This window comes from Oncorhynchus kisutch, linkage group LG19, assembly GCF_002021735.2.
Source record: "Oncorhynchus kisutch isolate 150728-3 linkage group LG19, Okis_V2, whole genome shotgun sequence".
In the NCBI taxonomy this organism is placed as follows: Eukaryota; Metazoa; Chordata; class Actinopteri; order Salmoniformes; family Salmonidae; genus Oncorhynchus; species Oncorhynchus kisutch.
The window spans coordinates 59,279,518-59,423,696 of NC_034192.2; the positions used below are offsets into that span (position 1 = coordinate 59,279,518).

Here is a 144,179-nt window from a genome sequence, read left to right on the forward strand (position 1 = left end):
CAAATAAAAGTTAAGTTATGAGGGAGATTATGGTATCCAATACCAGGAGTATCACATTCCAGTCTTTGTATGATGCTGTGTCTGTATGTATTTATTACAATTATACACTTCAACAGTGTATGTCAACCATTGAAGTCCTAGGATATCAATGGTTACACATTTTAACTATGCATTAGACTAGAAACATGATTTAACTACTTAAAGGCTGATTTGAAATCTTATATATGGAAATATAATTTGAACACAGTACACTACACTTCCTATTCATCATGTAAATACTCTAAAACTGGTTCATCTCAATCTAGTGCCCTTCATCTGCATTGATCTGATCAACAGGATAGGTGTAGTATTAAATCAAATGAGACTTCATTTCAACCAGTAGAGAATGTGAAACGCTTTACTGGAAGTTCATTATCCAAGGGTTATAAATACATGCATTACAAATATAATCTGTACTTCAATGCACATCTGTTGTGCATTATAAAAACAGGAAGAAATGTGGCTAGAGAGGTGTCAAAGACAAAGGGAAAGAGGTATGAACTTAGGAGCAGGGAAGGCAGCATATGACTAATGAACCAGTGCAACTCAAATATTTTCTCAGTTCATCACAATTACATAATAGTGTCTCTAGTCAGCCTGAAGGTTATCTTAACAGTGGGTGAGGTGGTGATGATGGGACTGGGGGTTGGCATCCTCTCTCACATCAAAACATACCAGCAGATGAGAGACTGATGGAGAGAGAGAGAGCATGTTTAAGCCTTGTTTTTATTTTTTATTCTAACATTGTTAGTCATCATAATCATCAGGAGGTGAAATGCAAAACTCAAATCAAATCAAAGTTTATTTGTCACATGCGCCAAATACAACAGTGAAATGCTTACAGGCTCTAACCAACAGTGCAATTTCTATAAAAAGAGGTAACAGGTTTGACTGACCGGTAAAACTGACCTTGGATCATTAACTCTGGGACGACTGCATCTCTATCTGTATTTCAATGTAAAGCATCTCTTTAATAATACTTCCTGTTGACCCGACCATGTGACCTCTCACCTCTGATCATGCTGTGCCCTCTCTCTATGTAGCCAGTCTTAATGCCTCAGGGTTTCACTGACACTGCTGATATAACCCTAGAGGATTTAGGGAGAAGAGGGGAGAGGGATGAAGTGAAGGAGAGAGAATTATTGAGAAGATAAGGTAGTTAAAGAGACAGTGTTCAATCTGTGTGTGGCCTCACCTTGTGTCCACACCACACTAAGTGGCTGCAGAGTACTTTATGCTGAAAAACATGAACGGAAACACAAGGACAAACAATATAGTGTAGTTATAAAAAATAATGAAGTGTCTTACTATTCTCCATGGTTGGCCCTCTTGCCTATTCTTTGAAGGTGGAAGGAGCCACAGTTACACCTGAACCTGCTTACTGCACAACACAATGCATCAATCAGATTGATACATGAGTGTGTGGGTTATAGGGTTTCTAATTGTTCACATTTTTTTCAATATGGGTGATTTAAAATAGCCTGTTAATTTTTTGTACAGACATCACACCCTTACCTAAACGGCACCCTCACCTGTGAAGTAGAAACTGGGAATTGAATAACTGCAGTTGACAGCTACGTAAATGGAAGAATACTCTTATTCCAATGTGAATGACTCTTAAAAAGAGCCTTTGGTTGTGCGTAGTGTAGTCTATGGTGTTGCCAGGGAACAGCACCCTCTTCGAAGAAGTAGGAGGTGAAGATCTCCTGCACAACGATTGCCTCTTGCTGCGTTGTTGGACCCCATTCTTGAAACATCCTGCAGAGCAGCAGATTTATTTTTCATTCACTTAGCTAGCTATCTATACAGTATGTGGAGTTTGCTAGATTGCTAGCTAGCCAACTAGCTAGCACATTTGAGTTAGCCTGCACTGTAGGTAGTTAGATAATAATACATTGGTTTTTAAAAACCTTTTCTAAATGTATTTACTTACTTGAATAGGTTCTCCCAGCCATGTGGACAATTGGAAACAGGGCAGCAAAGTTTGTTTGTCACCAGAGCGTTTTAGAGGATATTACTATTGAACTATGTACCTATTTAATAACCAGACCTTCATACAAACTTGCTATGCTGAATTATTGACACAATCAAACATGCTGCTATTTGCTGCAATATACTGCCAGCACGCCCACCAGCGAGTCACAATGGGCGGCCTGAGCGGCACGAGGCCATTTACCGCGCAATTTACTGCTATCTAGTGTACATTCACTGTTAGTGACAATTGGGAGAATAAATGCACTACAGACAAATAGTTGTTCCAAAAATACTTAGCTTGGTCAATGTCTGGTATGGATTTGTGCTTGTCTCATCAGTGGAACCTGTAACAGGACAGGGAGAGAGCGACAACAGGACAGGGGGAGAGACAACAGGACAGGGAGAGACACAACAGGACAGGGAGAGACAACAGGACGTGGGAGAGAGACAACAGGACAGGGGGAGAGACAACAGGACAGGGGGAGACACAACAGGACAGGGAGAGACACAACAGGACAGGGAGAGACACAACAGGACGTGGGAGAGAGACAACAGGACAGGGGGAGAGACAACAGGACGTGGGAGAGAGACAACAGGACGTGGGAGAGACACAACAGGACGTGGGAGAGAGACAACAGGACGGGGGGAAAGAGACAACAGGACAGGGAGAGAGACAACAGGACGTGGGAGAGAGACAACAGGACGTGGGAGAGAGACAACAGGACAGGGGGAGAGACAACAGGACAGGGAGAGACAACAGGACGTGGGAGAGAGACAACAGGACAGGGGGAGAGACAACAGGACAGGGGGAGAGACAACAGGACAGGGAGAGACACAACAGGACGTGGGAGAGACAACAGGACAGGGGGAGAGACAACAGGACAGGGGGAGAGACAACAGGACAGGGGGAGAGACAACAGGACAGGGGGAGAGACAACAGGACAGGGAGAGACACAACAGGACGTGGGAGAGAGACAACAGGACAGGGGGAGAGACAACAGGACGTGGGAGAGAGACAACAGGACGTGGGAGAGAGACAACAGGACAGGGGGAGAGACAACAGGACAGGGAGAGACACAACAGGATGTGGGAGAGAGACAACAGGACGTGGGAGAGACACAACAGGACGTGGGAGAGAGACAACAGGACAGGGGGAAAGAGACAACAGGACAGGGAGAGAGACAACAGGACGTGGGAGAGAGACAACAGGACGTGGGAAAGAGACAACAGGACAGGGGGAGAGACAACAGGACAGGGGGAGAGACAACAGGACGTGGGAGAGAGACAACAGGACAGGGGGAGAGACAACAGGACAGGGGGAGAGACAACAGGACAGGGGGAGAGACAACAGGACGTGGGAGAGAGACAACAGGACGTGGGAGAGAGACAACAGGACGTGGGAGAGAGACAACAGGACAGGGGGAGAGACAACAGGACAGGGAGAGAGACAACAGGACAGCGAGAGAGAGACAACAGGACAGGGAGAGACAACAGGACAGGGGGAGAGACAACAGGACGTGGGAGAGAGACAACAGGACGTGGGAGAGAGACAACAGGACAGGGGGAGAGACAACAGGACAGGGAGAGAGACAACAGGATGTGGGAGAGAGACAACAGGACAGGGGGAGAGACAACAGGACAGGGGGAGAGACAACAGGACGTGGGAGAGAGACAACAGGACGTGGGAGAGAGACAACAGGACGTGGGAGAGAGACAACAGGACAGGGGGAGAGACAACAGGACAGGGAGAGAGACAACAGGACAGCGAGAGAGAGACAACAGGACAGGGAGAGACAACAGGACAGGGGGAGAGACAACAGGACGTGGGAGAGAGACAACAGGACGTGGGAGAGAGACAACAGGACAGGGGGAGAGACAACAGGACAGGGAGAGAGACAACAGGATGTGGGAGAGAGACAACAGGACAGGGAGAGAGACAAAAGGACAGGGAGAGAGACAACAGGACAGGGAGAGAGACAACAGGACAGGGGGAGAGACAACAGGACGTGGGAGAGAGACAACAGGACAGGGAGAGAGACAACAGGACAGGGAGAGAGACAACAGGACAGGGAGAGAGACAACAGGACAGGGGGAGAGACAACAGGGCGTGGGGGAGAGACAACAGGATGTGGGAGAGAAACAACAGGACAGGGAGAGACAACAGGACGTGGGAGAGAGACAACAGGACAGGGGGAGAGACAACAGGACAGGGAGAGAGACAACAGGACAGGGGGAGAGACAACAGGACAGGGAGAGAGACAACAGGACAGGGGGAGAGACAACAGGACGTGGGAGAGAGACAACAGGACAGGGGGAGAGACAACAGGACGTGGGAGAGAGACAACAGGACGTGGGAGAAAGACACCTCTACATGCATCGTCTTCGACCTGATTCACAAACCACAAATGTCATTGTTCAATGGTCCCCATCTCTGGAATAGTTTTATGTTAGCCGTTTCTTTGCATATCAATTAGTTTGAGGGTTTAAGCACAATTTTATCATGTGTTTTATTTAGTTGACATTGTGGTTTTATTCTGTGAAGCATTGCCAACACAGTGCTTCGCCCTCTTCTTCTAGCGGGGAGATTTTGATGGGTTTTCTCTGGTTCTTGTGTCTGGACACATCTGGTAATCCTCAGAGATTTTCCATGGGGACGCCTTGTATGATGTTTGTTTTTCAGATTTCTCATTGTTATGGTGATAACCCGAGAAGTTGACGGTATAGTGCCTATCAAAACATCCCCTAATGCAATTTGGCCCCTTGGCACAACTGTCCAAAGCTGTCAATCAATCACGAGCCTCTGGAATCAAGTGTCAGATTAAATTTCACACATTATGACATCGTTAGGGAACATCTCTCACACATTATGACATCGTTAGGGACTTATGACGTCACACTTGGCGATCGGGTTGGTGCACAATGGGCAGTATAAGATCAAGACGTTTGATGCCAAAACTGGGATCCAGCGTCCGGTTCCACGGTTCTCTGGTTAGAGCGTCAGGACCAGGTTTGGCTGCAGTTCTTCTACTCTGAACAGAATGGGCAATTCTATGACCCGTTCTGGACAGATGGTCTGTTTACTGGGTTCCTGATCTATGCAGACCAGGAGTATCTGAACTAGATGGACAAAGAAGACCAATGAGGATTCATCACCTTCATCCTGATGGGTTGAAATACAATGGCACCTGCTTTTGCTTCCTTGTCCATTTGGGAAGAAAATTCTGCCTGTCATCATTGCAATTATAGTTCAGCCTATTTATACTCCGTTTTGGTCAATAATAAAAATGTTCTCTAAAAAAGTGAATTGTAATAGGCCTACTGTATTACCGTTGCACATTATTGAAAAAGCTATGCCCTATATTGACACCAGGTGACACTGAGTTGTCTGTTGCCCAGCTAGTTACTCATTGCTTAGTATTTATACGGAATAAAAATATAAACGCAACATGTAAAGTGTTGGTCCCATATTTCATGAGCTGAAATAAAAGATCCCAGAAATGTTCCATACACACAAAAAAGCTTATTTCTCTCAAATCTTGTGCACAAATGTATTTACATCCCTGTTAGTGAGCATTTATACTTTACCAAGATAATCCATCCACCTGACAGGTGTGGCATATCAAGAAGCTGATTAAACAGTATGAGTGTTTCACAGGTGCACCTTGTGCTGGGGACAATAAAAAAGCCACTTTAAAATGTGCTGTTTTGTCACACAACACAAGGCCACAGATGTCTTAAGTTTTGATTGAGCATGCAATTGGCATGCTGACTGCAGGCATGTCCACCAGAGCTGTTGCCAGATAATGTTATGTTCATTTCCCAACCATCAGCCTCCTCCAATGTCATTATAGAATTTGGCAGTACGTCCAACCAGCTTCACTACCTCACACCACCTGTAACCAAGCCAGCCCAGGACCTCCACATCCGGCTTCTTCACCTGCGGGATCATCTGAGACCAGCCACCCGGACAACTGATGAAAGTGTGGGTTTTCATAACCAAAGAATTTCTGCAAAAACTGTCAGAAACTGTCTCAGGGAAGCTAATCTACGTGCTAGTCGTACTCACCAGGGTCTTGATCTGACAGCAGTTCGGCGTCTTAACCAACTTCAGTGGCCAGATGCTCACCTTCAATGGCCACTGGCACGCTGGAGAAGTGTGCTCTTCACGGATAAATCTTGGTTTCAACTGTACCGAGCAGATGGCAGACAACGTGTATGGTGTCGTGTGTGCGAGCGGTTTGATGATGTCAACGTTGTGAGCAGAGCGCCCCATGGCGGAGGTGGCGTTATGGAATAGGCATGCATAAGCTACGTACAATGAACACAGTTGCATTTTATCAATGGCGATTTGAATGCACAGAGATACCATGATGAGATCCTGAGGCACATTGTCATGCCATTCATCCTCTACCATCACCTCATGTTTTAGCATGATGATGCACGGCCCCATGTCGCAAGGCTCTGTACACAAATCCTGGAAGTTGAAAATGGCCCAGTTCTTCCATGGCCTGCATACTCACCAGACATGTTACCCATTGAGCATGTTCGGGATGCTCTGGATCGACGTGTACAACAACGTGTTCCAGTTCCCGCCAATATCCAGCAACTTCGCACAGCCATTGACGAGGAGTCAGACAACATTCCACAGGCCACAATCAACAGCCTGATAGACTCGAAAGGAGAATGTGCATGAGGCAAATGGTGGTCACACCAGATACTGACTCATTTTCTGATCTACGTCCCTACCTTTTTTTTTAAGGTATCTGTGACCAACAGATGCATATCTGTATTTCCAGTGATGTGAAATCCATAGATAAGGGCCTAATAAATGTATTTCAATTCACTGATTTCATTATATGAAGTGTAACTCAGTAAAATCTTAGTTTCATGTTGCATTTATTTTTGCTCAGTTTAATAACAGAATAACATTGCATTAAATGTTTTCTTAAAACTGCATTGACAGTTAAGGGCTTGTAAGTAAGTATTACACCTGTTGTATTCGGTGCATGTGACAAACAAAATTTTATTTGATTTTGTTATGGCTGATTGGAGGGAAAATGAGGGAAATGGTTTTATTTTCACGTTACATTTTTTGGAGTGCTGTTTATATTCAGCAATAAGATGTTCCTACTTGCAACTTTTTTTTCTTTTTTTTCCTATTTGAAACTATCCCTCTCTGTCTAAATTAAACGAGAATGCACTAACCGTGTTACATGTCATTAAAATTGTTTATTTTGTGTTATAAATCTTATTATAGTACATTTTACAATGTGCTAAAGGAAAACGTTTTTACAACACATGCCACTTGAGAACGTTAACGAAGTGATTTGCTATAAAAGCTTGATTCAATCATCTCAACAGCTCTATCCGTTTTCAAAATGCCAGTGTTTGAGAGACAAGTTTAGTTTATTTGAAATCAATTAGAGAATGAGTTATTGTCGTAATTAGCCCATTTTGGTCACGTGTTTTTGGACTACATTTCCCATCTTACACTCGGTCTTTCGCGTACGCAAATTCACTAGCTCCTCACCGACCGCAACAGCAGCTGGGGAAGCAAACCTATTCGTTGAACGAGGATCCGTGGAAAAATCTTTGTGAAAGTGTAAACAGACGACATAACAGCTGAATTAAACCGCTCTGAAGCATTGTTTCTTTGTCAACTGAATAACGGAAACAGTCGTCGCTTTTCGCCGGTACCGAGGATAATACAAAACTTCCCAAAGAGGAATTCTTCATTCAGGATGTCGGAGTGAAACAAAGAGGTCTTGGGGCATTCCTGTCAGATAGGGTGAGCGGCACATGCGATCTTGGACATTTAGAGAATCTAAAAGTTTACTAAATGTGTGTATCAATTATGTAATGCTGTCAACAGTCAGGTGTGATCTTTGTCTAAGTTTAAGGTATAGGCCTATACATAATATTATTATAACCGCATGAGTGGTCTACGTTTCAGTTTTAAAAAACACTCGTGGTGTTGACACCGCTAAATGAGCGAGAAAGTCATGAAAATATTTCCATTATCAACGTATTGCTTTTCTCATAGCAGATTTGTGACACAGTAGCAATGTTATTGTTAGGCCTACAAAAAAAGTTATTTTGTTACCCCAGCGCTACAATTGCCATTTAGTTTTTTTCTCTCCCCACTTTAAGGCATTTTAAATCACACCCACTTGCATGGGGAATGTAATTGCAGTTCAGTACCATAGACCAGTATTGGACCAAAGGAGACTAACGTTACTCCTTAGTTCAAGGACCATACATACTCTGTTTTAATGGGCGAATTGGCTCTGAAAGACTAAACTGGCAAATACTCCCTTCTAAACGTGAAGCGGTTTTCAGTTGAGGTACGGTTCTAGAAAAACATCCAAAATAATTTAACAAATGCAAAATACACAGTTTTTAACCGGGTTTAACACCGTTGCTACAGCCAACAGTATTTTTTTCAGTGGCAGGTTTGTAACGTCTGTCTTCCAGTTACACACAGGTTAGGAGACTCGGATAGTTTTATTTAGCACCGGCAGTCATCCGTCTGGTTTCCGTGAACAAGCGCAGTGGACATATTGCTGTGTGGGAACCCTTACCCTATAAAAGTGTATCATTTTTAAAAATGTGTTTTATTATTTATTTAATTATGTCTCGCAAATATGAAAGATTTAAAGTCCTTATGCTTCCAAAACGTGTTAATGTTCAGACCGAGCGTCACCGCTCTTAACATACAACCTCTGATAAATGGCTATTGGGTGGAATGTAATGGAACTGAGTCATGAACGATCAAGGGCGATCCAGTGCCAGTGACCAATGTTTACTGTACACATGGTCATGGAGGAAATGAACTCAATCACATTTTTAAGCTTACAAAAGAGCAGCTCATAAATTTGCATTTGAAATATTTCGAAAGGCTATTGGATGTGTTTTTTAAAAATTTATTTAAAAAAATCAAAGGCTTTTTTTATTTTAAAAATCGATTTTAACTGATTGCTTTCATTAATATCAAAGGCATGTTTCACTTTGCCCTCATAACCCATTAAACATCTCTGAAGCTGGAGGCTCTCATCTCCCTCACTAGCTTTAAGCACCAGCTGTCAGAGCAGCTCACAGATCACTGCACCTGTACATAGCCCATCTGCAAACAGCCCATCTATCTACTTATCTCATCCCCATACTGTATTTATTTATCTTGTTCCTTTGCACCCCAGTATCTCTACTTGCACATTCATCTTCTGCACATCTACCATTCCAGTGTTTAATTGCTATAATGTAATTACTTTGCCACCATGGCCTATTTATTGCCCGAACTCTCTTAACTTACCTCATTTGCACTCACTGTATATAGACTTTTTGTTTTCTTTTGTTCTACTGTATTATTGACTGTATGTTTTGTTTATTCCATGTGTAACTCTGTTGTTGTATGTGTCGAATTGATACGCTTTATCTTGGCCAGGTTGCAAGTTGCAAATGAGAACTTGTTCTCAACTAGCCTACATGGTTAAATAAAGGTGAAATAAAATTCTCTACAATGCGATTTAGAAATATATATTAAAAAATAAATAAATAAACATAAATTAATTGTGCAAATTTAATAAGAAGGATACAATGTTTTATTCCCCTTAAATAAACATTTTTTTTATTTGCTGGGACTTCAACTCTCTTATAAAATAGATTTTTATTCACCAGTATGAATATAGGATATTACAACTTATTCTATAAATCCTTGTCCCTTTTGATATCAAATACCTAAAGTTGTGATAAGACACCAAAACATGCTGCGTACAGCCAGGATGTCTCTTGACTTAGCCCACATTGCTGTGTGTCTGCAGGGCTGAACTTCATCCTTGTGGCCTTCTCTGAATGGGAAAGATGGAAAGGGAGTTAGAATGGTGGAAAGGACAGCTAGCAGGGGATATCCATCAGTCCCTCCGCATCAAGGTAAGACCAGCCAATCATAGAATCAGAATAAGTAGAATTCTGAATTTTCATTCTATGAATGCCGTTCTCTGGGTCTCTTTGGTTCATTCCTGGAGTTCCATTTACCTCATCACCATGTGATAAGAATCTCAACTGCATGGTGAAATGTGTATTATGGGGATGTTCTCAATGCCAGGGAGAACGCTTTGAGTCTGGTGGCATGCAGTTCACCTGTGCTTAAATGCATCTTAACCTGAAAAAGACAACTAATCTAGGTAACCTAGCGTTTCAGCGCTTTGGGCCAGTAACCAAAAAGTCGCTGGTTCAAATTCCCAAGCTGACGAGGTGAAAAAATCTCATGTTCCCTTGAGCAAGGCAGTTAACTTTTTAATTGCTCCTGTATGTCACACTGGATAAGCGCTTCTGCTCAATGGCTTAAAGGGGGCGGCAGGGTAGCCTAGTGGTTAGAGCGTTGGACTAGTAACCGGAAGGTTGCAAGTTCAAATCCCTGAGCTGACAAGGTACAAATCTGTCGTTCTGCCCCTGAACACGCAGTTAACCCACTGTTCCTAGGCCATCATTGAAAATCAGAATTTGTTCTTAACTGACTCGCCAGGTTAAATAAAGGTTAAAAAAAAAGAGTAAAATGTATGTTTTCTTGTTGACATACTGTAGTGCTTTGGTGAAAATGAAGATCCAAGCCAGTAGAGGGACATGATAGCAACTCCTCACCTTCTATTTATAGCTTCTATATCGTGTAGTTAATGTTGGCAGATGGATATAATTACATGACTGTCATCTTTGTGAGCGTGGTCTAATTTAGATTACACAGAAGGGTTGAGGCTCATTAATTGGCTGATGCAGTAATTAGGCTAACCTCCGGCTTGAGGATATTTTACTGTTTGGCCATTTTAATGGCAGCATCTGTCACTGGACTGCCATCCTCATAAAGGGAGCAAGAATATCATAGCTAATTTGATTCTACTTAGAAAGAACAATATGGAGTAGGTGTGTGTGTGTCTACGCACACGTCACATGTAGGGGGAGTATTTGGATAGATGGAATTGTTGCAGACAGCTGCCCCCACTCTGTTACAATCGGGCAGTCTCCTTACAAGTTATTCACTAAGCCTAACAGTCATTTGATTTACTAAATCTAAATCACTGAGTTGGATGTCTGTAACCAGGGGGCGTGTAGATTAGGGCCTCCCTTCTGATTCTATTCTGACCCCACCCCAACCCTTTAACTAATCTGCAGACCAAAGACAAAACATCCCTGTAAAACAACATGGATGCTGATGTAAGGTCTTTGGCCAAACGACACCCCAGACATAAACACTATCTCTAAATAATTGTAGCCCATCAGCAGGCTAGTCTGCCCCCCCCCACCTCTGCATCGAGTCCCCTGCCTTCCACTGGATTAATTATGCTGCGGTTCCCCACAATGCCCTGCACCACTGAACCCTCAGACAGACCGATGGACCAGAGGCAAGGAATGCGTGGGTGGGTGGGGGGGGGGGTGGAGTGGAGTGGAGAAGAGAGGAGAACTCAAGTCGAGGGTAGTGTTTATGGGGATGTCTGTATGCACTGTTTATATTGTCCTTCAGCTGCCGATCACCTTAGTGATCACTGTTGTTAAGGTATTGCCTACATACAACAAACTCAACAGACAATTGATGTAACTCGCAGATTAAATATGTGAGGCACGTGTGTGCCATAGATTGTGGTCATCAGTACGTTGGTCATGCTGACATGCACCACGGGGTTATTCTTCACCGATCTACAGCAAGTCAGTATCCAGTGAAGATTAGCTTTACACGTGGGCTGCCTTTTGTTATTTGGACAACCCTTAGGGAAGGGGAAGTAGGCCCGCTGTCTCTGACAAACAACAGTAACCTGTGTTTTTAGTATGGGTGGATGTTTTTCGTGTGCCTCTAGCAGCAAACCACAAACTGGTACAGCACTACTTAAAGAGATTAATCCACCCCGACTACGTCTGATATGAAATAAATCCACATTTATAAAGCCCTTTTTTGGGGGGGATCAAATATTCATCTATGTGGGGTATGACGAAACAAAGCATTTTTTGAAAAACCATAACTCCTCGTTTTTCTAAGCCTGTATTCGGATAGAGACAGACTCGTGAGGCATTAAAGGCTATACATATGGGAGAAAGTGTTTTTTAAATGTTTATATCGCTCCCCTTGTCAAATGTGTCTTTAAGCTGAAGGCTCACGTGATGCTCCTCTATTCTATGTGGTTGACTAGGAGACTGGGTGTGTCCTAGGGGGCGTGTCAAAAATGGCACCTGTGCACTACCACATCCCGCCCCAAACGGACACCAAAAATGCTTTCAAAGATCTTCATTGTCACCCTGAACAAACTGGAGACCGTGTACCCGGAGGCAGTGTTCATTGTCACTGGGGACTTTAACAAAAGTACATTTGAGAACCATGCTCCCGAATTACTATCAACAGGTTGGCTGTCCAACTCTCAGAGATTCTCAATGGACCAACGCTACATGCTTTTCCGACACCGGTATAAGGCAATCTCCTGTCCTCCTTTCGGCAAATCAGACCAGGACTCCATTTTGTTCCTCCCTGCCTACAAACAAAGACTCAAGGGAAGTCCTGGTGTTCACATCTGTACAACACTTGTCTGTCTAATCAGAATCCATGCTCCAAGACTGTTTTGATCACGTGGACTGGAATATGTTACAGGTTTCCTCTGGGGATAAGATCAATTAATACACTGACTCAGTCACCGGATTCATAAAAAAAATGCATAGATGTTGCGATACCGATGGTGTCTTTCGAAAACCATGGATTGATGGCAGCCTTGTCGGGGGGAACTGAAGGAGACATATTCTGCTTATAAACGGGGCAAGGTGACTAGGGACAATTGTATGGTTAAACGATACAAAAACGACCTATGCAGATCGCTCAAGATGGCGAGACGCAAGTATAAGGACAAAGTGGAAGAGTAATTCAGTGGGTCAGATACGAGGCTTATGTGGCAGGGGCTGCTAACGATCACAGATTTTTTTTTAAAAGCCGTCGCGACACCAACAGCGCCGCTATCCCGTCGCGACACCAACAGCGCGCTACCGGATGAGCGAAACACCTTTTTTCTCATGCTTCGAGCATAACGACTATTCGCTGCTGAGGAGAGCCCCTGAAGACTACGAGGGCTACGTGTTTACGGTCTCCACAGAGGATGTATGGAAGTCATTCAAACGTGTTAACCTTCGCAAGGATGCCGGCCCAGGGAGCATCCCTAGCAGTGCTCTCAGAGCATGTGCAGACCCGCTAGCTGTTGTGTTTTTGCACATTTTCAATCTCGCTCTAGCTCAGGCCTTTTATTCTTGGACTTTAGGAGTGGCTCCCATGGAGACGGTTAAAAACGTCAAGTTCCTCGGCTTCCACATCTCCGAGGAGGTGAAATGGTCAAACCACACGGACACAGTGGTGTGGAAAATTTGCTATGAGACTCGAAATTGACATCCGTTGCATCCTGCTTTCATAAGTCATCCTTTATGTTTCTACAACTAGATTGGAGTCCACCTGTGTTAAATTCAATTGATTGTACATGATTTGGAAAGGTACACACCTTTCTATATAAAGCCCCACGGTTGACAGTGCATGTCGGCGCAACAACCAAGCCATGAGGTCAAAGGAAATGTCTGTAGAGTTCTGAGACGGGATTATGTCGAGGCACAGATCTGGGGAAGGGTACCAAAACATTTCTGCAGCATTGAAGGTCCCCAAGAACACAATGGCCTCCATCATTCTTAAATGGAACATGTTTGGAACCACCAAGACTCTTCCTGGAGCTGGCCTCCCGGCCAAACTGAGCAATCAGGGGGAGAAGGACCTTGGTCATGGAGGTGACCAAGAACCCAATGGTCACTCTGATGGAGATCCGGAGTTCCTCTGTGGAGATGGGAGAAAAAGGCACCTAAAGTATTCTCAGACTATGAGAAACAAGATTCTCTGGTCTGATGAAACCAAGATTGAAGTCTTTGGTCTGAATGCCAAGTGTCACGCCTGGAGGAATCCTGGCACCATCCCTACGGTGAAGCATCATGCTGTTGGGATGTTTTTCAGCGGCAGAGACTGGGAGACTAGTCAGGATCGAGGAAAAGAAGAACTGAGCAAAGTACAGAGATCCTCGATGAAAACCTGCTCCAGAGCTCTCAGGACCTCAGCCTGTGGCGACAATTCACCTTCCAACAGGACAATGACCCTAAGCATACAGCCAAGACGACGCAGAAGTGGCTTCGGGACAAGTATCTGAATGTCCTTGAGTGGCCCAGACAGAGCCCGGACGACGATTGAATCAATTTTAGGTCAAGGTTGTAACGTAACCAAATGTTAAACACTTTTCAAATGCACTGTATGTTTGTGCGTTAACCTAAATTATATTTATTCTTACTCTCCATATTGTTTCTCTTCCCTATACCTTTTCCTTTCCTTCCCGCCATCTTTCTCATCCTCTCCCTCTAGGAGTTGAAGCTGCCTGTGTACCGGGCCCACTCCCCTCAGATAGGGATGCGTCGGTACTTTGCAGACCTACTGGCCATATTGTCGAACCGCTACCAGCTGTGTCCCACAGCCAGACACCTGTCTGTCTACCTACTGGACCTGTTCATGGATCACTACGATGTAGCCGTCAAACAGCTCTACGTCATCGCCCTGTCCTGCCTGCTCCTTGCCAGTAAGTACCGTGAGTCTTTACAGAATGAAGGCTGTTGTCAGCTTCCTGCAGCTGATACAGTGGAATTACACAGCACGTTAATGATGTTCCAAAAACTGTCATGAATAAGATATGTTATAGCCTAACCCTCTCAGTTCCCATCTATTACCATTTGTAATGATAATTTACTCCAGTGTCCAGATGATGGCTGTCTGGAAAGCCCGATATCATTTGTGGTGCTGTGGCATTTCACATCGTTTAGGTAGAAACCCAGTCTCTGTGACTTTGTGAAGATTAGCCTGTGTCTGTACGTCTTCACGTGCGCAGCTTTGATCCTAGCTTTGATAACGCGTCTGCGGGTTTTGCCTCTGGGTCTTTTATTCGTTCCTGGTGGCATCTGTCAAGATCTAAATGAATGTCCTGCACAGCAAAGCGTATGAAAGCCATTCGAGCAGGAGTAAAGACACAAAGGAACCTTGGAACTGGGTTTTGTCAGATGGCTGATTGTGATCTTGGAGTTGTGCTGCTGTTACTACATGTAGCCTAGTTTGTGTAGGAGTGGTTTCTATAAGTGGGTCTGTGTGTGGTGAATAACGGCTTGTCTGTACTTCAACACAGCATCATGGGTAATTACACAAATGATGCTGTCAAACTGGGAGTCTGGGATGGGGTCCGCTCACTGGGGAGACGTACGCGAGGCTTTTTTTAGGTGGCGCTCGTACAGTTCACTGGAACACTAAATGAAAAGATGAAAACGTATCGGCCAAAAACCCCGATAGAAGATTCTCTGACTTGACTAATTAAGGAGTCTTTTGAGTGTGTCTTTCAGTGAGAGAACAGTCAGACCCTTCTCTTAGCTGCCTCCCTCCCACCCGCTAGGTTCCTCCTAGTGATCAGCTCTGTGTGATTTGATGAAGGCTTTGAAAGGGCTGTTTTGATTCAAGGTTGTCCTGGTTGGGTTTGCTGTTTAATCTCCCCGAGATGCTGGAATCTGGCCTAGTTCTTGAACTGGACTTCTCTGTCTGGTTGGTTGTTCAGTACTCTCGGGTTCCCCTGAGTTTCAGGTCTGATGCCCACTCTGCTCTGCGCTCGTTCTGTGTCCCACAAATGGCACCCTATTCACTATATAGTGCACTACTTGCTAAAAGTAGTGCACTAACTAGGGAATAGGGTTGCCGTTTGGTACTCAGACTTTGACAGGCACACATTGTCTTTGTTAAAATTCTACGGGCTTCCGTGCTGGGTTAATCAATCACTGCCTCCATTGTGCCTCTCAACAGTCAGAACTTAATCCTGTTAGCCTATTGGTAATATCTCTGCTCTCTGGGGGGCTCTCTCTCTGCTCTCTGGGGGGCTCTCTCTCTGCTCTCTGGGGGGGGCTCTCTTTCTGCTTTTGGGGGGGCTCTCTCTCGGCTCTCTGGGGGGGGGGGGCTCTCTCTCTGCTCTCTGGGGGGAGGGGGGCTCTCTCTCTGCTCTCTGGAGGGGGGGGGGCTCTCTCTGCTTTCTGGGGGGCTCTCTCTCTCTTCAAACTTTCTCTCCCTGTGTTTGAACTATGTGTGAGTGTTTTTCATAGACATTCACAGCAAGGTAAATTGTGGTTCTGTGGTATTCGTTTGTTGGTATTGGTCCATAGTCGATTTGTGAGAGGAAGGAAATGGATTCTCAGAACGTCTTCTTCCCAGGCAGTCACAGGGACGTGAGACGAATTGTTCAAAGTCTGTCTACACATTTAGCATCCTTTCATCAAAGCCTTTTTCCTAAAGGAATCCATACCCTTCCAATGGTCCCATTTCAATGGTGCTCGTATATACCAAGACTCCAGACACCCCATGAGCTCTGGTCAAAAGTAGTGCACTGTATTCGGACTAGGGTTCAAAAGTAGTGCACTGTATTCGGACTAGGGTTCAAAAGTAGTGCACTGTATACGGACTAGGGTTAAAAATTTGTGCACTGTATAAGGTGCAATTTTAGGATGTACACTCATGGACTATAGTCCCATACCCAGTGACTTCAACATTTCTCTTCCCTGGCATCCCTCTCTGAAGTCAGGACACTGCTTTGCATAGCAGGTATTTCGCATAAGGGCTTTATTGGCAAGGGAAACACATGTTAACATGGGAAACACATGTTAACATTGCCTAAGTGTAGTAGATAATAAACAAAAGTGGAATAAAAATGAACAGTAAACATTACACTCACAAAAGTTCCAAAAGAATAGACATTACAAATGTCATATTATGTCTATATACCGTGTTGTAATGATGTGCAAATAGTTAAAGTACAAAAGGTAACATAAATATGTGTTGTATTTATAATGGTGTTTGTTCTTCACTGGTTGCCCTTTTCTTGTGGCAACAGGTCACAAATCTTGCTGCTGTGATGGCACACTGTGGAATTTCACCCAATAGATATGGGAGTTTATCAAAATCGGGTTTGTTTTCAAATTCTTTGTGGATCTGTGTAATCTGTGTCAAGTAATTATCTTTTTGTTTCCTCATGATTTGGTTGGGTCTAATTGTGCTGGGGCTCTGTGGGGTGTGTTTGTGAACAGAGCCCCAGGACCAGCTTGCTTAGGGGACTCTTCCCCAGGTAAATTTCTCTGTAGGTGATGGCTTTGTTATGGAAGGTTTGGGAATCGCTTCCTTTTAGGTGGTTGTAGAATTGAACGTCTCTTTTCTGGATTTTGATCATTAGTGGGCATCGGCCTAATTCTGCTCTGCATGTATTATTTGGTGTTTTACGTTGTACACAGAGGATATTTTTTGTAGAATGCTCCATGCAGAATCTCAATTTGGTGCTTTTCCCATTTTTTGGAATCTTTGGTTGGTGAGCGGACCCCAGGCCTCAATCATAAAGGGAAATGGATTTTATAACTGATTAGAGTATTTCTAGCCAGATCCTAATTGGTATGTTGAAATTTATGTTCTGTTTGATGGCTTAGAAGGCACTTGCTTTGTCTCTCAGCTCGTTCACAGCTTTGTGGAAGTTACCCGTGGCGCTGATGTTTAGGCCGAGGTATGTATAGTTTGTGTGCTCTAGGACAATGGTGTCTAGATGGAATTTATATTTGTGGTCCTGGTGACTGGACCTTTTTTGGAACACCATTATTTTTTGTCTTACTGAGATTCACGGTCAGGGCCCAGGTCTGACAGAATCGGTGCAGAAGATCTAGGTGCTGCTGTAGGCCCTCCTTGGTTGGTGACCAGCACCAGATCATCAGCAAACAGACATTTTGACTTCAGATTCTAGTAGGTTGAGGCCGGGTGCTGTAGACAGTTCTAGTGCCCGCGCCAATTCGTTGATACACATTGTATGTTGAAGAGGGTGGGGCTTAAGCTGCATCCCAGTCTCACCTCATGGCCCTGTGGAAAGAAATGTGTTTTGCCAATTTTAACTGCAGACTTGTTTGTTTACATGGATGTTTGTTTACATGGATTTTATGTTCTGTGTTTGTTCCTCTAAAACCACTTTCCATCAATTTGTATATCAGACCCTCGTGATAAATCAACAAAGCATGAGAAGACTTTGCCGTTTGGTTTGTTTGTCGGTTATGGTGTGCAGGGTGAATACGTGGTCTGTCGTATGGTAATTTGGTTAAAAAGGCCAAATTTTGTCTTGCAGTACAATTGTTTTCACTGAGGAATTGAACTAGTGTGCTGTTAATGATAATGCATAGGATTTTCCCAAGGTTGCTGTTGATTCATATCCTCACGGTAGTTATTGGGGTCAAATTTGTCTCCACTTTTTTTTTTTTTCGCCTTTTATTTAACCAGGCAAGTCAGTTAAGAACAAAATCTTATTTTCAATGACGGCCCAGTGGGTTTACTGCCTGTTTGTGGATTGGGGTGATCAGTCCTTGGTTCCAAATATTGGGGAAGATGCCAGAGCTAAGGATGATGTTAAATAGTTTTAGTATAGCCAATTGGAATTTGGTCTGTATATTTTATCATTTCATTGAGGATACCATCAACACCACAGGCCTTTTTGGGTTGGAGGGTTTGTATTTTGTCCTTTAGTTCATTCAATGTAATTGGAGAATCCAGTGGGTTCTGGTCTTTAATAGTTGATTCTAAGATTTGTATTTGATCATGTATGTTTCTTGCTGTTTGTTTATAGAGCCAAAAAGATTGGAGAAGTGTTTTACCCATATCTGTTTTTGGAAAAATAACTATTTTGTGTTTGTTTTAGTGTTTTCCAATTAGCTGATTTCTGATGTGCTCTGATGCGGGTAGGATCCCCTGGGTGTGTTTTTTTTTATATCTGTCCTGCTGTGATATTGAGGCTTGTCTGGGGTGGACTGTTCTGCTGTGATATTGAGGCTATGGTCTAGGGTGGACTGTTCTGCTGTGGTCTGGGGTGGGCTGTTCTGCTGTGGTCTGGGGTGGGCTGTTCTGCTGTGGTCTGGGGTGGGCTGTTCTGCTGTGGTCTGGGGTGGGCTGTTCTGCTATGGTCTGGGGTGGGCTGTTCTGCTATGGTCTGGGGTGGGCTGTTCTGCTATGGTCTGGGGTGGGCTGTTCTGCTATGGTCTGGGGTGGGCTGTTCTGCTGTGATATTGAGGCTATGGTCTGGGGTGGACTGTTCTGCTGTGGTATCAAGACTTTGGTAGGGGGGTTGAGGTGGGGGGTTCTGCTGGCTTCTCTGTGGGGGTGGCCTCTAGGTTTTTCTCTGTCACACGCCATCCCCCTCACCCTCTCCTCCTGCAGTCTGATCCTCTAGTGCTCTGTTCTTCTCCTGCTCTTTCTCTTGTTGTCTCACCACAGTCCAGAGTGCAGATATGTCTCTCTCCAGCTCTCTGGGTCTGGTTGAGGGGATGTTTTTTAAATTTATTGTGCAGACTGGAGTGTGTTCTCCTGCTGTTCCAGCTCCACCTGCCTTACCTCCAGCTGGGTGACTGTATCCATTTCACTGAGGGAGTAGTACTCTGTGCTGGGAGGTTGACTTTTCGCTTTGGTTTGCTCGTCTGTGGGGCTGTGTAATGAAGAGGTCTGGTTTGACACGCTCGGGGTGGGGTTTATCTTTCTCCACAATTTATCCTGCTGAGCTGTCTATTTGTTGATGTGAAAGTCCAGCTGAAACTGTTTGGTGTTGCCCTGTACCATTTACTGTCTGTCTGTGAGTTTGGCTCTGTTCATGATGAGGTCAGAAGTGATATCTTTCCAATAGACATACAGCACTATGTTCATGAGGTCAGAGGTCATATCTTAAATTTAACCTTTATTTAACTAGGCAAGTAAGTGAAGAATAAATTCTTATTTACAATGACTTCCTAATCCGGACTGCCCTGGGCCAATTGTGTGCTGCCCTATGGGACTCCCTATCACGGCCCGGACGTGACACAGCCTGGATTCGAACCATGTACTGTAGTGACGCCTCTTGCACTGAGATGCAGTGCCTCAGACCGCTATACAACACTATGTTCATGTAATCTCATTGTATTATTTATTCCCTCTCAATGAGCTCAGCTGACAGTTAGTTCTGTGCTGTGTTTTATTCTGTGTCTCCCATGCTGCTGTCCTGCTACATGGAGCCTAGTAGCAGTAACCACAATGCTGGGGCATTTGTTGAATGGGTTCAGTGGGTGGGTTTGAATGTTTTGTAATGGTTGTGTGTGTTACATTGTGTGTACCGGCTGTGGATGACCTGCAATAGTGTGGCTAACGATTTGTGTTAGAGAGAGAAGGGGCTTTAAAAAGAGCAACTACCCCCAATTCACCCCACACACACTGCGGCAGGCCTGCCTGGAGGCCCGGGGTTTAGAGGGTGGGGAGGGAGAGGGCCACCTGCCATATGCTCCCTGAGTCAGGCCCAAACAAAAGCCTGTCAACAGGAGCAGCCAGGCTGGGGGAGGGGTGCAGAGACACGGGTGTAGGTTGTCGTGTTTTTGTGATTGACCGCAAGAGAGGTTGATGTGTAGAGGCTTCCGCTTAGTATCTTATCTGACTAAAACTCAATTTCCAGGGGTATTTTAGTTTATCAGATAAACCAGACATGAGATCATAACACATCACTAAATCATTAGCCGTTATAGTGTTACTGCTAGGAGTGTTTCAGATGGCCTTATCCTCCTCCGTAGCCCCATAGCTAGGAGTGTTTCAGATGGCCTTATCCTCCTCCATAGCCCCACTGCTAGGAGTGTTTCAGATGGCCTTATCCTCCTCCTTAGCCCCACTGCTAGGAGTGTTTCAGATGGCCTTATCCTCCTCCGTAGCCCCACTGCTAGGAGTGTTTCAGATGGCCTTATCCTCCTCCGTAGCCCCACTGCTAGGAGTGTTTCAGATGGCCTTATCCTCCTCCATAGCCCCACTGCTAGGAGTGTTTCAGATGGCCTTATCCTCCTCCATAGCCCCACTGCTAGGAGTGTTTCAGATGGCCTTATCCTCCTCCATAGCCCCACTGCTAGGAGTGTTTCAGATGGCCTTATCCTCCTCCATAGCCCCACTGCTAGGAGTGTTTCGGATGGCCTTATCCTCCTCCGTAGCCCCACTGCTAGGAGTGTTTCCTCTGTCTCACTCGCCTTGTCAGGACCCAGGCAAGCACAACCAGTCTGATACTGGGCTGGGGCCCCTAAAGCACCTCTACCCCCCCCCTTCCACCTCCACCCCCACCCCTGGGGGGGGTTTGGAAACGAGCTGAGCGGTGCTTCAAAGAGATGTCGACCGCTGTTGTTAAGCAGGGAGGAAGGGGGGGGGGGGGGGTTCCATGTTTGAACTGAACCACTCGATATGTAGATTAACAGGGGATCCCCACAGTCCCCCATCTCCTCCCCTCTCTCCCTATACCTCTCTCGGTCTGTCTCTCTGATGCTTGGATTGTAATTCTAAGAATATTCAATCATGTTCTGATAATTAAAGGAATTCTAAGTCTATGGTAAAATTGTTCTGATCTAGGACAGTGATTTCGTCAAATGCTGCTTTATTCTCTACAGAGAAAAAAAAAGTTTTTTAAAGTGTAGTTCAAATTCGATTTGTCACATACGCCGAATACAATGGGTGTAGACCTTCCAGTGATGCTTACTTACAAGCCCTTAACCAACAATGTCGTTTTAAGAAGAATAAGTGTTAAAGTATTTGCTAAAATAAACTGAAGAAAAATAACATAATTAAAGAGCAGCGATAAAATAACAGTAACGAGGCCATATACAGGCGGTACCGGTACAGAGTCAATGTGCGGGGGCACCGGTTAGTGGAGGGAATTGAGGTAATATGTAGGTAAAGTAACTATGCATAGATAATAAACAGAGTAGCAGCAGTGTAAAAATGGGGGTGGGGGGGTCAATGCAAATAGTCTGGGTAGCCATTTGATTAGCTGTTCAGGAGTCTTATGTCTTGGGGGTAGAAGCTGTTAAGAAGGCTTTTGGACCTAGACTTAGCGCTCCGGGACTGCTTGCCCGCGTGGTAGTAGAGGGAACAGTCTATAACTAGGGTGGCTGGAGTCTTTGGCTTATTTTGGGGCCTTCTTCTGACACCGCCTGGTTTAGATGTCCTGGGTGGCAGCAAGATTGGCCCCAGTGATGTACTGGGCCGTATGCACGACCCTCTGTAGTACCTTGCGGTCGGAGGCCGAGTAGTTGCCATACCAGGCGGTGATGCAACCAGTTGCTCTCGATGGTGCAGCTGTGGAATTTTTTTGAGGATCTGAGGACCCATGCCAAATATTTTCAGCCTTCTGAGGGGGAATAGGCTTTGTCGTGCCCTCTTCATGACTGTCTTGGTGTGTTTGGACCATGATAGTTTGTTGGTGATGGGGACACCAAGGAACTTGAAGCTCTCAACCTGCTCTACTACAGCCCCGTCGATGAGAATGGGGGTGTGCTCTGTCCTCCTTTTCCTATAGTCCACAATCATCTCCTTTTGTCTTGATCACGTTGAGGGAGAGGTTGTTATCCTGACACCACACTGCCAGTTCTCTGACGTCCTCCTTATAGGCTGTCTCATCTGTCGGTGATCAGATCACTGTTGTGTCGTCTGCAAACTTAATGATGGTGTTGGAGTCGTGCTTGGCCATGCAGTCATGGGTGAACAGGGAATACAGGAGGGGACTGAGCACGCACCCCAGAGGGGCCCCCGTGTTGAAGAGCAGCGTGGCAGGTGTGTTACCACCTGGGTGCGACCCGTCAGTAAGTACAGGATCCAGTTGCAGAGGGAGGTGTTTAGTCCCAGGGTCCTTAGCTTAGTGATGAGCTTGGAGAACACTATGGTGTTGAACACTGAGCCGTAGTCCATGAACAGCATTGACTGAATGAATAGCAATATTTTAATGCCACTGATGAATTATTAAATGACTTTTTTTATTTAAACTTTTATTTAACCAGGAAAGTCGGTTAACAAATTCTTATTTTCAATGACTGCTTAGGAACAGCGGGTTAACTGCCCTGTTCAGGGGCAGAACAACAGATTTTTACCTTGTCAGCTCGGGAATTTGATCTAGCAACCTTTCGGTTACTGGCCCAATGTTCTAACCACTAGGCTCCCTGATGCCCCAGGAGACTATCGTTCTGGTTCTATAGATGTATTTAGTTTCTTACACAAATACCAGGGTAGGACTGAAATATAATGCCATTTTAGTTATTGATTAGTGTTTTGCTTTAGGGAGGGGGGGGGAAGAAAGTCACCATCACCCCCCCACACACACACACATCCTCGCCCAGATAGGCAGGACATGAGATGAGATCCCCCCCCCCCCCCAGGACTCTTCCTGGTCACCCAAGCGTTAGGCTCTAGAGGTCAGAATGGGTCTACATTGTGTGAACCGGCGGAGCCTAGGGGATTGGGAGGGGGTTGTGGCGGAGCCTAGGGGATTGGGAGGGGGTTGTGGCGGAGCCTAGGGGATTGGGAGGGGGTTGTGGCGGAGCTGTGGCAAATTTCATCTGAAAGAAAGACGAGCCGGCAAATTTAAAGGAGTTTTAAAGAGAGGACAGAATTCCTCCAGAGCCGTTGACCGAGAGAGAGTCTGACACAGACCTAGAGAGAGTTATACAGAGCCTTCAAAGTATTCACACCCCTTGACTTCTTTCACATTTTGTTGTTAAAGCCTGAATTGAAATTGCTATTGTTTTCCACTGGCCTACATCCCATAATGGCAAAGTGGAATGATTCTTCTTCTTTCACTTGAACTTTTAACTCATTTTAAATTAAAAAAATTAAAAGCTGAAATGTCTTGAGTCAATAAGTATTCAACATGGAAAGCCTAAATAAGTTCAGGAGTAAACATTTACTCAAGTTGCATGGACTCACCCTGTGTGTAATGTTAGTGTTTTTAATTCTTTTTGAGTGACTACCTCATCTCTGTACATATTTAGTTATCTGTAAGGTCCCTCAGTTGAGCAGTGAATATCAAACACTGATTCAACCACAAAGACCAGGGGTGTTTTCCAATGCCTTCGTGGCTGCATCATGTTATTGGTATTGCTTGTAAACATTTACTGGGGAGTTTTTCAGGATATAAAGAAACTGAATGGAGCTAAGCACAGGCGAACTCCTAGAGGAAAACCTGGTCCAATCTGCCTTCTACCAGACACTGGGAGATTAATTCACTGTTCAGCAAGACAATAACCTGAATCACAAGGCCAAATCTACACTGGAGTTGCTTACAAAGAGGGTGAATGTTCCTGAGTGGCCGAGTTAGTTTTTACTTCAATCTACTTGGAAATCTATGGTAAGACCTGAATTTTTTTTTTTAGTAATGATTAACAACCAATTTGACAAAGATTGAAGAATTTAGAAAAGAATAATGGGTAAATGTTACACAATCCAGGTGTGGAAAGCTCTGAGACCCAGAAAGATTCGCACCTCTGGCAGTGATTACAGCTGTTTCTACAAAGTATTCACTCAGGTGTGTGAATACTTACATAAATTAGATATTTCTGTCATTTTGACCCCCCCCCCAAAATAAAATATACGTTTTCACTTTGTCATTATGGGGTATTGTATGTAGATGGGTGAGAGGGAGAAAATATATTCATCCATTTTGAATTCAGGCTGTAACACAACAAAATGTGGAATAAGTCAAGGGGTATGAATTATTTTTGAAGGCAGTGAATCTACTAGGCTTGTGAAAGGGGATTGGTGGATATTTTGATTTATTGTTACTGTTTCTGGCTGTAGAAGTGAGCTCTTTTAAAAAAAAAAAAATGTTTTATTGAATCATCTATGTCTAGTTTATAGGCTAGCAGTGCTGACATACTCTTTCCCCTTCACATGAACTCCTTCAGAAGACTGAGGGGATTGTTTTAATGAAGACTGCAGTGACTGGATGGAGCAGTGTGGTCATTGATAGAAATCAATACAGTCTGTCTCTGTGGGTGAGGTAGAGGGGAACACTGTAATGGTCGTCTCCTTTCCCCTTAGTGGAACATAAGTGATGGCTGCAACAGTAGTTATGTTTTTTCTTCATCCCTCGAACTCTAGTGAAGAGCATTCTCATGTTTCTAAACTCCTTCAGCAGTAGTCTAACCCCCCCAGCAGGTTCTCATGTTTCTAAACTCCTTCAGCAGTAGTCTAACCCCCCCAGCAGGTTCTCATGTTTCTAAACTCCTTCAGCAGTAGTCTAATACACCCAGCAGGTTCTCATGTTTCTAAACTCCTTCAGCAGTAGTCTAACCCCCCCAGCAGGTTCTCATGTTTCTAAACTCCTTCAGCAGTAGTCTAACCCCCCCAGCAGGTTCTCATGTTTCTAAACTCCTTCAGCAGTAGTCTAACCCCCCCAGCAGGTTCTCATGTTTCTAAACTCCTTCAGCAGTAGTCTAATACCCCCAGCAGGTTCTCATGTTTCTAAACACCTTCAGCAGTAGTCTAACCCCCCCCCCCCCCCCCAGCAGGTTCTCAGGGTTCTAAACTCCTTCAGCAGTAGTCTAATACCTCCAGCAGGTTCTCAGGGTTCTAAACTCCTTCAGCAGCACACCTGAGAAGAGAGGGGACATGCTACATCCTGCTGTTCGTACCTTTTGACCCCTCTCTGGGTGTGCTCTACTGCCTCATCACACACATCCACAGGGCCGACTCTCAGCCCTCTGCAAGGCAGTGCTCATGAGGGCTGTAGCGATCTCGATGGGACGGTAAAGGAGAGGAGACCTATAGTTTCAGAAGTGGACAGGCAGGCACTTGGCTCATCAAAGGAAGCATTGACTCCAACTGTAAGCTGAGGAATGAACTGTTTATCTCTCACACATGCATACAGCTCATAGGTTAGTCACTGTGTTAATCTTGACATGAAATGGGACAGGTTGTGTAGAAAGCACATTGTCCCTATGAGTTCTACCTCCTTTCAGAAATGTAGGTTCAGCTTGAGTAGGTTTTGTGCGTCACTTGTCTTTAATAATAACACGCACAATCAACAGCTAATACAAGTAGTAAATCAAAGAGCCATCATTGAAGACGATGAGAAGACTGACAACACAATGTCCCTACCCGTCCCCTAACCCTACCAGGATGAAAAGAGGGTTTTGAAGAGATGCTGATGGCTGTTCATGGCTGCGCCTGTGGACACAGGAGTCCAGCAGACAGACTAGGTTACTAGCCTATAGGATATGATGGTGAATGGGGAAGTGTAGACTGACACTGGTTCTGGGCTGGGTGGGAGTGAACAGAACAGCAGTTATTGTTTCCTGTTCTGGTTGTGAGATGCCATTACAGCCTATGTGTTAACTGCCACCTGAGACCTGCTATCGTCTGCTGGCTGGGTTCTCTGTTTCTCCTTTACAGGGATAATGGCAGACTACAGCATCAGAAGTAAAACTGACACTGTGTGTGTGTGTGTGTGTGTGTGTTGGCTGGCCTTGAGACAAAGGGGAGGAAGGGAGTTAGAGAGTAGGGGCGAGTTGGAGAATGGGGAAAGAGGGGAGAGAATCTGAAGTCAAATGTCTACTGTTTGCTGATGAACTGGTGCTTCTGTCCCTAACCAAGGAGGGCCTACAGCAGCACCTAGATCTGTCCCCAACCAAGGAGGGCCTACAGCAGCACCTAGATCTGTCCCCAACCATAATGGCATTCCAAAAAAGGTCCAGTTGCCAAGACAACAAATACAAATTCCATCTAGACACTGCCATGGAGCACACAAACTATACATACCTCAGCCTAAACATCAGCGCCACAGGTAACTTCCACAAAGCTGTGAACGAGCTGAGAGACGAGGCAAGAGGGGCCTTCTATGCCATAAAAAGGAACATAAAATTCAACATACCAATTAGGACCTGGCTAAAAATACTTGAATCAGTCATAGAGCCCATTGACCTAGGAGTAAAGAGAGGGGAAGAGACCTAGGAGTAAAGAGAGGGGGAGAGACCTAGGAGTAAAGAGAGGGGGAGAGACCTAGGAGTAAAGAGAGGGGAAGAGACCTAGGAGTAAAGAGAGGGGGAGAGACCTAGGAGTAAAGAGAGGGGGAGAGACCTAGGAGTAAAGAGAGGGGGAGAGACCTAGGAGTAAAGAGAGGGGGAGAGACCTAGGAGTAAAGAGAGGGGGAGAGACCTAGGAGTAAAGAGGGGGGGAGAGACCTAGGAGTAAAGAGAGGGGGAGAGACCTAGGAGTAAAGAGAGGGGAAGAGACCTAGGAGTAAAGAGAGGGGGAGAGACCTAGGAGTAAAGAGAGGGGGAGAGACCTAGGAGTAAAGAGAGGGGGAGAGACCTAGGAGTAAAGAGAGGGGAAGAGACCTAGGAGTAAAGAGAGGGGGAGAGACCTAGGAGTAAAGAGAGGGGGAGAGACCTAGGAGTAAAGAGAGGGGGAGAGACCTAGGAGTAAAGAGAGGGGGAGAGACCTAGGAGTAAAGAGAGGGGGAGAGACCTAGGAGTAAAGAGAGGGGGAGAGACCTAGGAGTAAAGAGAGGGGGAGGGAGAAAGGGAAGAGGGGGAGAGACCTAGGAGTAAAGAGAGATGGAGGGAGAAAGGGAAGAGGGGGAGAGACCTAGGAGTAAAGAGAGATGGAGGGAGAAAGGGAAGAGGGGGAGAGAGACCCTAGGAGTAAGAGAGATGGAGGAGAAAGGGAAGAGGGGGAGAGACCTAGGAGTAAAGAGAGATGGAGGGAGAAAGGGAAAGGAGAGGGGGAGAGACCTAGGAGTAAAGAGAGGGGAAGAGACCTAGGAGTAAAGAGAGGGGGAGAGACCTAGGAGTAAAGAGAGGAGGGGGAGAGACCTAGGAGTAAAGAGAGATGGAGGGAGAAAGGAAAGAGGGGGAGAGACCTAGGAGTAAAGAGATGGAGGGAGAAAGGGAAGAGGGGGAGAGACCTAGGAGTAAAGAGATGGAGGGAGAAAGGGAAGAGGGGGAGAGACCTAGGAGTAAAGAGAGATGGAGGGAGAAAGGGAAGAGGGGGGAGAGACCTAGAGTAAAGAGCGGGGAAGAGACTAGGAGTAAAGAGAGAGTGGGGGGGAGGAAAGGGAAGAGGGGGAGAGACCTAGGAGTAAAGAGAGATGGAGGGAGAAAGGGAAGAGGGGGAGAGACCTAGGAGTAAAGAGAGATGGAGGGAGAAAGGGAAGAGGGGGAGAGACCTAGGAGTAAAGAGAGATGGAGGGAGAAAGGGAAGAGGGGGAGAGACCTAGGAGTAAAGAGATGGAGGGAGGAAAGGGAAGAGGGGGAGAGACCTAGAGTAAAGAGGAGATGGGGGGAGAAAGGGAAGAGGGGAGAGACCTAGGAGTAAAGAGAGATGGAGGGAGAAAGGGAAGAGGGGGAGAGGACCTAGGCTTAAAGAGAGATGGAGGAGGAGAAAGGGAAGAGGGGGGAGTAAGAAGACCCTAGGAGTAAAGAGAGGGGAAAGAAGAGACCCTAGGAGTAAGAGAGGGGAGAGACCTAGGAGTAAAGAGAGGAGGGGGAGAGACCTAGGAGTAAAGAGAGATGGGGGGAGAAAGGGAAGAGGGGGAGAGGACCTAGGAGTAAAGAGAGATGGAGGGGAGAAAGGGAAGAGGGGGAGAGACCTAGGAGTAAAGAGAGATGGAGGGAGAAAGGGAGGAAAGGAAGAGGGGAGAAGACCTAGGAGTAAAGAGAGGGGAAGAGACCTAGGAGTAAAGAGAGGGGGAGAGGACCTAGGGAGTAAAGAGAGGAGGGGGAGAGGACCTAGGAGTAAAGAGAGATGGGGGGGAGAAAGGGAAAGAGGGGGAGAGACCTAGGAGTAAAGAGAGATGGAGGGAGAAAGGGAAGAGGGGGAGAGACCCTAGGTAGTAAAGAGAAGAATGGAGGGAGAAAGGGAAAGAGGGGATGAGACCTAGGAGTAAAGAGAGATGGAGGGAGAAAGGGAAGAGGGAAGGACCTAGGAGTAAGACGAGGGGAAGAGACCTAGGAGTAAAGAGAGGGAAGAGACCTCGAGAGACCTAGGGAGTAAAGAGAGGGGGAGAGGACCTAGAGAGTAAAGAGTAAGAGAGGGGAGATACCTAGGAGTAAAGAGAGGGGAGAGACCTAGGAGTAAAGATGAGGGGGAGAGACCTAGGAGTAAAGAGAGGGGGAGAGACCTTAGGAGTAAAGAGAGGGGGGAGAGGACCTAGGAGTAAAGCGAGGGGAGAGTACCTAGGAGTAAACGATGAGGGGGGAGAGACCTAGGAGTAAAGATGACGGGGGGAGAGACCTAGGAGTAAAGACGAGGGGGAGAGACTAGGAAGTAAAGAGAGGGGGAGAGACCTAGGAGCTAAAGAGAGGGGGAGAGAGGACCTAGGAGATAATGAAGATGGGGGACCCGAGACATAGGCACGTAAAGACGAGGGGAGAGACCTAGGAGTAAAGAGAGGGGGAGAAGACCTAGGAGCTAAAGATGAGGGGGAGAAGAGACTCCTAGGCGTTAAAGAGAGGGGAGGAGAGACTATGAGTAAAGGACGTAGGGTGAGAGACCTAGGAGTAAAGTAGAGATGGAGGGAGAAAGGGAAGAGGGGGAGAGGACCTAGGAGTAAAGAGAGATGGAGGGAGAAAGGGAAGAGGGGGAGAGACCTAGGAGTAAAGAGATGGAGGGAGAAAGGGAAGAGGGGGAGAGACCTAGGAGTAAAGAGATGGAGGGAGAAAGGGAAGAGGGGGAGAGACCTAGGAGTAAAGAGATGGAGGGAGAAAGGGAAGAGGGGGAGAGACCTAGGAGTAAAGAGATGGAGGGAGAAAGGGAAGAGGGGGAGAGACCTAGGAAGTAAAGAGATGGAGGGAGAAAGGGAAGAGGGGGAGAGACCTAGGAGTAAAGCGAGATGGAGGGAGAAAGGGAAGGGAGGGGGAGAGACCTAGGAGTAAAGAGAGATGGAGGGAGAAAGGGAAAGAGGGGGAGAGACCTAGGAGTAAAGAGCGGGGAAGAGACCTAGGAGTAAAGAGAGATGGGGGGAGAAAGGGAAGAGGGGGAGAGACCTAGGAGTAAGAGAGATGGAGGGAGAAAGGGAAGAGGGGGAGAGACCTAGGAGTATAAGAGAGAATGGAGGGAGAAAGGGAAGAGGGGGAGAGGACCTAGGAGTAAACAGAGATGGAGGGGAGAAAGGGAAGAGGGGGAGAGACCTAGGAAGTAAGAGATGGAGGGGAGAAAGGGAAGAGAGGGGAGAGACCTAGGAGTAAAGAGAGGGAAGAGACCTAGGAAGTAAAGAGAGGGGGAGAGACCTGGAGTAAAAGAGATGGGGGGGAGACCTAGGAGTAAAGAGAGGGGAGAGACCTAGAGTAAAGAGAGGGGGAGAGACCTAGGAGTAAGAGAGGGGGAGAGACTAGGAGTTAAAGAGAGGGGAGAGACCTAGGAGTAAAGAGAGGGGGAGAGACCTAGGAGTAAAGAGAGATGGGGGGAGAAAGGGAAGAGGGGGAGAGACCTAGGAGTAAGAGAGGGGGAGAGACCTAGGAGTAAAGAGAGGGGGAGGAGACCTAGGAGTAAAGAGAGATGGGGGGAGAAAGGGAAGAGGGGGGAGAGACCTAGGGAGTAAAGAGCGGGGAAGAGACCTAGAGTAAAGAGAGATGGGGGGAGAAAGGGAAGAGGGGAGAGAGACCTAGGAGTAAAGAGAGATGGAGGGAGAAAGGGAAGAGGGGGAGAGACCTAGGAGTAAAGAGAGATGGAGGGAGAAAGGGAAGAGGGGGAGAGACCTAGGAGTAAAGAGAGATGGAGGGAGAAAGGGAAGAGGGGGAGAGACCTAGGAGGTAAAGAGATGGAGGGAGAAAGGGAAGAGGGGGAGAGACCTAGGAGTAAAGAGAGATGGGGGAGAAAGGGAAGAGGGGGAGAGACCTAGGAGTAAAGAGAGATGGAGGGAGAAAGGGAAGAGGGGGAGAGACCTAGGAGTAAAGAGAGATGGAGGGAGAAAGGGGAAGAGGGGGGAGAGACCTAGGAGTAAAGAGAGGGGAAGAGACCTAGGAGTAAAGAGAGGGGAGAGACCTAGGAGTAAAGAGAGGAGGGGGAGAGACCTAGGAGTAAAGAGAGATGGGGGGGAAGAAAGGAAGAGGGGGAGAGACCTAGGAGTAAAGAGAGATGGAGGGAGAAAGGGAAGAGGGGGAGAGGAGACCTAGGAGTAAAGAGAGATGGAGGGAGAAAGGGAAGAGGGGGAGAGACCTAGGAGTAAAGAGAGGGGGAAGAGACCTAGGAGTAAAGAGAGGGGGAGAGACCTAGGAGTAAAGAGAGGAGGGGGAGAGACCTAGGAGTAAAGAGAGATTGGGGGGGGAGAAAGGGAAGAGGGGGAGAGACCTAGGAGTAAAGAGAGATGGAGGGAGAAAGGGAAGAGGGGGAGAGACCTAGGAGTTAAAGAGAGATGGAGGGAGAAAGGGAAGAGGGGGAGAGACCTAGGAGTAAAGAGAGATGGAGGGAGAAAGGGAAGAGGGGGAGAGACCTAGGAGTAAAGAGAGGGAAGAGAGACCTAGGAGTAAAGAGAGGGGGAGAGGACCTAGGAGTAAAGAGAGGGGGAGAGACTAGGAGTAAAGAGAGGGGGAGAGACCTAGGAGTAAAGAGAGGGGGGAGAGACCCTAGGAGGTAAAGAGAGGGGAGAGACCTAGGAGTAAAGAGAGGGGGAGAGACCTAGGAGTTAAAGAGAGGGGGAGAGACCTAGGAGTAAAGAGAGGGGAGAGACCTAGGAGTAAAGAGAGGGGGAGAGACCTAGGAGGTAAAGAGAGGGGGAGAGACTAGGAGTAAAGATGAGTGGGAGAGAGAGACCTAGGACGTAAGAGAGGGGGAGAGACCTAGGAGTAAAGAGAGATGGAGGGAGAAAGGGAAGAGGGGGAGAGACCTAGGAGTAAAGAGAGATGTGGAGGGAGAGAAAGGGAAGAGGGGGAGAGACCTAGGAGTAAAGAGAGATGGAGGGAGAAAGGGAAGAGGGGGAGAGACCTAGGAGAAAGAGATGGAGGGAGGAAAGGGAAGAGGGGGAGAGACCTAGGAGTAAAGAGATGGAGGAGAGAAAGGAAGAGGGGGAGAGACCTAGGAGTAAAGAGATGGAGGGAGAAAGGGAAGAGGGGAGAGACCTAGGAGTAAAGAGATGGGGGAGAAAGGGAAGAGGGGAGAGACCTAGGAGTAAAGAGAGATGGAGGGAGAAAGGAAGAGGGGAGAGAGACCTAGGAGTAAAGAGAGATGGAGGGAGAAAGGGAAGAGGGGGAGAGACCTAGGAGTAAAGAGCGGGGAAGAGACCTAGGAGTAAAGAGAGATGGGGGGAGAAAGGGAAGAGGGGGAGAGACCTAGGAGTAAAGAGAGATGGAGGGAGAAAGGGAAGAGGGGGAGAGACCTAGGAGTAAAGAGAGATGGAGGGAGAAAGGGAAGAGGGGGGAGAGACCTAGGAGTAAACAGAGATGGAGGGAGAAAGGGAAGAGGGGGAGAGACCTAGGAGTAAAGAGATGGAGGGAGAAAGGGAAGAGGGGGGAGAGACTAGGAGTAAAGAGAGGGGAAGAGACCTAGGAGTAAAGGAGGGGAAGAGACCTAGGGATAAAGAGAGATGGGGAGACCTAGGAGTTAAAGAGAGGGGAAGAGACCTAGGAGTAAGAGAGGGGAGGAGACCTAGGAGTAAGAGAGGGGGAGAGACCTAGGAGTAAAGAGAGGGAGAGACCTAGGAGTAAAGAGAGGGGGAGAGACCTAGGAGTAAAGAGAGGGGGGAGAGACCTAGGAGTAAGAGAGGGGGAGAGACCTAGGAGTAAAGAGAGGGGGAGAGACCTAGGAGTTAAAGAGAGGGGGAGAGACCTAGGAGTAAAGAGAGGGGGAGAGACCTAGGAGTAAAGAGAGGGGGAGAGACCTAGGAGTAAAGAGAGGGGGAGAGACCTAGGAGTAAAGAGAGGGGGAGAGGACCTAGGAGTAAAGAGAGGGGGAAGAGACCTAGGAGTAAAGAAGAGGGGGAGAGACCTAGGAGTAAAGAGAGGGGAGAGACCTAGGAGTAAAGAGAGGGGGAGAGACCTAGGAGTAAAGAGAGGGGGAGAAGACCTAGGAGTAAAGACGGAGGGGGAGAGACCTAGGAGTAAAGAGAGATGGGGGGAGAAAGGGAAGGGGGAGAGACCTAGGAGTAAAGAGAGGGGGAGAGACCAAGGAGTAAAGAGATGGGGAGAGAGACCTAGGAGTAAAGAGAGGGGGAGAGACCTAGGAGTAAAGAGAGATGGGGGGAGAAAGGGAAGAGGGGGGAGAGACCTAGGAGTAAAGAGAGGGGGAGAGACCTAGGAGTAAAGAGAGGGGAGAGAGACCTAGGAGTAAAGAGAGGGGGAGAGACCTAGGAGTAAAGAGAGGGGGAGAGACCTAGGAGTAAAGAGAGATGGGGGGAGAAAGGGAAGAGGGGGAGAGACCTAGGAGTAAAGAGAGGGGGAGAGACCAAGGAGTAAAGAGAGATGGAGGGAGAAAGGGAAGAGGGGGAGAGGACCTAGGAGTAAAGAGAGGGGAAGAGACCTAGGAGTAAAGAGAGGGGGAGAGACCTAGGAGTAAAGAGAGGAGGGGGAGAGACCTAGGAGTAAAGAGAGATGGGGGGGAGAAAGGGAAGAGGGGGAGAGACCTAGGAGTAAAGAGAGATGGAGGGAGAAAGGGAAGAGGGGGAGAGACCTAGGAGTAAAGAGAGATGGAGGGAGAAAGGGAAGAGGGGGAGAGACCTAGGAGTAAAGAGAGATGGAGGGAGAAAGGGAAGAGGGGAGAGACCTAGGAGTAAAGAGAGGGGAAGAGACCTAGGAGTAAAGAGAGGGGAAGAGACCTAGGAGTAAAAGAGAGGGGGAGAGACCTAGGAGTAAAGAGAGGGGGAGAGACCTAGGAGTAAAGAGAGGGGAGAGACCTAGGAGTAAAGAGAGGGGGAGAGACCTAGGAGTAAAGAGAGGGGGGAGAGACCTAGGAGTAAAGAGAGGGGGAGAGACCTAGGAGTAAAGAGAGGGGGAGAGACCTAGGAGTAAAGAGAGGGGAGAGACCTAGGAGTAAAGAGAGGGGGAGGAGAGACCTAGGAGTAAAGAGAGGGGGAGAGACCTAGCAGAGTAACCTAAAGAGAAGATGGGGGGAGAAAGGAAGAGGGGGAGAGACCTAGGAGTAAAGAGAGGGGGAGAGACCTAGGAGTAAAGAGAGGGGGAGAGACCTAGGAGTAAAGAGAGGGGGAGAGACCTAGGAGTAAAGAGAGATGGGGGGAGAAAGGGAAGAGGGGAGAGGACCTAGGAGTAAAGAGAGGGGGAGAGACCTAGGCAGTAAAGAGAGGGGGAGAGACCTAGGAGTAAAGAGAGGGGGAGAGACCTAGGAGTAAAGAGAGGGGGAGAGACCTAGGAGTAAAGAGAGGGGGAGAGACCTAGGAGTAAAGAGAGGGGAAGAGACCTAGGAGTAAAGAGAGGGGAAGAGACCTAGGAGTAAGAGAGGGGAAGAGACCTAGGAGTAAAGAGAGGGGAAGAGACCTAGGAGTAAAGAGAGGGGAAGAGACCTAGGAGTAAAGAGAGGGGAGAGACCTAGGAGTAAAGAGAGGGGGGAGAGACCTAGGAGTAAAGAGAGGGGAGAGACCTAGGAGTAAAGAGAGATGGGGGGGAGAAAGGGAAGAGGGGGAGAGACCTAGGAGTAAAGAGAGGGGGAGAGACCTAGGAGTAGTAAAGAGAGGGGGAGAGACCTAGGAGTAAAGAGAGATGGGGGGGAGAAAGGGAAGAGGGGGAGAGACCTAGTAGTAAAGAGAGGGGGAGAGACAAGGAGTAAAGAGAGATGGAGGAGAGAAAGGGAAGAGGGGGAGAGGACCTAGGAGTAAAGAGAGATGGAGGGAGAAGGGAAGAGGGGGAGAGACCTAGGAGTAAAGAGAGATGGAGGGAGAAAGGGAAGAGGGGAGAGACCTAGGAGTAAAGAGAGATGGAGGGCGAAAGGGAAGAGGGGGAGAGACTAGGAGTAAAGAGAGATGGAGGGAGAAGGAAGAGGGGGAGAGACCTAGGAGTAAAGAGAGGGGGAGAGACCTTAGGAGTAAAGAGAGGGGGAGAGACCTAGGAGTAAAGAGAGGGGGAGAGACCTAGGAGTAAAGAGAGGGGGAGAGACCTAGGAGTAAAGAGAGGGGGAGAGACCTAGGAGTAAGAGAGGGGGAGAGACCTAGGAGTAAAGAGAGGGGGAGAGACCTAGGAGTAAGAGAGGGGAGAGACCTAGGAGTAAAGAGAGGGGGAGAGACCTAGGAGTAAAGAGAGGGGGAGAGATCTAGGAGTAAAGGAGGGGGAGAGACCTAGGAGTAAAGAGAGGGGGAGAGACCTAGGAGTAAAGAGAGGGGGAGAGATCTAGGAGTAAAGAGAGGGGGAGAGACCTAGGAGTAAAGAGAGGGGGAGAGACCTAGGAGTAAAGAGAGGGAGAGACCTAGGAGTAAAGAGAGGAGGGGGAGAGACCTAGGAGTAAAGAGAGATGGAGGGAGAAAGGGAAGAGGGGGAGAGACCTAGGAGTAAAGAGAGGAGGGGGAGAGACCTAGGAGTAAAGAGAGATGGAGGGAGAAGGGAAGAGGGGGAGAGACCAAGGAGTAAAGAGAGATGGAGGGAGAAAGGGAAGAGGGGGAGAGACCTAGGAATAAAGAGAGATGGAGGAGAGAAAGGGAAGAGGGGGAGAGACCTAGGAGTAAAGAGAGATTGAGGGAGAAAGGGAAGAGGGGGAGAGACCTAGGAGTAAAGAGAGATGGAGGGAGAAAGGGAAGAGGGGGAGAGACCTAGGAGTAAAGAGAGGAGGGGGAGAGACCTAGGAGTAAAGAGAGATGGAGGGAGAAAGGGAAGAGGGGGAGAGACCTAGAGTAAAGAGAGATGGAGGGAGAAAGGGAAGAGGGGGAGAGACCTAGGAGTAAAGAGAGATGGAGAAGAGGGGGAGAGACCAAGGAGTAAAGAGAGATGGAGGGAGAAAGGGAAGAGGGGGAGAGACCTAGGAGTAAAGAGAGATGGAGGGAGAAAGGGAAGAGGGGGAGAGACCTAGGAGTAAAGAGAGGGGAGAGACCTAGGAGTAAAGAGAGGAGGGGGAGAGACCTAGGAGTAAAGAGAGATGGAGGGAGTAAAGAGAGGAGGGGGAGAGACCTAGGAGTAAAGAGAGGAGGGGGAGAGACCTAGGAGTAAAGAGAGATGGAGGGAGAAAGGGAAGAGGGGGAGAGACCTAGGAGTAAAGAGAGATGGAGGGAGAAAGGGAAGAGGGGGAGAGACCTAGGAGTAAAGAGAGGGGGAGAGACCTAGGAGTAAAGAGAGGGGGAGAGACCTAGGAGTAAAGAGAGATGGAGGGAGAAAGGGAAGAGGGGGAGAGACCTAGGAGTAAAGAGAGATGGAGGGAGAAAGGGAAGAGGGGGAGAGACCTAGGAGTAAAGAGAGATGGAGGGAGAAAGGGAAGAGGGGGAGAGACCTATGAGTAAAGAGAGATGGAGGGAGAAAGGGAAGAGGGGGAGAGACCTAGGAGTAAAGAGAGGGGGAGAGACCTAGGAGTAAAGAGAGGAGGGGGAGAGACCTAGGAGTAAAGAGAGATGGAGGGAGAAAGGGAAGAGGGGGAGAGACCTAGGAGTAAAGAGAGGAGGGGGAGAGACCTAGGAGTAAAGAGAGATGGAGGGAGAAAGGGAAGAGGGGGAGAGACCTAGGAGTAAAGAGAGATGGAGGGAGAAAGGGAAGAGGGGGAGAGACCGAGCCAGTTTGATGGTGTAAGGACTAAACACTCTTCAAGGTGGATTACACCATCCTCCTTCCCCTTCAACTCTCCTGTCTTCGTTGCCATGAGGATAGTGCTGCGGTCAAAGCCAGTGTTGTTTTTGACCAACGACCTCTGGGATATTTTGAGATCCAGAAGGGTGTGTACATTTTTGTCCATAGACTGTTAATCCAAGTTGTTGGGTTTTAGGACTTCTTCAATAATACTCTAGTCTTGACTGTGGCATGGTCCTTCCAAACCCTGGGGAGGGTGACTGTGTTTTGAGCGTTGTCTTCTGTGTGTGTGGTTGTGTTAGTAACCTTGTCCATTCTTTGTTTTGAACAATGTTCCATTGTGTGTCAGTTGTCTATGAATGGACATTGTACACATTTCCTCAACATACATTTAGTCATACTTCTGTGGAGGTTAGGCCTAGTTGTCGTCTCCCTCATGTCAGTTTTCTCTGCCCTGAGGATGCCCCCCCCCCCCCCCCCCCACACACACAGTTTTCCCGCTGAAATGGGTTTATAGAAGAACCCGGAGGTTTATTAGGTGTTTTAGGGAAATATGCCAGAGTAACCTGACTCCTCCCCCTCTCTCCCCTTTTCACTGTGAGTGGGGGTGAGAAGGGAAGTTAAAGGCAAAATCATTGGTGCTCATTGGTAGTGAGGGTTCTGATCAGTAGGTTGCTGCTGGTAGTGAGGGTTCTGGTCAGTAGGTTGCTGCTGGTAGTGAGAGGGTTCTGGTCAGTAGGTTGCTGCTGGTAGTGAGAGGGTTCTGGTCAGTAGGTTGCTGTTGCTAGTGAGGGTTCTGGTCAGTAGGTTGCTGCTGGTAGTGTGAGGGTTCTGGTCAGTAGGTTGCTGCTGGTAGTGTGAGGGTTCTGGTCAGTAGGTTGCTGCTGGTAGTGAGAGGGTTCTGGTCAGTAGGTTGCTGCTGGTAGTGTGAGGGTTCTGGTCAGTAGGTTGCTGCTGGTAGTGTGAGGGTTCTGGTCAGTAGGTTGCTGCTGGTAGTGTGAGGGTTCTGGTCAGTAGGTTGCTGCTGGTAGTGTGAGGGTTCTGGTCAGTAGGTTGCTGCTGGTAGTGTGAGGGTTCTGGTCAGTAGGTTGCTGCTGGTAGTGTGAGGGTTCTGGTCAGTAGGTTGCTGCTGGTAGTGTGAGGGTTCTGGTCAGTAGGTTGCTGCTGGTAGTGAGAGGGTTCTGGTCAGTAGGTTGCTGCTGGTAGTGTGAGGGTTCTGGTCAGTAGGTTGCTGCTGGTAGTGTGAGGGTTCTGGTCAGTAGGTTGCTGCTGGTAGTGAGAGGGTTCTGGTCAGTAGGTTGCTGCTGGTAGTGTGAGGGTTCTGGTCAGTAGGTTGCTGCTGGTAGTGTGAGGGTTCTGGTCAGTAGGTTGCTGCTGGTAGTGTGAGGGTTCTGGTCAGTAGGTTGCTGCTGGTAGTGAGGGTTCTGGTCAGTAGGTTGCTGCTGGTAGTGTGAGGGTTCTGGTCAGTAGGTTGCTGCTGGTAGTGTGAGGGTTCTGGTCAGTAGGTTGCTGCTGGTAGTGTGAGGGTTCTGGTCAGTAGGTGCTGCTGGTAGTGTGAGGGTTCTGGTCAGTAGGGTTGCTGCTGGTAGTGTGAGGGTTCTGGTCAGTAGGTTGCTGCTGGTAGTGTGAGGGTTCTGGTCAGTAGGTTGCTGCTGGTAGTGTGAGGGTTCTGGTCAGTAGGTTGCTGCTGGTAGTGTGAGGCTTCTAGAGGGGATGAGGGATCAGATGCAGGGGGGGGGGGGGTTTAAAGGCTTTGGTTTTCAAATAAATCAGTATTTGTGTTATTCTACTACAACGCCCAATCAAGTCCCCCACGTCCTAAAAACACTGACAATAATGATGATGATGAGATCAAGGAAAACAGAGGATTATTATTATAAATAAATAAAAATCTGAACATTTGGAACAGCTGATAAATAATACCGGAGAGGCTGGTCGAACGAGAAGCCTTTATTACAGCATAACAAAGATTAACAGACGAATTTGTGAAATTGTTTATCCGACATGTGGTTGCGTGAGACTTGGTGCTCACAGAATCAGTAGACTGTTAATCAAACAGGCAACAGGATCAGGATCTGTCTTATTTCTGGAGATATGGATGATTTAATAACGCCATGATCATTTAGGCTATTGATTCTAGAATAAATTTGGGGTTTCTTCAGTTCTCACTTTTCTTGGACCATAGGACAGGGGCTGTTTTCTCATCTCATTCTGCTGCTGCCTCCACTGAATTGTTCTCAACACCAATATGCTGGTTAATTTTGCTACTATGCACTTCGCAACATGGTCTAGGAAAAAGCACCAATTCAACAGCGACCTGATGTGTTTTACAAACAAGGACTGCGACCACAATCCAAAGCGGGATTAGGTGCATTTGTTATAAAATATTACTCTCTCTCTGTCTGTCTCTGTCCCCCTCTCTCTCTGTCCCCCTCTCTCTCTGTCCCCCTCTCTCTCTGTCCCCCTCTCTCTCTGTCCCCCTCTCTCTCTGTCCCCCTCTCTCTCTGTCCCCCTCTCTCTCTGTCCCTCTCTCTCTCTGTCCCTCTCTCTCTCCTGTAGGTAAGTTTGAGGAGAGGGAGGACCGGGTACCTAAGTTGGAGCAGCTCAACTCCCTGGGCTTCATGTGTTCTCTGAACCTTGTTCTCAACAAGAGAGACCTCATCAAGATGGAGCTGCTGCTGTTGGAGACGTTCAGCTGGAACCTGTGTATGCCCACCCCGGCCCACTTCATAGACTACTACCTCCAGGCCTCGGTGCAGGAGGGAGACCTGTACAACGGCTGGCCTCTCTCCTCCCTCTCCAAGACCAAAACCTTTATGGACAAGTACACACACTACTTCCTGGAGGTGTCACTGCAAGGTGAGGGATGATGGAGGGATGATGGATGGATGGAGGGAGGGAAGGAAAAAAAAATAGAGGGACTTAGGAATATGTGCAGCCTCTTGTGCTTGTCACAATTTAATATAATGTTCCTCTAGAGACTAGACCATTTCTAACAGTCTCTGTGTTCCTCTAGAGACTAGACCATTTCTAACAGTCTCTGTGTTCCTCTAGAGACTAGACCATTTCTAACAGTCTGTGTGTTCCTCTAGACTAGACCATTTCTAACAGTCTGTGTGTTCCTCTAGACTAGACCATTTCTAACAGTCTGTGTGTTCCTCTAGACTAGACCATTTCTAACAGTCTGTGTGTTCCTCTAGACTAGACCATTTCTAACAGTCTGTGTTCCTCTAGAGAATAGACCATTTCTAACAGTCTGTGTGTTCCTCTAGACCATGCGTTCCTGAGTTTCCGGCCGTCTCAGGTGGCAGCAGCGTGCATAGCGGCGTCTCGTATCTGTCTCCAGATTTCTCCTAGCTGGACCACGTCTCTACATCTACTGACTGGCTACACCTGGGGCCACCTCACACACTGCATCAAACTCATGCTGCTGTAAGACACACACACACACACACACACACACACACACACACCTGGGGCCACCTCACACACTGCATCAAACTCATGCTGCTGTAAGTCTCACACACACACACACACACACACACACACACACACACACACACACACACACACACACACACACACACACACACCTGGGGCCACCTCACACACTGCATCAAACTCATGCTGCTGTAAGTCTCACACACACACACACACATCCACACACACACACCTGGGGCCACCTCACACACTGCATCAAACTCATGCTGCTGTAAGTCTCACACACACACACACATCCACACACACACACCTGGGGCCACCTCACACACTGCATCAAACTCATGCTGCTGTAAGTCTCACACACACACACACATCTGAGACCAATTGAATGCTTGTATGCACAGGGTTTTCTTTATTTGCAACTATTTTCTACATTATAGAATAACAGTGAAGACATCACAACTATGAAATAACACACAGAATTATGTAGTAACCAAAAAAGTGTTCAACAAATAAAAATGTATTTTATATTTGAGATTCTTCAAAGTAGCCACCCTTTGCCTTGATGACAGCATTGCACACTCTTGTCTCTCTTCCACAGTGCACATGACAGCGACATGAAGGAGGCCAACAAACCCAAATCAACCCCTCCGTTGTCTCGATCCGCCTCTCTCCAGTCTCACCCTCCTCTCTCCCACCTCTCCCCGGTCCCAGCCATCCAGAGACCAGCTACCTCCTCCTCCACCCCCCAGCAGCTCTTCTTCCAGCCCAGCCCAGTGGGCTTCCCACACCTCTCCCCCTCCCTGTCCCAGCTCCACGCACTAGCCGACTCCCAGGCTTTGGAGCCTGCTGGAGTCAACATGTCCCAGGACTTCCTCCAGAGCCACAGGATGGGGCTGCTCGCTGGGGCCAACACCATGACCTCCACAGCAGGGGCCTTCCCCTCCTATCCTAGCCTGACTTTGGGGCTGCAGCCTGGGGCTCGGGTGGCACCGCTGGCCTTGCAGGGCCCCATCTCCATGCAGGTAGCCTTGGCTGCGGAGCCGAGACACTGCCTCAGCATGGCCTACAGCCGGGGGTACCTGGGGGGCGTGGGCCCCCACCACACCTTCACGGCAGCGGGCTGCTTCGACAGATGACGCCAGGAGACGGAGGAGAGGATGAACAGCAAACCACCCCGAGCCAGGGACAGGGAGCGTTACAATCCTCTCCCATCACTACTTCCTCCACCTCTCCGGTCCCTGGCAGACCTCCTCTCTCTCTCCATCAGCACCCCGCCCCCCTCCTCGGCCGCCCCTTGCCCCGCGCCCCCCACCTTCAGACAGAGGCGGAGAGAAAGACTGCTCAAACGCAAGCAAAGGTCGAAGGGCACCGAGGACCCCATGGAAGTCATCACACTGACATGACGCCACTGACTGATGTTGAACACTGTGTTCTAATCACGTCACAGGAACGTGAAGCCAAATGGTCACCGTATGTCCCTGGTTAAGATGCTGTTATCACTGTGAACCAGAGGCAATGCAGCATGATTCCTCCTCAGTGCCTTCTGGGTTTTGACCAGAGTGATTTCTGTCTGAATTCAGCTGAAGTGCTGCTCGATCTCTCTCACTGTAATCAACTCCACTGAAGACGAGAAATAGGCCATTAAATTAAAGTTTTGAGCTGCTGAATTGGGAACAGTGGTATGACTTGTTATAAGCAGACATACCAGTGAGTTGAAGATGCAATGTCACTTGCTATGTCTGTGTGTGTGTGTGTGTGTGTATATATATCGGCTTTATATCACTCTTATGACAGTGAATAACTTGATTATGTCACTAAGTGCTACAGGGAGCCCTCTGAGAATTCCTACCCATAATCCTCAATGGATGGATAGGGAGGGGAGGCCAGAGTTCATTGTTCTGTCACTGCAGAGGAATTCCACAGTTAACACACCTGTCATGTTTTGGTTCTCTTCCCATTCTCCTTCCTTTTTGAGCGAGAGAGAGTATTAATGTAGCATTCTAATTCTATGCTTGGAACTTTGTTGATGTGTAAATAATGACATGCTGCTGCCTTCTCTATGAACTGATGGTTCTGTGTGAGCTGAAGACTTGTTCCCATGAACCACAGTGTGTATCAGGGACTTGATGTAACAGATTACTTGAATACGATGCCATTGAAACGGGACGTACATTTTTAATTTAAGTTGTTGCTTTATTTTATTTTCCTTGGTTGTTTTTGTTTAGTTTTTTTATACCCGTGTGAAACATTTTTTACGTTTTAATTTGTATTTTAAATGTAAAAAGCCATTGTATAGCAACTGAATATTCAGGCTCAGGTTGTTAGGCTGAGGATATCCAATCAGCCATCTCCTTATTGAGGAGGTTACCCAATCAGCTGTTTTCTTACTAGTTTGTGTGCTTTATGTAGATGCTAGCATGGCACCCAAGAGGGTTTCTCACTTCTCTCCCAGAGGAAGAGAACCTGCCTTTTTAAATGACATACTAAGATATATAAAACACACTGTTTGCATCCTGATGGAATCCGTGACCTCTCGGTCGATGAAACACCCAGCCCATCTGCAGCTTAATCACTAGTTGCTTCCCACATTTCCAAAACTTCCACTTCCTGCTGGAATGTAAACACATCCAGATTCCCCTTCTGCGTCACAGGCGGTTTCGCTGGTTACCGTGGCGATGGCCAACAATCTAAATCAGGGGGCTCACTCAGAAGGACAGTTGGAAGGTTACAGAATGTTTAGATGCCCATAACTGATCTAAACAGCACGTTTCTATCTGTTGTGCAGAGCAGGGAATGATGGAAGCTCTAGAAATCACATTTCTATCTGCAACAGTGTTAACTTCTGGTCCTTTTCTGTCGGTATGCTTTGAATGTGTACATTTTTACTATGGTTGTACCTTGTCCCCAACAGTTTTCATACTTGAACTATGCTGATACTACTACGGCTGTGTTCTGATTCTCAATGTTCTGGGCTTAGATATCGAGACACTTCCATTGAACACTGTGAAGCCTGGCTTTAGCAAGATATCTGGCAAGCATCTTTTTATAGCATAAACATACCTTACTGTAGTCTAGATTAGTATTTTACTACAAATGGAATGAAGGGCTTAGTAGGAACCAAATGCATCTTCCGGACTGATCTCTTCTGAACTGTCAATCCGACTCACTGTATGGTCATCACTACTTTTATAGACAAAAGGATTCTTCCTTTTAACTTCGTATAGTTTTTTTTAAAGTGCATTTGATTTAGTCTTGTTCTTCCTGTGTTAATAAAGATGGATGCGGTCGGTGTGGAGTACTAGGTCATATTCATTAGGCACCAAACAGAAGTGGAGTACTAGGTCATATTCATTAGGCACCAAACAGAAGTGGAGTACTAGGTCATATTCATTAGGCACCAAACAGAAGTGGAGTACTAGGTCATATTCATTAGGCACCAAACAGAAGTGGAGTACTAGGTCATATTCATTAGGCACCAAACAGAAGTGGAGTACTAGGTCATATTCATTAGGCACCAAATGGAAGTGGAGTACTAGGTCATATTCATTAGGCACCAAACAGAAGTGGAGTACTAGGTCATATTCATTAGGCACCAAACGGAAGAAGACTGACACAGGGAGGGACTAAATCAGATTTTTGTTTATTGGACAAGTTCGCTTTGGCTACGGTATGACCTATTGAATAAGACCCTGTTTTAAGTTTAAAAAACTATCTTCCCTCACTAAAAAGCTACTTCTCTCACTGAGGTCTCAAGGTTGTTTTGTTGACAGAACCATAGCATTAGAATAATTCATTCTGTTTATGGCTAGAACTCTTCTCACAGCCATCACTGTCTAGCCCTCACTACTGGTTCATCTTTCAGGACTTATTCTTTGACATTATTTTGTGATTTGACTCCATGTTGCTCCTTGCTGCCAGAAAGCAGAGAGCTCTGAACACATAACTATGTTGCATATTGCAGCCTTGACTGGTGTACTGCACATGTTGCTATAGCGATACTGTGCATTTTTCTATGTACACAGAACTGTGCTGATACCAAACAACCACACTACTTGTTATTTCATTCGACATGAGAAATGTCCCAGTATTTTTGTTGATAAAGGGGCTTTTATCAGATGAGCCATTGAAATAAACAACAAACTGAATATCTTCACTGAGTTGGTTTTTGTGCACCCAAGGGGAGGAGGAGGAGGGGCAGAAACCCTGGTCTAGCTGACTTAAACTGAGGGGGAGGAATATGAAGTATCCCTCAGAAATTTTTCTACAAATCAACTCTTCTCTTCAGTCCTCACACTCCACCCCCTCGTCTCATTCATCATTCAGCGTGGTCTGTGTTCTACGACATTCTGTCATAGAGGCCTTTTCATCACACACTGTCAGACGAGTGTTTTGTGAATGTGAACACTCAGTCGTCACACAGTGAAACATTACCATCCAATTAATTCCTTCCAAAATAATTGTCCATTATTTATATTTTTTCACATATACTATAGCTTCTGATGGGATCACTGGAGGAGGATATAGTGAGATCAAGTAGCAGGAGACACCAGCCACACAGTCCATCTGTAGATGAGTGGAGACACCAGCTACACAGTCCATCTGTAGACGAGTGGAGACACGAGCCACACAGTCCATCTGTAGACTAGTGGAGACACCAGCTACACAGTCCATCCGTAGACTAGTGGAGACACGAGCCACACAGTCCATCTGTAGACTAGTGAAGAGACCAGCTACACAGTCCATCTGTAGACGAGTGGAGACACCAGCCACACAGTCCATCTGTAGACTAGTGAAGAGACCAGCCACACAGTCCATCTGTAGACTAGTGGAGACACCAGCCACACAGTCCATCTGTAGACTAGTGAAGACACCAGCCACACAGCCCATCTGTAGACTAGTGAAGACACCAGCCACACAGCCCATCTGTAGACTAGTGAAGAGACTAGCCACACAGTCCATCTGTAGACTAGTGAAGGCACCAGCCACACAGCCCATCTGTAGACTAGTGAAGAGACTAGCCACACAGTCCATCTGTAGACTAGTGAAGACACCAGCCACACAGCCCATCTGTAGACTAGTGAAGAGACCAGCCACACAGCCCATCTGTAGACTAGTGAAGACACCAGCCACACAGTCCATCTGTAGACTAGTGAAGAGACTAGCCACACAGTCCATCTGTAGACTAGTGAAGACACCGGCCACACAGTCCATCTGTAGACTAGTGAAGACACCAGCCACACAGCCCATCTGTGGAGACTAGTGAAGACACCAGCCACACAGTCCATCTGTGGAGACTAGTACAGTGGCGATTGGAGAAGCAGGGTGGGATGTGAAATAATGGTGCACATTTTTTTTTTAAACAATCCAAATGACCTCAATGGCTCCTTCAGTTATCCCGTCCTTCCATAGTTCTGTTGGAGGATATGGTAGTCAGGTCAAATAGCCCCGCTTTAGGGAGTGCAGTGGGAGGTATGGTGGGGTTGGTGTTAGAGCCAGTAGTGGATCATTGTCTCCAGGCTTTGTGTGTGAAGCTAAGACGCAGTGTGGCCGGCTTCCTTTTCATTTGTCTGTTGATGGAGAGGGTGTGTGTGTGTATATATATACAGTGGGGAGAACAAGTATTTGATACACTGACGATTTTGCAGGTTTTCCAACTTACAAAGCATGTAGAGGTCTGTAATTTTATCATAGGAATATATATATATATCATAGGAATATATATATTCATGTTGGAGATTCCTCACCCTGTAATTGTCTTCATTGGGTGGCTGGTGTCTGTGTCCACATGCTTCTGAGGAATTTACTGGGGCTTCTTGAAGACACGCTGGGCAGGATCAGATGAATGTATTGTCCCAGGGATTAGATGTATTTAAAAGTTAAACCAACATTGACTACTAACATAAATGTAAACAGTTTTGTTGATAATTCTTTGACTGTCCAGTTCATAAAACCAGTGGCCAAGCCTCTGGTGGGACCAGGGTTGGGTAAGTTACTTTTTAAATGTAATCCATAACACTTACTAGTTAGGCCTACCTGTCCAAAATTGTAATCAATAGCGTAGTTGTTTTGGTTTACGCAAAATTAGTATCGTAATGTCATTACTTTCATGCCGAGCCAGCCTTCAGCTGTCTCGAGACATTTCAAGATGCTTTGAGACATGTCTTGAGACATTTGCTGTTTTTAAGACGTGTCTTGAGACAGCCCATGCCATTTTGTGCCATGTCTTGAAGACATGCAATTCTATAGGACGTCTCAAGACACTGTTGTTATTTAGGTCTACATATATTGGGCTCCCGAGTGGCGCAGCGGTCTAAGGCACTGCATCTCGGTGCTAGAGGCGTCACTACAGACACCCTGGTTCGATTCCAGGCTGTATCACAACTGGCCGTGATTGGGAGTCCCATAGGGCGGCCCAGCGTCGTTCGTGCTTGGCCATCATTGTAAATAAGAATTTGTTCTTAACTGACTTGCCTAGTTAAATTAAATAAATTGACAGTACCTGACACATTTTATGCATGTCTATATAATTGAAAAAGAAGAAAATATTAAGGAAACATAAGATTAAAAATAAAGAAAATAATGAAAACCACTGACAGAGAGACAGAGAATACTCCAGAGAAGGCTGCCTAGATTGACTCTCTCTCTGGTTGGACAGCCTCATGTGGAGCCTTCTCGGGGTCAAGGACACACTTTTACATTTGAAATCAAAACATTATCACAAAAGGCAAACAAAACATAATTAAAATACATGTGAGGATCACTCTGGCCTGCACTCATACTTCTGTTCATAATGTTTGGAATTTAGGATTGTTCAACATATTAAATTCACGGAACATTCTTTAGTCAGCTGACAGTTGTTGCAAGTATCCAAACAGTCTGGCAAACCTGGAGGATTGACCATCAGATTTTCAACTTGAGGTAAGCAAGCAAAGCATTTGAATGTATACTGAACAAAACAAAAAAAACATTCAACAATTTTACTGAGTTACAGTTAAGGAAATCAGTGAATTGAAATAAATTAATTAAACCCTAATCTATGGATTTCACATGACTGGGCAGGGGCGAAGCCATGGGTGGGCCTGGGAGGGCATAGGCCCGACCACTTGGGAGCCTAGCCCAGCCAATCAGAATTAGTTTTTCCCCACAAAAGGGCTTTATTACAGACAGAAATACTCAGTTTCATCAGCTGTACGGGTCGCTGGTCTCAGGTGATTCTGCAGGTAAAAAAGAAGGATGTGGAGGTCCTGGGCTGGTGTGGTTACACATGGTCTGCGGTTGTGAGGCCGGTTGGGAAAAAAACTACATTGTTAGAGAAATGAACATTAAGTTACCTGGCAACAGTTCTGGTGGACATTCCTGTAGTCAGCATGCCAAGTGCACGCTCCCTCAAAACTTGAGACATCTGTGGCATTGTGTTGTGAGAAATAAGCTTTTTGTGCGTATGGAAGATTTCTGGGATCTTTTATTTCAGCTCATGAAACCAAAGCTTTACATGTTGCGTTTGTACTTGTGTACAGTATATGTTACTCCAGAATAATATTTTGTCAATATTAAGAATGACATTGTTAACATCTTGTTTTAGCAATGCCACGATTTATATTGAAGACTCTATTTAGCTAACAACTGTCATTAGCTTAGCTAAATAAACACAACATCTCTAATCTCTAACACTTATTTTAACTTAATATAATACATCAATAAAATCAAACATGAGCTTTTTTACATGGCACATTGCACTTTTACTTTCTGCACCAACACATTGTTTTTGCATTATTTTACCCAAATTGAACATGTTTCATTATTTATTTGAGACTAAATAGATTTTATTGATGTATTATATTCAGTATTGTTGTAATTGTCTTTATTACAAATATTTTTATTATATATTTTTTAAATCAGCCGATTAAATCGGTACCGGCTTTTTTTGGTCCTCCAAGAATCGGTATCGGATCTAATTTAAATAAGTACCAACATCGGAGAAGGCGTGTTTGCAAAGGGGCATGGTATATATGGCTAGATAGCTATGCTACTTGTGCTCAAATTTGACTGTAGAGTGTCAGCAAATATAATTGAAAGTTTACACTATTCATCAATGGCAAAGATACTTATATGTTTCCCCTTTCATCTGTGTCTGGTGTTAGTTACTGGCTAGCTAGGTCTTCATCTGTGTCTGGTGTTAGTTACTGGCTAGCTAGGTCTTCATCTGTGTCTGGTGCTAGTTACAGGTTAGCTAGGTCTTCATCTGTGTCTGGTGCTAGTTACAGGTTAGCTAGGTCTTCATCTGTGTCTGGTGTTAGTTACTGGCTAGCTAGGCCTTCATCTGTGTCTGGTGTTAGTTACTGGCTAGCTAGGTCTTCATCTGTGTCTGGTGTTAGTTACTGGCTAGCTAGGTCTTCATTTGTGTCTGGTGTTAGTTACTGGCTAGCTAGGTCTTCATCTGTGTCTGGTGTTAGTTACTGGTTAGCTAGGTCTTCATCTGCGTCTGGTGTTAGTTACTGGTTAGCTAGGTCTTCATCTGTGTCTGGTGTTAGTTACTGGTTAGCTAGGTCTTCATCTGTGTCTGGTGTTAGTTACTGGTTAGCTAGGTCTTCATCTGTGTCTGGTGTTAGTTACTGGTTAGCTAGGTCTTCATCTGTGTCTGGTGTTAGTTACTGGTTAGCTAGGTCTTCATCTGTGTCTGGTGTTAGTTACCGGCTAGCTAGGTCTTCATCCGTGTCTGGTGTTAGCTAGGTCTTCATCCGTGTCTGGTGTTAGCTAGGTCTTCATCTGTGTCTGGTGTTAGCTAGGTCTTCATCTGTGTCTGGTGTTAGCTAGGTCTTCATCTGTGTCTGGTGTTAGCTAGGTCTTCATCTGTGTCTGGTGTTAGCTAGGTCTTCATCTGTGTCTGGTGTTAGCTAGGTCTTCATCTGTGTCTGGTGTTAGCCAGTTACCAGCTAGCTAGGTCTTCATCCGTGTCTGGTGTTAGCTAGGTCTTCATCTGTGTCTGGTGTTAGCTAGGTCTTCATCCGTGTCTGGTGTTAGCTACTGGCTAGCTAGGTCTTCATATGTGTCTGGTGTTAGCTAGGTCTTCATCTGTGTCTGGTGTTAGCTACTGGCTAGCTAGGTCTTCATCTGTGTCTGGTGTTAGCCAGTTACCGGCTAGCTAGGTCTTCATCGGTGTCTGGTGTTAGCCAGTTACCGGCTAGCTAGGTCTTCATCTGTGTCTGGTGTTAGCCAGTTACCGGCTAGCTAGGTCTTCATCGGTGTCTGGTGTTAGCTAGGTCTTCATATGTGTCTGGTGTTAGCTAGGTCTTCATATGTGTCTGGTGTTAGCCAGTTACCGGCTAGCTAGGTTTGCATCTGTGTCTGGTGTTAGCTAGGTCTTCATCTGTGTCTGGTGTTAGCTAGGTCTTCATCTGTGTCTGGTGTTAGCTAGGTCTTCATCTGTGTCTGGTGTTAGCTAGGTCTTCATCCGTGTCTGGTGTTAGCTAGGTCTTCATCCGTGTCTGGTGTTAGCTACTGGCTAGCTAGGTCTTCATCTGTGTCTGGTGTTAGCTAGGTCTTCATCTGTGTCTGGTGTTAGCTAGGTCTTCATCCGTGTCTGGTGTTAGCTACTGGCTAGCTAGGTCTTCATCTGTGTCTGGTGTTAGTTAGGTCTTCATCTGTGTCTGGTGTTAGCTACTGGCTAGCTAGGTCTTCATCTGTGTCTGGTGTTAGCTAGGTCTTCATCTGTGTCTGGTGTTAGTTAGGTCTTCAGCTGTGTCTGGTGTTAGCTAGGTCTTCATTTGTGTCTGGTGTTAGCTACTGGCTAGCTAGGTCTTCATCTGTGTCTGGTGTTAGCTAGGTCTTCATCTGTGTCTGGTGTTAGCTAGGTCTTCATTTGTGTCTGGTGTTAGCTACTGGCTAGCTAGGTCTTCATCTGTGTCTGGTGTTAGCTAGGTCTTCATCTGTGTCTGGTGTTAGCTAGGTCTTCATTTGTGTCTGGTGTTAGTTTACTGGCTAGCTAGGTCTTCATCCAGCATGGAACAAAATTGTGTGGGGGGAGGGGGTTCCTTCAAAACTCTGACCCAGTTGTCATGCCAACACATCAGTCAGTGCTGCTGTGAACCACATCACAAGAGACATACCAAACGGGAGATGTGTGTGTATATATATATATAAAAATAAAGAGCCTGCCTTTTCAAACTTCCTAGTAGTTAGTCGTGAGATAAAAAGCACTTAGTCAAATGTATCATTTCTATCCCCCCAAAAAATATGAGTGATACTGGAGTCAATCAAAAGGCTATTTTACACTGGAATTAGAATGACTGTCCAGGACCTTTAACATGCCTCAAGACATCAAGTTTATCTACTCTTGCTTAACAGTTGAGACTGCAATTCTGGGCTATTTTGTTCTGTTATATTAAAATAGATGTATTCTCTATCTACATGTTGTGTCAAATAAATCTCTGACATAAATGATAGAGAAATGTCTGGTGCATTTATGGATGACTTTGTCTTATTGATCAGGGATCAACCAACCTAGATACTGCAGAGTAGATTGGATTTGTTTAGATTCATTGGGAGAAGTCATGACTATACATTAATCTGACTTTTTATTTTTACATGTGGTTTGATAGTTATTGTGTAATGAACACGGCCTGTTTCTCTTTAGTCAGGATACGAGGATGGAAGACATCAGCAACTCAAGGTAAGCTGTCAACTAGCAAATAAATCAAATGATATTTGTCACATGTGCCGAAAACAACAGGTGTAGATCTCATCGTGAAAATTCTTACTTACAAGCCCTTAACAATGTAGTCTAAAAAATAGAGTTAAGAACAAAAAAATGGCAATAAAATATGCTATATACAGGGGGTGCCGGTGTTGAGTCAATGTGCGGGGAGGGGGTGGGGGGGGAGTGAGGTAATATGTACATGTAGGTAGGGGTAAAGTGACTATGCATAGATAATAAACAGCGAGAAGCAGATCACTGCGTTGCAAAAAAGAATGTAACACGTGCAATGTTTGTTTCTTCCCATAAGAACAGACCGAGTGCTTAACTGATTAATTCTATTTTCAGACTGGACATACGATAAATCTGGAGTCCTATCTGGTGTCAAACATTATTCAGCCCTCATGGATGGTAGGCCTTTCTGCTTAAGGTGAGCTCTTTATAATTGAAGTACAAAAACATAACAGGATAGTTATGGTTTTGTTATTGATTTTGCTGAATGATATGATCGCTACACTGAACAAAAATATATTTACTGAGTTACAGCTCATAAGGAAATCAGTCAATTTAAATAGATTAATTAGGCCCTAATTTACAGATTTCTCATCACTGGGAATAAAAATAAATGTAAATTTAAAAAATTTAAAAAGTAGGGGTGTGCATCAGAAAACTAGTCAGTACCTGGTGACTTCCATTTGCCTCATGCAGCTCGACACATTTCCGTCGCATAGAGTTGATCAGGCTGTTGATTTTGGACTGTGGAATGTTGTCCCACTCCTCGTCAATGGCTGTGTGAAGTTGCTGGATATTGGCTGGAACTGGAACACGCTGTTGTACACGTCGATCCAGAGCATCCCGAACATGCTCAATGTGTGACATGTCTGGTGAGTATGCAGGCCATGGAAGAACTCAGATGTTTTCAGCTTCCAGGAATTGTGTACAGATCCTTGCGACATGGGGCTATGCATTCATGCTGAAATATGAGGTGATGCTGGCAGATGAATGGAACAACAATGGGCATCAGGATCTCGTCACGGTATCTCTGTTTATTCAAATTGACAAAAATGAAATTGTGTACATTGTCCGTAGTTTATGCATGCCCATACCACAACCCCACCTTCACCATGGGGAACACTGTTCACAACATTGACATCAGCAAACCACTCGCCCACACGATGCCATACACGCTCGCTATCTGCCAGGAACAGTTGAAACCTGGATTAATCCATGAAGAGCACACTTCTCCAGCATGCTAGTGGCCATCGAAGGGGAGCATTTGCCCACCGAGGTCGGTTACGACTCCGAACTGCAGTCAGGTCAAGACCCTGGTGAGGATGAAGAGCACACAGATTAGTCTTCCTGAGATGTTTCCCGACAGTTTGTGCAGAAATTCTTCAGTTATGAAAACCCACAGTTTCATCAGTTGTCCGGGTGGCTGGTCTCAGACGATCCCGCAGGTGAAGAAGCTGGATGTGGAGGTCCTGGGCTGGCGTGGTTACAGGTGGTGTGCGGTAGTGAGGCTGGTTGGATGTACTCCCAAAACATGAAGAGTAGCTGCTGCCTTGGCAGGAACTATTGGGGATCCTTGATATATGTCGTCAGTCCTGGGGGCCCCCCTGGGTGCAGTGGTAGGACCCCTTCTTTTTTGTTTTGATGTTAAATCTGAAGACAAAGTAAAAAAGTAAGTCACTGTGTCTAGAGAGCAAACATACAAAGCTTCATTATAACAGGAATTATACTGAACAAAAATATAAACAAAACATGTCAAATGTTTCATGAGCTGAAACAAAAGATCCTAGAAATGTTCCATATGCACAAAAAGCTTATACAGTGCCTTGCGAATGTATTCGGCCCTCTTGAACTTTGCGACCTTTTGCCACATTTCAGGCTTCAAACATAAAGATATAAAACTGTATTTTTTTTGTGAAGAATCAACAACAAGTGGGACACAATCATGAAGTGGAACGACATTTATTGGATATTTCAAACTTTTTTGAAATAAAAAAAATTGGGCGTGCAAAATTATTCAGCCCCTTTACTTTCAGTGCAGCAAACTCTCTCCAGAAGTTCAGTGAGGATCTCTGAATGATCAAATGTTGACCTAAATGACTAATGATGATAAATACAATCCACCTGTGTGTAATCAAGTCTCCGTATAAATGCACCTGCACTGTGATAGTCTCAGAGGTCCGTTAAAAGCGCAGAGAGCATCATGAAGAACAAGGAACTCACCAGGCAGGTCCGAGATACTGTTGTGAAGAAGTTTAAAGCCGGATTTGGATACAAAAAGATTTCCCAAGCTTTAAACATCCCAAGGAGCACTGTGCAAGCGATAATATTGAAATGGAAGGAGTATCAGACCACTGCAAATCTACCAAGACCTGGCCGTCCCTCTAAACTTTCAGCTCATACAAGGAGAAGACTGATCAGAGACGCAGCCAAGAGGCCCATGATCACTCTGGATGAACTGCAGAGATCTACAGCTGAGGTGGGAGACTGTCCATAGGACAACAATCAGTCGTATATTGCACAAATCTGGCATTTATGGAAGAGTGGCAAGAAGAAAGCCATTTCTTAAAGATATCCATAAAAAGTGTTGTTTAAAGTTTGCCACAAGCCACCTGGGAGACACACCAAACATGTGGAAGAAGGTGCTCTGGTCAGATGAAACCAAAATTGAACTTTTTGGCAACAATGCAAAACGTTATGTTTGGCGTAAAAGCAACACAGCTCATCACCCTGAACACACCATCCCCACTGTCAAACATGGTGGTGGCAGCATCATGGTTTGGGCCTGCTTTTCTTCAGCAGGGACAGGGAAGATGGTTAAAATTGATGGGAAGATGGATGGAGCCAAATACAGGACCATTCTGGAAGAAAACCTGATGGAGTCTGCAAAAGACCTGAGACTGGGACGGAGATTTGTCTTCCAACAAGACAATGATCCAAAACATAAAGCAAAATCTACAATGGAATGGTTCAAAAATAAACATATCCAGGTGTTAGAATGGCCAAGTCAAAGTCCAGACCTGAATCCAATCGAGAATCTGTGGAAAGAACTGAAAACTGCTGTTCACAAATGCTCTCCATCCAACCTCACTGAGCTCGAGCTGTTTTGCAATCAGGAATGGGAAAAAATGTCAGTCTCTCGATGTGCAAAACTGATAGAGACATACCCCAAGCGACTTACAGCTGTAATCGCAGCAAAAGGTGGCGCTACAAAGTATTAACTTAAGGGGGCTGAATAATTTTGCACGCCCAATTTTTCAGTTTTTGATTTGTTAAAAAAGTTTGAAATATCCAATAAATGTCGTTCCACTTCATGATTGTGTCCCACTTGTTGTTGATTCTTCACAAAATAATACAGTTTTATATCTTTATGTTTGAAGCCTGAAATGTGGCAAAAGTTCGCAAAGTTCAAGGGGGCCGAATACTTTCGCAAGGCACTGTACCTCCCAAATGTTGTTCACAAATTTGTTTCCATCCCTGTTAGTGAGCATTTCTCCTTTGCCAAGATAATCCATCCACCTGACAGGTGTGGCATATCAAGAAGCTGATTAAAACAGCATGATCATTATATAGGTGAACCTTGTGATGGGGGACAATAAAAGGACACCAAAATGTGCAATTGGGATGCTGCAATTGGTATGCTGACTGCAGGAATGGCTGGGCCTGGCTCCTCCGTGACTGGGCCTATGCCCTCCCAGGCCCACCCATGGCTGTGCCCCTGCCGTCATGTGAAATCCATAGATTAGAGCCTCATGAATTTATTTCAATTGACTGATGTCCTTTTATGAACTGTAACTCTATACAATTGTTGCATGCTGCATTTATGTTAACCTTTGGCAGCGTTATCAGAAAGCACAGAATTTATTTTCATTGCTACGCAGACGATACATAACTTTATGTTGCCGTGTCACCAGAGGACTTATTAGACTGTATTAGTTATTTAAATAATTGGCTGGTTGACAACTTCCTCCAGCTAAATCAAGACAAGACTGAGGTACTTATTGTTGGAGCCAAAGCATAGAGAGAGAATCTAGCCACACAATCGAATTCACAGGCAATAAAGATAAAACCAGTTTTTTTTTTTTACTCTGTTATTTTAAATTTTGAACTAAATTTCAAATCACACATTAGTAATGTGACCAAAATGGCTTTTTACCACCTGAGTAATTTTGTCAAGGTGCGGCCTTTTCTCTCTTATGCATGGATGAGTCTCTCTGTATCAGCCTAGTGGTTAGAGCGTTGGGCTGTCATTGAAAATAAGATTTTGTTCTTAACTGACTTGCCTAGTTAAATATATGTTAAATCATAAAAAAATACAAGCAGGCTTGACTACTGTAATGCTCTGTCTGGTCTACCCAGGAAAGCCATTGGTCAACTTCAAACCCTACAGAATGCTGCAGCACGGGTACTGTCCAAGACCAGATGGAGAGGACACATTACATCGGTTTTGAGGTCTCTGCACTGGGTGCCTGTGAGTTTTAGAATTCATTTTAAGATTATTCTATTCGTTTTTAAATCAATCCACAAATATGAATCCCAATACATGCCAGACATGCTTTTAAGTTATGTACACACTAGGCCCCTCAGGTCCTCTGGCCTTAAGTATCCCAAAGCCTAGAACCAAGAGGCATGGAGGCAGCCTTAAGTTATTACACCCCCAGCCTCTGGAAGAGCAGCACTGCTGCTGCTTGTAAGTAAGTATTTCACGGTAAGGTCTACACTTGTTGTATTCTGCGAATGTGACAAATGAAGTTTGATTTGATCTGTGGACAAATTGAAAAGAGAGCTTAAAACATATTTTTAGCTTTGCTTTTCCTTAGGGTGCTTTTTAATTGTTCCGTTTGTGTAATTTCGTTTTTTTAATACTTATTTTTGTTGTGAAGTCAATATTTCAGCTTTATTTTCATAGTTTTTATTTGCGACCTTGTGGGCCGACACAGTCGGAATTCGGCGAACTCTTCAAATAAACAAACTGATGTAGTGGCACCATCTAGTGGAGAAAAAGAAACGTCAGTCGTGCCATTTACAAAGTTGTGAACATTTGCATACTTCGAACGTTCCAACTACAACCAAGCCCCTGATTGGTCGTTTTTGTTGTCTTTAACTATGTGGTCGTCCATGATTGGCTATAGTAATTTTTACCAACTATGAAAACATTATTTACAACTACAAGTTCAAAGCGATAATAACAATTTTAAAAACGCTGTTTGAACTTTGAAAGGTAACAATGAAAATATTACTTTCATATAGACGGTTATTTCAACAACAACAAAAATAGGACACGGTTAAAGTTCCTGAACTGAAAAGTAACATAGGAACTATTTTAGTGGGAGTCGCTGTGTCCTACCCGGATCAGGAAGATGGTTATCCAGGATCCATGGTGTCTTTCCCAGGCAGCAAAATGAGAGGCGTTGGTACATTTATCAGCAGACCACTGCCTTTCCTATTACTTCACTTTACTCTATTGAAATGCGATATAACAGACGGCAATGTAGAGCACTTAAAGCGGGAGCATTCGCTCATGAAACCGTACCAGGGTAAGTACGCTAACGGCATGTGATAATGATAGCTAACTTTTATATTGTCAATAACGTTAGCTGCAAGGAGCCAGTTATACTAATTAACTAGATAGTTTGCTAACTAGCCAAATAGTGTGCAACTGCAGCCCGCAATTCGGGGCGTTCCTGCATCCCATTGCTTCCGTCATAACATGCTGACCAGACCGCTCGCGCAAGTTGATTTTGACGCAATCAGGACACGCAGGTTGAAATATCAAAACGAACTTTGAACCAAACTAAATTAATTTAGGGACAGGTCGAAAAGCATTAAACATATGTCAATTTAGCTAACTAGTTTTCCCCACCCTAACCCCACTCTATACAGCGGTAACTCACCACTCTATCCAGGGGAAACTCGCCACCCTAACACCACTCTATACAGCGGAAACTCACCATCCTAACACCACTCTATTCAGGGGAAACTCACCACCCTAACACCACTCTATTCAGGGGAAACTCACCACCCTAACACCACTCTATACAGGGGAAACTCACCACTCTATACAGGGGAAACTCACCACTCTATACAGGGGAAACTCACCACTCTATACAGGGGAAACTCACCACCCTATACAGGGGAAACTCACCACCCTAACCCCACTTTATACAGGGGAAACTCACCACCCCAACACCACTCTATACAGGGGAAACTCACCACTCTATACAGGGGAAACTCACCACTCTATACAGGGGAAACTCACCACCCTAACACCACTCTATACAGGGGAAACTTACCACCCTAACCCCACTCTATACAGCGGTAACTCACCACCCTAACACCACTCTATACAGCGGTAACTCACCACTCTATCCAGGGGAAACTCACCACCCTAACACCACTCTATACAGGGGAAACTCACCACCCTAACACCACTCTATACAGCGGTAACTCACCACTCTATCCAGGGGAAACTCGCCACCCTAACACCACTCTATACAGCGGAAACTCACCATCCTAACACCACTCTATTCAGGGGAAACTCACCACCCTAACACCACTCTATTCAGGGGAAACTCACCACCCTAACACCACTCTATACAGGGGAAACTCACCACTCTATACAGGGGAAACTCACCACTCTATACAGGGGAAACTCACCACCCTAACACCACTCTATACAGGGGAAACTTACCACCCTAACCCCACTCTATACAGGGGAAACTCACCACCCTAACACCACTCTATACAGGGGAAACTCACCACTCTATACAGGGGAAACTCACCACCCTAACACCACTCTATACAGGGGAAACTCACCACTCTATCCAGGGGAAACTCGCCACCCTAACACCACTCTATACAGCGGTAACTCACCACTCTATCCAGGGGAAACTCACCACCCTAACACCACTCTATACAGCGGTAACTCACCACTCTATCCAGGGGAAACTCGCCACCCTAACACCACTCTATACAGCGGAAACTCACCATCCTAACACCACTCTATTCAGGGGAAACTCACCACCCTAACACCACTCTATTCAGGGGAAACTCACCACCCTAACACCACTCTATACAGGGGAAACTCACCACTCTATACAGGGGAAACTCACCACTCTATACAGGGGAAACTCACCACCCTAACACCACTCTATACAGGGGAAACTCACCACTCTATACAGGGGAAACTCACCACTCTATACAGGGGAAACTCACCACCCTATACAGGGGAAACTCACCACCCTAACCCCACTTTATACAGGGGAAACTCACCACCCCAACACCACTCTATACAGGGGAAACTCACCACTCTATACAGGGGAAACTCACCACCCTAACACCACTCTATACAGGGGAAACTCACCACTCTATACAGGGGAAACTCACCACCCTAACCCCACTCTATACAGGGGAAACTCACCACCCTAACACCACTCTATACAGGGGAAACTCACCACCCTAACACCACTCTATACAGGGGAAACTCACCACCCTAACACCACTCTATACAGGGGAAACTCACCACTCTATACAGGGGAAACTCACCACCCTAACACCACTCTATACAGGGGAAACTCACCACCCTAACACCACTCTATACAGGGGAAACTTACCACCCTAACCCCACTCTATACAGGGGAAACTCACCACCCTAACACCACTCTATACAGGGGAAACTCACCACTCTATACAGGGGAAACTCACCACCCTAACACCACTCTATACAGGGGAAACTCACCACTCTATACAGGGGAAACTCACCACCCTAACCCCACTCTATACAGGGGAAACTCACCACCCTAACACCACTCTATACAGGGGAAACTCACCACCCTAACACCACTCTATACAGGGGAAACTCACCACCCTAACACCACTCTATACAGGGGAAACTCACCACTCTATACAGGGGAAACTCACCACCCTAACACCACTCTATACAGGGGAAACTCGCCAACCTGACTCCAGTTAAATACTCTTTATTTGTATGTATTTTATTGGCCCATACACCCCTCTATTCAGAGGACAAAAATAATTTTGTTTTACATTGGAGTTTTTTCAGATATTTTGTTACATATATATTATTTCCTGATGGGATCTTTACTGACCAAAGAGTAGGAACACCCGTTTTAAAGACCCACTTTCAATTTTATTGATAAACATTCCATTGTTAATTAGTACTTCAACATTATTCAAATTAAATGAATGTTATAAAAGTGTATAGTATAAATGACAGTGATTTGTCTTTGAACTTACTGCCTTCTTCTTATCCCTTTCAGCAGCATATTTGTCTTTGGCTTTGTTTCCCTGTGTGGCATTCATACAACGTTGTGCCCACGTCTTGAAACGGTTACTCTCCCTACTCAGTTTTTCCCCCCTGCCAAAGCCTTTGCATCTATTTCAGGTCAAAAATATGATATTTTACTATTAGGATGGGATAGCATATATTACCTTTAGGATGGGATAGCATATATTACCTTTAGGATGGGATAGCATATATTACCTTTAGGATGGGATAGCATATATTACCTTTAGGATGGGATAGCATATATTACCTTTAGGATGGGATAGCATATATTACCTTTAGGATGGGATAGCATATATTACCTTTAGGATGGGATAGCATATATTACCTTTTAGGATGGGATAGCATATATTACCTTTAGGATGGGATAGCATATATTAACTTTAGGATGGGATAGCATATATTACCATTAGGATGGGATAGCATATATTACCTTTAGGATGGGATAGCATATATTACCTTTAGGATGGGATAGCATATATTACCTTTAGGATGGGATAGCATATATTACCTTTAGGATGGGATAGCATATATTACCTTTAGGATGGGATAGCATATATTACCTTTAGGATGGGATAGCATATATTACCTTTAGGATGGGATAGCATATATTACCTTTAGGATGGGATAGCATATATTACCTTTAGGATGGGATAGCATATATTACCTTTAGGATGGGATAGCATATATTACCTTTAGGATGGGATAGCATATATTACCTTTAGGATGGGATAGCATATATTACCTTTAGGATGGGATAGCATATATTACCTTTAGGATGGGATAGCATATATTACCTTTAGGATGGGATAGCATATATTACCTTTAGGATGGGATAGCATATATTACCTTTAGGATGGGATAGCATATATTACCTTTAGGATGGGATAGCATATATTACCTTTAGGATGGGATAGCATATATTACCTTTAGGATGGGATAGCATATATTACCTTTAGGATGGGATAGCATATATTACCTTTTAGGATGGGAAAGCATATATCACCTTTTAGGATGGGATAGCATATATTACCTTTTAGGATGGGATAGCATATATTACCTTTTAGGATGGGATAGCATATATTACCTTTTAGGATGGGATAGCATATATTACCATTAGGATGGGATAGCATATATTACCTTTTAGGATGGGATAGCATATATTACCTTTAGGATGGGATAGCATATATTACTTTTAGGATATCATTATTACTATTAGGATGGGATAGAATATATTACCTTTAGGATGTCATTATTACTATTAGGATGGGATGTCATATATCACTATTAGGATATAATATATTACTATTAGGATGAGATCATATATTGCTATTAGATATTATATATTGCTATTAGGATATTATATATTACTATTAGGATATCATATGGGGCGGCAGGTAGCCTAGTGATTAGAGCGTTGGTAACCGGAAGGTTGCAAGATGGAATCCCTGAGCTGACAAGGTACAAATCTGTCGTTCTGCCCCTGAACAAGGCAGTTAACCCACCGTTCCTAGTCCGTCATTGAAAATAAGAATTTGTCCTTAACTGACTTGCCTAGTTTAATAAAGATAACATTTAAAAAATGATAAGGTCCTTGGACCTTGAGGAGTAACGGTAGGCTCTTCCTTAATTAACAGTACATCTTGGGCCAGGCTTGGGGTAGCCAACTCCACTCAACTCTGTTTAGTCTGCTTGGCTAATTCATATCTCTTAATTACATTGAGCCATTGACCATTACATTGAGCCAAATGACCATTCCACTTGTGAGAGGAATGGTCTTTTGCCAAACTGCGCACAGTAGTTTTGTATTTGAAAGATTCTTTCTTGTTTATATGAAAGTTAAGTTTCAAAGGTTTCCAAAACTATATTGCTAGTGAGGATTAATAATGTTTCTAAATGTTAAAACAGAGTGTCGGGAATGTAGTTCACATGGAGCCAGCTGTCCTCCATACCATCAACTGAGAACCCAAGAATGGGACCGGCTGTGGGCCCCCGTGGGTTCTCGAGAGCTGGGCAAGGGGTGGCAATGAGTAATTGATGAACAACGGAATTCTTCACATTCTTCTCCCATGTGTCCCTAAAATCCTGCTTTGACTCTTCACCAAAATGTTGTACAGGTGTTGGAAGCAGCCCATCCAGTCAGTGGGACTTCTGGGGGAGCACGCTAGTCACCAGCTCATATGTGCGCCTGACACCTGATGAGAGAAGTAAACAGGGATCCATATGGAACACAGTGGTGAGTAAGGAACTAGCTTCTATGAAATGTATTCTGTTAGGCATTACAGACTGAAAATACAATCCACTCTCAAATCCATTATAGCTTGACTGGAGAATATCTACATTTTAAACTGAATAGATGGGTCCAATTCATGGTTGAATTGATGATCCAATGTCATTGTTTTCTCTGTGCAGCCTGTTCATCTGAAAGACTGGGAGATGCACGTGCAGTACAAGATCCACGGGTCGGGGAAGAAAAATCTCCATGGAGACGGCATCGCCATCTGGTACACGAAGGAGAGACTTCATCCAGGTAATACATCATCTTGCCAAAATAGAATCTTTGTCATCAATCACTTCCTCATTCCAGTACAAAGCTTTGGCAATCAAATCAGTAGACTAGTCTATGTGATGTGGTAGCACTGGGTTGCATTTGCCGTAATCACTTTAAGTCTCAGTCATGTGCTCATCATATCTCGAACTCTTTGCATTCCATTCAGGCCCAGTCTTTGGAAACCAAGATCATTTTGTTGGCCTGGCTTTATTTGTGGATACCTTCCGCAATGATCTCCATGGGATGGATGTAAGTGCAGCGATCTGGCTGGTTGACTTGACGTGATTCTTCCCTTTGCAGGGTCTGTGTTTGGCAGCAATGCTAAGTTCCACGGTCTCGCCCTTTTTATAGACACGTACCATAACGATGAGGCGGCTGATGTGAGTTGACGCAGCTACATTTATCATTATTCTCCTGCGTTTCATGTCAAAGTGATGGAAGGATTTTAATGTGATGTATTTTCTTTTTGAGTTTCTTGGTTATTTTTTTTCATATGAAGCTTTTTAGTTTCTTTCCGAGAAGGACCTTTTTGTAGCATCATCAACATCTCCTTTAATATGCTGCATTCGGGCTTATTCAACATACATGTACAAATATTTTTGCATCCGGCCGCGACCGGGAGGTCCGTGGGGCGACGCCCAATTTGGCCTAGCGTCGTCCGGGTTAGGGAGGGCTTGGTCGGTAGGGATGTCCGTGTCTCATCGCGCACCAGCGACTCCTGTGGCGGGCCGGGCGCAGTGCACGCTAACCAAGGTTGCCAGGTGCACGGTGTTTCCTCCGACACATTGGTGCGGCTGGCTTCCAGGTTGGATGCGCGCTGTGTTAAGAAGCAGTGCGGCTTGGTTGGGTTGTGTAACGGAGGACGCATGACTTTCAACCTTCGTCTCTCCCGAGCCCGTACGGGAGTTGTAGCGATGAGACAAGATAGTAGCTACTAAAAACAATTGGATACCATGAAATTGGAGAGAAAAAGGAGTAAAATTTAAAATATATATATATATATTTTTGCATCACAGCGTAAGATGGATTGATTGGTAACTGAGTCAGGACTAGGATCAAATAATTGATTCACAATGGCTTATCTTTATTTAATATTTGTTGTTTTCTGTTACATCCCTTTGTGCTTTACACTAGCGTTCCTTTCCCTACATCTCTGCCATGGTGAATAATGGTTCTCTGCCCTATGACCATGGGAATGATGGACGTACCTCTGAACTGGGAGGCTGCTCTTCTGAGATCAGGAACAAAGACCATGACACCTACCTCGCCATTCGCTACTCCAAGGGCAGACTCACGGTAGGAATCCCTTTTTAAGTGATATAAATGACTATAGTCTAGACATCTTGGACTGGTATCCTAAACACAGATGAGGCTTAACCTAGTCCTGTACTAAACGGCATGCTTAATAGAGATGCTCCTTGGCGCATGCTTTTTGGTCCAGGACTACGCTTCATCTTTGTCTGGGAACCTGGCCTCTTGTGTATGTATATGTATGTATGTTTTTCATAGTTTTCAGTGGAGGCAAATATATGCTCACGTCAAAGTCTGGCATTCTGGGCTCTTTGAAGTCGTGCCAAAGCCTTCTGGATTGTTTGCTTGTTTGTTTTCTTACCAAAACATTAGGGCAAGAAACCAATAGTGAACTTGCAATGCCGTGGTAGTATTTATTTTGAATTAAATGAATGTATATATATATATATATTTCTTCTTTTATGTTATAGAGTATAAGTTATGTAATTGACATGATACATTTCTATTCAAATAATGGCAATTGCTGAATTGTGCCATTCTGATCTCTACAGGTGATGATTGACATTGATGATAAGAATGAATGGAAAGAGTGCATTGACATCGGGGGTGTCCGTCTCCCCACGGGGTACTACTTTGGGGCTTCTGCTGCTACAGGAGATCTCTCTGGTAGGTTGGATCAGGTTGTGGAGAATGATTATTGCTACAGTGGATCTCTGGTAGGTTGAGTCAGAGTGGATTAAATAGACTGATTCTTTTCAAGATGTAGATCACATTTCTTTTTAGGTCTCGAACACAAATTTAAAAACTGCACGCTGTGAAAGATAATGCCTGACCTTGATTAAATTCTCATAAAAATAAAAAACCTTGCTGTGCAGAAGAGTACACACAGATTGAACCAATTATTTGTTTGTCATTTCACAGTCTGGCGTTGTACATTTGAAGTCTATGGTGATTCATGCTAACACAACTCTCATGTTGCAGATAACCATGATATCATCTCTATGAAGATGTATCAACTGATGGTGGAACACGCACCTGATGAGGACAGTCTGGACTGGACCAAGATTGAGCCAAGCGTCAGCCTGCTGAAGTCCCCCAAAGGTAGGTAGATTTTATTCGATAAAGAAAACCCATTTCTGTTCTAACCAAATAGACAAAGATGGTATTCCATTTGACCACCGTTAAGTATTTGTCATCTTACTATAAATCATCTACGGTAGGTGAGTAGACTTGTTAGATTAAGAGTTAACCATGATCATTCTTCTTTAATTTTTCTCTTTCAAAGACAACATTGATGATCCTACTGGTAACTTCCGAAGCACACCTCTTACTGGCTGGAAGGTCTTCCTGCTTCTGCTGTGTGCTCTACTGGGAATTGTAGTTTGTGGTGTTGTAGGGGCTGTAGTCTTTCAGAAGCGCCAGGAAAGAAACAGGAGGTTTTACTGAGAGGAAAAACATATTTCTGTATGTGAGAGGTATTTGTAAAATGAGCTGTTGTGAAAAATACAGATTCAGAAACGCATCCAAAGTGAATTTTCTAAAGATTGTACAAATGTTTATATCTGCTGAAGCACCGCGATGATTACAGTCACTTATGGTATCGTCCAATGTTTGTGAAATAACCATGACTAATGGTTACTACCACGTATATGAGTGACCTTTTGATGGAGGCAGTTTGTTTTTGTTTTTATTCACACCCTTTCCCCTGTTCTTTTTGCTTTCACAGTACAGGGGATACTTGTGAATTTGGATCAACCTGTAAAAACACTGATTTGTTCAATAACTTTCAAATGAGATTTACTTTCACAACATTTTCTGTATAAGTTGATTTATTTTCACCTCATCTTTTTATACCATTGGATTCTGAGTGATTGGACTGATTTTAAATATTTGTAGGATTTCATTTAGTTTTTTACATTGATCTCTAACTGCTCTTGACTTTGAATTCAATATGGGTGTTGGTAAGGATTTTGGGCACATTTACATTCGGTAAGGCCTACCTTGGGGGCTTTACAAATCTCTCATGTGAGATTGCATCACATTTTACATTAGATCAATGGGAATTGTGTTTTTAACGATTCTGCATAAAGTGTCTCTTTCCTTTTGAGGTGGCTGCTTAAACACAGATTATTTGAGTAGAAATGTCCCTTTACCGTGATTGAATGACTCAAACTGAACAAGGCCGTGTTGCGTTATCCTGTAAGACTCAATAAAACTGGTCTCCCCAAATGATTAAACTCAAGTGTCTTCTAATGTGTAGTCCTAAAGCTTTCATATCATTTTGTGTGACAGACAGTACAGCCCTGCACTTTTTTCTAGCGAAGCTCTACTACTGATTAAACTAATTGATGTCTAAATTGAAGACCATAGTCAGTTAATTATTTTCATTCGCATTGTTAGTGTCGGATTTAAAAAATAATAAGAATATATGCATAATCATGAAACCGGAAGAACATTACTTAGAACTACCATAACCACAAGTCTAACTCCAGTGTTGATTGGACGATGATAAGCGATAGGTTACGTGGCATTGGTGTCCGCGCAGACTCAGATCACAACATCCTTCGTCTATCATCGCCTGGAAGATGGTGGCAGTCAAAATGCAGTCTTGTGTGTTGTTAGTTTTGCTTTTGAACGTTTATTACACCTTTGTCTCCTCGCTGTACTTTCACATCGGGGAGACTGAGAAGAAATGCTTCATAGAGGAAATTCCGGATGAAACCATGATCATCGGTCAGTAACGTTATCTTGGGATTGCTATGCTATTTAGCCTCGGGAAGTCAGCTAACGTTAACCAGCAATCTAGCCAGCCAACATTAAATGTGACTAAACTTACTTTTCAGTTGACAGACTTGGCTAGCTAGCTTCTCAAATTCATGAGCAGGTTAGCTAACTAAGTTAACCAGCTAGCTAACGTTAGCTATACAAATCAAATACAATTTTATTAGTGGCGTACACATTTGCAGATGTTATCGCAGGTGCGAAATGCTCATGTTTCTAGCTCCAACAGTGCAGTTATATCTAACAATAAAAACCTGACACTTGTCATATTGATGTCCTCAACTAGCTACAACTATCATGATGTGGATACTTTTAATAAATATTTAACCATATCTAGTGTAACTACATTTTACTGTCGTACCATCCATATTGTAGGTCCTGAAACGACCCCTGACCTATCAGTTTACCCTCTAGCTAGGCACTTGTAAGGATAAGACCGGTAGAGGCAGTCATTGGCTGGCATGTGTAAACAATTACATTTTTGTCTCTTTTTTAAGGAAATTATCGTACACAATTGTACGACAAACAGAAAGAAGAGTACCTTCCTGCCACACAGGGTCTGGGGATGTTTGTTGAGGTGAAAGACCCTGATGAGAAGGTAGGATGCTACACTCTGCAACCAGTATCATTCACATCATATGGTATTCTCTGAGAGAAGCCTGTGAGAATAATTAAAAACCAAGCTACATTGAACTGGATAGTAATTATACTGAAAAAGTGTTGCTTTCTGTGTGTTTTCTTATCTGGACTCTAGGTGATCCTGTCTCGTCAATACGGCTCGGAGGGAAGATTCACCTTCACCTCTCACACCCCAGGAGAACATCAGATCTGCCTTCACTCCAACTCCTCCAAGTTTGCCCTCTTCGCTGGAGGAATGCTTGTAAGTACATTAGTGGGACAAATGTGGGGGAAAAGGCTATTGCACTCACAATGTGGGTCAATAAGAAAAGCTGATGGCAGGATACAATATGGAATGGGGGTGGTGTAAGTGTTTTGAAAATACCCATGTTTATGTTCCTCTGAATTTCTGTGAACCACCCTCAGAGAGTTCACCTGGACATCCAAGTGGGAGAGCACACCAATAACTATGCAGAGATTGCAGCCAAAGACAAGCTGACAGAGCTGCAGCTGAGAGTGAGACAGCTGGTGGAGCAGGTGGACCAGATCCAGAAGGAGCAGAACTATCAGAGGGTGAGTACATTTTTAAATGTTTTTTTTAAATTGAAGCTTTATTTAACTAGGCAAGTCAGTTAAGAACAAATTCTTCTTTACCACGGCGGCCTACTCCGGCCTAACCCAAATCAAATTTTATTTGTCACTGACACATGGTTAGCAGATATTAATGCGAGTGTAGCGAAATGCTTGTGCTTCTAGTTCCGACAATGCAGTAATAACCAACGAGTAATCTAACCTAACAATTCCACAACTACTACCTTATACACACAAATGTAAAGGGATAAAGAATATGTACATAAAGATATATGAATGAGTGATGGTACAGAACGGCATAGGCAAGATGCAGTAGATGGTATGGAGTACAGTATATACATATGAGATGAGTAATGTAGGGTATGTAAACATTATAATAAGTGGCATTGTTTAAAGTGGCTAGTGATACATTTTTTTACATCAATTTCCATTATTAAAGTGGCTGGAGTTGAGTCATTATGTTGGCAGCAGCCACTCAATGTTAGTGGTGGCTGTTTAACAGTCTGATGGCCTTGAGATAGAAGCTGTTTTTCAGTCTCTCGGTCCCTGCTTTGATGCACATGTACTGACCTCGCCTTTTGGATGATAGCGGGGTGAACAGGCAGTGGCTCGGGGGGTTGTTGTCCTTGATGATCTTTATGGCCTTCCTGTGACATCAGGTGGTTTAGGTGTCCTGGAGGGCAGGTAGTTTGCCCCCGGTGATGCGTTGTGCAGACCTCACTACCCTCTGGAGAGCCTTATGGTTGTGGGCTGAGCAGTTGCCGTACCAGGCGGTGATACAGCCCGACAGGATGCTCTCGATTGTGCATCTGTAGAAGTTTGTGAGTGCTTTTGGTGACAAGCTGAATTTCTTCAGCCTCCTGAGGTTGAAGAGGCGCTGCTGCGCCTTCTTCACAACGCTGTCTGTGTGGGTGGACCAATTCAGTTTGTCCGTGATGTGTACGCCGAGGAACACATCACGGACAAACTACCCTCTCCACTACTGTCCCGTCGATGTGGATAGAGGGCTGCTCCATCTGCTGTTTCCTGAAGTCCACAATCATCTCCTTTGTTTTGTTGATGTTGAGTGTGAGGTTATTTTCCTGACACCACACTCCGAGGGCCCTCACCTCCTCCCTGTAGGCTGTCTCGTCGCTGTTGGTAATCAAGCCTACCACTAGTGTCGTCCGCAAACTTGATGATTGAGTTGGAGGCGTGCATGGCCACGCAGTCGTGGGTGAACAGGGAGTACAGGAGAGGGCTCAGAACGCACCCTTGTGGGGCCCCCGGTAGTCGTTTAGCTCAGTTACCTTAGCTTTCTTGGGAACAGGAACAATGGTGGCCCTCATGAAGCATGTGGGAACAGCAGACTGGGATAAGGATTGATTAAATATGTCCGTAATATGACGCTGGGCCAATTGTGCTCCGCTCTATGGGACTTTCGATGACGGGTGGTTGTGATACAGCCCGGGATCTAACCAGGGTCTGTAGTGAAGCCTCTAGCACTGCTTAGACCGCTGTGTCACTTGGGAGCCCAATTCTAACTCAAGACTACATCAGCTCTTGAGTAAAGCCCTTGACACATTGGTAGTGTTTGCTTGCCATGAGTTCTTGGCACCTCTGAAAAGAGAGCTGGTTACAAAACGATTCTACATGTAGAAAAATACTAAAATAATGTCAGACGTCTACCGACAGGTGGTCCGTAAAAAACAATGAGCAAAACGAACCATTTGGTGCAATGTTTTCTCCTTAAAATACCAGTCTTTTCAAGGCAGTTTGATTTAAGACATTTGCTGAATTCCATATTTACCTCTAGTTCAGATATCGATTGCCTTGGCTTGTGTGCTACTATTTGTATTTATAATTGCTCTGTCTTTTCCAGTACCGTGAGGAGCGCTTCAGGCAGACCAGTGAGAGCACAAACCAGAGGGTTCTGTGGTGGTCCATCGTTCAGACATTGATCCTGGTGGCCATTGGCTTCTGGCAGATGAGACATCTCAAGAGTTTCTTCGAAGCCAAGAAATTAGTGTAGACCTGCACTCTCATTTTGTTGTTTACCTGAGTCTGGGTTGGGGATCAAATCAGTAAACTCAGGAAGTGAACTTTAACTCTATTCAATTGAAAATTCTCCCATTGTTTTCTATGAGGCATTTTTCATTCATCAATTCAGGTTTTAAATTCACTTCCTGAATTGATAAGTGAAATGAACCCAACCCTGGTCTGAATGCAGTACTCAAACATCAGTCAGAATGTGTGTTTGCTCCCAGAAGTATATGTGCAGACTGGTGATGTTACCATCCTATCAGTGAAAACCACCCAATTACTTTGCATTTTGATAGGGCTCTGCTTTTGGATTTTTAAGACCCTTTTATGACCTTGATATTCCCCATCCCTGTTTCTATAAGGTATCAGTCTGCAATTAGTTTTATTTATGATCCTCTAGATAATGTTTTACTTTAGGCTGGGAAAAAATGTTTTTTTTTACTATTGATGATATCAAACATTGTTCTTCGGAAAGTTAAAACCACTTGTATTTTTTTTTTCAACACATGCTCCTCCCCCCATAATATATTTCTGTTTGTGACTGCCAGTCATATTATAGGCTGCATCTTCTCCCTCAAAATAACAGGTGTGTTTTCAAACTAATTAGATGATGTTTTCACTCTACATGCATTGTAATGGGGTTTTTGTTACTAGCTGAGAGAGAGAGAGCACCTATTTTAGTTTAGAGCTGTACAACAGAAATGGTGACTTGATTTATGAAATGTATTTTTGGTCATGTGTGCATACTGGTCTTTGTATCTGGATGTTTTTTTTAATTTAGATTCAAATTAATTTACATTTCAACCCCTGATGTATTTAGTGTCAGTCATGGTCTGTGTGTTTAGAAACAGAAAGACATCCAGCATATTTTTTTTTTTATGGAGATCTTGAAAATGTGGAACCTTCTCCTGTCTTGTTAGCCAGTATCTGTATTCACAAAGCACCTTGGAGTAGGCTTGCTGATCTAGTATCTGTTACCCCTTGCTATTCATTTTGATTTAAAAGTCTAAGCTGATCCTAGCTCAGCACTTCTATTCTGAGACGCTTACTGAATACGGGCTCGGTCTGTGTTTTATTTAATGGTCCATTTATAAAGCTGGAAAGTGAAACAAGAAACATGACATTTTAGTTAAAGGGTGGTGATAGTGTCTGTTAATATGGTAGTTCTATGGAAGAAAAAAAAGTAATGTGAAATACTAGCTATGCATTTGCTTAAGTAAGTGAGCAGTTCACACAGTTTCTCCCTAACTTGCTGAATACACTGCCAAAGATGTTCACTTATCACAATCCATTGACTTGATGATGGTCAAGTAAATATTGATTTAAAGAGATTTGCTTGTTTTTTCCCCATCTATACTGCATATCTAAGTGAACCAGGAGAGATGGTGTTTTTGGCTTCTGTTCTGTCCATTTCCTTTCTACAAATTCTCAAGTAGAGTTTTGAAGACACTGATTTAATTCAATAAAGAACTGCTGTCCAGTTAAACAGTTTGCTCCAGTTCTCATCATATACAAGGAGTTGGTTTGTGGGTAAATATCAATTTTACACTTGAAAAGTATTTAGCCAGAAAGCAGTCTTTTGCTTCATTATCATAAAACAATAAGAACTATACTGGATAATTTTTGCAAAAAAATGTATTGTTCAGTTAATCTGTTTTTTGTTTATCCACGATGTTCCTAAAATGATTCCTAATTGTGTTAGTTCATCATTGGTGCTTTTTGTTGTTGCCTTTTGTTATGGTTAGATGTCAGAGGTTGAGTATGATATTAATGTAATTGATTTTAATGGTTTATTTTGGGTGGGGATATTTCAGATTCTGTCAATTTGAAAACTTGTCTAAATTGCGCTCAAATATAAAGTTTTGTGACCTTTGGCTAGCTAGCTTGAATTACTATTTCCCTAGACACTTTGCCAAACAAAAATAGATCAGACGAAGGTCCATCCATAGGGAATGCGTTCTGTAGTTCCCCAAATGCATAGGAATGTTTAGTCTTGATCATGTGTTTCTCCCGGAGCAATGTCTTAGGCGAACTTTAGAAAAACAGGTTGTGATATTTTCTTGAGTAGAAGCTCTTTAGTCAACTAACGAATGATGTCAATGTAACTTTCGTATGGTAGTGTGTGAAACACACCGTTAATTATCGAAACAAATTATATTTGTATAGTTTGTTGCTAGACTTCTTTTGTTTCCCGAAATCCACGGGTCTCACTGTGCGGTAGGTCATGGCGGGTAGGAACAACATTTCCCTTGTTCCTCTATGTTGCCACGTGTCCACCCGGGTGCGTCTTCATTACGCCGATTCTGTTGCAAAACGTTTCTTAAACGGAAGGGAACGGGACTGGACATACCCGAATGTGTCCAGTAAAAACACTCGTTTTAGCTGTAAAACTGTTTACAACAGTTTGGACTAATTATTACACCCCTGCTAGACAGCTCACTAGTCATTAGCCAGCGTCAAGCTAAAGCTTTGCCAATGTAACAAGAAAATGGACACGGAATGTCAGTAACCAAAGGCATATTGTGACATTTCGAGGAAAAATATGACAAGAATATCAGTTGGACATCGAAATCCGACTGCAAAGGAGAGAGCCAGGAAGAATGGAGAAGTTCGATTGTAGAATCACGACAACAACATTCTCTTGTTTCACGAGTAGCTAACTTCTGTGCAATCTTGAAGCTGTTGTCATTTGCAACTTGCAAATGATGTATTCATCAAGAAGAAAACCAGTCCTCTATTTCAAAGAAGACAGAAGGTAAAACATAACGGTATTCGGTATCTCTAATGTTAACAATGAGAGATTATCCAATCCTAGACTGATTAGGCTAGACGAGGGAACAGATGTATGCATTTCAAGACATTAGCAAACTAGTAAAATGTGTCATTTTTTATGTACTAGTGAGGCCTATGTGAATCATAAAAATACACTACTACTGTAGGTACACTAAAGCCTAAATCTCTATTACATTGGGCCACTAGCCTATTTCTCAAAAACGTGTGAGAATGCAGCCGGTGTAGATGGATTGCAGTCAGGTGTTGACGATGGTTCAAATATTTCACATCATTTCTTGGTATTGTTCAACCTCAAAGAAATGAAACACCAAAAGCACCTCGTCCAGAAGAGCGTAATCAGTGAGTAGTTGACTACAATAGAAGTGTGTTGCTCTCAGATTTTGTTGTGTGAAATAATGTTGGTGCATTGATTTGAGTTTGTTTTCTGGTCAAATTGCACGATAATATTTGAAATCAGCCATTCCTTATAATCTGGACGTAGCCAATTCATACAGTGTGTATGGGTTTGGTTGTGCAAGCATTTTAATGTACAATACTAATGCCTAACTTGAGTTATTGAAACATTTGAACTATTAGCTGTTTCCAATGGCAATGTGATGTGTCTTTCAGCTACTAAACCGCTCACTTTTACATGCATGGCACTTGATCAATTTGTGGTTAAGGTGTGCATCATAACATTGATTGACTATACTACATTGCTCAATATGAGACTTGCTATTACTTCTACTTTCAGATTATGTTCTGAGAAATGCACAGTCTACAAACTATTTGGTCTGTGTGTGGTGCTGGTACTGGTCTCCCTCCTATGGCTCCAACTCAGCTGTACAGGAGACATGAGCCGGGTTGTAGTGGATGACAGACACCTCCTCCATCAGCCCTGTCTGCTGGAGAGACAGGCATCCGCTGCGGACGACCCTTCCTGGGGTCCTCACAAGCTGGCTCTCCTGATACCTTTCAGGGAGAGGTTTGAGGAGCTGCTGGTGTTTGTCCCCTTCATGCACACCTTCTTGAACAACAAGAAAATACTGCATAAGATCTTTGTAATCAACCAGATGGATCACTATCGGTAAGTGATGGAAGATGTTATTTTGCCCAGTTAGTCATTAGGCCTACAACAGAAGTGTTGTCTAATCTGAAGGCCACAACATATTCTATTCTGTTCTATCCTGTTCTATTCTATTTCAGTCCAATGGTTGTTGATGAATTCTGCTTGGCACAGGGGAACTATAGTCTGGATGTGTGCCTAGTTGATTTGCGCCTTACCAAAGAAATATTGACTCCTCCTGGAAGTAAATAATGAGTTCCACCCATATCTCACCGCAGGTTCAACAGAGCCTCTCTCATTAACGTTGGTTACACGGAGAGTGGTAACGACACTGATTACATCGCCATGCATGATGTGGACTTGTTACCTCTGAATGAAGCTCTGGACTATGGTTTCCCAGAGGAGGGCCCGTTCCACGTGGCCTCACCAGAGCTGCACCCCCTGTATCACTACAAGGCATATGTGGGAGGAATCCTGCTGCTCACCAAACAGCATTATCACATGGTAGATTAGCCAATTAAGTTAATCATTCATTATCCATAATAATAGACAGCACTTCAAATCTCCAATATGTTGTTCTTTTTTTTCATAATCGGTCGACCTCTAGTAGACATTACTGTGAAATGCTTCCTTAAGAGCCCTTACCAATGATGCAGAGTTTAAAACTAGTAACACAAGAGAAATAAAATAAACAAAAATGTAGCTATATACAGGGAATACCAGTACCAGATCAATGTGCAGAGATATGTACATGAAGGCAGGGCGAAGTGACTCAGCATCTGGATAGATCATAATAATTGTATGATTGTGGTGTTTTAGCTGTGTCGTGTTCTGTGTTCCTAAAGTGCAACGGCATGTCCAACCGGTTCTGGGGATGGGGGAGAGAAGATGATGAATTCTACAGGAGACTAAGAACTGCTGGATTACAGGTAAACCAGGACGGTCCTTTACGTGTCACAAAGAGACAGAGATAGCTAAGAATTTGGGTTAATCCCTGAATACTCCAAAATAATAAAGCCAATGAATGATTAGCGTCAGTATCTGACACCTCTCCCTACGTAGTAGAACAATCTTGCCTATGCTGCTCTGTACCATCACTCATTCATATATCCTTATGTACATATTCTTTATCCCCTTACACTGTGTATAAGACAGTAGTTTTGGAATTGTTAGTTAGATTACTGCATTGTCGGAACTAGAAGCACAAGCATTTCGCTACACTCGCATTAACATCTGCTAACCATGTGTATGTGACAAATAAAATTTGATTTGATTTGAACTCAAGAGTACGTTTGCATGTAGATCAGCAAAACCGCTACCGCCACGTCTCTAAATACTATGAATAATATAATCAATCTGTCATTTTCTGTTTGCCAGCTCTTCAGGCCCAGTGGGATAAAAACAGGGTATAAAACCTTTCGCCACATCCATGACCCTGCCTGGAGGAAGAGAGACCAGAAGAGAGTGGCTGCACAGAAACAGGTGGAGATGCATTCACTGGGAACCTCCTACCGTGTTGTATTGCTATGTGTTGCATTCTCAGATAGACAGATACTGGATTTATCTCTTTGGTTGTATTTCTAATCACAGTACTGACATTGTTTTTCTCTCCTCGTTTTTTGGAAGGAACAATTCAAGGTTGACCCTGAGGGCGGGTTGACTAACTTGCAGTACAAGCTGGAGTCGAGACAGGAGCTGACTATTAGTGGAGCCCCTGTCACTGTCCTCAACACCAAACTGGAGTGTGACACAGACAAGACTCCCTGGTGTCTGTTGAACTAAGATGGCCCCCATGATAGACCTATGCTGCCTCTCATCTGGGTTATATTCATTATCTACCAAATGGAATAAAACAGGGAGGGACTACCTGAGCTTCTCCAATGAGAAACACTTGTTTTTGTGTGCCCTATTGAATATGACCCCGGTGCTACAGAGGGGTGCTGTTAACCCCTGCATGCTGTGCTACTTCGGGACAGTTTCTGGTCCTGAGGACATGGCTAAAACAAACAACCGCACCAGGAGACATGGGTACCATATTCTGTCCGGTCCAGAGAAGAGCCTTTGACCTTTGAACCCAGAAACGCCTTCCCTCATCGGAGAGATGGAATGTATTTATAAACTAGCTAAATTATGTTGTCCTTTAGAACTGCGGTGTAGTCATCTGACTTGCTTTCAGAACTGTGAGTGACTGGATCTCAAGCAGGCCTAACTTCAGGGTCTTTTAAACTACAGACACTTTGCCAATATTGACGACACACGAAAGGAAAGGTGTACTGAAATCGTAAGCAAAGGCCTTTGTGTCTGTTTATCCAGGTGACCGACCAGGACCAACCCTGCTTAGCTTCAGAGGCCAACCAGCAGTGGGATGTTGGGTGGTCTGGCTCCTGGGTGTGGTACTAGTGGACCATTGCCTGTCCTTCAGTTGAAGTCTGCTATACTGTCTGGATTAATGTCTTATCATCAGAGTTAGTTTGCTATGAAAGGGTTTTCTTTCTGACATTGTAGTGCACCGGGATTGGCATGCCACCTCCATGGTACATAGCGCTGTATTCTCATCCGGTATCCATTGTGACCCATCATGTACTCAACTAGTAGTGAGTTGAGTATCAGAGTGCCCTTTTGGGTTTGTTGTTGATGGTAAAATCAGCTTTTAAGGTTTACAGTTTGGCCATATACCATACTGCTGTAATGTCAAGCATATGTCACAACAGTTTGGCCATATTCCATACTGCTGTAATGTCAAGCGTACAGTTGAAGTCGGAAGTTTACATACACCTTAGCCAAATACATCTAAACTCAGTTTTTCACAATTCCTGACATTCAATCCCAGTAAAAAATGCCCTGTCTTAGGTCAGTTAGGATCACCACTTTATTTTAAGAATGTGAAACGTCAGAATAACAGTAGAGAGAATGATTTATTTCAGCTTTTATTTATTTCATCACATTCCCAGTGGGTCAGAAGTTTACATACACTCAATTAGTATTTGGCAGCATTGCCTTTAAATTGTTGGGTCAAACGTTTCGGGTAGCCTTTCACAAGCTTTCCACAATAAGTTGGGGGAATTTTGGCCCATTCCTCCTGAGCTGGTGTAACTGAGTCAGGTATGTAGGCCTCCTTGCTCGCACATGCTCTTTCAGTTCTGTCCACAAATGTTCTATGGGATTGAGTTCAGGGCTTTGTGATGGCCACTCCAATACCTTGACTTTGTTGTCCTTAAGCCTTTTTGCCACAACTTTGGAAGTATGCTTGGGGTCATTGTCCATTTACGACCAAGCTTTAACGTCCTGACTGATGTCTTGAGATGTTGCTTCAATAAATCCACATAATTTCCCTGCCTCATGATGCCATCTATTTTGTGAAGTGCACCAGCCTCTCCTGCAGCAAAGCACCCCCACAACATGATGCTGCCACCCCCGTGCTTCACAGTTGGGATGGTGTTCTTTGGCTTGCAAGCCTCCCCCTTTTTCCTACAAACATAACAATGGTTATTATGGCCAAACAGTTCTAATTTTGTTTCATCAGACCAGAGGACATTTCTCCAAAAAGTACGATCTTTGTCCCCATGTGCAGTTGCAAACCGTAGTCTGGCTTTTATATGGAGGCTTTGGATCAGTGGCTTCTTCCTTGCTGAGAGGCCTTTCAGGTTATGTCGATATAGGACTCGTTTTTACTGTGGATATAGATACTTTTGTACCTGTTTCCTCCAGCATCTTCACAAGGTCCTTTGCTGTTGTTCTGGAATTGATTTGCACTTTTCGCACCAAAGATCATCTCTAGGAGAGAGAACACGTCTCCTTCCTGAGTGGTATGACGTCTGTGTGGTCACATGGTGTTTATACTTGCGTACTAATGTTTGTACAGATGAACATGGTACCTTCAGGTGTTTTGAAATTGCTCCCAAGGAAGAATGAGACTTGTGGAGGTCTACAATGTTTTTTTCTGAGGTCTTTGCTGATTCTTTTGATTTTCCCATGATGTCAAGCCAAGAGGCACTGAGTTTGAAGGTAGGCCTTAAAATACATCCACATGTACACCTCCAATTCACTCAAATGATGTAAATTAGCCTATCAGAAGCTTCTAAAGCCATGACATAATTTTCTGGAATTTTCCAAGCTGTTTAAAGGCACAGTCAACTTAGTGTATGTAAACTTCTGACCCACTGAAATTGTGATACAGTGATTTATAAGTGAAATAATATGTCTGTAAACAATTTTTGGAAAAATGACATGTCATGCACAATTTATTTTACCTTTACAAGGTAGATGTCCTAACCGACTTGCCAAAACCATAGTTTGTTTAACAAGCAATCTGTGGAGTGGTTGAAAAACTAGTCTTAAGTACTCCAACCTAAGTGTATGTAAACTTCTGACTTCAACTGTATCGTACTGCTGTAATGTCAAGTGTATGTTACAACAGTTTGGCCATAGATCATACTGCTGCAATGTCTTTTTGAATGATTCAACAAGTCAATGGTACCCGAAACATTTATTTGTACAATATTCAGTATTTATATAAAGTTATGACTCAAAACCCTGGGAAAAACATGCACATTGTCTTATTCTCATTATAAATGTCTTCATTGTACATATGATTAACACATCTGTATCGTATTTTCAATACTGAACATGATCCAATTGATCCATTTCAAGATCTGTATGACAGACCATTGTGCCTAGACTTTTATGTTGACGAATCTCACTATAATTGACATTGAAAAGTACTTGCTCCAGTTGAAACCTTCTGAGGAAATGCTAATAAGGATTCGTTAATAACTGATGGCACTTTGCATGACAGTGTAAATGAAGTTGTGTCATCTCTTGTTTAGATTTCAGGTGCTTAAAGTGACCAGTGGCCTGTCATTCCTGGTGTGTCTTTAATCTTCCTGGTCCAGTAAAACAGCCTTTGAAGTCAACCCTGCATTGTCCCACTGGTTATAGACGAGCCACATTTTTGAATCCACTAGATACTTGTATCACTGCCCCAGAAGTCTGCAATAGCCTGTCTGAAATGTAGTATATGGTATTCTAAGTTTATAAAATCAGGCATAACTTGTTATGCATTTAAAGTCAGCTCAGGACTGCAGGAGTTAGGCCTATTTCTGCTTCATGACCATGAAACGTTTCATTATTGCATTTAAATAGCCTAGGGAGCAAGCTACCATATGTCTTGTCCATATGCGATTATCGTTGTATGCCTTGTTGTAGCCTAATACTTATAGAAAAGACTATAGCATATTTATTTCATAAGCACAAACTAAGTCTCACTCAATGGCAACTTTGCCTAATTCTGGGGGCAGACGTTTCCCAAAACCCAATGGCATTCGTTTTCGATTAGATCGTGATTTCATTTGAATATCACAATGAAAACCTTTAGGCTTGTCTACTGAATCATGACTGTGGTGATTTGTCACTTCAGCCCCGCATGTAAAGCTCCTGTCTGAAGTCTTTTGTCAGGTCATAATTGATCCATCGGCTCTTGTTCGACCAGAACACGGCACCATTTAGGACAAGCCCCATCAAGAAAGGTTTACACTAATCTCCTCAAAGTAGTTTCTGACTCGATGCGACAATACCTCTCAGGCCCTCTGATCTATCTGTTGAGGCGGGGTATAAAGTCCTCGCCTCCCGCCTGGAGAAGGAGCCACATTGAGCCACACTCAACCGCGCAGCATGACGAGAGGAAGCCTGAGCGCGAGTTCCCTCAACGGGACATCTTCTTTCTCGTTACCATCATACTTTCCTTTTTATGGTGGAGCAACAGCCATCTCCTCATGCTTGACAAACACGATTCTATCAACAACACAGACAAAAAAAAGCGCGATCCTCCAGCATAGAAGTGAATCATTCCGTGGGTCCTTCCGGGGAAGCAGCCGCACAACAAGCCATGCACATCCAGCAACCAGGCGGAGGCGCACTGCACCATCCGGAGATGCTGACTTGGGCGCATTTTGGAGACACGAATTCACTTCACCCAGTTTACTAGAGGCGTCTAAGTGGTTATAATCAAGTTCTGTAGAACGGTAAGATTTCAAGTTGAATTTATCTCGTCAATGTTTCCGACTTTTATTGTTATGGTCCAAGGGAGAGTAGCATAGATTATAGGTCTCGCATCGAATTGTTTTGTAAAACGGATGATCTGACTCCTCTTAATTCCAAATGGAATATGGAATAGGGGTCATTGGGATAATGTATAATTAAGAATATATAGCAAATTAATGTTTGTTTTCTCTCTGCAGGACAACTGGACAGTCTATAGGGGAACCTTAGTGCGGGATCTCCGCACTATCTACACACCGACAACCAGCTGACTAAACTAGAAGAGGTGTGCAGTAAGCAGCGGTACATGACCGGGACGGAGAAGATTCTTCTGGCCGAGACACGGGTCAAGGTCTGGTTCCAGGACAGGAGAACGCGGTGGAGGAAGGCCCACGGGAACATGGTCCGTTTACCGGAGAGACACGCTCACGGTGAAAAGTCGAGCAAGGAGGAGGATGAGTTGATTTCCGTGGACAATGACGAGTCATGGGTGTATTTTTTTTAATATGTGTTATATTAGTAAATGCCTTGAGCCCACCACACACATTCATGGTGATTCTTGAATTCTTATTCTTGTCAAACGAGAGAGAATATTGCCGATATTTTACCACTGCGTGGCCTGGCATGGTATGCTTGTGCTCATCAGCTGCCAACTAGGCTATGAGTCACTGAAGATTTAGCCATATAATTTGTGTAATGTATTTTATATTCCCCATATCACAACATTCCTTATGTGATTTAATTTCCCCCTGCATTCCTTTTACACCTGCAGTTTTTATTGGGTTTCCTTTCAGTTTATGTGGCGGCATTTATCCACGTACCGAACCCAGGATATAGGCCTAGCTTTATACCGAACCCAGGATATAGGCCTAGCTTTATACCGAACCCAGGATATAGGCCTAGCTTTATACCGAACCCAGGATATAGGCCTAGCTTTATACCGAACCCAGGATATAGGCCTAGCTTTATACCGAACCCAGGATATAGGCCTAGCTTTATACCGAACCCAGGATATAGGCCTAGCTTTATACCGAACCCAGGATATAGGCCTAGCTTTATACCGAACTCAGGATATAGGCCTAGCTTTATACCAAACCCAGGATATAGGCCTAGCTTTATACCGAACCCAGGATATAGGCCTAGCTTTATACCGAACCCAGGATATAGGCCTAGCTTTATACCGAACCCAGGATATAGGCCTAGCTTTATACCGAACCCAGGATATAGGCCTAGCTTTATACCGAACCCAGGATATAGGCCTAGCTTTATACCGAACCCAGGATATAGGCCTAGCTTTATACCGAACTCAGGATATAGGCATAGCTTTATACCAAACCCAGGATATAGGCCTAGCTTTATACCGAACCCAGGATATAGGCCTAGCTTTATACCGAACCCAGGATATAGGCCTAGCTTTATACCGAACTCAGGATATAGGCATAGCTTTATACCAAACCCAGGATATAGGCCTAGCTTTATACCGAACTCAGGATATAGGCATAGCTTTATACCAAACCCAGGATATAGGCCTAGCTTTATACCGAACCCAGGATATAGGCATAGCCTTGCTGTTGTTTCTGTTCTTAATGTGGAATATTTTGTACTGATCACTGTCTCTATATTGTTGTTTTGACTGATATTTTTTAGCTACTTCATATGTAATTCTCTTGTATTTAAAAAAATAAAAATAAACCTTTGGCTTATAGATGTGAAATGATTAATAATATATAGGAAATGCCGTGTCCAAAACAGCAAGTTTGGATTTATTAAAGAACACACTATTTGCTGCAAATAATTATAGGCTACATAAATATATCATCCAAATCGACTAATTCTAATATACTCGGATGACAGTGTGATGGACACAAGACTGCAGATATAGCACCAAACTGAGTGACTAATGCATTATGGGCCACTACAGACTGTTTATTCGTTTTCAATGAGTTAAGAAGTCCCCCCAGGCATACTGGCCTTCACTTAACCAGGTATTATGTTCCTAGAAGCCAGGTGTGTGGAGGTAAAAGCTTAAAGTCAGACCCAACACTGACATTCTTTTACCTAATTGACCTTTATGGACTCGAGCTGACAGCGACAGGAAATGTTTGTCCGCGAGAGTAAATAAATCAGACAGTCCGGAGAGAGAGAGACAGCCACAAGGGCACAAAACGTTCCACACACAATTTGAGCCTAAATATGCTTCAAGGTTAAATTCCTCCTCACGCCATTTGCACACACTGTACATAGACGTTTTTTTCTATTGTGTTATTGACTTGTACGCTTGTTTATTCCATGTGTAACTCTGTGTTGTTGTTTGTGTCGCACTGCTTTGCTTTATCTTGGCCATGTCGCAGTTGTAAATGAGAACTTGTTCTCAACTGGCCTACCTGGTTAAATAAAGTTGAAATAAAAATTGATAAAAAAATTGAAATTAGGTAGTAGATGGAAGTTTCCATTATGTAGTTATTAAAAAATAATACGTGTGAAATTAATTAACATTATATAATTAATAACTAATAAAGTTAAAGTAAATTCGGGGTAAATAAAATCAAAAATTATATTGTTGAATTTAATTAGACATTTTTTTTGCAAATAGGTAATTATAGAGAATATCATGAATTCTATCCCAGATCTGATTTGAACAGAATATCAATATTATCTTACAAAGTAAACATTTTTACTCAGCCCGCACTGACCTTTACTGAGACCATTAAAATCCACTAGAGGGCATTGACCACATAATAGTTCGTGTGAATGCATTGACATGGAGGCTACATGTGCCCTTTAAAAAGAAATGTATGTAGTTCTGTCCTTGAGCTGTTCTTGTCTATTAATGTTCTGTATGAGGTCATGTTTCTTGTTTTGTGTGGATCCCAGGAAGATACTGGGAATCCTAATTAAATGCAAATGAAAATAAATTATTAAACCAGCGCAATGGTTTGACAAAATTATGCCCCTCAACTTTACCCGTGACAAATGTACTTAACTAGGGCAATACTGTAACTATTTGAATTGATAAAGTTATTATTAAAATACTGATTTAATATCATCAACAACAATGTATATTTAATAAGGGGACTGTTTTCTTCATTCCATTTCTCATTCAATGTACTGAAACCATGAAGGTAATCTGTAATGACCTGATGTTGTCCATGAATGTTCCATTCATCATAGTTCTATAAACTGATCATGTTTTCCATGTCCTTTATACTGTAGCTTCCTATGTTTAATAAAGTAAATGACAGGCATTTCCTATAACACATCCTATTTCTGTTCCTTTCTGAATAGAGTAACCTCATTCCTTGTAAAAGGGACTTAACTCCAGTTAGCGGATTCAAGGCAGACCATGCAGGGGGACAATAATCACATTTTAACTCAGCTTCACACCTCTGCGTGCCTACAAAAACTCCAGCTGCTTAATACCTCCTTTCAGACCAGCAAATTCTGTCATTAATTGCCAGAGGCAAAATTAATAGTTGTTAATGGCCACCTGAATCAAAGGCTCCGGGGCTAGATCTGCCAGTAAAACCTATTAATTCTATACAGGGAGACTGGGCGGTATAGGATTGGTATAGGGAACAAGAGGGGTGGAGAGTAAACTCCTTTGGGACTCAAAGGGCTCTTTGGCCCTTGGTGGTTCACATCAGCTTCCACAGAGCAGATCATGAAAGATGGAAGCAGGGGGCTTTTGTGGTTCGTCCTGATTATTTCTCCCCTGAAAGGACTGACATCTGTCCTGGGTTCCTGGGACTGGCTGTTCCTCTGATCTACTGGTACCCCCTCCTCTCCCTCAACAACATCTAAGATGGTAACTACCAAAAGAGGGAGGGAAGGTACCCTGGACATAATGTAAAGAGGACATATTTCCCAGACCTTTGACCTTAGTAAAACAATACCTCTTTAACTGACCTATTCTCAAAAGGAGTTTCATTTAGCAGACCTATAGGCCTATTCTGTAAATAACTTTCATTTTGTAGACCTATAGGCCTATTCTGTATAGGAGTATCAAATATCAGATCTATAGGCCTATTCTGTAAAGGACTTAAATTATTTTCAGTCATCAGTGGTTTTGGATGCCTTGACTAAAAAAAAAATCATAGTAAACCTCAGAGATATTTTGTAGTTAATCCCTAGAATTATCAGGGACTAGACTGATGACTAGTCTGATTTTTGACCTAGAATTAAATTGATCAATAAACCTACAGGTGCCACTGTCAGATATGGGCTATAAGATCGTGAAAAGATATGGGCTATAAGATAGGAAATAGATATGGGCTATAAGATAGGAAATAGCAGAATAACTCATTTGTGTGAGAATCTTTTTTATGGTTTTCTATTACAAGGCTAATTTCCTAGATTTTAGGGATCATTTGGGGGACGGGACATAGGGAATAATAAACTTGTTATGAGTAAGTTATAATTAGTCAATCATTAACAAGAACATCTCATATTATGGTGCTTCTGATTTAATATGATATCACTTTGCAACATTTAAATAAACGCATATGGATAGGCTATTATTAGTCACAAGTCAATTCAATAGAGCATAAGTCACTCATTCAGACTAACAAAATGGCTGTCATCCGCTAGGCTACACGGTCATATCTGCGCATGCCCACCACACCTCTGTCACCGACAGTAGAGACCAGGTATTGAGTCTGACGAGTGACAGGCTCTTTCTCAAAGGCTTAGCCTACTGATCCTGGCTCCTAATACAGCACAGTCCAACAATGGTTTCCAGGAGTGATGAGACCGATACAAGAGCCAGGCTGTCATAAACCGAATGTAATCACAGACTAATAGATCTGACGTTGCAGTGGTAACTAGAACCGAAACTTGATTTTTGGCATATTGTTACAGCAGAGAAAACCGGACGATATCCTGAGACAAGTGACGGAGACAACTGAACCGGCTCTACAGGCAACCCGCTTCCAGACGTCCACTGATATTGGCAACGAGGTTTGCACGCGCAAGGAACTGCGAGTTATGGATTTCCCGGGAACTGTTCTACTGCTTCTGTTGTGAGGTTTTCTTCTGCATCACCTGTTTTATAACAGTGTTATTGAATATATTATTAGAAATATATAAACTACAACCTATTTGATCATGTACCAACATAGTAAGAAATGTTTTACCATCGAATCCCTGGTTGGGAAAGACGTGAACTCTTCGACTACCGGCGACGAACCGATCAGACCTACAGCGCTGAGGTTCACGGAATCAATTCACCCGGCGCCCTTTGGGAGTTGTTTCCAGAACTCCGGCAGGACTTTATACGGCAGTCCAGACATGATGTTCCCTGACCCGGGCACACACACAGGGAACTCCGGTCTGCCCCTGCATCCCCTCCAGCTTCCATCTCAGCCTTTCTTCAACCCGCATCAGAGAGACACGTTGAATTTCTACCCGTGGGTTCTTCGAAACAGATATCTCGGACACAGGTTCCAAGGTAAGCGAACAAGTACTTTAATTTAACGAATATTTCTAAATTATTTTAAATAATATTATATGTTTGTGCATATCCTTGTTATTGCACACGTATGGGGACATATTACGCACGAGCTAAATTACAATGACTGTAAGCATTAGAATTGAGAACTCACTCTATAGTTCCGTGATGGAAGAAATGTCCTTATGATCCCTGAACATGCAACATGTTTGTAGGGATGGTAATTTATTCAGGAAACAAAAAATGTCTAAAAACGTCGTAAACAAAGCAACAAAAACAGGATCAATGCAAATGACTGAAACTACTGTTTGCAGAGGACAAAGTTTCAACATCCAACTATAGTTATTTTACTCCCTAAGTTATAGGTCTATTCATTATTGCTACATTTTCTGAGATTGGATGCATTAAAATAAGCATAAAACAACGCACCTAGGCGTTGAACCCGCCGGTAGCTTAAAAAGCCTGTAAAAAAAACATAAATGCATACTTTTCGTCCATTTCCAGTAGTGATTTTTTTAAAACCCATTAATATATGTTTTAATTCAATGAAAGTAGACTATATTGTTTATTTTTATTCATTTATTCATTTACACATCGAAGCCATTGCACTTTCTTATAATATATGTTCCGATAAAGTTGTTAGGAGATCAATAGTCTAATATGTTTAATCATAATAATAATAATAATAATAATAATAGGGTAAATTCAATTAAATGTGTAAGTTGTATGCAATTATTGAAATAAAATAGGCCTATAAATCAAGAATGATTTCACTTTTGTCTAACCATTCGTTTTAGGTTTTGCATCATTCAAAAAGTTAATTATAAGTAGTGGTGCAAAAAGTACCCAATTATCATACTTGAGTAAAAGTGAGTTAACAGAAAATTACTAACGTAATAGTAAAATACGACTTGAATAAAAGTCTAAAAGTATTTGTTTTTTAAATATACTTAAGTATCAAAAGCACAAATATAAATGATTTCACATTCCTTATATTAAGCAAACTGGACGGCACGATTTTCTTGATTTCTAAATTTACGTATAGCCAGGGGCACACTTCAACACTCAGACATAGTTTACAAACGAAGCATTGTGTTTAGTGAGTCTGCCAGATCAGTGGCAGTAGGGATAACCAGGGATGTTCTCTTGAGAAGTGCGTGAATTGGACCATTCTCCTGTCCTGCTAAGCATTCGAAATGTAACGAGTACTTTTAGGTGCCAGAAAATGTATGGAGTAAAAAGTACATTATTTTCTTTAGGAATGTAGTGTAAAAGTAAAAAAATATATAAATAGTAAAGTGAAGTACAAATACCCCAAAAAACTACTTAGTAGTACTTTAAAGTATTTTTACACCACTGATAAGGATTTTTGTTTCTCAAATATTTAGATATAATTACTGTAACTAATATTTAATTAGACAATTTAATGTTCAAAGTTATTTGGATTAAAAGTAACAAAAGACAGGAATAATATAGTATTATTCATTTCTAATCATATTATAGTATTATAACAAATAATAACAGAAATAATAAACAATAAACAAATAATAACAATATTATTTGATTGAAATTTGCTTTGTGTTCAAATTTTGATTTAAGGGCTGCATATTTCTGATAAGACAATGGACAGATACAAAAGTCTTTAGGAACCAAATAAATCCATGAGAGAAATTGAATATTGGAAAATCTCAGGATTCAGTGACCAAAAGCTTTAAATCTTCTTACTCAAGCTATGTGCAGTGCATTCATGCAATATATGGTGAACATCCTTAATAACTGATGCTGGGTGGTCCTCAAAAAACAAAGCAATTTGTTAAACCAGACAGATCAATAACTTTCAACGCTCATCTCGTTAACTCAGTGGACAGCAGTAGTTAGCCACATCAGGTGTGTTCTCAGGTATGTTACACTCTGACCAATCAGCCCAGGGCTGTATTCACAGTGTCTCAGGGTATTAGTGCTGATCTAGGATCAGCCTTTTAGATCATTAATGAATGAGATTATGAGGGCAAAGGGGGGAATCTGATCCTAGATCAGCACTCCTCTTCTTTACGGTCCTGTCCAGGCAACCTTCAGGGTGTACCTCAGTCAGGTAATCAGTGGGAGTCAGAGGTTGTTGTCACTGTTGCTCAGATCAGGATCTCAGATAAAGTGGCTTTGTTTACAGACACAGCCGATCCACTCACTGATGGTGTCCAATAACCATGAAAACTAGTGTTTAGACAAGGCTAACTACAGACCGGAGGAGTGAGAGGAGAGGATTAGCCATCATGACTGTCACTTACTGTTAGGGATGGATCGGAGATTTATTTTCTTTCATACTCCCCACACCTCCTGAGAGGCTGAGAGAGAGAGAGAGAGAGAGAGAGAGAGAGAGAGAGAGAGAGAGAGACAGAGACAGAGACAGAGACAGAGACAGAGACAGAGACAGAGACAGAGACAGAGACAGAGACAGAGACAGAGAAGTACAATATAAACAGGTTCGTAGGTCTTACACATGTGAGCAGCTCTTTATATTGGGGTGCATTTCAGTGTGTAATCTCTGGGGTACATTTGAGTGTGTATGAGATTGTTATGGGATTGTTATCATCAGGAAGGAGGGCAGACAGTTCATTCACCCATCTCATCTCCCAATGGTCTGATGGTCTGGAGGTTTGCTTTGACACATTTTTATTCATTAGGAGGCGTTGAATGTCAGGAGATACGTGTCGGAGGTTAACTGATAGGATAACAAGGCATTGTAAACATTCTTTTCCAAACATATTGGATAGTTCATAGAATACTCCTCTTTTGTTTTTGTTTCAGTCTTTGGTTTATAATCAGACAGAAAAACAATCAATCAATCAATCGATCACTGAAATAAAGACGGCCTGTGTGAGGAGGATAAAACATTATGATTACTTGCATATAAAATCCTAATTGATTAAAAATGTTGTATGTAAAGAATAATTTATGCAGGAATTGATAGTTTCCTTTTCACATTCATTAATTAGCTCTCTACACGTATACTTTATAGTCCATTTAGTGCTAAACGGAAATAGACCATCCTAGTCCATAATAACAGTCATCCGGCTCCCTCTGTATTCATCCATCCAGGGTTAGAATGAGAGATTGGCCCCCACCACTACCCAGTGTGTAGCTGACTGCTGACAAGACCATTCTTGTTGGTGCCAAGGGACTGGTGTTATTGGTGATGAACACAGCTCTCTGGCTGGCGCTGCCATCTGCTCCCTGGTAGTCATGTTGGAGGCATGTTCCCCCATGTTCCCCCACCCGCTGACTACAGGCCAGAGTGTTGAAGGCTCGTCGCCTGGAGGGTATTCCCTCTGTGGTTGGGGCTGAGCCTTACAGTTTAGGGTTAGTATTCACAAAGAGTCTCGGAGTCGGAGTGTTGATTTAGGATCAGGTCCCCGAGTCCATATAATTATATTTATTATGCTCTATAAGGCTATATTGATCCTAGATCAGCACTCTTACTGAGTGGAGGTCTGAGCAGAACCAGCATTAGCGTTCAGGCCTAGTGTTCAGCCTGGTGAGTTCCTCCTCAGTCTCAGTCTTCTCCAGGAAGATGTGAGTGGAGGTGACGCCACTAACGCCATACAACAGATGATGCCAGTCTGACTGTCTGAGTGGCTAAACCACCAGCCAGAACTAGCATGGGGTTCACCAGTGTGTGATAGGAGGGAAAATTCTCAAGGAAAATCATATTGTTTATTTCCTTATCAATGCATTACTATATTAGATGAAAACTACAATAGTTACTGCTGTTAAAAATTAAGACTTTAACACGAGATATATTACATTACATTCTCCTAAATGTATTTAATTTGGCCTAATGCTGAGATTTATAAAATAAATGTACCACAAAATGGAGATACTATTTAGTTATTTTATTTTAGGGCATGGACCCTAAAACCAGGATATCCTGTGACTTCTATGACAGTATGGCTCATTGGTGTTCAGTGCCCCTTGAGAAACATTAAGACCAAAGTTTTCATCACCTGCAGCTGCAATGGATCTCTTTTTACATTCTCCTGTTCTACCAGAGTCGCGCTCCTCACATTCTCTCTCTTCAGAGGTGTCTCTATTGTTATGTTCTCTGATGTTCAAAGCATTTTCAGCATGCCAGCTGAAGATGGTTGTTAACGACAGTCCTGTGGCAGAAAATATGCATTCTTTAGTTAGCTAACACAGCTGAAGTGCTGGAGAGCATACCGTATTTGGTGCGGACCCCAATATACTGTTATCCATGGCATTATTAGTGCTATAGCCTATTTATTGTAGCAGTAAGGGGTGCTACAGTGCCTTCAGAAGTATTCACACCCCTTGAGTTTTTCCACATTTTGTTGTGTTACAGCTTGAATTTGAAATGTATTACATTAAGATTTTGTGACACTGGCCTACATACAATAGCCCAGAATTTTTTACAAATGAATTAAAAATGAAAAGCTGAAATGTCTTGAGTCAATAATTATTCAACCCCTTTGTTATGGCAAGCCTAAGTAAGTTCAGGAGTTAACATGTGCTTAACAAGTCACATAATAAGTTGCATGGACTCACTCTGCGTGCAATAATAGTGTTTAACATTATTTTTGCATGTCTACCTCATCTCTGTACCCCACATACAATTATCTATAAGGTCCCTCAGTCGAGCAGTGAATTTCAAAAACAGAATCAACCACAAAGACCAGGGAGGTTTTTCAATGCCTTGCAAAGAAGGGCTCCTATTGGTTAAAAAGAAGAAGAAAGAAAAGCAGACATTGAGTATTCCTTTGAGCCTGGTGAAGTTATTAATTACACTTTGGATGGTGTATCAATACACCCAGAACCCTACAAAGATACGGGCGTCCATGAGGCCAATGTTGACTTTAAAACAGTTGCAGAGTTTAATGGCTGTGATAGGAGAAAACTAAGGATGGCCAACAACATTGTAGTTACTCCACAATACTAACCTAATTGACTGAGTGAAGAGAAGGAAGCCTGTACAGAATACAAATATTCCAATTTTTTTATTAAAATATATTTTTTTCTTATTTACAATGACAGCCTGGGAACAGTGGGTGAAAGGCCTTGTTCAGGGACAGAAAACATTTTTTTTTTTTACATCGTCAGCTCAGGGATTCGATCTAGCAACCTTTTGGTTGCACGCCCAACGCTCCAACCACTAGGCTACCTGCCGCCCAAAACATGCATCCTGTTTTCAACAAGGCACTAAAGTAAAACTGCATAACATTTGGCTAAGAAATGTCCTGAATAAAAAGCGTTATGTTTGGGGCAAATCAAACACAACACATCACTGACTACCACTCTTCATATTTTCAAGCATGGTGGTGGTTGCATCATGTTATGGGTATGCTTGTCATCAGCAAGGACTAGGGAGTTTGGAGATAACCATGGAGCTAAGCATAGTCAAAATCCTAGTGGAAAACCTGGTTCAGTCAGCTTTCCAACAGACACTGGGAAACAAATTCACATTTCAGCAGTACAATAACCTAAGACATACGGCCAAATATACACTGCATTGACTTAACATGACGACATTGACTGTTCCTGAGTGGCCTAGTTACAGTGTTGACATAAATATATGTCAAGTCTTGAAAATGGCTGTCTAGCAATGATCAACAACAAACTTAACAGAGCTTGATGAATTTAAAAAATATATATTATGCAAATATTGTACAATCCAGGTGTGCAAAGCTTTTAGAGGCTTACCCAGAAAGACTCACAGCTGTAATCACTGCCAAATGTTATTCTGACATGTATTGACTCAGGGGTGTGAATACTTATGTAAATGAAAGATTTCTGTATTTCATTTTCAATACATTTACAAAAATGTCTAAGAACATGTTTTCACTTTGTCATTATGGGGTATTGTATGTAGATGTGTGAGGATTTTTAAAAAAAAATCCATTTTGAATTAAGGCTGTAACACAACAAAATGTGGAATAAGTCAAGGGGTATGAATACTTTCTGAAGGCACTGAGTTTACAAAACATTATGAATGGCTTTTTCCATGACATAGAGCAATGGTCTCCAACCTTTTCTAGCATAAGAGCTACTTCCCAAAAAATGTAACATGTTACAAAAAAAAATCCTAGGCCCATTCTTCTCTTCTCCCCTGCAACTCTTCCCCGGGTCCTTGGTGTACAAGAGAAAGTAGTGCGCTGTATTTTATGTCAATATACCTTGTAAAATAACGATTCACAAACAACTCTAAGGGAGGCCTTATAAAATCTGCGATTTTTTTCCCAAATTCTGTTTCATATTTTCCCAAATTCAATATACCTTTCTCCATTTTAGTTTTCCTGGGTTTAGTTTAGTTTTTCGCAATCAAAAAAACAATTGTTCATAGAGAAACAACGAAATTTGACGTTCTGTGTTGATGGCAATGCTAAAATCATATCACATTTGTTTTAGGTCTGGAAGAAAACAAACTCATTCAGATTTTTTTTGTGTAATTCCCCTTTAATTGCGCATCTAGCGAGTGAGGATTGTGCCATCGAATGTGCTGCTCTAGCGATGGTTCTGGTGGCAAAGTTAGTAAATAACAAATAACCAATACAAATTATATACTCATGATATACTTCTGCCAGGTAAGCAAGCCTACTTTGCAGTTAACATTTAATTGAGAAGGTTTGGGGGAAAGTATTTCTGTCAACCCACAAGACGTTTATCACATCAAATCGCCACACACGAAGTGATTAACAAACACGTGCACCACACAGACATACAGGGGCAATATTGTTGGAAATGAATTGGCAAATATTGTGTTAGGTTTGCCTTTTTAAACCAGTAGTAGCTAACCAGGGGTGGGATAATGTCAATCTTGCGTCGATAAGATAGTAGATTCGAACTTGCTGTGTCTGATGTTTGTGAGATTTGTTAATGACAGTATGCGGTGGAACACATGAAAATCACATTACCTTCAGAATTGTTTGGCAAACTACTCAGCGGTAGCTACTGGTAGCTGGCGATCGACCTGTTGGAGACCCCTGAGACACAGACTGTCCAGGTGAAAGCTATGGTCCCATTTTCATATCACTTGTTAAATCCGTGTAGATGAAGGGCAGGAGACAGGTTAAAGAAGGATTTTTAAGCCTTGAGTCAATTGAGTATGTGTGCCATTCAGAGGGTGAATGGGCAAGACAAAATATTTAACTACCTTTGAACGGGGTATGGTAGGAGGAGCTAGGCGCACCGGTTTGTGTGAAGAACTGCAACGCTGCTGAGTTTTTCGCGCTCAACAGTTTCCTGTATGTATCAAGAATGGTTCACCACCCAAAGGACATCCAGCCAATTTGACACAACTGTGGGAAGCATTGGAGTCAACATGGGCCAGCATCCCTGTGGAACGCTTTCGACACCTTGTAGAGTCCATGCCCAGAGGAATTGAGTCTGTTCTGATGGGAAAATGGGGGAGGGGTACAACGCAATAGGACCGTGTTCTTAATGTTTTATACACTCGGTGTATATTAATCTGTGCATGTAGAAAAACATTGTTGTAGCATTGTTTTGAATAGAAGCTGAGGAAACCTGCTATTAGCTATTATTACCTGGTGCTAATAAGAAAGATTATTTATTTATGTGATATATTAGGATCCCCATTAGTCGACGCCGATGGCGACAGCTAGTCTTACTGGGGTCTGACACACAACGAAAAATACATTACAGACAAAAGACTTTACAATTGACACACGTTTTTAATTGTTTTATTTGATTTAACTAGGCAAGTCAGTTAAGAACAAATTCTTATTTTCAATGACGGCCTGGGAACTGTGGGTTAACTGCCTGTTCAGGGGCAGAACGACAGATTTGTACCTTGTCAGCTCGGGGATTTGAACTCGCAACTTTCCGGTTACTAGTCCAACGCTCTAACTACCCCATTTGGGGCGGCAGGTAGCCTAGTGGTTAGAGCGTTGGGCCAGTTGCTGAATCTAATCCCTGAGCTGACAAGGTAAAAATCTGTCCTTCTGCCCATGAACAAGGCGGTTTACACACTGTTCCCCGGTAGGCCGTCATTGTAAATAATAATTTGTTCTTAACTGACTTGCCTAGTTAAATAAATGTAAAACATTAATGTGTGTGTGCATCTATCAGTTACACATACATGTCAGTTCATACACACAACAAGTAGGTCACATGGGGGAGAGGTGGTGTTGCTGTTCACTTCCGCTACATAAGATGGAAGGAAGTTCCATGCACTCATGGCTCTGTATAATACTGTACCTTTCCTTGAATTTGTCCTGGACCTGGGGACTGTGAAAAGACCCCTGGTGGCATGTCTGGTGGGGTAACTGTGTGTGTCAGTGCTGTGTGTAAGTTGACTATGCAAACCATTTGGAATTTCCAACCCGTTAATGTTTCTTATAAAAACAAGAAGTGACGAAGTCAGTGTTTCCTCAACTTTCAGCCAAAAGAGACTGGCATGCACAGTATTAATATTAGCCCTCTACAACGAAGAGCAAGACGTGCCGCTCTGTTCTGGGCCAGCTGCATCTTAACTAGGTCTTTCTTTGCAGCTCATATGACTGGACAATAATCAAGACAAGATTAAACTAGAGCCTGCAGGACTTGCTTTGTGGATTGTGGTGTCAAAAAAGCAGAGTATCTCTTTATTACGGACAGACCTCTCCCCATCTTTACAACTATTGAATCTTTTGACCATGACAGTTAACAATCTAGTAATTTAGTCTCCTCAACTTATTCAACAGCCACACAATTCATTACCAGATTCAGCTGAGGTCTAGAACTTAGGGAATGATTTATACCAAATATAATTCTCTTAGGTTTAGAGATGTTCAGGACCAGTTTATTACTGGCCACCCGTTCTAAAACTGATTGCAACTCTTTGACTTTTATTAGCTGTGGTTGTTGATGCGTATATGGTTGAATAATCATCATACATGGACACACATGTTTTGTTTAATGCCAGTGGCATGTCATTGGTAAAAATATAAAAGAATAGAGGGCCTAGAGAGCTGCCCTGCGGTACACCACACGTTACATGTTTGACATTAGGGAAGTTTTCATTAAAGAAAACCCTCAGAGTTCTATTTGATAGCTCTGAATCCACTATATGGCAGAGGTTGAAAAGCCATAAAATACGTTTTCTCAACAACAGCTTATGGTCAATAATATAAAAGGCTGCACTGCATTCTAACAGTACAGCTCCCACAATCTTCTTATTATCAATTTCTTTCAACCAATCATCAGTCATTTGTGTCAGTGCAGTACATGTTGAGTGCCCTTCCCTATAAGCATGCTGGAAGTCTGTTGTTAATTTGTTTACAGAGAAATAGCCTTCTATTTGGTCAAACACAATTTTTTCCAACAGTTTTCTAAGCGCTGGCAACAAGCTGATAGGTTTCCTGTTAGAACCAGTAAAGGCTTCTTTGCCACTCTTGGGTAGCGGAATTACTTTTGCAGCTGGTAATTCCAGGCATGTCAAAGAAGATATTAAAAGTTGTCCATAAGCAGATGTGATTTGTTATGCTAGGCGAGAAATGCACGGTTGTTTCCAAAAAAACAGTGCTTTCATTGAACTCATTTAACAGTCTGTAGTAGAGAGCCAGGTCAGTTTCGAACTAGGTTTATATTAGCATGACATTATCCCTATAATATTGTAGTGTGTGCAAAGCTGTCATTAAGGCAAAGGGTTGCTACTTTGAATAATCTCAAATATAAACTATATTTTGATTTGTTTAACACTTTTTTTGGTTACTACATGATTCCATATGTGTTATTTCATAGTTTTGATGTCTTCACTATTATTCTACAATGTAGAAAATAGTAAAAATAAAGAAAAACCCTTGAATGAGTAGGTGTGTCAAAACTTTTGACTGGTACTGTACACAAATTATCATAATGTCACAATATAGAGAGGAGAAAAGTCACTGAACGGGCCATCCACAGTGATAATATAATCCTCTATTTCTGAATCAACCTGCCATCTACAGTGGTAATATAATTCTCTATTTCTGAATGAACCTGCCATCCAGTATGGTAAGATACTCCTCTAGTTCTGAATGAACCTGCCATCCACAGTGGTAGGATACCCCATAGTTTCTGAATGAAGTGGGAATCATTATTGAAACTAGATGATCTACACTGAACACAATTATAAATGCAACATGCAACAATTTCAAAGATTTTACTGCGTTACAGTTCATATAAGGAAATCTGTCAATTTAATTAAATTCATTAGGACCTAATCTATGGATTTCATATGACTGGGAATACATACACTACCGGTCAAAAGTTGACACTCCTACTCATTCAAGGGTTTTCCTTTATTTGTACTATTTTCTACATTGTAGAATAATAGTAAAGACATCACAACTATATAATAACACATATGGAATCATGTAGTAACCAAAAAAAAGTGAAACAAATCAAAATATATTTTATATTTGAGATTCTTCAAAGTAGCCACCTTTTCCCTTGATGACAGCTTTGCACACTCTTGGCATTCTCTAAACCGGCTTCACCTGGAATGCCTTTCCAACAGTCTTGAAGGAGTTCCCACATATACTGAGCACTTATTGGCTGCTTTTCCTTCACTCTGCGGTCCGACTCATCCCAAACCATCTCAATTTGGTTGAGGTTGCGGGATTGTGGAGACCAGATCATCTGATGCATCACTCCATCACTCTCCTTTTTGGTAAAATAGCCATTACACAGCCTGGATGATTGTTGGGTCATTGTCCTGTTGAAAAACAAATTATAGTCCCACTAAGCCCAAGCTAGATGGGATTGTGTTTCACTGCAGAATGCTGTGGTAGCCATGGTAGTTAAGTGTGCCTTAAATTCTAAATACATCACAGACAGTTTCACCAGCAAAGCACCCCACACCATAACACCTCCTCCTCCATGCTTCATGATGGGAACCACACATGCGGAGATCATCCGTTCACCCACACCGCGTCTCACAAAGACACAGAGGCGGGATCCAAAAATCTCCATTGGATTCCAGACCAAAGGACAAATTTCTACCAGTCTAATTTCCATTTCTCATGTTTCTTGTCCCAAGCAAGTCTCTTCTTCTTATTGGTGTCCTTTAGAAGTGTTATTTGTTGTTGCAGCAATTCAACCGTGAAGGCCTGATTCACACAGTCTCCTCTGAACAGTTGATGTTGAGATGTGTCTGTGACTTGAACTCTGTGAAGCATTTATTTGGGCTGCAAATTCTGAGGATGGTAACTCTAATGAACTTATCCTCTGCAGCAGAGGTAACTCTGAGTCTTCCATTCCTGTGAGGGTCCTCATGAGAGCGAGTGTCATCATAACGTTTGATCGTTTTTGTGACTGCACTTGAAGAAACTTTAAAAGTTCTTGAAATATTATGTATTGTCTGACCTTCATGCCCTAAGGTAATGATGAACTGTCATTCTCTTAGCTTATTTGAGCTGTTCTTGCCATAATATGGACTTGGTCTTTTACCAAATAGGGCTATCTTCTGTATACCACCCCTGCCTTGTCACAACACAACTGATTGGCTCAAACGCATTAAGAAGGAAAGAAATTCCACAACTTTTAAGAAGGCACACCTGTTTATTGAAATGCATTCCAGGTGACTACCTCATGAAGCTGGTTGAGAGAATGCTGAGAGTGTGCAAAACTGTCATCAAGATAAAGGGGGGCTATTTGAAGAATCTCAAATATAAAATATATTTTGATTTGTTTAACACCTTTTTGGTAACTATATGATTCCATATGTGTTATTTCATAGTTTTGATGTCTTCACTATTATTCTACAATGTAGAAAATAGTTTTTTTTTAAATCCCTGGAATGAGTAGCTGTTCTAAAACTTTTAGTGTTGTGAAACGGTAGAGTATATGCATCTGTTGGTCACAGATACCTTAAAAAAAGGTAGGGGCGTGGATCAGAAAATCAGTCAGTATCTGGTGTGACCACCATATGATGCATGCAGCACGACACATCTCCTTCGCATACAGTAGATCAGGCTGTTCATTGTGCCACTTCAATGTTGTGCCACTTCAATGGCTCTGCTAAGTTGCTGGATGTTTGTGGGAACTGGAACATGCTGTTGTACATGTCGATCCAGAGCATCCCAAACATGTTCAATGGGTGACATGTCTGGTGAGTATGCAGGCCATGGAAGAACTGGGACATTTTCAGCTTCCAGGAATTATGTACAAAACATGAGGTGATGGTGGCGGATGAATGGCACGACAATAGGCCTCAAGATCTCATCAAGGTATCTCTATGGATTTAAATTGCCATTAATGAAATGCAATTGTGTGCATTGTCCGTAGCTTATGCCTGCCCATACCATTACCCCACCCCCACCATGGGGCACTTTGTTAACAACATTGACATCAGCAAACCGCTTGCCCACACAACGCCACACACACTGTCTGCCATCTGCCCGGTACAGTTGAAACCGGGATTCGTCCATGAAGAGCACACTTCTCCAGCGTGCCAGCGGCCATCGAAGGTGAGCATTTGCCCACTTACATCGTTTATGACGCCAAACTCCAGTCAGGTCAAGATCCCGGTGAGGACGACGAGCATGAAGGTGGTTTCTGAAAGTTTGTGCAGAAATTCTTTGGTTGTACAAACAAAACAGTTTCATCAGCCCTCCGGGTGGCTGGTCTCAGATGACCCCGCAGGGGAAGAAGCCGGATGTTGAGGTCCTGGGCTGGCGTGGTTACATGTGGTCTGCGGTTGTGAGGGCAGTTGGACATACTGCCAAATTTTCTAAAACGACATTGGTGGCAGCTTTTAGTAGAGAAATTAACATTCAGTTTTCTGGTTACAGCTCTGATGGGAATTCCTGCAGTCAGCATTCCAATTCTCCCTCAAAACTTGAGACATCTGTGGCATTGTGTTGTATGAGAAAATTGCACATTTTAAAGTGACCTTTTATTGTCCCCAGCACTGTGTAATGATCATTCTGTTTAATCAGCTTCTTGATATGACACACCTGTCAGGTGGATGGATTATCTTGGTAAAGGGGAAATACTCACTAACAGGGATATAAACAAACTTGTGCACAATTTTTTCTTTTGTGCATTTGGAACGTATCTGAGATCTTTAATTTCAGCCCATGGAACATGGGAACACTTTACATGTTGCGTTTATATTTTTGTTTAGTATACTTGGGGCTCCCAAGAGGCGCAGCGGTCTAAGGCACTGTATCTCAGTGCTAGAGGCATCACTACAGACACACTGGTTCAAATCCAGGCTGTATCACAACCGGCCGTGATTGGGAGTCCCATAGGGTCTCACAATTGGCCCGGTTTGGCCCGTGTAGGCTGTCATTGTAAATAAGAATTTGTTCTTAACTGACTTCCCTGGTTAAATAAATAAAAAATACTTCTAGAGGTTTTATTGAGTCTAGCCTAAGAAAAGTATTCACAAAGATTTATGGAATAACTCACTTTAAATTACAGTACTATTAAAATGTGATTCATGTCTTTGTTACGTTGGCACACCTATGCAATGTCCTATTTAAAGTTTCTTATTTTGAAACATTTTGATCTGAATAGCAAACATACATTTCTCTCACAATAAACATATGCTTATAAACATTTGGCACTTGAGCAAATTTCAGGTTTGCTGAGGCTGTACCCACTTTAAGTTACTGTTTCAAAAAGTATTCTACTGTGGCTATTTGATCATAATGTAGGCCTAACAGAGTACAATTGAGATATTGTATGTTGTTCAATATAGGACTACATTCCGTGAGAAAACTTGAATAAATAGACATTACCCTGTTTATCCACTTGTCCTTCAGACAAGGAGGTGACTGAACATGTTGTGGTGTCGATGCAGGAGACCACTTTACAAAATGAAAGATCTTTATTATTCCCATACCATAATTACAGAGAATCAGACAAATGATTCTACCCTCTGCCTATTGGCTACTTAGATCATAATTACAGAGAATCAGACAAATGATTCTACCCTCTGCCTATTGGCTACTTAGCTTATTCAAGCATGTCTCAAAATACAACATGGCCCCTTAATTAAAGACAAAACAAAAGCTTTTACCTGACTCGCTTTTCAAAGATGTACAGCTTTTCTTCTCTTGTAGGAAGAAATCACTCCCCCATTGCTGACTACAAATAATATATAACTGGGCTAATAACTCACTAAATAGCAAGGATATGAACAAATGTGCACATTTGGCTACATGCAGCTCTCGCTTTGATCTCAAAACAAGCGCATCTACTCATGACCGCTCATCCTGTAAACACAGTCCAGTTCAAAGTGAATGGCACAGATCCATATCTGGCAATGGTCTATTTACATATAGGCCTACTGCAGCTCTGATAGGTTATGCCGCACTGGTCTGGTCTGTGTAGCGTACAGGGCCTGACTCGTGCCTGATAGTGTTTAACTAAGTTGGAAAACTCTAGAAAGTTGAGTGAAGTTCAATCTAGTGCGTCTCTCTGTGCGGTAGTCCCAGGGGTGCGCACGAGCGCAGCTGAAGGCCTCCGTTTAGCTGAACTCGGCTAGCCGAACTGAACGAGTGTGCTCACAAACTCCCTTAAAAGACCATCGCTTGAAAAATGAGAAAATAAGCAGCAATGGTAAAAGACCTTCGCCTGAAAAACGAGAATAAAATCAGCAATGGTACTGTTTGTCCCTTTTGAGACGCCATAGCCAGTATACACTTCCTCAAAATAGTCAGAATTAATCTAAGATAACTCAAGAAATGTGTAATAAATTTGGACGTTTAGTCGCGCAATTTTGCATCTAACTAAGATGTTGACCAATCACCGACGAAGAGGCGTAGACTTCGGCTCCAAACTTCGGCTTGCTTCCAGAAAAAAAATGTGTGTTCCCGAACAACTGAAAAAACCCAAAGTCCAAAACAAACAAAATGTCGTCATAATATGTGCACGAACTCCACCGACCTGTTTCAGCTGGGAAGAATACAGACACCTTTATTATCAGAGGGAACATTGGTCATGACCTTGATATATCAGAGGGTTTTTTCTCTTTCAAATGTTCTTCTCTCTCTCTCTCTCTGTGTGTGTGTGTGTGTGTGTGTGTGTGTGTGTGTGTGTGTGTGTGTGTGTGTGTGTGTGTGTGTGTGTGTGTGTGTGTGTGTGTGTGTGTGCGTGTGCGTGCGTGTGCGTGTGTGTGAGTGTGTGTGTGTGAGGAACCAATAGGCTCGTTGTTGAAAGTCCCTGGAGATGGATGTCGTCCATGTTGGCTGAACCAACTATTTCCTAACTGTGATGAAATTCAACACTACTATTTCCTAACTGTGATGAAATTCAACACTACTATTTCCTAACTGTGATGACATTCAAACCTTATGTGTAATGCATACAGTATATCACCTCCTTAACGATAAATCTGTCTACATACTAGAACAAGCATGTGGAATGAGGTGTGGTGGCATTGTGAAATGGAGGGATAATGTCACAACCAAACATTAGTAGCGTTTACCTGTACATTAATCAATTACTCACGTTATGGGAAAGTGTCATGAATGATGAGTCAAGTGAAGATGCCCATCGGGGCACATTGATATGGCTGATACTGGCCTAGAGAGCAACATGCAATGTGCTTCAACACTGATGTCCTGCTTAGCAGCAGGCAATACAAATCAACACTGATGTCCTGCTTAGCAGCATGCAATACAAATCAACACTGATGTCCTGCTTAGCAACAGGCAATACAAATCAACACTGATGTCCTGCTTAGCAACAGGCAATACAAATCAACACTGATGTCCTGCTTAGCAACAGGCAATACAAATCAATACTGATGCTCTGCTTAGCAACAAACAATACATATCAACACTGATGTCCTGCTTAGCAACAAACAATACAAATCAATACTGATGTCCTGCTTAGCAACAAACAATACAAATCAATACTGATGTCCTGCTTAGCAACATGCAATACAAATCAATACTGATGTCCTGCTTATTCAGTTCTTTGTCCTCCTTTTGAGGTGTAATTGGACAAGCTATTAATCACAAACAACACCAAAGCCTACAAACAAACCATTAGTATCAGTTTGCTGAGTTGTACTATAGTTAGTATAGTGTAGTTAGTATAGTGTAGTTAGTATACTATAGTTAGTATAGTGTAGTTAGTATAGTGTAGTTAGTATACTATAGTTAGTATAGTGTAGTTAGTATACTATAGTTAGTATAGTGTAGTTAGTATACTATAGTTAGTATAGTGTAGTTAGTATACTATAGTTAGTATACTATAGTTAGTATAGTGTAGTTAGTATACAGCAGTTAGTATACTATAGTTAGTATACTATAGTTAGTATACTATAGTTAGTATACTATGTAGTACTATAGTTAGTACTATAGTTAGTATACTATAGTTAGTATACTATAGTTAGTATACTATAGTTAGTATAGTGTAGTTAGTATACCGCAGTTAGTATACTATAGTTAGTATACTATAGTTAGTATACTATAGTTAGTATACTATAGTTAGTATAGTGTAGTTAGTATACTATAGTTAGTATAGTGTAGTTAGTATACAGCAGTTAGTATACTATAGTTAGTATACTATAGTTAGTATAGTGTAGTTAGTATACTATAGTTAGTATAGTGTAGTTAGTATACAGCAGTTAGTATACTATAGTTAGTATACTATAGTTAGTATACTATAGTTAGTATAGTGTAGTTAGTATACTATAGTTAGTATACTATAGTTAGTATAGTGTAGTTAGTATAGTGTAGTTAGTATACAGCAGTTAGTATACTATAGTTAGTATAGTGTAGTTAGTATACAGCAGTTAGTATACTATAGTTAGTATAGTGTAGTTAGTATACAGCAGTTAGTATACTATAGTTAGTATAGTGTAGTTAGTATACAGCAGTTAGTTTACTATAGTTAGTATAGTGTAGTTAGTATAGTGTAGTTAGTATACAGCAGTTAGTATACTATAGTTAGTATAGTGTAGTTAGTATACAGCAGTTAGTATACTATAGTTAGTATACTATAGTTAGTATACTATAGTTAGTATAGTGTAGTTAGTATACTATAGTTAGTATACTATAGTTAGTATAGTGTAGTTAGTATAGTGTAGTTAGTATACAGCAGTTAGTATACTATAGTTAGTATACTATAGTTAGTATACTATAGTTAGTATAGTGTAGTTAGTATACTATAGTTAGTATACTATAGTTAGTATACTATAGTTAGTATACTATAGTTAGTATACTATAGTTAGTATACTATAGTTAGTATAGTGTAGTTAGTATACTATAGTTAGTATACTATAGTTAGTATACTATAGTTAGTATACTATAGTTAGTATACTATAGTTAGTATACTATAGTTAGTATACTATAGTTAGTATAGTGTAGTTAGTATACTATAGTTAGTATAGTGTAGTTAGTATACAGCAGTTAGTATACTATAGTTAGTATACTATAGTTAGTATACTATAGTTAGTATAGTGTAGTTAGTATACTATAGTTAGTATACTATAGTTAGTATACTATAGTTAGTATACTATAGTTAGTATACTATAGTTAGTATACTATAGTTGGTATACTATAGTTAGTATAGTGTAGTTAGTATACTATAGTTAGTATAGTGTAGTTAGTATACCGCAGTTAGTATACTATAGTTAGTATACTATAGTTAGTATACTATAGTTAGTATAGTGTAGTTAGTATACTATAGTTAGTATACTATAGTTAGTATAGTGTAGTTAGTATACTATAGTTAGTATACAGCAGTTAGTATACTATAGTTAGTATACTATAGTTAGTATACTATATTTAGTATACTATCGTTAGTATACTATAGTTAGTATACTATAGTTAGTATACTATAGTTTCTCTCTTTACCGGTCTCTTTACACATACAACAAGAGCTGCTACGGTGTCATTCCTGTCTGTCAACCCTAAGTCTAACCCTTCACTTTCTCTCCTTCCTCTCCTCTCTCCAGATGAGGACAGCAGCCCAGAGAACCTGCTCCTTCATGGGCCTTTCTCCCGCAAGCCGAAGCGCATCCGGACAGCCTTCTCCCCCTCACAGCTCCTCAGGCTGGAGAGGGCCTTTGAGAAGAACCACTATGTGGTGGGAGCAGAGCGGAAGCAGCTCGCCAGCGGCCTCTGCCTCACGGAGACACAGGTGTGTGATGAGGGGACTCAGCGATGTTGAACGCACCCTAAACCCCTAGGGCCTAAAAGCCCATTTGTGCTTGATCCGAAAATGTGTTCGGAGGCTCCGGATGGAGGGTGTGACACAATTGTGGCGCCTCTGGAGGCTTGCGGAGGCCAAATCGAACTCTGTACCGCATCATTATGCTCCTTCGTATAGCTCCGTATAGCTCCGCATTGACATGATTGGTTGACGGTAGGTCCAGTATGAACATAAACTCACTTCCTTGACAACTTCCTTGACAACAGCTCTGCTCAGCGAAGTGCAAGAAGTATACATGCCCTGAGTTTAGAGGCCGTATCATAGTAAATGCTGTATGGCCACTGCAGAACGCGGATTCACCGTACAAAGCCTTTGAGGCATGGCTGCATTCCAGAGCGCTGAAACAGGAGATATGAGTAGACTCGTAGTCAGAACTCCACAACACCCCCTCAACCAACGTATAGCAAAACCAGGTTTCTTAACAACAAGTTGTTTGTCCTACGGTAGCTATCGGGATGGGCAAGGTGATGTCAATAAATTATGTAGTAGATTTCACAATTATTTATGACTTCATTTCACTAATCAACATCAGAAACACGCTGCTGATAAACAGCAATTTAGGCTTTTTGCAATCCTCTCATGCAATATATTATACATTGGGAATACAGTATTGCGATGTGCTGAACTTTTAATTTCAAAGGAATTAGACCAATAATTGAATCAAGCTTGTAAATGTGATATAAAAATTACAACCAGACAATGCCTGAAACACGAGATAGAAATATGTTGCTATTTGCAAACAGCTGTAAAGAACGAGAGTATGTGAAGCCTTAGGTAAAGGCAATGTTTGCCAGTGCTATAGAGACAATATGGAAGCAATAACAGTTTTACGCCCTGTGAAATATTGTGTTGCCATTGTTGCTAGGACACTTTGAAAAAAGCTTTGCTTAAAAATCATAGGGGAGACACACGCAGACCCTTTTATAACTAGTAAAGGTACATTTACTGAAGAAAATGTGTGTGCTTGCTTCAGCTGTCTCATGGTGTTTCATGGACGTGGAAGAACAAGTAGGAGTAGTTTTTACAGCAAGCACATTGATATTATATATTTTGCCAATGTTTCTTCCAGTACTAAACGTGATATCTCTCCTTTCTCTCCCAGGTAAAGGTTTGGTTCCAGAACAGGAGGACGAAGCACAAGAGACAGAAGCTGGAGGAAGAGTCACCTGAGTCACAGCAGAAGAGGAAAGGAAGCCAGCACGTCAGCCGCTGGAGGGTGGCTACGCAGCAGGGCAGTGGCCCTGAGGACATCGATGTCATCTCAGAGGACTGACATACGTCGTGGTTGTCACCTTGATTAAACCATCATAAATCATTTGTCATGAATGCAGACTGACTGACTGACTGCTGACTGACTGTGTCGGCAGTCTGTGTGCTCCTCTGAACACCTGGTTTGACCTTTCAATGAAAACGATCACTGCTTTAAGTTGGACAGAAGAAGGCCAAGTTCATCATTTTTATTACACAGCTCTGACTGCTGTAAACGTGGTGGACATCTGCATTTTGGTCTATGTTGCTTGCCGTAGCAGCACAAATGACTGAAGAGAGACGGTTTGACTGAGAGGAATCCATTCAATACAGTTGGTTACTCTATTGTCTACCTGAACTTGAGATTGTCCTTCCCTCACACTCACATTTAACAAAACATTGTCATTGTTTTAGCGTTTTCAGTTTGTTGTGTAATTGTACAATGCTAAATATGCACAATATGTTTGAGGTCAAAAATAAGCCATTGGTATGATAGCTATAGAGGAACCCGCTAGAACCTGCTGATTCTGTTTAGGATTTTGTTTGTCTTAATTAGTCTTTACACCAGTCCCACTGAAAAGTAGGTAACCACCACTACAGACAATACATCAGATGCCACATTACCTGAGATATGTTTTGGAGTCTCACATTGGAATAGTTTGGACAATTTAAATTGTAAGTATTCATGTACATCTAATAATGTTATTCTATGCATATTTTGTCCTTGTTTTGTTTCCTCTGTATGTTTAAAAAGGCAGTTTTTGCCTAGTTTGTTACTCTTTAAATTCATTGCAAGTTTGTTTTTGCCCTTTGACAAATAGTTGATCAATTCTACTGAGACCATGTAGAATGTACAGTGCAGGCACATTACAACTTGTCCACAAGAATGACATGGAAAAACAAATGTACCTCAATACTACATTTATTTCAGCAACCATTACAATTCCTGTGATATTATCATGTTATGTAGCACTTCGTAGTGGAATATATATATATATTTATATATATTTATTTGTTTTAAATAGATATTAGAAATAACGCACTATAAGTAGGCCTACACTTTGATTTTCTTTGAACCTATGCCCCGAGAGTGAACGTTTTTTGTACTTTCTGTGTGTGGTCAGATGACTTTGGAAAATAAAAAAACATCAACATAACATTATTTGTACAATACTACTGATATGTTATGTGCGAGGATGTCTAAGCGTTAATTTTATGACCTATTTTCAACATCTATAATTGTCGACACGTCAAACTACAAACACGTATCGGTTAAAAGACAATGACACAGAACTTGAAAAAGTAAATTGATTCACGACGATTTGGTATTTGTTAAATGGTCTACACCTTTGTAGAACAGCTGTTAAAATTTTTGCGAACTGCTGTTGAATTGTGCAAGCTACTGATCAGCATATTTTTGTGACATGTATACATTATTATTATTTTTTAAATAAAAAAGTACAGAAAGCCTAGTCTAGCCTATATACAGAGGCATGGTTCTAGTTTATAACGCTTTATCTTGTGTTGTTAAACGTGTTATCCATAAGAAACCCAAATGGTCTGTGTTTTACTCATCTTTATTCAGTCTGCAGATAGCCTTTATTATTAGGCCTATCCAAAATTATACATTGGCTATAATAGGGTTATTAACAATTTGCCTAGATTATTAATACACCTTTTGACGAAAACATTAAACATAAGGAGGTTCTTTAGACGGCAGTAGGCCTATTAAATTAGGGCCAATCCTTTTTCAATGTATTCTCCGTCTGGATTTGTGCCTGTAGGTCTATAATCTGTAACTCAACGAGACACTGGATAGGTTGCGATGAGTGCAGGGCCAAATACGACGACACGTTCAAAGCGATATGAAGCAAGTTTAACATAACTCGGTGTCATTACGCACTCTGTTCCGTCTCGTACTCTTCAAAGGACATCTTTCACCAGAAATATTGTTGTGCCAGAGATGTTTTTCTTTCCGGACACACCGAAGGACATATGCAACACTTACAACAGCAAAAATAGAGAATGACAAACGTAAATTGATTAGCATCTTAGGCCATAACACTTCAGCCGAAAGAGTTTCCAAAAAGGTAGGCCTATGTCAGACTCAGAATCAAACGCATATTTTTTATTCCAATTTTTGCCATGCATGAGATGAGGATATGCTGCTATGTGAAAACAACTTCACTGCTCCGTTATGCCGACACACACAGACGAGTAACGGCTGAGAAATAGACAATCACAGCAAGACATGTGTCGGGCCAAACGGACATGATCAACCCAACAACAGGTCAAAACCCGTCCCTGCTATTATTACTAACATGACATTTCCTCCTTACTAAAACGGCTTTCTTTGGGGAATAGAGACAAGTCTAGCGTGAGCCATAGTATTAATCAGTGATATATGGAGCATAGTCCCTGAGTGGTCAATCATTTAGAGCCGTTGTTCTTCATACTCAAACGGTCCCTAATTTCATTCTACGTTTTATTATATTCTATGTCACCATTGTTGTGTTTGATATTCAGCTTGTATTAATGTAGATTGATGAAACGTTTCTTGAAGGGCCTCTGCTGGCCTTCGGTTCTGTGTTTTACCAGCTGGAAAATTAATTCATATCACCTTTATGCGTTGTGATTTACACCTGCTAATTCTTCAAGCCCCGAGCAATTGAGAGGTGTTAGATTTGCGTCATTTTCATCACCTTTTTACAATAGACAGCCTCATTATCGGCAGATAGGCGCATAAACTGTGAACAAAATGTAGGAGCAAACTATTCATATTCTCGGTAATTGGGACTTCAATCTTTTTTTTCAGGGTACAATTACATAGTCAATTACATACTTTGAGACACATTGATGATACGAGCATTGAAATAGGGATAGAAAAATCCGCCAAGGAAACATGATTGCCAGGATTTTGTTGTTAAATTGATACAGTTGTTTCTGTTCTGCTTGACTCATGAGTGGAATGCAAACCAGCTCTCTTTTAGTAATTCTAAGTAATCTTATTTGTACTGTTGGAATGGGGATTAATCTATAGTATATTTAGTATAGTATAGTTGATTATATTATATTATTGACTGGGTGGTGTGAGCCCTGAATGCTGATTGGCTGACAGCCATGGTATATCAGACCGTATACCACGGGTATGACAAAACAGCTCTAATTACATTGGTAACCCTTTTATAATAGCAATGAGGCACCTCGGGGGTTGTGGTATATGGACAATATACCACGGCTAAGGGCTGTATCCAGGCACTCCTCATTGCGTCGTGCTTAAGAACAGCCCTTAGCTGTGGTATATTGGCCATATACCACACCCCCCCGTGCCTTATTGCTTAAGTATAGTGTAGTACAGTATAGTATATCATAGTATAGTATAGTATAGTACAGAATAGTATGGCACGCTGTAGTATATTATAGCATAACACATTGTAGTATAGTATATTATACCATAGCATAGTATTACATTTGTATTACATTACATTTGTATAGTATAGTGCAATAAAGTCTGGTATAGTATAATATTGCATAGTATAGTATAGTAGTATAGTACATTATAGTACAGTATAGTACAGTATATTATATTATAAAAGGGAAAGGAGAAAGATGTATACTTAGTCAGTTTTAAAACTGTATGCATTCTACTGAAATGTGTCTTCCACATTTAACCCAACCCCTCTGAATCAGAGAGGTGTGGAAGGCTGTCTAAATCGACATTCACATCTTCGGCGCGCGGGGAACAGTGGGTTAACTGCCTTGCTCAGGGGCAGAATGACAGATCTTTACCTTGTCAGCTCTGGGATTTGATCCAGCAACCTTTCGGTTAGTACAGTATAGCATTTTATAGTATAGTACAGTGCAGTACAGTATGGTATTGTATAGTAAAGTAGTATGGTATTGTATAGTAGAGTAGTATTGTATTGTATAGTAAAGTAGTATTGTATTGTATAGTAAAGTAGTATGGTATTGTATAGTAAAGTAGTATTGTATTGTATAGTAAAGTAGTATTGTATAGTAAAGTAGTATTGTATAGTAAAGTAGTATTGTATTGTATAGTAAAGTAGTATTGTATAGTAAAGTAGTATTGTATTGTATACTAAAGTAGTATGGTATTGTATAGTAAAGTAGTGTGGTATTGTATAGTAAAGTAGTATTGTATTGTAAAGTAGAGTAGTATTGTATTGTATAGTAAAGTAGTATGGTATTGTATAGTAAAGTAGTATTGTATTGTAAAGTAGAGTAGTATTGTATTGTATAGTAAAGTAGTATTGTATTGTATAGTAAAGTAGTATTGTATAGTAAAGTAGTATGGTATTGTATAGTGAAGTAGTATTGTATTGTATAGTAAAGTAGTATGGTATTGTATAGTAAAGTAGTATGGTATTGTATAGTAAAATTGTATTGTATTGTAAAGTAGAGTAGTATTGTATTGTATAGTAAAGTAGTATTGTATTGTATAGTAGAGTAGTATTGTATAGTAAAGTAGTATGGTATTGTATAGTGAAGTAGTATTGTATTGTATAGTAAAGTAGTATGGTATTGTATAGTAAAGTAGTATGGTATTGTATAGTGAAGTAGTATTGTATAGTAAAGTAGAGTAGTATTGTATAGTAAAGTAGTATTGTATTGTATAGTAGAGTAGTATTGTGTAGTAAAGTAGTATGGTATTGTATAGTAAAGTAGCATTGTATTGTGCAGTAAAGTAGTATGGTATTGTATAGTAAAGTAGTATGGTATTGTATAGTAAAGTAGTATTGTATTGTATAGTAAAGTAGTATGGTATTGTATAGTAAAGTAGTATTGTATTGTATAGTAAAGCAGTATTGTATTGTATAGAATGCCTAATTTACTATAGATTATAGATTTGAAGATTATTTAGTAGTAGATTTATTAAAGTCTTTTCCTGAGCCATATATTTAGAGAGTTGGGACAATTTATTATATTCTGTTCCTGAGGGATATATTTAGAATGTTGGAACTAATTATTATAGCCTGTTCCAGAGCCATATATTTAGAATGTTGGAACTAATTATTATTGTCTGTTCCTGAGCCATATATTTAGAGAGTTGGGACAATTTATTATATTCTGTTCCTGAGCCATATATTTAAAAAGTTGGAACAATTATTATAGCCTGTTCCAGAGCCATATATTTAGAATGTTGGAACTAATTATTATTGTCTGTTCCTGAGCCATATATTTAGAAAGTTGGGCCAATTATTATAGCCTGTTCCAGAGCCATATATTCAGAGAGTTGGAACAACGTTAAGAACATTTTCTAATTCTAGACATTCACAGAATTGTTAAAATATTCCCCATGTTATGTAATGCGGAGCTATCATGGCTACCATACACTGTTGTAGTGCCATGTAAATACATCATAATGCAGAAACCTCAATGTCCCCAGCTCTCTAAATATATTGCACTGGTCTGTCCAAATGCCCTCAGTTCAGTTGTAGCCTTATGAACCCTGTGACATAATGCAGAAACCTCAATGTCCCCAGCTCTCTAAATATATTGCACTGGTCTGTCCAAATGCCCTCAGTTCAGTTGTAGCCTTATGAACCCTGTGACATAATGCAGAAACCTCAATGTCCCCAGCTCTCTAAATATATTACGCTGGTCTGTCCAAATGCCCTCAGTTCAGTTGTAGCCTTATGAACCCTGTGACATAATGCAGAAACCTCAATGTCCCCAGCTCTCTAAATATATTGCACTGGTCTGTCCAAATGCCCTCAGTTCAGTTGTAGCCATATGAACCCTGTGACATAATGCAGAAAACTCAATGTCCCCAGCTCTCTAAATATATTGCACTGGTCTGTCCAAATGCCCTCAGTTCAGTTGTAGCCTTATGAACCCTGTGACATAATGCAGAAAACTCAATGTCCCCAGCTCTCTAAATATATTGCGCTGGTCTGTCCAAATGCCCTCAGTTCAGTTGTAGCCTTTTGAACCCTGTGAGTGGTTTTATTCAGGGGAAAACATTTATACACTTTCCTGCTACCTGCATCCTTGGCGTTGCCATGGAAATTGGAAATTTATAGGGACAAATAAAATACCAGATGGTAGAATGCATGTAGGTGCACAGAATGATCAGCTTTGTTCAGTAGCCACCATATCTCAAGAGAAATCAAGAGAGAGATTTATTGTTATGATTATATTATGCTGTTGATATTTATTATAATAATTTAATATACTAAAGTATTTAATGTCTGGATTCCTTATTTTCATATCCCATTTTGCATGTACTTTTATGTAGGTTAACTTATGCACACAACAGAGTAGTTGTGTGCAGCCAGCCATACAGCTGGTAGATCAAGAGGCCTATAACTACTGTATATAATTAACTATTAGAACTCTAGAACTAGAGGCTAGAACTATGGAATGACATATTAGAACTCTAGAACTAGAGGCTAGAACTATGGAATGACATATTAGAACTCTAGAACTAGAGACTTGAACTATAGAATAAAATATTAGAACACTAGAACTAGAGGCTAGAACAATATAATTAAATATTAGAACGCTAGAACTAGAGGCTAGAACTATGGAATGAGCTATGAGTGTTCTTCTTTCTGCTGATTGAAAGATGTAATCATCTTTATTACTAATTAGTGACTGACAATCCCATGAGGCTCCATTATGAGACCTCTGTTTGTCTGGATGTCAAAGACAAAGACACAAACACAGCTCACATTGACATGACCTTAGATAGATGGATGGAAAAGTTCCCTGTTGCTTTTCTCAAGTAAAAAAAAACAACTCTTCTTTCTTATTCAAATGTTTTTCTCAACCATTAGGCTTAAAATAAACACCATGAAGTGAAAAGAAGTTTGGTTCCTTTGTTGAAAGTCAGATAAGGGTTGTCAAGGGTTGTGTGAAAATGAATATGCCTTACGGTGTAATAGTGTTGTGAAAACTGGCGGAAGTGTAGGCTATTAGTAGCAGTTTTTATAATGACCTGAGTGATTGCAGTAATCAGAAAACGATACAACCCCCAGTACCTCTGTGTGTGTTTATGTGTGTGTGTGTGTGCGTTAGTGCATGTGTGTGCATTAGTGCACTGTAAAAAGTCATTAGTTCTGCTAACAATTTTATTTGGCAGAAACCCGCTGCCTACAACCATTCGAGTAACCCAACTCAATGTACAGTGCCTTCAAAAATGATTCACACCCCTTTGACTTATTCCACATTTTGTTGTGTTACAGCCTGAATTCAACATGGATGAAATAGATTTTGTTCTAATTCATCTACACCCAATACTTCATAAGGACAACGTGAAAACAGGTTTTTAGAAATGTTTGCAAATGTATTGGAAATTAAATCCAGTAATATCTCATTTCCATAAGTATTCACACCCCTGAGTCAGTACATGTTAGAATCATCTTTGGCAGTGATTACAGCTGTGAGTATTTCTGGGTAAATCTCGAGGAGCTTTGTACACCTGGATTGTACAATATTTACCCATTATTCTTTTCAAAATTCTTCAAGCTCTGTCAGATTGGTGGCTGAACGTTGCTAGACAACCATTTTCAAGTCTTGCCATAGATTTTCAAGCAGATTTTAATCAAAACTGTAACTCGGCCACTCAGGAACATTCACTGTCTTGTTGGTAAGCAACATCAGTGTAGATTTGGCCTTGTGTTTTAGGTTATTGTCCTGCTAAAAAAGGTGAATTAATCTCCCAGTGTCTGGTGGAAAGCAGACGGAACCAGGTGTTCCTCTAGGATTTTGCCTGTGCTTAGCTCCATTCCATTGTTTTTTTACCCTGAAAAACTCCCCAGTTCTTGACGATTACAAGCATACCCATAACATGATGTTGCCACCACTATGCTGGAAAATATGGAGAATGGTACTCAGTAATGTGCTCTATTGGATTTGCCCCAAACATAACACTTTGTATTCAGGACCAAAAGTTAATTGCTTTGCCAATTTCTTTGCCTTGTTGCAAACAGGATGCATGTTTTGGAATATTTGTATTCTGTACGGGCTTCCTGCTTTTCACTCTGTCAATTAAGTTAGTATTGTGGAGTAACTACAGTGTTGTTGATACGTCCTCAGTTTCCTCCTGTCACAGCCATTAAACTGTTTTATAGTCACTATTGGCCTCATAGTGAAATCCCTGAGCGGTTTCCTTCCTCTCCGGCAACTGAGTTATGAAGGACACCTGTATCTTTGTAGTGACTGGGTGTATTGATACACCATCCTAAGTGTAATTAATAACTTCACCATGCTCAAAGGAATACTCAGTGTCTGCTTTCTGTTTTGTTTACACATCTACCAATAGGCGTCCTTCTTTGCGAGGCATTGGAAAACCTCATTGGTCTTTGTGGTTCAATCTGTATTTGAAATTCACTGCTCGACTGAGGGACCTCATAAATAATTGTATGTGTGGGGTACAGAGATGAGATAGTCATTCAACAATCATATTAAACACTATTATTGCACACAGTGAGTCTATGCAACTTATTATGTGACTTCTTAAGCAAATGTATACGACTAAACGTATTTAGGCTTGACATAACAAAGGGGTTGAACACTAAGATTTTCATTTGTAATGAATGAGTAAAACATTTCTAAAAACATAATTTCACTTTGACATTTTGGGCTATTGTGTGTTGGCCAGTGACCAAAAATTCCAATTGAATACATTTTAAATTCATGTTGTAACTTATTACACATTTTGTTACTTAATTAGCAGCCTTATTCTCAAATTGATTTCCCGCATCAATCTACACACAATACCCCATAATGACATCACAATACCCCATAATGACATCACAATACACCATAATGACATCACAATACCCCATAATGACATCACAATACCCCATAATGTCAAAGCAAAAACAGGTTTTTAGAAATCTGAGCAAATATATAAAAACATACAAAACTGCAAAATCACATTTACATAAGTATTCAAACCCTTTACTCAGTACTTTGTTGAAGCACCATAGGCAGCAATTAAGGCCTTGAGTCTTCTTGGGTATGACACGACAAGCTTGGCACACCTGTATTTGGGGAGTTTCTCCCATTCTTCTCTGCGGATCTTCTCAAGCTCTGTCAGGTTGGATGGGGAGCGTCCCTGCACAGCTATTTTCAGGTCTCTCCAGAGATGTTCAATCGGGTTCAAGTCCGGGCTTTGTCTGTGCCACTCAAGGATATTCAGAGACTCCTCCTGAAGCCACTCTTTGTTTTGGCTGTGTGCTTAGGTTCGTTGTCCTGTTGGAAGGTGATCCTTCACCCCAGTCTGAGGTCCTGAGTGCACTGGAGCAGGTTTTCATCAAGGATCTCTCTGTACTTTGCTCCGTTCAACTTTCCCTCAATTCTGACCAGTCTCCCAGTCCCTGCCGCTGAAAAACATCCCCACAACAGGATGCCAACACCACCATGCTTCACCATAGAGATGATGCCAGGATTCCTCCAGACGTGATGATTGGCATTCAGACCAAAGAGTTCAATCTTAGTTTCATCAGATGAGAGAATCTTGTTTATCATGGTCTGAGTCTTTAGGTGTCTTTTGGTAAACTCCAAGCAGGCTGTCGTGTGTCTTTTACTGAGGAGTGGCTTCCGTCTGGCCACTCTACCATAAAGGCCTGATTGGTGAAGTGCTGTGGAGATGGTTGTCCTTCTGAAAGGTTCTCCTATCTCCACAGAGGAACTCTATAGCTCTGTTCGAGTGACCATTGGGTTCTTGGTCACCTCCCTGACCAAGGCCCTTCTCCCTCGATTACGAAGTTTTGCCGGGCGGCCAGCTCGAGGAAGAGTATTGGTGGTTCCAAACATCTTCCATTTAAGAATGACGGAGGCCACTGTGTTCTTGGGGACCTTCAATGCTGCAGACATTTTTTGGTCCCCTTCTCCAGATCTGTGCCTCGACACAATCCTGTCTCGGAACTCTACGGATAAATTCCTCCAACCTTATGGCTTTGGTTTTTGCTCTGACATGCACTGTCAACTGTGGGACCTTATATAGACAGGTGTGTGCCTTTCCAAATCATGTCCAATCAATTGAATTTACCACAGGTGGACTCCATTCAAGTTCTAGAAACATCTCAAGGATGATCAACGGCAACATGATGCAGACTCAAAGCGTCTGAGTACATAAGGTATTTCAGTTTTTTATTTTTAAGAAATTTGGCAAAATTGATCAAAAAACAGTTTTTGTTTTGCTGTTATGGGATATTGTGTGTAGATTGAATTGATTATTTATTTGATCCATTTTAGAATAAGGCTGTCAAACAGTTCATAAAACAGTATACAGTTTAGTATTTAGAACTAGATAACCATATTGGTTCTGCCCTTCGGAACGGTTTCAGACCTATTGCATTTATGTATTCTGAATTATAACGACTGAAGTTACTTAAACATTCATATTTGTTGTAGTGAACATACACATTTTGAGTCCCTTCCATTTAAATTATAATGATAATTTTTTTTGTTTTTTTGTCAAGTGTAATAAGTCATTTTCAGTGGTCTTGTCTTAATGTTTAATATAGTTTAATGTACAGTATTTGACGATTTGTCATTTGAACCCACCTTAGCATACATTGTTTCTTCCTCCTCAGGATGCTGAAAATATGGGCATGGGCCCTTAGATCCTCAAAAGGTTCTACAGCTGCACCGGTGAGAGCATCTTGACTGGCTGCATCACCGCCTGGTGTGGCAACAGCTCGGCATCCGAGGCGCTACAGGCGCCATCCAGGACTTCTATTCCAGGCGGTGTCAGAGGCAGTCCTGAAAAATTGTCAAAGACTCCAGCCACCCTAGTCATAGACTGCTCTCTCTGCTACCACATGGCAAGTGGTGCCGGAGTGCCAAGTCTGGGGCCAAAAGGATCCTGAACACCTTCTACCCCAAAGTCATAAGTCTGCTGAACAGTTAATCAAAGGGCTACTATTTACATTGGCCCTTTATCATTCATTTTTGTATCTTAATTTTTTTGCAATGATTTTATTCACATTAACTAGACCCAACACACACACACACACACACACACACACACACACACACACACACACACACACACACACACACACACACAAACACACACACAAACACACACACACACACACACACACACACACACACACACACACACACACACACACAAACACACAAACACACACACACACACACAAACACACAAACACACACACACACACAAACACACACACAAACACACACACACACACACACACACACACACACACACACACACACACACACACACACACACACACACACACACACAAACACACACACAAACACACACACACACACACACACACACACACAAACACACACACAAACACACACACACACACACACACACACACACACACACACACACACACACACACACACACACACACACACACACACACACACACACACACACACACACACACACACACACACACACACACACACACACACACACACACACACACACACACACACACACACACACACACACACACACACACACACACACACACACACACACACACACACACACACACACACACACACACACACACACACACACACTTCACATCCGCTGCTGCTACTCTGTTTATTATCTATCCTTGGGATTTAATTGTGTTACTATTTCCTTTTTCATTTAGCAAAAATGTTTCTTACTTTTTAACTCTGCGTTGTTGTTAATGAGCTCGTAAATAAATCTAATCAAAAAATCAAATCAAGTCAAATTTTATTTGTCACATACACATGGTTAGCAGATGTTAATGCGAGTGTAGCGAAATGCTTGTGCTTCTAGTTCCGACAATGCAGTAATAACCAACAAGTAATCTAACTAACAATTCCAAAACTACTACCTTATAAGCATTTCACTGTAAAGTCTACACCTGTTGTATTCATCATTTCACTGTAAGGTCTACACCAGTTGTATTCAGCATTTCACTGTAAGGTCTACACCAGTTGTATTCAGCATTTCACTGTAAAGTCTACACCAGTTGTATTCAGCATTTCACTGTAAGGTCTACACCAGTTGTATTCAGTATTTCACTGTAAAGTCTACACCAGTTGTATTCAGCATTTCACTGTAAGGTCTACACCAGTTGTATTCAGCATTTCACTGTAAAGTCTACACCAGTTGTATTCAGCATTTCACTGTAAAGTCTACTACACCTGTTGTATTCAGCATTTCACTGTAAAGTCTACTACACCAGTTGTATTCAGCATTTCACTGTAAGGTCTCCACCAGTTGTATTCAGCATTTCACTGTAAGGTCTACACCAGTTGTATTCAGCATTTCACTGTAAAGTCTACACCAGTTGTATTCAGCATTTCACTGTAAAGTCTACTACACCAGTTGTATTCAGCATTTCACTGTAAAATCTACTACACCTGTTGTATTCAGCATTTCACTGTAAAGTCTACTACACCAGTTGTATTCAGCATTTCACTGTAAAGTCTACTACACCTGTTGTATTCAGCATTTCACTGTAAGGTCTACACCAGTTGTATTCAGCATTTCACTGTAAGGTGAAACACCTGTTGTATTCAGCATTTCACTGTAAGGTCTACACCAGTTGTATTCAGCATTTCACTGTAAGGTGAAACACCTGTTGTATTCGACACATGTGACCAATACAATTTGATTTGTATTGTTGAGCAGATTACTCATTCCATGAAGCATCAAGCACTACAGAATACTGAATTAACCTCTGCCATTAAGAGTGGTGCATATGGCCTTGTGGATGGCGGGAATGGCTTGTCTTGTTATTTAATGTCAATTTGCTTGAAGGTTTTGATATCCCATTCATCATGATCAATTACAACTCCTAGCACAACACGCTGCTTACAGTTTTTTTCCAATTGCTAACACACTAAAATGACATGCAACAGCACAATTATTTAAACTGACACACAGAGAGCAAAACCTCTTCTCATGTCTCCAAAAGTCTAAACACATTTTCTGCTTTACACACATTTTGCAATTCAAAATGGCACTTTTTAAATGCACTGCACACAGTTCTCTGCAGAAGACACAACAATCTGACAAAAAGTCACATGTTTGCCATTTCAAAACACTGCCATTCAAAGTGACACTACATGAGCTAATTGGCCAATACATGTGCCACCTGGCCAAACACTTCAATGGTTAATTGTTACCACTTCAATCAGGAAGTAAGCACTATGAAGGTGAGCACCTTTTCTTTTACAACAACAATGGAAGCCGTTGCAGAGAGAGGAAGAGGAAGAGGAAGAGGGAGGGTGAGAATGAGAGGGGGAGGAAGAGTGAGAGGTAGGGGTAGAGCTGGTAGAGGAGTTCATGGCCAAAGAAGACAACAACTTTCAAATGAAATCAGAGCAACCTTTGTTGATCATGTCATCAACCATGGGCTGACAATGCGAGAGGCTGGACAGAGAGCGCAGCTTGAGAGAGCGCAACTTGAGAAGTTTTACTGTTGCCTGTGTCATCCGGACATTTAGACTGAAGTACAGGTATGTAACCAACATTTCTTTCACACTATGTAGTACACCCCATGTCGTAGTGTATCAGTTGGGTGACACCTGTTTACTTCATGAATGGTTGATGTCATACACTAACTGCACAGATTTCCTGTAGAATTTACTCTACTGTGGGGGAAATAGCTTTAGACTGCATTGTCCAAGCCCTATATTTTAGTTTTTTTGTTTTTCTAAAGGGCTGAGAGAGGCAACCATGGTGGAGGAAGGGGCCAAAAGTTCACCGGGGTACAGGAAGGGGCCAACCATGGTGGAGGAAGGGGCCAAAAGTTCACCGGGGTACAGGAAGGGGCCAACCATGGTGGAGGAAGGGGCCAAAAGTTCACCGGGGTACAGGAAGGGGCCAACCATGGTGGAGGAAGGGGCCAAAAGTTCACCGGGGTACAGGAAGGGGCCAACCATGGTGGAGGAAGGGGCCAAAAGTTCACCGGGGTACAGGAAGGGGCCAACCATGGTTGAGGAAGGGGCCAAATGTTCACCGGGGTACAGGAAGGGGCCAACCATGGTGGAGGAAGGGGCCAAAAGTTCACCGGGGTACAGGAAGGGGCCAACCATGGTGGAGGAAGGGGCCAAAAGTTCACCGGGGTACAGGAAGGGGCCAACCATGGTTGAGGAAGGGGCCAAATGTTCACCGGGGTACAGGAAGGGGCCAACCATGGTGGAGGAAGGGGCCAAAAGTTCACCGGGGTACAGGAAGGGGCCAACCATGGTGGAGGAAGGGGCCAAAAGTTCACCGGGGTACAGGCAGCTGCCATTGTAAACTTGGTTTTGGAAAATATTGGATTCAGATTATGAGAAATTCAAAGCCACATCATCCAAGACAACACCATATTCAACAACATTCAACGAGTCAGTCTGTCCACATTGGCTCGTATTCTCATGCGAAACCAGATCAGAATGAAACAACTTTATAAGGTGCCGTTTGAGAGAAACTCTCAAAGAAACAAAGAGGTCAGACGAGCATATGTGGAGGTAAGTACAATATTGACTGCAGTACACTACACACAACATTGTTTCCCAGTGTACTGGATAACACCATATTGACTGCAACATTGTTTCCCAGTGTATTGGATAACACCATATTGACTGCAACATTGTTTCCCAGTGTACTGGATAACACCATATTGACTGCAACATTGTTTCCCAGTGTACTGGATAACACCATATTGACTGCAACATTGTTTCCCAGTGTACTGGATAACACCATATTGACTGCAACATTGTTACCCAGTGTACTGGATAACACCATATTGACTGCAACATTGTTTCCCAGTGTACTGGATAACACCATATTGACTGCAACATTGTTACCCAGTGTACTGGATAACACCATATTGACTGCAACATTGTTTCCCAGTGTACTGGATAACACCATATTGACTGCAACATTGTTTCCCAGTGTACTGGATAACACCATATTGACTGCAACATTGTTTCCCAGTGTACTGGATAACACCATATTGACTGCAACATTGTTTCCCAGTGTACTGGATAACACCATATTGACTGCTTTTGTTCATTGTTTTCAGGGAGTACTGGAAATGGATCCAATCCCACATGAGTTCATCTTTATAGATGAGGCTGGGTTCAACCTAGCAGAGACCAAAAGAAGTGGGAGAAACGTCATTGGCCACAGCCTTTATAGATGTTCCTGGCCAACGTGGTGGGAACATCACAATGTGCGCTGCCATCTGTCATTGCAAAACTACCATTCCAGTATTTGACTTGCTATATTGTATTTACTTTGCCATCATGGCCTTTTTTGCCTTTACCTCCCTTCTCACCTCATTTGCTCACATTGTATATAGACTTGTTTATACTGCATTATTGACTGTATGTTTGTTTTTACTCCATGTGTAACTCTGTGTCGTTTTATCTGTCGAACTGCTTTGCTTTATCTTGGCCAGGTCGCAATTGTAAATGAGAACTTGTTCTCAACTTGCCTACCTGGTTAAATAAAGGTAAAATAAATAAATAAATAAATAAAAATCTCCAATACGCATGGTGTCCTCCACCGTCATGCCAACCTTGGACCATACAACACAGCCCATATTCTCACATCTGAAGAATATTCGCCAATTTGAACTGTTTTATTATTATGGCAAATCATACTAAAGATGAGAGTGCTTTTCATTATGCCCAACAGTGTGTAGTTGGTTAGACAAACATCTGGTTATATGAATGAAGTGTGGGCCCATTTCATGCTAATGTTTGATTTTGATAATGCTATATGTAGTTTTGGTTGCAGGGCTTCATGTTGCAGGATATATGAGGTATTTTGCAGTTTGGGTGTGTGGTTTTGGTTGCAGGGCTTCATGTTGCAGGATATATGAGGTATTTTGCAGTTTGGGTGTGTGGTTTTGGTTGCAGGGCTTCATGTTGCAGGATATATGAGGTATTTTGCAGTTTGGGTGTGTGGTTTTGAGAGTTGTGTTAAGTATTTTGATAAAACCAGCCTAGTTTGCAAAATTGTGTTTTAGCAATTGGGGAAAAACTGTAATGCTATTTTAGAAATATACTTTTCTTTCTTCAAACATGCATAAACCATTGTGTAAAAGTATAATAACGTTTTTTTAAAAATCCAATTACCCACAATCCTCTATAAACAGAGACAAGTGGCACTATTACAGTGTATCCCAATTGTTTACACACTAAAATTGGCCCATGAGGCACAATGACCCAAACCTGTAACTAGTAGAACCAGACAACACATCTACAATACTACATGTTTTGCTTTACACTCATAAGCTAAAAAACATTTGGCAAAACACAACACACAATTCTCTACCTTTGGCACAACCTTCACAACTAAAATGTATTGTGTGAAAAGGAAAAAACAACACTGTTCAACAAGCTAAGATCAATTACCAATTGATCACTTTCTCTCTTCACATGTGCCAACACTAATTGTGTAAATGTTCACTTTACAATCAGACCTCTGGTATGGATAAAAAAGCCACTTGCGTGTGTTTGGAGAACAATGTAAGCAAACTTGGCAGACAGAGGTAGAGGTGGAGGTAGAGGTGGAGGTGGAGGTGAAGGTGGAGGTGGAGGTGGACGAAGACCAAGAACAAGGAGAGTAATCTCTGAGAGAGGATGGTCAAAAATGTTTTAACCTTGAGAGAGGCTGGTCAACCATGCTGTGACCTTGAGAGAGGCTGGTCAACCATGGTTTAACCTTGAGAGAGGTTGGTCAACCATGGTTTGTCCTTGAGAGAGGCTGGTCAACCATGGTGTGACCTTGAGAGAGGCTGGTCAACCATGGTGTGACCTTGAGAGAGGTTGGTCAACCATGGTGTGACCTTGAGAGAGGCTGGTCAATCATGGTGTGACCTTGAGAGAGTCTGGTCAACCATGGTGTGACCTTGAGAGAGGCTGGTCAACCATGGTGTGACCTTGAGAGAGGCTGGTCAACCATGGTGTGACCTTGAGAGAGGCTGGTCAACCATGGTGTGACCTTGAGAGAGGCTGGTCAACCATGGTGTGACCTTGAGAAAGGCTGGTCAACCATGGTGTGACCTTGAGAGAGGCTGGTCAACCATGGTGTGACCTTGAGAGAGGCTGGTCAACCATGGTGTGACCTTGAGAGAGGTTGGTCAACCATGGTGTGACCTTGAGAGAGGCTGGTCAACCATGGTGTGACCTTGAGAAAGGCTGGTCAACCATGGTGTGACCTTGAGAGAGGCTGGTCAACCATGGTGTGACCTTGAGAGAGGCTGGTCAACCATGGTGTGACCTTGAGAGAGGCTGGTCAACCATGGTGTGACCTTGAGAGAGGCTGGTCAACCATGGTGTGACCTTGAGAGAGGCTGGTCAACCATGGTGTGACCTTGAGAGAGGCTGGTCAACCATGGTGTGACCTTGAGAGAGGTTGGTCAACCATGGTGTGACCTTGAGAGAGGCTGGTCAACCATGGTGTGACCTTGAGAGATGCTGGTCAACCATGGTGTGACCTTGAGAGAGGCTGGTCAACCATGGTGTGACCTTGAGAGAGGCTGGTCAACCATGGTGTGACCTTGAGAGAGGTTGGTCAACCATGGTGTGACCATGGTGTGACCTTTTTTAGACCTATTCAGGTCTACAACTGGTTCCATGACCATTCCAGGTTTACAATTCTCCAACCATATTCCCCATTTCTCAATCCCATTGAGGAGTTGTTTTCAGCATGGCGGTGGAAGGTTGTCACGCCTGCTCCCGCTCTCCCACCCTGGCGTTCGAAGGCGCCAGGCTCCCCAGCATTACGCACTCCAGCCACCATCAATACGCACACCTGCCTTTCCCCTGTCACGTGCATCAGCAATTACGGGACTCACCTGGACTCAATTACCCGTGTCATTACCTCTGCTACTGGCTTTCCGGATGGTGGTGACGTCGGGTCCGGAGGACGCCTCCGATGGAAAGAGGGGTGCCTAAGACAGTTCGTCGGGCTTCCACGCCCTAGCTGGCTCGAGAGGTTTTCTTGTCCCGGTTGGCTCGGAAGGCATCCATCCCACGTCAGGCCTCAGTCCGCTCGCCCGGGTTTTACGCCTCAGCCGACTCGCCAGGAGTCTACGCTTCAACCGGCTCATCAGGCGCCCACGTTCCAGCCGGCTCATCAGGCGCCCACGTTCCAGCGGGATCATCAGGCTGTCACGCCTCAAACGGGTTGTCAGGCTCCCACACCTCAGTCGGTTCGCCAGGCTCCCACGGGCTCGGGAAAGACGAAGGTTGAAAGTCATGCGTCCTCCGATACACAACCCAATCAAGCCGCACTGCTTTTTAACACAGCGCGCAACTAACCCGGAAGCCAGCCGCACCAAGTGTTCTAATATCAATGTGTCTGACTACTACTTTATTATTTTAAGTAAGACATAAAACATAATAGAATCTACTCATAACAACTTATTTTAATAAATGTTAGATTGACTTTAAAATAAGTATAATTATAATAATCAATGACTTTAGATTAGCAGAATAAGCGTAAATAAAGTTACATTTTCTCAATAATGTAAGAATACTCAAAAACATTAAGTGATAGATTAAGTGATCTGATTGACACCTGAATGAGTACCACTTATATGATTTGAGTTCTAGAAGCAGTTGGAGATGGTTGAGTAACCACTACTCAATTGCTTTAATGAGTTAGACAATTACTTTTTACAGCGTGTACTTGTGTGCGTGTGTTAGTGTATGCGTGTGTGTGCATGAGTGCATGTGTGTGTGTGCATTAGTGTGTTTGTGTTAGTGTATGTATGTATGTGTGTGTCCTGTCGATCAGAAAACAGGTCAACAGCTTCCACAGGGATAATTGTGATAATTATTGTGTTATTGATCAAAATGAGATTAATTAATACACGTATCCTGTGTTCCTATTTTAGTACTGATTTTATAATCTAGCAAATGTAGAAATGCAACAATTAAAATAAGTAAAATCAATATAATTAGTTATGGTTCCTCCTAGGACCCAGTAGTTATACACTTATGTACACATGATTAATGCTGTTATGATGATTAAAGTCCTTCAGATACAACCAGCCTGAGGTAGAGGCAAGAGAACATGAAACTAGTTGTGTTTGGATCATGTAGCATGAGCTGCTATAGAGATCTGGCAGGGTAAAGGACTAAGATAGGTTAGCAGGGTTAAGAGTTAAGATGGGTTAGCAGGGTTAAGGGTTAAGATAGGTCAGCAGGGTAAAGGGTTAAGATAGGTTAGCAGGGTTGAGAGTTAAGATGGGTTAGCAGGGTTAAGGGTTAAGATAGGTTAGCAGGGTAAAGGACTAAGATAGGTTAGCAGGGTTGAGAGTTAAGATGGGTTAGCAGGGTTAAGGGTTAAGATAGGTTAGCAGGGTAAAGGACTAAGATAGGTTAGCAGGGTTGAGAGTTAAGATGGGTTAGCAGGGTTAAGGGTTAAGATAGGTTAGCAGGGTAAAGGACTAAGATAGGTTAGCAGGGTTGAGAGTTAAGATGGGTTAGCAGGGTAAAGGGTTTAGATAGGTTAGCAGGGTAAATGGATAAGACAGGTTAGCAGGGTAAAGATAGGTTAACAGACGAAAGGGTTAAGATAGGTTAGCAGGGTTAAGGGTTTAGATAGGTTAGCAGGGTAAAGGGTTAAGATAGGTTAGCAGGGTAAAGGGTTTAGATAGGTTAGCAGGGTAAAGGGTTAAGATGGGTTAGCAGGGTAAAGCAAACCTATCAAACCCTTTACCCTGATAACCTATCCTAACCCTTTACCCTGCTAACCCATCTTAACCCTTAACCCTGCTAACATATCTTAACCCTGCTAACATAACTTAACCCTTTACCCTGCTAACCTATCTTAACCCTTAACCCTGCTAACATATCTTATCCCTGTACCCTGCTAACATATCTTAACCCTTTACCCTGCTAACATATCTTAACCCTTTACCCTGCTAACCTATCTTAACCCTTTACCCTGCTAACCTTTCTTAACCCTTTACCCTGCTAACCTATCTATACCCTTTCGTCTGTTAACCTATCTTAACCCTTCATCCTGCAAACCTATCTTTACCCTGCTAACCCATCTTAGTCCTTTACCCTGCTAACCTATCTTAGTCCTTTACCTATCTTAAGATAGGTTAGGAAGAGTACAAGGTTGACTTGCTTGACATTCCTTTTAGCTCCTAGTTGCTGAAGACAGTGAAGGGTTAAATTGCCAGCATTGTTGAGTGTCTGTAGAAATAGATGACAACTCACAACAAGCCCTGCATCCCCATAAATTATCAGCCCCAAATCTCCCCCCCCCCCCCCCCCCCCCGTGTCACGGAGTGGAAAGCCCCAAATCATCCCCCTGTGTTAGGGAGTGGAAATCCCAAAATCATCCCCCCGTGTTAGGGAGTGGAAAGCCCCAAATCTTCCCCCTGTGTTAGGGAGTGGAAAGCCCCAAATCTCCCCCCCGTGTTACGGAGTGGAAAGCCCCAAATCTTCCCCCCGTGTTAGGGAGTGGAAAGCCCCAAATCTTCCCCCCGTGTTACGGAGTGGAAAGCCCTAAATCATCCCCCCGTGTTACGGAGTGGAAAGCCCTAAATCTTCCCCCCGGGTTACGGAGTGGAAAGCCCTAAATCTTCCCCCCGTGTTACGGAGTGGAAAGCCCTAAATCTTCCCCCCGTGTTACGGAGTGGAAAGTTTCCCTGACAGGTGACAGTTCTGCCACATCAGTCTTACTGCCTTTATCCACATTGGATGTATTGTATGAATATACACTGTATGTATCATAGTATTGTAAACTTTTGGTAGTTATTTTGTCTGAGAGGAATTGTACAATATATACATTTACATACTGTATACAGTACAGGTTAATGTAATCCTTTTGTTAGTGTTTAAAACATCTATTATGGATTTGATTCGACTGGTTTGATGTTTCAAGATCAATGCATAATACATATTTGATTTCATATAAGAGTAGAATCATGCTCTGTGATGTCTGACATTGACTGAAGTAATCCAGGGAATATTTACGTGATTGACAGGGTTGATGATGAAGGCGAGTGTAATGATGGGTGTCTAGAGTTATGTTGAGACAGGAGAGTGGAGATGGATGTCTGGAATTGTGTTGAGACAGGAGAGTGGAGATGGGTGGGCACCATGCAACCGATGGGTGTCATGACTTGACGCAGGGAACTTCCAGAATAGTTTGAATTTCTTCTTCTAATGCGATCAAATGTTTGTCCTTGGTGCAGTGGTGGGCCTTCTATTGGTCAACCTCAATCACAAGACCATAAAGACACCGATGAGGATAGATATACTGGAGTTGAATAAAGACAGTATGACCTTGTTTGTTTTGGGGATTTGGACCCTTAGAAAGTCAGAGATAACATATATAATATTTAATTCACATAACGTGCATTTTGATAAGTTAAACTTTTTTTTTTAGACAATCTGATTTGATCAAGATAAGTGGCATGATCAGACATAACCAATTACAGATACAGGAAGTTAGATATTAGTTCTTTGTGCTAAGTTAGATATTAGTTATTTGTGCTAAGTTAGATATTAGTTCTTTGTGCTAAGTTAGATATTAGTTCTTTGTGCTAAGTTAGATATTAGTTCTTTGTGCTAAGTTAGATATTAGTTCTTTGTGCTAAGTTAGATATTAGTTATTTGTGCTAAGTTAGATATTAGTTATTTGTGCTAAGTTAGATATTAGTTATTTGTGCTAAGTTAGATATTAGTTCTTTGTGCTAAGTTAGATATTAGTTCGTTGTGCTAAGTTAGATATTAGTTCTTTGTGCTAAGTTAGATATTAGTTCTTTGTGCTAAGTTAGATATTAGTTATTTGTGCTAAGTTAGATATTAGTTCTTTGTGCTAAGTTAGATATTAGTTATTTGTGCTAAGTTAGATATTAGTTATTTGTGCTGTTAGATACTAGTTCTTTGTGCTAATTTAGATATTAGTTCTTTGTGCTAAGTTAGATATTAGTTATTTGTGCTGAGGCAGATTCCATACTGTACCATTCAGTCAATCCTGCCTGTCTTTATACCTTGTGCCATAGCATTACGTGCAACAGGCACCTCAACTCCTCCACCTCCATTCTGTCTGTCTGGGAACACATGACCAGCTAGATTTGGAGCTCAGAAATTGCTGCTGTGGATGTGATGACACCATGACAAGAGCGGGTGTGATTTACAACCCAAATTATGTAATAATTACAGGTTGACACGACCCGGGGAGCTAGTTAGCTGCTTTACAGACTGGAAGGGCCTGTTTCTTCGCCTGACACCTGTTTAGTCTGCAGTTATAGGCTACAGGGTACTTGAGAAAAGGACAGCAGCTCTAACCAATTATAGGGTGCTGCCAGTCAGACCCAGATTGCAATTCATTGGTTTTAGGAATCAGAAAAAGAGGCTTTAAAGATGCAGTCTGTAACTTTTTTGTTAACAATTTCAGCCAGTAGATTTGAAAGTGTTGCACACGGGCCAAAAGTGGTCACTGTTTTTTGTGTACTATGTCATCAGATTGTGTACTATGTCATCAGATTGTGTACTATGTCATCAGATTGTGTACTATGTCATCAGATTGTGCACTATGTCATCAGATTGTGTACTATGTCATCAGATTGTGTACTATGTCATCAGATTGTGCACTATGTCATCAGATTGTGTACTATGTCATCAGATTGTGTACTATGTCATCAGATTGTGTACTATGTCATCAGATTGTGTACTATGTCATCAGATTGTGTACTATGTCATCAGATTGTGCACTATGTCATCAGATTGTGTACTATGTCATCAGATTGTGTACTATGTCATCAGATTGTGTACTATGTCATCAGATTGTGCACTATGTCATCAGATTGTGTATTATGTCATCAGATTGTGTACTATGTCATCAGATTGTGCACAATGTCATCAGATTGTGTACGATGTCATCAGATTGTGTACTATGTCATCAGATTGTGCACTATGTCATCAGATTGTGTACTATGTCATCAGATTGTGTACTATGTCATCAGATTGTGTACTATGTCATCAGATTGTGTACTATGTCATCAGATTGTGCACTATGTCATCAGATTGTGTACGATGTCATCAGATTGTGTACTATGTCATCAGATTGTGTACTATGTCATCAGATTGTGTACTATGTCATCAGATTGTGTACTATGTCATCAGATTGCTGCAATGTCATCAGATTGTGTACTATGTCATCAGATTGTGTACTATGTCATCAGATTGTGCACTATGTCATCAGATTGTGCACTATGTCATCAGATTGTGTACTATGTCATCAGATTGTGCACTATGTCATCAGATTGTGCACTATGTCATCCATTTCATAAAATATGTTATGTCCTGCATTTTTTGTTGTTGTTGTTGTTGTTGCAATTCATACTATAATTTACAAATGTGTTGTGCTTAACGTCCTGGAGTGTATCTTTAATTACAGTATAATGAATGTAGAAAATAACAAATAAATATGCCACTCTGGATAAAAATCTGAAATATCTATTCTAAAGGGTCAGCGGAATAAGGATTTGATTGTGTGTGTGTGTAGCTGAGTCTTCCATCTCCTCAGGAGCAGTGGGTTGGCGATATGCTGTAGTATAGAGTGTAGTTGTGATCAGACTAACACCATTCAGACTTATCTTAACATGTTCATCTCTGCCATTAAAACAAAGATCTGTCTACACTAATCACAACACACTGACAGACAGTCATTTTAGCTATCACTAAGCATACAGGAGCTGACATTTTGGATTGACCCAGAATGTCAGAACCAGATAGCCAAGTGTACTTAAAGTGCTATCTTAATGTAAGGAAGATATATAAACATTACTTTTATTTCTCACTCAATATGTCTAACAACTATTTTAGACATAATAAACCTGTATTTACTATCGTTAGAATAACACTGATTGGACGAGAATAAATCACCCACAGCAACCCTTAGGAACCCTTGCTGCCGGAAAACTCTGTAGAACAGGACCTGTGACTCCTTTAAGGACGCTGAAAGACACAATTTTAAGTAAAGACTTTTGATTCTTACTTTGCTCCTATTCTATACTTATATGACAGTAATAGAATGTTTTCTGTTCCTAATGTATCTATAGTCTAGGTCAAACTGGGTCCTAATGTTTCTTATACTGTAGCCTACTATTGGCCATGCCAGACCAAATACTTGTTTGCAATCACAACTCTGAGAAACAGACATTCTCACTTTTGGCTCAGACCTTGACTGACAGTTGATTAGTTGAGGACGTTGTCTGTTTATAGCAGCAACAGTTATGCGTGGCTTTTAAGCAGACTTACCACTAATTAAGTCAATGCTACAAGACTTTTAGCCAAAGCCACTTTGTGCGTTATGTTCACTGTGGTGGGGTGTAAAAATACCACAGCTATTACTGTATCATATCTAGCTGATGATTAATAAACATTGATGAGAGCCTTCTCTTCCCCTGCCAACGCCTCTCCTGCAGACTCCACCGTTAAAGGAGCAATCTGGGATTTGAAAAACAACAAAACGACCACACGTTTTTGTAATCAGCTGAGGGATGGGGCTGGAGAAATGTAACGACTCACAAATTCATAGACGGAGCTACGGTTGAAAGGACTGATCATCCGTGAAATATAATATTATTATTATTATTATTATATATTTTGAGTTCTGATAGGGTGTAGGACATTTGAACTAAGCTCATGAGGCGTTATAAGTTATATTATTCAAGAATAAATGGCTAAATATCATTCATTTAAAAGACCAGAAATGGATTTACCAATCCCGGATTGCCCCTTTAAACTGACACTCTTCCCCATTAGCACTTCTTCCCTCCCTCACAGACAGACAGACAGACAGACAGACAGACAGACAGACAGACAGACAGACAGACAGACAGACAGACAGACAGACAGACAGACAGACAGACAGACAGACAGACAGACAGACAGACAGCGAGAATCAACACTCGACAGCAGGTTTCCTCCGATGTGATCACGCATCTCTTGGTTGTGTTCTGTTGCTGCATTACTATCTAAAGGGACCGGCCTAGAAGGGCCTTGTTATATTCTATATCTTGTATATAGAAACCACTGACGAAGATGCTCATCCTTTCATGGATGTGTAAGACGGAAGTCTAAATCTAAGGTCATTTTTTGATGATCTAACCTGACCATTATCTAAAACAGGAAATCAAGACGGAAGGAAAACAACTACTTGTACTCCTCTCAGATAGCCAATAGACTGTATATGTCTACCCATGATGGAGATTCAGGGTTAGAGTGTATGTATACCCATGATGGAGATTCAGGGTTAGAGTGTATGTCTACCCATGATGGAGATTCAGGGTTAGGGTGTATGTATACCCATGATGGAGATTCAGGGTTAGGGTGTATGTATACCCATGATGGAGATTCAGGGTTAGAGTGTATGTATACCCATGATGGAGATTCAGGGTTAAAGTGTATGTCTACCCATGATGGAGATTAAGGGTTAGAGTGTATGTCTACCCATGATGGAGATTCAGGGTTAGAGTGTATGTCTACCCATGATGGAGATTCAGGGTTAGGGTATATGTCTACCCATGATGGAGATTCAGGGTTAGAGTGTATGTCTACCCATGATGGAGATTCAGGGTTAGAGTGTATGTCTACCCATGATGGAGATTCAGGGTTAGAGTGTATGTCTACCCATGATGGAGATTCAGGGTTAGGGTATATGTCTACCCATGATGGAGATTCAGGGTTAGGGTATATGTCTACCCATGATGGAGATTCAGGGTTAGAGTGTATGTCTACCCATGATGGAGATTCAGGGTTAGGGTATATGTCTACCCATGATGGAGATTCAGGGTTAGAGTGTATGTCTACCCATGATGGAGATTCAGGGTTAGGGTATATGTCTACCCATGATGGAGATTCAGGGTTAGAGTGTATGTCTACCCATGATGGAGATTCAGGGTTAGGGTATATGTCTACCCATGATGGAGAGTCAGAGTTAGGGTTGAGGGTTAGATTGAACATAAGCACAGCTGCACCCAGGCTGGAATGGAGCTCCACCTCCGTAAGGGTGAGACAGGAGAGAGGGTGAGACAGGAAAGAGGGTGAGACAGGCGAGAGGGTGAGACAGGAAAGAGGGTGAGACAGGTGAGAGGGTCAGACAGGAGAGAGGGTGAGACAGGAGAGAGGGTGAGACAGGAAAGAGGGTGAGACAGGAGAGAGGGTGAGACAGGAGAGAGGGTGAGACAGGTGACAGGGTGAGACAGGAGAGAGGGTGAGACAGGTGAGAATGTGAGACAGGAGAGAGGGTGAGACAGGTGAGAGGGTGAGACAGGAGAGAGGGTGAGACAGGAGAGAGGGTGAGACAGGAGAGATTGTGAGACAGGAGAGAGGGTGATACAGGTGAGAGGGTGAGACAGAAGAGAGGGTGAGACAGGAGAGTAGGTGAGACAGGAGAGAGGGTGAGACAGGAGAGAGGGTGAGACAGGAGAGAGGGTGAGACAGGTGAGAGGGTGAGACAGGAGAGAGGGTGAGATAGGTGAGAGGGTGAGAAAGGAGAGAGGGTGAGACAGGTGAGAGGGTGAGACAGGAGAGAGGGTGAGACAGGTGAGAGGGTGAGACAGGAGAGAGGGTGAGACAGGTGGGAGGGTGAGACAGGAGAGAGGGTGAGACAGGAGGGTGGGTGAGACAGGAGAGAGGGTGAGACAGGAGAGACGGTGAGACAGGTGAGAGGGTGAGACAGGAGAGAGGGTGAGACAGGAGAGTGGGTGAGACAAAAGAGAGGGTGAGACTGGAAAGAGGGTGAGACAGGGGAGAGGGTGAGACAGGTGAGAGGGTGAGACAGGAGAGAGGGTGAGACAGGTGGGAGGGTGAGACAGGAGAGAGGGTGAGACAGGAGGGTGGGTGAGACAGGAGAGAGGGTGAGACAGGAGAGAGGGTGAGACAGGTGAGAGGGTGAGACAGGAGAGAGGGTGAGACAGGAGAGTGGGTGAGACAAAAGAGAGGGTGAGACTGGAAAGAGGGTGAGACAGGGGAGAGGGTGAGACAGGTGAGAGGGTGAGTCAGGTGACAGGTTGAGACAAGTGAGAGGGTGAGACAGGAGAGAGGGTGAGACGGGTGAGAGGGTGAGTCATGTGACAGGGTGAGACAGGTGAGAGGGTGAGTCAGGTGAGAGGGTGAGACAGGAGAGAGGGTGAGTCAGGTGAGAGGGTGAGACAGGAGAGATTGTGAGACAGGTGAGAGGGTGAGACAGGAGAGAGGGGAGTCAGGTGAGAGGGTGAGACAGGAGAGAGGGTGAGACAGGTTCTTGGTTGTTTCACTGCAGGTGAAGGTTGATGATGTGAGTTCTGGTAAAGGTCTGAAGGCAAGGTTCTCTACTGTGTTATTAATTCACAGACATACCACACACACAGACTACTGTAAGTTATTCATGGCTGTAGGCAGAGGCTTGTTCCACTGCTGTCTAGTCAGGCCTTTGTTGGGAAGAAGTCTTTGGTCTTTTTAGGTGGTATGATTGGGATAAAACACCACCTCATCATCACGTTGTGGTTTCTTTTTTATCAACGTTCAAATGTGAGGAGGGGTAAAAGCACCTAGCTATCTTAGATATGAAAAGAATTTGCATTTGCCCCAAGTGGGTATTGACTTAGAATGTTCAAAGTGGAGAGATCATGAGATATCGTGTGAGAAAGTTTTTTAGTATCTAACACTTGTTTCACAACGTTCACTAATTGCTGCTTTAAGCAGGCGAGGAGAGAACATTTTAATGTCAGGCCTGCAGGTTAAACCAACGTTCAACACTCCCAGCGTCCCAAATGGCACCCTATTCCCTTTATAGTGCACTACTTCTGACTAGGACCCATAGAGCTCTGGTCAAAAGCAGTGGACTAGGGAATAGAGTGCCATTTTGAATAGAGCGCCTGCTATCCTTTAACCTATCTACACTAGCTACCTTATCCCCGCTTTAACCTATCTACAGTAGCTACCTTATCCCCCTTTAACCTATCTACAGTAGCTACCTTATCCCCCCCCCCCTTTAACCTATCTACAGTAGCTACCTTATCCCCCCTTTAACCTATCTACAGTAGCTACCTTATCCCCCCCTTTAACCTATCTACAGTAGCTACCTTATCCCCCTTTAACCTATCTACAGTAGCTACCTTATCCCCCTTTAACATATCTACAGTAGCTACCTTATCCCCCCCTTTAACCTATCTACAGTAGCTACCTTATCCCCCTTTAACCTATGTACAGTAGCTACCTTATCCCCCTTTAACCTATCTACAGTAGCTACCTTATCCCCCCTTTAACCTATATACAGTAGCTACCTTATCCCCCCTTTAACCTATCTACAGTAGCTACATCACCTTACCAGCAGCTCTGTGAATTCCACAAGTCACGATGAGACTTAATACAGTGTTATTATTCTGTAATTATGTAAAGTGTTGTCTGATGAAAAAGAACCCTTAAACATTGTAATCGCTGAAGGTAAATTGACACTGTAAGTCTTGGCTGAGTAAATGATCCTTTAGATTCATGGCTGAACCCGTGATACACAGTAGAATGTAATAGAATATAAACTATTGGGAGTCTATATAGCTATTAATAATATTGGGATAATTTATTCAAGGCCCAGCTTTACCGTATCAATTTACCTTCAGAGATTATAATGTTTAAGGGTTCCTTTTCATTTTAAGGGTTCAGGTCAAGGGGTTAAATTTGGAATTATGTGGTGATACAGTGTAAAGAGAGCTCCACAATAACACATCCAAAGTGAAGTGATTTCCGGGAGCTTTTATGATATATTAATGATTTGGTTGATGAGTAAATGAAGAACAAACTGAGATAATAATAGGCACAAAACAAATCTCATTAAATAAGCAGAGAACAAATACCCAGAAGCCTATTGAAATCTCAATTAGCATTTTGGCATCATTTCACTATTCTTTCCCAGAAATGTAGCCTACATCGTTTATACTCTGAGCATCGCTAATTAATTGTCCCTCTAAACAGGATGATTTTTATTCAAATGAGGAAAACTTCCTCCTTAGCACACCTATGCTGCGTGAGCTTCCTAATTAAAAGTGGAATCTTGTAAATTTTTACATCCGCAAGCGATGGTTCTCTTACCGAATATTGAGCAAGGTAGCAGTGTGTTAATTAATGTTATAACGAGAGGAGACAACAAGTTCAACGTCAGCTCATTAGTGTCACGCCTGCTCCCGGGGTGCCAGGCTGCCCGGGGTGCCAGGCTGCCCTGCATTACGCACTCCTGCCTCCATTATTACACACACCTGCCTTCCCTCGTCACGGGCATCAGCGATTATTGGACTCACCTGGACTCAATCACCTGTTTATTACCTCCCCTATATCTGTCTGTTCCCCAGCTCTGTACCCCGCTGCTGCATTAATGTTCATATGTCGTTGTTAGCCGTGTGCTGACGCTGTTCCTGTCTTGTTACCTGTCTGTTCCTAATAACATTTTGACTCCCCGTACCTGCTTCTCGACTCCAGCATCTGTCCTTACACATTAGCATAAAGTGCACCAACAGAAACCCCTATTGAGTCTCCCTTACAGGCTGGGTTTGAGCCCTGAATGCTGATTGGCTGACAGCCATGGTATATCAGACCGTATACCACTGGTATGACAAAACATTTATTTTTACTGCTCTAATTATGTTGGTAACCAGTTTGTAATAGCAATAAGGCACCTCATGGGTTTGTGATATATGACCAATATACCATGGCTAAGGGCTGGATCCAGGCACTCTGCGTTGCGTAGTGCTTAAGACCAGTCCTTAGCCATGGTACATTAGCCATATGCCACACCTCCTCGTGCCTCATTGCTTAAATATTCACCTCAGGGCATATCGCCTTTTTAGCTTGATAAGATAAAATCACATAAATTACAAAACATAATATAAAATATTTAGATATGAAAGTAGGTGAAAAGGTCTAGTGCTTGTCCATTGACAAAGTAAAATTTGTAATCAACAAACATCTCAGATGATTTTGTTTTATTTATTTTTATTTAACGAGGCAAGTCAGTTAAGAACAAATTCTTATTTACAATGACGGCCTGCACCGGCCAAATGACGCTGGGCCAATTGTGCGCCACCTTCTGGGACTCCCAATCACGGCCGGTTGTGATACAGCCTGGATTCAAACCAAGGTGTCTGTAGTGAACCCTCTAGCACTGAGACACAGTGCCTTAGACCGCTGAGCTACTCGGGAGCCCAAAAGTAGGAGTGCTGATCTTGGATCAGGTCCCCCATCTTCATTTAATCCCCAACGTGCATGTTAAGCAGCAGGAGGAGGAGGTAGGATGTTCCCATCCCCAACGTGCATGTTAAGCAGCAGGAGGAGGAGGTAGGATGTTCCCATCCCCAACGTGCATGTTAAGCAGCAGGAGGAGGAGGTAGGATGTTCCCATCCCCAACGTGCATGTTAAGCAGCAGGAGGAGGAGGAAGGATGTTCCCATCCCCAACGTGCATGTTAAGCAGCAGGAGGAGGAGGTAGGATGTTCCCATCCCCAACGTGCATGTTAAGCAGCAGGAGGAGGAGGTAGGATGTTCCCATCCCCAACGTGCATGTTAAGCAGCAGGAGGAGGAGGTAGGATGTTCCCATCCCCAACGTGCATGTTAAGCAGCAGGAGGAGGAGGTAGGATGTTCCCATCCCCAACATGCATGTTAAGCAGCAGGAGGAGGAGGTAGGATGTTCCCATCCCCAACGTGCATGTTAAGCAGCAGGAGGAGGAGGTAGGATGTTCCCATCCCCAACGTGCATGTTAAGCAGCAGGAGGAGGAGGTAGGATGTTCCCATCCCCAACATGCATGTTAAGCAGCAGGAGGAGGAGGTAGGAGGTTCCCATCCCCAACGTGCATGTTAAGCAGCAGGAGGAGGAGGAGGTAGGATGTTCCCATCCCCAACATGCATGTTAAGCAGCAGGAGGAGGAGGTAGGATGTTCCCATCCCCAACGTGCATGTTAAGCAGCAGGAGGAGGAGGTAAGATGTTCCCATTCCCAACGTGCATGTTAAGCAGCAGGAGGAGGAGGTAGGATGTTCCCATCCCGAACGTGCATGTTAAGCAGCAGGAGGAGGAGGTAAGATGTTCCCATTCCCAACGTGCATGTTAAGCAGCAGGAGGAGGAGGTAGGATGTTCCCATCCCCAACGTGCATGTTAAGCAGCAGGAGGAGGAGGTAGGATGTTCCCATCCCCAACATGCATGTTAAGCAGCAGGAGGAGGAGGTAGGATGTTCCCATCCCCAACGTGCATGTTAAGCAGCAGGAGGAGGAGGTAGGATGTTCCCATCCCCAACGTGCATGTTAAGCAGCAGGAGGAGGAGGTAAGATGTTCCCATTCCCAACGTGCATGTTAAGCAGCAGGAGGAGGAGGTAGGATGTTCCCATCCCCAACGTGCATGTTAAGCAGCAGGAGGAGGAGGTAGGATGTTCCCATCCCCAACGTGCATGTTAAGCAGCAGGAGGAGGAGGTAGGATGTTCCCATCCCCAAGCCACACATCCTGCAAATTAGCAGCTCCATTTCCATCCATTTCCCTCCCATAGTTTGGACAGCAGACGACAGAGTGGAACGCCAGGGCCTAAAGAGGATGGCCAAGGACGCAGTGGTTGAACAAGGATGGCCGCCTGTGCCGCCTCAGATTCAAAACAACCTAGAGGTGGTTATTACAAGGAAGGATTATCCAAATTCTCCCTGCATGCTCTGTTAAGTTTTCCCTTTGTCATCTCTCGACTAGTGACAGTCAGAAGCACTCTCAATATGGCCTCTTACAGCTGACTGTACTAGGTCTACGTGACTCATTCCTATACCAGAACATTCTGACCTAGTTTAACGCAGACATAATGTGTTGAATGGACCTGGATACTGGTTTGACGTAACAGCTAGTTGTCTAAACATTTTTTTGTGCAGACACATCAAAACTCAACTCAAACATCTGTTGTGTCAATAGCTGACTGTGAACCAGGCCATCAAGGATAATTAGTGTATAGTCACTTATCTTCAGTAGGCTACCAGACTGCATGTAGAACACAGAGATAAATCGATGCATTTCTAAAAGTTGTAATCATAAGCATATGTACCAAAGTCTGTTCTGTTATTTTGAGGCGCGCTAATCACCAAGCAGAAAGCTACATTTCTATGGTCTCGTCTGTAAAAAAACAAAAAAAAAACGTATGAATCTGGAAGGATTTCACAGCTAATAATTCATAAGCGCTTGCTAATCTCACTGTAGGAGTCTAATTAACGCATAATTAAAAGCATAATTCTGATAATTATAATTTCTCACGTTTTTAAATGAGAGCCGCACACAGAGCCGGGGACGTGTGTCTAGTCGAGTTGGAGCCAATTTATTGGGTGGCTGAAACAGAAGTTAAAAGGGGTGGGAGGGTGAGGAAACAAGCTTAGGTTGTGTTTACCAGACAAGAAAAGCTCAAGAATACAAGGCCTGAACAGAGCAGACGTTTATTGTTTTAGAAGTGGATCCGTTGAAAAAAAACCTGCATACTATGTACTCATCGTCGCATATTATTTAGTGCGTACCGTTTAGAGAAAAGTATGCAGTATGCCTGCAGTACAGTTCTCGACTGCCTGAGTAGGTGGGGCGGGACAGAGTGCTGGTGGATTTTTCAAAATTCAACAGACATACATCGCATTAACCAGCCTGATAATAGCTAATTAGCAATTTGATTAATTTCTCTAAACTCTGAATAGAATTGGAATGGAAGTATAGTCCTACTCAGGCAGTGTAGCCTAGTGGTTAGAGCATAGACTAGTAACCGACTAGGTTGCAAGTTCAAATCCCCGAGCTGACAAGGTACAAAATCTGTCGTTCTGCCCTTGAACAGGCAGTTAACCCACTGTTCCTAGGCCGTCATTGAAAATAAGAATTTGTTCTTAACTGACTTGCCTCGTTAAATAAAAGATTTAAAAAAAAGGCTAGTTATAGACAGACTATCACATTCAACCTAATGGAGTTATAGACCTACTCAGGCTGGTTATAGACCTACTCAGGCTGGTTATGGTCCTACTCAGGCTGGTTATAGACAGACTATCACATTCAACCTAATGGAGTTATAGACCTACTCAGGCTGGTTATAGGCAGACTATCACATTCAACCTAATGGAGTTATAGACCTACTCAGCCTGGTTATAGGCACATTCAACCTAATGGAGTTATAATCCTACTCAGACTGGTTATAGGCAGACTATCACATTCAACCTAATGGAGTTATAGTCCTACTCAGACTGGTTATAGGCAGGCTATCACATTCAACCTAATGGAGTTATAGGCCTACTCAGGCTGGTTATAGGCAGACTCACATTCAACCTAATGGAGTTATAGGCCTACTCAGGCTGGTTATAGACAGACTATCACATTCAACCTAATGGAGTTATAGGCCTATTCAGGCTGGTTATAGGCAGACTCACATTCAACCTAATGGAGTTATAGACCTACTCAGGCTGGTTATAGACAGACTATCACATTCAACCTAATGGAGTTATAGGCCTATTCAGGCTGGTTATAGGCAGACTCACATTCAACCTAATGGAGTTATAGACCTACTCAGCCTGGTTATAGGCAGACTCACATTCAACCTAATGGAGTTATAGTCCTATCACATTGACTGATACCATAACCCATAGCCCATTTATCCTATTTAAAACGGACTGGAGACAGAAACAGATCATTTGGTTCCATTTCAACACATTTATTAGTCCAACCAAAGTGCTGTAACATATATAAATGAAGTCAAATAGCCTCGTACAAGCCTCGTACAATGTTCAAATCAAAAGGCTATTGCGCAGACAATCGTGGACAGTCAGGTGCATCGCAAATTCATTTCTTCAGAACCGCTGGGCAGTAACATAATAAACTAAAGCACTGATAATTGGGAACGAGATCAGAATGACTGCTAAGGCTTGATCCATAAATTAAACAATGAAATAGGTAGCCTAGCCTATATATGTTCAAATCAAACGAACTGATTAACATGACATCATTAACACAGCCACATCCCGAGTCTCCGGTGCCAACACATTCAGAAATCAAAAGCTTGTGTAATTTTTACATTAACAGTCAAAGGTTTGGACACACCAACTCATTCGAGGGTTTTTCTTTATTTTTGTATATTTTTTTCTACATTGTAGAATAATAACATTGTTACTCATGTCGTAACCAAAAAAGTCTTAAACAAATCAAAATATATTTTATATTTGAGATTCTTCAAATAGCCACCCTTTGCCTTGATGACAGCTTTGCACATGCTTGGCATTCTCTCAACCGGGAATGTGGCAGGTAGCCTAGTGGTTAGAGCATTGGACGAGTAACCGAAAGGTTGTAAGATTGAATCACTGAGCTGACAGGGTAAAAAAACATGATGTTCTGCCCCTGAACAAGACAGTCAACCCACTGTTCCTAGGCTGTCTTTGAAAATAAGAATTTGTTCTTATTTAACTGGCTTGCCTAGTTAAATAAAGGTAAAATAAAAAATGCTTTTCCAACAGTCTTGAAGGAGTTCTCACATATGCTGAGCACTTGTTGGCTGCTTTTCACTCTGCGGTCCAACTCATCAAACTATCTCAATTGGATTGAGGTCGGGGGATTGTGGAGGCCAGGTCATCTGATGCAGCACTCCATCACTCTCCTTCTTGGTCAAATAGCCCTTACACAGTCTGGAAGTGTGTTGGGTCATTGTCTTGTTGAAAAACAAATAATAGTCCCACTAAGCACAAACCAGATGAGATGGTGTATCGCTGCAGAATGCAGTAGTAGCCATGCTGGTTAAGTGTTCCTTGAATTCTAAATAAATAACTGACAGTGTCACCAGCAAAGCACCTTCACATGATCACACCTCCACCTCCATGGTTCATGGTGGGAACCCCACATGCAGAGATCATCCGTTCACATACTCTGCTTCTCACAAAGACACGGCGGTTGGAACCAAAAATCTCTCATTTGAACTCAAATGACAGATTTCCACAGGTCTAATGTCCATGTCTCATGTTTCTTGGCCCAAGCAAGTCTCTTCTTCTTATTGATGTCCTTTAGTAGTGGTTTCTTTGCAGCAATTCGACAATGAAGGCCTGATTCATGCAGTCTCCTCTGAACAGTCAATGCTGAGATGTGTCTGTTACTTGAACTCTGTGAAGCATTTATTTGGACTGCAATTTCTGAGGCAGGTAACTCTAGTGAACTTATCCTCTGCAGCAGAGGAAACTCTGGGTCTTCCTTTCCTGTGGAGGTCCTTAATGAGAGTCAGTTTTATCATAGCGCTTGATGTTTTTTGCGACTGCACTTGAAGAAACTTGAAAAGTTCTTGACATTTTCCTGATTGACTGACCTTCATGTCTTAAAGTAATGATGGACTGTCGTTTCTATTTGCTTATTTGAGCTGTTCTTGTCATAATATGGACTTGGTCTTTTACCAAATAGGGATATCTTCTGTATACCATCTCTACCTGGTCACAACACAACTGATTGGCTCAAACACATTAAGAAGGAAAGAAATTCCACAAATTAACTTTTAACAAGGCACACATGTTAATTGAAATGCATTCCAGGTGACTACCTCATGAAGCTGGTTGAGAGAATGCCAAGAGTGTGCAAAGCTGTCATCGTGGCAAAGGGTGGCTACTTTGAAGAATTTCAAATATAAAACACTTTTTTGGTTACTACATGATTCCATATGTTATTTCATAGTTTTGATGTCTTCACTATTATTCCTCAATGTAGAAAATAGTAAAAATAAAGAAAACCCCTTGAATGAGGAGGTGTGTCCAAACTTTTGACTAGTACTGAAGTTTGAAATCTCTGATGAAGACCAAGAGAACAATAAACACTTTCCAATGAGAAAACACGAATGAGCTTTTAAAATAAATACTTGTTTTAAAAGATGTATCCTACGATGCAATACTTGGGATTATTTTAAGTAAAACAAAAACAATTTAGCCTACATTTAAACACCAACGCAGAAGCTTCGCTATTCGGCATCTTCCCAATTAAGTAGCCCGGTTTTGATTGGCTACTTGAAGAGAACAAGGGCCTGTCACTCGCAGCCCACTTCTTCCAATGCATTGTGGAACAGTGTGCATCTAATTCTGCTAGATGAAGAGTTGAGATGAGCACAACATCTGCCAATTAAACCATCATTGATACAAAAAAAATCACACTATAACATTTTTTTTCTTCACATACTGAGAATGCGCCATGAGTGATTGCGTTGTTTCCTGCTATTCGTTGATATCAGTATCACATCCCCATTTCTAATTATCAGCTGTTGTCAAAGCCGAAATTAGTATGACATCCCGATATTTAAAGTATTCTCCATTTTTGAAATGTCGCATACTATTAAACTGTATTTCTTTGCATACTCGAAGGGTCTACTATTTAGGTCTCATGTAGCCTATGGGTATTGGGACTCGGTCAGTGTCTCGTCGCTGTTGAGGAGCTTCCGTTGTCAGGTACATGGCCATGCCTCTTCCTCTGTGCTGTGGTTGGTGTAAATGATCAGGATGACATTGTTTCAGATACTTCTCTGGTGCAAATGATCAGGATGACATTGTTTCAGCTACTTCTCTGGTGCAAATGATCAGGATGACATTGTTTCAGCTACTTCTCTGGTGCAAATGATCAGGATGACATTGTTCCAGCTACTTCTCTGGTGCAAATGATCAGGATGACATTGTTTCAGCTACTTCTCTGGTGCAAATGATCAGGATGGCATTGTTCCAGCTACTTCTCTGGTGCAAATGATCAGGATGGCATTGTTCCAGCTACTTCTCTGGTGCAAATGATCAGGATGACATTGTTTCAGCTACCTCTCTGGTGCAAATGATCAGGATGACATTGTTTCAGCTACTTCTCTGGTGCAAATGATCAGGATGACATTGTTGCAGCTACTTCTCTGGTGCAAATGATCAGGATGGCATTGTTCCAGCTACTTCTCTGGTGCAAATGATCAGGATGACATTGTTTCAGCTACCTCTCTGGTGCAAATGATCAGGATGACATTGTTTCAGCTACTTCTCTGGTGCAAATGATCAGGATGACATTGTTTCAGCTACTTCTCTGGTGCAAATGATCAGGATGACATTGTTCCAGCTACTTCTCTGGTGCAAATGATCAGGATGACATTGTTTCAGCTACTTCTCTGGTGCAAATGATCAGGATGACATTGTTGCAGCTACTTCTCTGGTGCAAATGATCAGGGTGGCATTGTTCCAGCTACTTCTCTGGTGCAAATGATCAGGATGACATTGTTTCAGCTACCTCTCTGGTGCAAATGATCAGGATGACATTGTTTCAGCTACTTCTCTGGTGCAAATGATCAGGATGACATTGTTTCAGCTACTTCTCTGGTGCAAATGATCAGGATGACATTGTTTCAGCTACTTCTCTGGTGCAAATGATCAGGATGACATTGTTTCAGCTACTTCTCTGGTGCAAATGATAAGGATGACATTGTTCCAGCTACTTCTCTGGTGCAAATGATCAGGATGACATTGTTTCAGCTACTTCTCTGGTGCAAATGATCAGGATGACATTGTTTCAGCTACTTCTCTGGTGCAAATGATCAGGATGACATTGTTTCAGCTACTTCTCTGGTGCAAATGATCAGGATGACATTGTTCCAGCTACTTCTCTTTAGATTGTGCAGTATTAAAGTGCTACTTTTGTCATGAGGTGGAAAGGTGACAAGGTCTCGGTGTGGTAATGAGCAGGAAGCAGGATGCAGAGGCAGAACACAACATTTATTTTAAGGCTTGGTTTTCCATCTTTCCAATTTCAAAACATTCTAGTTTCGCAATTCTGTTCATTTGGTTTGTTTCCAAACGTTTAATAAACATAACATATCTGATTGTTTACCTCTAAAAATATTGCTAGTTACAATCCCACAGACATACAAACCACACAAAGGGGAGACAGGAAGTGATGCATCCCAAGAGACAGGCATCCAGCTACTCAAAGATCTCACTTCCGCTCAAACAATAGATGCAGCTCAATAGATGCAGCTTAAATAGATGCAGCTCAAGTCACATGCCCAGGAAATTAACCAATAGAAATGCTTGTTAGGTTGAACATGCAAATCAGTCACACCTGTGACACTTTCCGTATGATACTTTTTAAAGATGTAGATGTTGGCTGTTTACATTCCAGATATAATGTGCATATGGCCCCTGATTTATAGTATGTATTATGTCATCGAAAGGTGTGGCGGTGTAATCGTCATCCCAACAGCTGTTCCCATGATGCACGGTGGCAGTCGTCCAAATCAATGATTTCACTTCCACCCTCAGCACAAAAATTTAATTCTGTGTCACTCATCAGACGTGTGAAAAGGTATCAACCTCACTCAGCTGTCCTGTACCTCCAGATGCATCACGCACCACATGGACTGTGGGACACAGCCTGGACGAGTCACAAATGGCACTCTATTCCTTCTTTAGTGCACTGCTTTTGACCAGAGCCCGATACGCCATGGTCAAATGTAGTGCACTATGAAGGGAATAGGATGCCATTTGGGATATAGTTCCTGTCTGTCTGGAAGGACGTTGCATCCGCCTCCTGTTTGTATGGGACCTTGGCGTTGTACTGTAACTCTCCCACAGCACACAGTGTGGTTAAATACTTGATTTAATACATTTCTCTCTGAAAATAACACATCTTCACAAACCTACCAGCAAAACATTCATCTTTATCTCCATTCCAACTTATTGGTATGTATAAACACATCTACCTGCTTAACTATACCTCTACCTGCCTAACTATACCTTCAACCACCTAACTATATCATCACCTGCCTAACTATACCTCTACCTGCCTAACTAATGTTATACCTTCACCTGCCTAATTACACCTTCACCTGCGTAAGTATACCTTCACCTGCCTACCTATACCTTCACCTGCCTAACTATACCTTCACCTACCTAACTACACCTTCACCTGCCTAAGTATACTTTCACCTGCCTAAAAGTACCAGTACCTGCCTAACTAATGTTATACCTTCACCTGCCTAACTATACCTTCACCTGCCTAACTATACCTCTACCTGCCTACCTATACCTCTACCTGCCTAACTATACCTCTACCTACCTAACCATACCTTCACCTACCTAACTATACCTTCACCTGCCTAACTATACCTCTACCTGCCTAACTATACCTCTACCTGCCTAAGTATACCTCTACCTGCCTAACTATACCTTCACCTGCCTAACTATACCTCTACCTGCCTAACTACACCTCTACCTGCCTAACTATACCTTCACCTGCCTAACTATACCTCTACCTGCCTAACTATACCTCTACCTGCCTAACTATACCTCTACCTGCCTAACTATACCTCTACCTGCCTAACTATACCTTCACCTGCCTAACTATATCTCTACCTGCCTGACTATACCTTCACATGCCTAACTACACCTTCACCTGCCTAACCATACCTCTACCTACCTAAAACATACCTTCACCTACCTAACTATACCTTCACCTGCCTAACTATACCTTCACCTGCCTAACTATACCTCTACCTGCCTAACTATACCTCTACCTGCCTAACTATACCTTCACCTACCTAACTATACCTTCACCTGCCTAACTACACCTTCACCTGCCTAACTATACCCCCACCTACCTAACCATACCTTCACCTACCTAACTATACCTTCACCTGCCTAACTATACCTCTACCTGCCTAACTAAACCTTCACCAACCTAAGTATACTTTCACCTGCCTAAAAGTACCAGTACCTGCCTAACTAATGTTATACGTTCACCTGCCTAACTATACCTTCACCTGCGTAAGTATACATCTACCTGCCTAACTATACCTCTACCTGCCTAACTACACCTTCACCTGCGTAAGTATACCTCTACCTGCCTAACTATACCTTCACCTGCCTAACTATACCTCTACCTGCCTAACAATACCTCTACCTGCCTAACTATACCTTCACCTGCCTAACTATACCTCTACCTGCCTAACTACACCTCTACCTGCCTAACTACACCTCTACCTGCCTAACTAATGTTAAATCATCACCTGCCTAAGTATACCTCTACCTGCCTAACTATACCTCTACCTGCCTAACTATACCTCTACCTGCCTAACTATACCTCTACCTGCCTAACTATACCTCTACCTGCCTAACTATACCTCTACCTGCCTAACTATACCTCTACCGGCCTAACTATACCTCTACCTGCCTAACTATACCTCTACCTGCCTAACTATACCTCTACCTGCCTAACTATACCTCTACCTGCCTAACTACACCTCTACCTGCCTAACTATACCTCTACCTGCCTAACTATACCTCTACCTGCCTAACTATACCTCTACCTGCCTAACTATACCTCTACCTGCCTAACTATACCTTCACCTGCCTAACTATACCTCTACCTGCCTAACTATACCTCTACCTGCCTAACTATACCTCTACCTGCCTAACTATACCTCTACCTGCCTAACTATACCTTCACCTGCCTAACTATACCTCTACCTGCCTAACTATACCTCTACCTGCCTAACTATACCTCTACCTGCCTAACTATACCTCTACCTGCCTAACTATACCTCTACCGGCCTAACTATACCTCTACCTGCCTAACTATACCTCTACCTGCCTAACTATACCTCTACCTGCCTAACTATACCTCTAC

General features: G+C 42.8%; 5 protein-coding genes and 2 long non-coding RNA genes across 9 annotated transcripts; 5 read left to right on the plus strand and 2 right to left on the minus strand.

Annotated features, from left to right (window-relative positions):
• Positions 1–377: 377 nt before the first annotated feature.
• On the minus strand, positions 378–2,086 carry LOC116355088 (uncharacterized). The gene is made up of 3 exons (XR_004204322.1): positions 1,973–2,086; positions 1,051–1,797; positions 378–728 (listed from the first exon to the last, which is right to left on the minus strand). It is a non-coding gene; the product is annotated as an uncharacterized LOC116355088 (long non-coding RNA).
• Positions 2,087–7,516: 5,430 nt separating this feature from the next.
• On the plus strand, positions 7,517–44,161 carry LOC109878351 (cyclin-J-like). The gene is made up of 6 exons (XM_031798097.1): positions 7,517–7,801; positions 9,831–9,939; positions 14,423–14,633; positions 39,124–39,423; positions 39,837–39,996; positions 40,607–44,161. The coding sequence occupies exons 2-6, from the start codon at positions 9,862–9,864 to the stop codon at positions 41,142–41,144; spliced, it is 1,287 nt and encodes a 428-aa protein (XP_031653957.1). The 5' UTR covers positions 7,517–7,801; positions 9,831–9,861; the 3' UTR covers positions 41,145–44,161.
• A 7,566-nt stretch (positions 44,162–51,727) lies between these two features.
• LOC116354964 (uncharacterized) lies at positions 51,728–52,163 on the minus strand. The gene is made up of 2 exons (XR_004204171.1): positions 52,114–52,163; positions 51,728–52,026 (listed from the first exon to the last, which is right to left on the minus strand). It is a non-coding gene; the product is annotated as an uncharacterized LOC116354964 (long non-coding RNA).
• A 3,711-nt stretch (positions 52,164–55,874) lies between these two features.
• On the plus strand, positions 55,875–65,054 carry LOC109878343 (vesicular integral-membrane protein VIP36-like). Of its 2 annotated transcripts, none has more exons than XM_020470604.2 (8): positions 55,875–56,247; positions 61,133–61,251; positions 61,428–61,545; positions 61,733–61,815; positions 62,701–62,862; positions 63,369–63,483; positions 63,799–63,918; positions 64,103–65,054. In XM_020470604.2, the coding sequence occupies exons 1-8, from the start codon at positions 56,088–56,090 to the stop codon at positions 64,261–64,263; spliced, it is 1,038 nt and encodes a 345-aa protein (XP_020326193.2). In that variant the 5' UTR covers positions 55,875–56,087; the 3' UTR covers positions 64,264–65,054. The 2 variants fall into 2 exon arrangements, with proteins under 2 accessions (XP_020326193.2, XP_020326194.2); XM_020470605.2 differs by lacking the exon at positions 61,733–61,815 and adding an exon at positions 61,867–61,946 and having other exon boundaries at positions 55,909–56,247; positions 64,103–65,046.
• A 220-nt stretch (positions 65,055–65,274) lies between these two features.
• On the plus strand, positions 65,275–70,315 carry LOC109878338 (transmembrane emp24 domain-containing protein 9). Its single transcript, XM_020470594.2, has 5 exons — positions 65,275–65,550; positions 66,096–66,196; positions 66,353–66,478; positions 66,643–66,789; positions 68,669–70,315. Exons 1-5 carry the CDS (start codon positions 65,403–65,405, stop codon positions 68,816–68,818), a joined length of 672 nt encoding a protein of 223 aa, XP_020326183.1. The 5' UTR covers positions 65,275–65,402; the 3' UTR covers positions 68,819–70,315.
• A 635-nt stretch (positions 70,316–70,950) lies between these two features.
• LOC109878350 (beta-1,4-galactosyltransferase 7-like) lies at positions 70,951–75,493 on the plus strand. 2 transcript variants are annotated; one of them, XM_031798393.1, is made up of 7 exons: positions 70,951–71,584; positions 71,920–71,961; positions 72,356–72,688; positions 72,946–73,171; positions 73,513–73,596; positions 74,045–74,149; positions 74,294–75,493. In XM_031798393.1, the coding sequence occupies exons 1-7, from the start codon at positions 71,532–71,534 to the stop codon at positions 74,447–74,449; spliced, it is 999 nt and encodes a 332-aa protein (XP_031654253.1). In that variant the 5' UTR covers positions 70,951–71,531; the 3' UTR covers positions 74,450–75,493. The 2 variants fall into 2 exon arrangements, with proteins under 2 accessions (XP_031654253.1, XP_031654254.1); XM_031798394.1 differs by lacking the exon at positions 71,920–71,961 and having other exon boundaries at positions 70,954–71,584.
• A 7,874-nt stretch (positions 75,494–83,367) lies between these two features.
• Positions 83,368–104,719, plus strand: LOC109878355 (homeobox protein EMX1). The gene is made up of 3 exons (XM_020470613.2): positions 83,368–84,149; positions 102,058–102,242; positions 103,417–104,719. The coding sequence occupies exons 1-3, from the start codon at positions 83,807–83,809 to the stop codon at positions 103,585–103,587; spliced, it is 699 nt and encodes a 232-aa protein (XP_020326202.1). The 5' UTR covers positions 83,368–83,806; the 3' UTR covers positions 103,588–104,719.
• The last annotated feature ends 39,460 nt before the right edge of the window (positions 104,720–144,179 follow it).

Bases quoted from the DNA above. Each gene is read 5' to 3' on its own strand.
- LOC109878338 (XM_020470594.2), top strand. From the start codon at position 65,403: ATGGTGGCAGTCAAAATGCAGTCTTGTGTGTTGTTAGTTTTGCTTTTG. The intron at 66,479-66,642 runs GTAAGTACATTA...AACCACCCTCAG, and splicing joins TCTTCGCTGGAGGAATGCTT to AGAGTTCACCTGGACATCCA. The intron at 66,790-68,668 runs GTGAGTACATTT...TGTCTTTTCCAG, and splicing joins AGGAGCAGAACTATCAGAGG to TACCGTGAGGAGCGCTTCAG.
- LOC109878351 (XM_031798097.1), top strand. From the start codon at position 9,862: ATGGGAAAGATGGAAAGGGAGTTAGAATGGTGGAAAGGACAGCTAGCA. The intron at 39,424-39,836 runs GTGAGGGATGAT...GTGTTCCTCTAG, and splicing joins CCTGGAGGTGTCACTGCAAG to ACCATGCGTTCCTGAGTTTC. The intron at 39,997-40,606 runs GTAAGACACACA...TCTCTTCCACAG, and splicing joins TGCATCAAACTCATGCTGCT to TGCACATGACAGCGACATGA.
- LOC109878355 (XM_020470613.2), top strand. From the start codon at position 83,807: ATGTACCAACATAGTAAGAAATGTTTTACCATCGAATCCCTGGTTGGG. The intron at 84,150-102,057 runs GTAAGCGAACAA...TCCTCTCTCCAG, and splicing joins TCTCGGACACAGGTTCCAAG to ATGAGGACAGCAGCCCAGAG. The intron at 102,243-103,416 runs GTGTGTGATGAG...TTTCTCTCCCAG, and splicing joins TCTGCCTCACGGAGACACAG to GTAAAGGTTTGGTTCCAGAA.
- LOC109878350 (XM_031798393.1), top strand. From the start codon at position 71,532: ATGATGTATTCATCAAGAAGAAAACCAGTCCTCTATTTCAAAGAAGAC. The intron at 71,585-71,919 runs GTAAAACATAAC...TCAACCTCAAAG, and splicing joins TATTTCAAAGAAGACAGAAG to AAATGAAACACCAAAAGCAC. The intron at 73,172-73,512 runs GTAGATTAGCCA...GTGTTCCTAAAG, and splicing joins CCAAACAGCATTATCACATG to TGCAACGGCATGTCCAACCG.
- LOC109878343 (XM_020470604.2), top strand. From the start codon at position 56,088: ATGGTGTCTTTCCCAGGCAGCAAAATGAGAGGCGTTGGTACATTTATC. The intron at 56,248-61,132 runs GTAAGTACGCTA...AATGTTGTACAG, and splicing joins GCTCATGAAACCGTACCAGG to GTGTTGGAAGCAGCCCATCC. The intron at 62,863-63,368 runs GTAGGAATCCCT...TGATCTCTACAG, and splicing joins ACTCCAAGGGCAGACTCACG to GTGATGATTGACATTGATGA.